The sequence below is a fragment of the Myotis nattereri genome, assembly GCF_964212035.1.
Source record: "Myotis nattereri genome assembly, chromosome: 5".
Classification (NCBI taxonomy): Eukaryota; Metazoa; Chordata; class Mammalia; order Chiroptera; family Vespertilionidae; genus Myotis; species Myotis nattereri.
The window spans coordinates 85,699,720-85,843,898 of NC_138080.1; positions in this window are offsets into that span (position 1 = coordinate 85,699,720).

Here is a 144,179-nt window from a genome sequence, read left to right on the forward strand (position 1 = left end):
ATAAATTCTGCTAGGAAGATTAAATGACTTTGAAACAAATACTCAATAATGGAAAAGTCACTATTGCTTCGTAAGAGCTACTTTTAAGTTAATGGGTTATCAGAAGAAAATAAGAGCTTAATACAAATACCAAATATAAACAAAACTAAAGGAAAGCTACTTGGCTTGAAACAAATGCAAAGAGAAGTATTCTGTCAATATCCAAATTGAAATGCTTTCTCTTTTCATAGTTCTTAAGTTTTGACATGCTGGTGATGATTGGATTAGATTTTTGGCATCTGGGGGATGCGTTATAGCTATTAGATTCCAATTTCTAGCAAATGGGTAATTTTCCATGCTCTAAGCCAGCAGTTGCCAACCTTTCAGACCTCACAGACCACCAGTGGTCCACAATGGTTGGCTACCACTGTTCCAAAGGTTTCCTTAAACCAGCGATCGCCAACCTTTCGGACACCACTGGTTGGCGACTGCTGATCTAAACAAATCCTCCATGCCAAGATATGCACTGAAATAATTTTTAATTATTGATTATGTTTCCTTGCTTTCCTTTCCTGTTCCCCCATTAGAAGGCAAGCTCCCTGAGAAGAGGGAATTTGCTTTTTCTCCAGCTTCTAAAAATCAAATACACAGCAGAACTCAATAAATATTTGTTGTATGTCAACATATGAAGTGAAAGGTGTGAGTAGTGGATTAAGTGACCCGGCTACTACAGCAGAAGGGGAAGGAGAGAGGAGCAGTCCCTAGAGAAAACTTTCAAGCAGTTCATGTATTTTCTTAAAACTGCAATATTATGGTGTATACAGACAACACTTAGATTTCACCAGATTATATAATATCTTGCATATAGCGATTGCTCTGTGGTAAAAGTTGTCCCCATTCCTTGAGTCTCTGTGTACCCTACCACCTGACTGCAGTCCATCAGCTTGAAAGTCCTATACAAAAGCATCTCCAGATATTCCTAAAATAAAATAGTAATTTAGAACCTGTCAGTGGTAAATAAATCTAGGAAATGAACATAAAATTGAGGGACTACATAAAGGAGTCTGAAAGGATTGTTATTGACTGACTCTTGCTATATTTCTAGAAAAAACTGAGTGGAAACTTCTACACTTAATGGTGACTTACACATAGAGCCAACTAGTCACATGTGGGGATTTAAAGAAAATCTCTGAAGGGAAAGTTTAATCCAATTTGTGCCTAGGTGCCTGTCATATAGACTGTCCATAGAACTCAGGCTCAGTGTGTGGCAGCAAGAACGTATCCAAATAACCAAAGCCAAAGGGGTCTGGACACATTTAGTTGGAGTTATTCTCTTCTGGGACAGAGGACAAAGCATGAGGCTGTAATCCTAGGCCTCCCTCTGCCACTGACAGATGGGGTGGTCTTGAGCAAAGGTTTCAACATTTGGGCCTAAATAAGACAATAAGATGGAATGATCTTTTACAATCTTTATAGGGTTGATTTTGGGGGGGGGGGATCCATGAAAATACACTGTGCCTAGGTGGCCCAAGTCCCCCAGATACTTAACACACAAAAAAGTTACCCTAAAAATGTATGAAGTGATTAAGTGATTCTCTGATGAATACAAATGATGTAAAAAAAATAGTTTTATATATACAGGCCAAAATGAGTGTTTTCCCCCTCCCCTAAATAACCACTTTCTATTTCTAAAATAGCTGTATGATTTATCTCACCTATGTACTTCAATTTACCTATGCAGACTTTACCTAAATTAACTTAAGTAGATATGTTGAGCACAGGAGAGGAAGAAAGGGATATTTATGAAAACTACGGAAAGACATGTTTCACAATTATTAGACTGGGTTTTTGTGATGTTTCCCAGCCACAAATTCCCTCTGAGTTTATTCTTGTTTCCAAGGAGTAACTTGGGCATAAATAACCTAAACAGGTCCCATGAGACATGAATGGCTCCATATTCATGTCTGCATCTCTCATTTGCATGCACATTTATGCCTTCCGAATAGGTCCAATCGTTTCCCACAGCAAATTTGACACTTGAAAAATATGAGTGGAGAGAGAAAATCACAAGAATTTGGAGCACTACTTAGTTGGAGAACCTGTGATGTGTCAACTCCTCCACCTCCCCAAATTAACTAAGTGACAGTGGGAAGGAACAGCAAGCCTCAGTTGTCACTAAGCATTGTTGAGAGGATCTGACATCTCCCGGTAGGAGGACTCCTACTTTAAATCACATCAAGTAGCGTAACAGGACAAAAAACATTCCACTATAATTTATTTCATCATCTTTTGTTCCACACAGCTCTGAGACTATGGACATATTTGGCTATTTCTGTTGAAATGGCCTATGTTCTCACAAACCTCAGCATATCTCTGTGTCCTACAAAGCAACACACTATGCTTGGTCCCCAATCCTGTCTTCTCTTTTCTCAATCAAATGGGGACATGTGGATGGCTCAGAAAGAGAGCTATTCATAGATGCTTCATTTTATGGAATTTACTGCAATCTCAAGGAAATGCCCAAAAGCTGCATTTCTGATATCCATTCTTATATTGAAATACTGCTCTCTTTACCAGGTTGGCATATGCACAGGAGTCAAAAGGTTTACACAAGCCATCACCTGGACAGGTGGTCAGATGAGGACATTTTATCCAGGAGACCATAGCAGGTCCCTCCCATTCTTACCCTCATCCACTGAAATCCAGCCACACAGTTAATATTAGCTCCTTCCTACCTCAGGCTCTTTCCACAGATATTTCCTGTATCTGGGATTTCTTGCTCAAAAATCTTCATATGACTCTTTTCTCTCATTATCTAGGTCACTGACAAAATGCCAACTCCTCAGAAATGCCTTCATTGACCACTCTATACAAAGTTGCACATCATTCCAACCCAAATGACTACTGCCCTAGTTTAACTTTCCCCAAGGCACTAATTGCCTGAAATTTTATTGTTCAGTCATTTGTTTATATATTTCTTGCCTGTCTCTCCCAACTGGAATCTGAGTTCTGGAGCACTAACTTTGTCTTGTTCAAAGCCAAATTCTCAACAACTACTATGATGCTTAGAATATACATAACACTCAATAAATAATTTATTGAATTTGTTAGATAGGGGTGTCATAATAGAAAGTTTTAGGGCTCTAAGCTCACCAAATTACTAGTTGGTCAAAGATCAGGGAGGGAGAATGGGAAAAGTTTCCACTTCTAGCTGCAAAACTGTACATACTACTTCCTACTTACTGTCTTCAGAGGTGACATCAAGGCACTTCAAGTACATGTCAAACCAAACCAATGCCTTTAACCAGGTCCACCTCCTGAATCCCACATCACCGTATATGAGTTGAAGTGTGAGCGAAGAAAATTCAGGACTTTCAGAAAGACTGAAAAATGAGAAGAGAAATCCTGGAAATGAAAAAGCCACAGAGTGTGGAGACACAAAATCATATAAACTTTTCTGTAATTCTTGGCTGATGTCTGCAATGTGCATGTGTGGGAGATACCATAAGAATCTCAGTAGAAAACAACAGCTAGAAGCTTGAAAAAGCTTAGGAGATAATTTGATAGAGACAGAATTGAATCCCAGCCCGTTAGAGAGCTTTGGTATTTCAAAGTCAAAAGCTCTCCATTGAAATTCCATAAGGGCCACACTTCAGGACTAAACACTATGATCCAGAACTAAGAGATTTTCCTATCAGAATAAAATAGATACCCCATGAGAGAGTGAAATAAATCAAGATGCCACAAGTTAAAGATGATAGGCCTACTAGGACAAAAATCAACATTCTGCAGACAAACAATATAGTGTCTCTATAAGATAATAATCCACAGTGTCCATTAAAATAATGAGACATGTGGAAAAAACAACAACAACAAAAATAGGACCATATCATGAGAAAAACCCACAAAAATAGACTCAGATTTCTCAGTTGCTGATTTAGCATAAATTACTTTCAATGTAGTAAGTAGTTTTGGAGGGTGACATAATGAAGACCAATGAATGAATGAGGAATCATAGAAGAGAAATAGAAACCTTAAAGAAAAGTACTAATGTCTATTTTACACAAACGTTTCAGAAAACAGACTCAAATGAAAACATGTTAAATAAGAAAATAATGTCAGCCCTACCTTGTTTGGCTCAGTGGATAGAGCGTTGGCCTGCGGACTGAAGGGTCCCAAGTTTGATTCAGGTCAAGGACACATGCCAGGTTGAGGGCTCAATCCCCAGTAGGGGGCATGCAGGAGGCAGCCAATCAATGATTCTATCTCATCATTGATGTTTCTATCTTTCTCTCTCCCCTCTCCCTTATTCTCTGAAATCAATAAAAATATTTTTAAATAAGAAAATAATATCACACATATATGCTATCATAAACATAGATCCAAAATTAGTTAAGAAAAGATTAGCAAATCAAATCCAGCACTGGTGAAAGAATAATATACTTTGATCCGGTTTAACCAGAAATACAGATTAGTTTAGCATTTGAAAAAAAAGTATATGTAAATTACCTCAAAAAAAGCATAAAGCAGAAAAATCTTTTAATCATCTCAACAGACATAAAACAAATAATCTGGAAAATTTATGTTCACCACGCTTTTAAAAAAAATCTCAGAAAACAATGAATAAAGGAAAAACTGCTTAATCTAGTAAAGAAATCAATAAAATGCCTTTAGTGAGCATCATATTTAATAGTGACTATTTCCATACTGTGATTAGGCAAGGCAAAGATGTCTGATCTCACTTCTTATATCCAACATTATAGTGGAGGGCCTGACAGTGCCATGAGCAGTAAAAAGAAATAAAAGGCATTAGGATGCAAAAAAAGTAAGTTAAACTATCTCTATTCAAATTTAACAAGATAGTACCTAAATCGTATATAAGTAGAATATACTAAGAAAGCTACAAATCAACCATTGAAACAAGGTCAGTATACAAAAATTAATATTTCTATATAATGAAAATGAAAACTTTTAAATCTCATTTTAAAATAACATGAAAAAGCATTAAATACTTAGGGTAATATTTAGCAAAAATATGCCAGAGCTCTGTACTAACACATATACTAAAATATGCTAGAGCTCTATACGTCTAAAATAATGGGAAGAGAAAATTGAAAGACCTAAATAAATGGAGATGTATATCATATTCATGGATTAGATTGCTCAATATTATTAAAATATTGATTTTTCCAAATTGCTCTGTTGATTCAATATAACCCCAATCAACTTCACAACAGACTTTTTAAAAATTAACAAACTGATTCTAAAATATGTGGAAAAGAAAAAAAAACCCACTTACAATAACAAAATGTTATACTGAAAAAGAAAAAAAAATCTGAAATACCTCATTTTACTTTATCCAACATGTACTATAAAACTAGAGTTATTATGATAGTGTGGCATTAGCATAATGATAATCAAATAGAGAGGTAGAATAAAATAGGTAATCCAGAAATAGACCCATGTATAAACTACAGTCAGATTATTTTTGTCAAAGGATCCAATGCACTTTCATAGGAAAAGAAAAATATTTTTAACAAATAATATAAAACAATTAATAATATAGGAAAAATAAATCTTAATCTCTACCTCACACTATACACAAAAATTAATTTGAGATGGATTGTAGACCCGCATATAAGAGCTACAAGTTAAAAGATTCTAGAATAAAATAGCAGAAGATCAGAAATACCTTTGTGATATTGGGGTAGACAAAGATTTTTTAGAGAGATATACTGGAGAGAGGATGCAAAATATTTTAGAAAGGACCACAGATATATATCCATGATACATAATAAACTATTATAACTCATTAATAAAAAGATAAACTATCTAGTTTAAACTTGAGAATACACTTCCTAAGAGAATATATACAAATGGCCAGTATACACATGAGACGATGCTCAAGATCATTAACCTTCGAATAAATGAAACTCACAACAATGTATCATTTTATACCCAATTGAATAGATAAGATTGAACAGATTGGCAACAAAGGATGTGAGTGAAATATAAAACAACTTGGGCTTACAAACATTGCTAGAAAAAATGTAAAACTGGACATATTCCTATCAACTTCTCTCAAAGACATTTATCCAAGATCAATAAAAACCCAAATCCACAAAAAATAACTCCACAATAACTTTCAAAACTAATTTAGTCATAATATCCCAAACTAAAGACAAATGCAAATGTTCATCAATAGGAGAATTAATAACCAAACCGTTGTATATCCATTCAATAGAATACTTCCCTAGCCATAAAAATAAGTGATGTATAGATACAAAAATTTGGATGAATCTCCAAAACATGTTGAGAAAAATAAGGCAGAAGCAAAAGATTGAAGGCTGTATGATTCCATTTAAGTAAAAGATAAGAACAGGCAAAATAATCTGTGATGACAGAAATCAGAACAGTAGTTTTTCAATGGCGGGTAGGTACTGACTGGAACAGGGTAAGAGGGAATTTGAGGTGGTAACAGAATGTCCTACATCTTGATTTGGGTGGTGATTATACAAATGTAGGCATTTATCAAAACTTACTAAATTATACACTTATGGTCTGTGTATTATACTGCATGTAAATTTTGCCTCAATAAAAGTATTTTAAAATTTGAAGACTTGCCTTTTCATAAAATTTAGATTGGAAAACACCAGGTTTACCAAAATTAAAACAGGGACTTCTCAGAGCCTTTAAGAAGACAAACAGCCGAAACTGGTTTGGCTCAGTGGATAGAGCGTCGGCCTGCGGACTGAAAGGTCCCGGGTTCGATTCCGGTCAGGGGCATGTACCTGGGTTGCGGGCATATCCCCAGTAGGAGATGTGCAGGAGGCAGCTGATCGATGTTTCTCGCTCATCGATGTTTCTAACTCTCTATCTCTCTCCTTTCCTCTCTGTAAAAAATCAATAAAATATATTAAAAAAAAAGAAGACAAACATGCATTGTAAATGTCTGTGAAGGAATATCGTCTTTATTATTGCCCAGAGCTACTTGTCTTAAGAAATTTTTTCTTCTTCCAGAGCATCTTAAAGCACTAATGTTCTGCAGAAAATGCTCTGGGGAGTGCTGCTCTAATGGCATCTTCCATCAGAGGAAATAGTTGCCTGGGCAACACTGAAAGGAGGAAAAATGTAAAGTGACCCCCCTGTCTGATAGGATCCAGGTTGAAAACTAGTTCATTTTAGCAATGAGAAAGCTTAGCCATCAAAATTTTGCAAGTCATCCATTTTTTATTCCTGTAACACATGGTAGTAAATAATGGAGGACTGCTTCCTATTTTACCAAGGACTCTTGGTCTATAGTACTGGAGAGCTATTGCATTTTACATTTCCATTCCTGTAAATTCACCCAATTGAACTCTTCTTTTAAAGTGGAATTATTTCTATTTAGACCATAAATGGCAGGATACCCTTCAAGGCCCAACTCAAATGCCACCTTCATGAATCCTTCATAAAACCTTTTTAGATCTTCTACAAATGGAAATCATGTTTTCTTTCTCTGAACACCTGTCTCGTGTTCTTGGTCATTATTTTTCTGTATTTAATTGGCATTATTTGTACAGTTTAGATATTTCACTAGAGATAGAGAAGCTGTATCTCTATTAAACAAATAGCTCATGGATAAATTCTGAATTCTTCTTGAAATAATGAATGAGCACATGCTATATTATTTTAGTAGAGGGGTTTCGATATCTCTGAAATCAAAACTTGGCATTTCAGGGAATTGCTTATCCTACATCCCTTTATAACACCCGCTCCCCTGGAAGCAGCCCAAACAAAATTGGATGACTAGTTTGTTTCTCCCACTGAATTCAGTCAGCCACTTCATTTTGAGTGATAAGCTCCCTGACATTTCTAAAGATCAGTTACATAGCTTGGTAATTCATGGTCTCCCCCAAAATTGTTTTATATAAACTAGCAACAATATTCAATAAGTTGGTAGGCATTTACATAGCACCTAGTTTGTAAATTATATTCCATTAGATGATGTGAATAACCAAATATACTTATGAAATGATACAATTTACCATATCATCAAACTTGAACAATATAATATAAAGGTTGCTCTTAGATATGTCAAAAAGTCCCCAAATATTTGTGAACTCAAAGCTATTTATTTCTCCAATGGGAATGTAGCTGCATGGTTATATTGAGCTAGTGAAATTCTATGTACAAGGTAAAGAGAGTACCCAGGGAGCCAAATTGTGGTGTTTGGCTAAAATTATAGAACACTAAAGATGGAAGGAACCACCTTCTTGCCATGTAAAAATGAGGCCAAAAGAAGTTAGGTGATGTATGCAATGTCATAACATCTAGAATTCATGTGGTGCCTGATCCAAAGATGTTTTAACTAGCTCACAAGTAAGAAAAAATATAAGGAGTTTGAGAAAATCTAAGTGGTCCAACCAAGATCAGAGTGCAAGATGAATACCGTTGTGATTTAAGGCTACACAAGTAAATAAAGGTTTGAAATGAAAGGACTTATATACCGAAAACTATCTGAATGTTATCCTGAGGACAGTGGGGACCAACTAGAACTGGAGTCCACTGCTATCCTTAATGTTTATCACTAAGCTTAGGGCATCCCCAGACAAATGAGTCAGACCCTATCCTGAATGGGAGGCTGTAATAATGGTTCTTGTTGAGTGAAGTTACTGGATCTCAGCTCCACAAGTCCAACAGGGGTCTTGGCCTTCTCAGATCCATAAAGCATCCATTTTTCCCTTTCACATGGTCCTAAGGCCCTCTGATGAGTTCAGACATTTCAGATAGGATTAGAAGTATCAGCAAAAACACTCTGAAAATAAAAATCTGAGATGCAGGAGAATCTCCTAGGGAAGCATTTTGACAAAGCACACACCAAAAGAAATAGCATGTTGCTTGCTGTCAAGAAATGGGTATCGTATTGTCCACCGTGGGACCAGAAGGAAGAGGCTATCTCATTTATCATGTATCTAGGTAGGGGGAAAAGAGAAGAAAAAGATTTTACTCAATAAACTGTAGTGTCAAAATATATTGCATCTTGCATCCTTGCAATTTTCCTCCAGGTTGTAAAATCCACACCTTTTTTGACAACACTACTGTTAACTCCTCCACAAAATGCATCCTTTTCTGATAGCTGACTATCCTTCCACAGAGCTGTGCAGGGAGCTTTTCTGTTTCTGTTCACATAGAGCTTGCATTCAAATAGGGAGAAACTAATAATTATCAAGTAAATAAATAAATGAGGTCATTTCAGAGAACAATGAAAAGAAAATGAATGTGATAGTGAGTAAGAGGAGTGTGGCTTTTTAGATAGTATAATGAAGGAAGTCCTTTCTCAGGAGGGGACATTTGAGCTCAGTCCTGAATATGAAGATACCATATGCAGTGCAAGTCATGGAAGATCTTAAAACAAGAGATACCAGGATAAAAGGAGCAGTGAGTGCAAAGGCCCTGAGTGAGGAAAACCCTTGATGAATTCTAGGGACAGCATGCCTGGGGTCCACTGAGCAAGTGGGAGACTGGCATGCCCTGAGATTGGAGAGGTGGAGGGTTAATCCAAGTGGCCAACACCAGACTGAACCCAGAATTACCCCTCTTCTCAAATTACCAAAATATTCTTACTGGGTCAAGTTCATCACTTCTGCCCTCTTCCCAAGGGGGCTTTTCCTTTTAGTCATTATGTAGAGGGGATTCCGTGGAACCCTCCTCCCTATGAATCTCCTCAATGTCAGTGCCTTAGCTCCCACCTCATGCTCAGTGGTGATGAAAAATGACATGGGATTTGGTTAGATGGAAAAACCAATGCGAAAGGCATGCATGGTTAAGAAGATGGTAGGCAGACAAGAGTTGTAGAAAATAAATCAAATAGATTCAAATCCCATACCAGAAAAGCACTTTGAGAAGTCAAAAGATTCATTCCTTTATCCTGCTAGAATGATATCAAATTCTGAAAAATGATGTGCTCTTCTTTTTAACTATTCTTTTAGTTCATCCAGAATCTTAGCAACTCTCTTCCTCAAAAATTTCCAGTTGACTCTAACATGAATTGCTGCCTTCATCAGCCAAATGATAGAGGAGGCCATTTGCCGTCTATGTGATAGACTCCTGTTTGTGGTGCGCCACAACTAACCCACAGCGCGAGCCTTTTCTCTCCCACCCGCTCCTCTCCTGGGTTCCACACCCTCATACTCTTCTACCTTCCCCGTTTCTGTTCCATACTGGCTTTCTGATTCTTTACTGGATAAGAGTGTCAGGGTCTATAATGGCTAGAAGACGAGCCCTGACCAAATTTAGCCATTAGACACATGGGGATTATTTTTGAGATATCTATACACAGTTGTACACTCGACAAATGTGTACAGCTAGTCCTGATGTCAAAGAGACATAACAAAATAATAAAAAAATAAAACCCTTCTCCCTGTAACATAAAACTTTTTCCTCCACCAGGGCCTCAGGGACTCTAAACATGTAGCACTGTGCTTGTGGCTGAGGAAAGAGCAGGAAACCTCAAACTTTCTTCTTCACATCTTTTGAGAGCAACTTTTACCTGTTCCCATTTGAATTGTTAATTCTCTCCTGTTGCTGTTGGCAGAAGCATATATCTTATGTCATTTTGATAAAGTTGTGCATTTAATGTTCCTACAGTTAAATGAGAAGGTAAAAAAAACCTTAACATTTTTAAAATGAGGTATTTCAAACAGCAGAGAGAACATGGTTCGAAATGACTAATTCCGAGGTAGTAGGTTACCCCCAGGAACATACATCATTCTCGAGCCTGCAGAAAATAGCAGGCATTTTTCATTCTGCTTTGCGCACATGCACAGTTTTATCCCCCACTCTGTGAGAAGGAGCGTGTCTGACTTTGTTTCTTTGGCCCATCTGAAACACAGGGAAGAGAGACGATTTTCAAGCCCTTCTCTCCCAAAGGAAGGAAAGACAGTGAGACAAGCCCATTAAAGGAAGAATCAAAGAGAGTCTCAGAGAGATAGAGTGGCTGTCTCAAGGACTCATGTGCTTTCTCTCAAGTGCCCCCAGGGAAAGTGGCTACCCTGCAGATAGGGAAAAGAAAAGGGAAGCTGTCTGCTTCTTGGTCTCCAGAGTAAACTCAACAAGACTCAGCACATTTCGCCCAGAGCAGAGAGACTTAAGCACTCATACCACAACTTTGACCTCTGTAAGTAAAAGTACTTCGGTATATATTTAGAGTTGGTTTACCTCTGAAATATATACCCTTAGATCGGGGCAAAAACAGAATTTATGCCAGGTGACATTTAAGACTTGGTTTGCATAGTACCCAGGAAAATCATGAAGGAAAGCTAAAATGCTTAGGGTGGCCAAGTGTGTGCTCCAGGGCAGACCTCCTGGTTTCTATCTCTGTTCCAATTTGCACTGACTGTGTGTCCTTGGGAAAATTGCTTAAGGTCTCTAAGCCTTGGTTCCTTACCTTCACAATGGATATAATAACAGTGTCTACCATCTACTATTATAATAGGTCTGTGGTGGGATTATATGAGAGAAAGCCAGGAAAGGGCATGTGTTAGTAGACACCGAAGGTCAGGTACCCTATGGTGATGACCAGCATGTGAGCAGAACGTGGTACACTAACCTGGGTAGATGCCAGATGTTTGATCCAGGCTTCCTGCAGAGCAGTCTTTTCTAGGACATGAGAGTAAACAGCAGAGGATTCATAACAGCCATGCTTGGCCATCCAGATACTATAAACTCTGAGGCAGGGGTTGTTATCATCAATTTGCAGAAGGGGACTTGGAGCCAGGAGATACAGCCTTCTCAGGGCTCACCTCGGGATTAATGGCAGAGCTGGGATCTGGATCCACTTCTTTGGCCCACATATGTTCTTTCTATTATAAAGCTCTCCCCTTGGAAGGCAGAGTTTTCGTGGGGAAGGGGTTGCAAATGTGAAGGAACCCCCAAAGGTCCTAATGCTGTTGAGGAGCACTAGAGAACCCAACTTGTCTAAGGTGGATCTGCAGTGTTCTCTTTCCTCTTTCTGATTATAAGGAAAAGCAACAGTTCTGAAACTGGTTGTAAAAGGGGCAGACGCTTGAGTGTCTGCCTCACCTATGTGCAGTGCAAGTCTGAGGAAGGGGTCTTGTCTAGGGCTCCCTTTATGCTGGCACCATCCAGAGTGGCCTGGCCCTCCTCGCTTGTGGCAAGAATGCCCACTCATTCTCCTGCCCAGAGGCAAAGCATCTTCCCTCAGAAGTAGAAGGTAAAAGTCAAAAAGCTTCATGCGGGGTTTGCTATGCACCAGGTGCTGTGCTGCTGAACCCTTACGGTACCCCTTCTTATTTCATCCTCTCAACAATCCTGGGACAGGGGTGTGATTGTCCTGTTTTACAGATGGGGAAACTGAGGACCAACAAGGTTGGGTATGTTACCAACGTCATTTAAATGGCGAGTGGGGGATCCAGGATTTAAACTGAGGTCTATCAGACCCCAAATCTGCACTCAATAAACTGTCTCATTCCAGAGAGAAAGTCCTCAAAAGACTGCATTTTCATAACAATCACATGGAGCTCCCAGGAAAGCCACGTTGGTCTGTCCTTTTTATTAGGACAGTGCATCTTTTCCGGGAACGAGGCTGGTCCTTTAAACTGCCACAGCCCTCACGCCGAGAGAAATGTATATACCAAACTGAACTGTCTCGTTGTAGATAGATGGCAGCCACCCTGATTCGAAGGGACTTAACCATTGGCAGTGGAACCTGTGACTTCTATGATTGCCCAAGGCTGGCAGGATAAATGAAATGTAACATTCTCAGCACCATCCTTTACCACTACCAAGCAATGGCCACATTCACTCTGAGTAACAGAGCAAACACAGAACAGTAACATGTATGACATATCGGAAGCTTTTGCTTATGCAAGAAAGATGGCTTATTTTCCTCTTCCCACACTCGGTGCATCGCCCTCAGCCCAGGCACCAGCTGCAGAGCTGTCCTTACAAGGAACATCAAGGACATTTCAAGCAACAGAGATTCTGGAACCAACCAGATAGGGATTCCTACATCAGCTCTGCTTTCCCCCTGCTGCGTGACATTGGAAACGTGCATTTCTTCATTCTACAGATATTTATGGCATGTGCAGCACTGACCCAGGCAAAGTGGACACCAAGCTGAAGAAGATATGCCTTTGCCCTCAAGGAGCAAGACTCAGTGGAAGAGACAGACAAATGCACAGTCATGATTCAGTGTGAGGACTGCAGAGAGAAATATGTGTGCAAGACAATCGGTACTTCATTCTGCTTCCCTGAACCTCCATTTCCTCATCTGTAAACTGGGAAATAATAAAAACCTATTTCACAAGATGGATGTGAGGTGTTACCATGATGTGAGTGAGACAGAAGGCATTTAAAACCTGGCAAGGGGCACTGCAGTGTAGTGTTGACCGAATTTTCCAGTTTAAGTGAAAACCTATGGAAGTGGAGTGAAATGGAAATGTAGAAGGAGCTGAATGAAGGCAGGAGGGCTGGGAGATCATCTCCAAGCATGTCAAACTCGCGGCCAGTGAGGCATGTGATCTGCTGGCCATGAGTTTGACATGCTTGATCTACACAATGGCATTTATTATTCTACACATGCTCTGCAGGACCTCTGGCCTTTTCCCTAGCATCTCCCAGTGGGTGCAGAGTGAAGGTGGGGTGTAGGCAGGACTCTGAACTGCAGAACATGCTGGAAAGGCTTTTCTTTTCATGGTTTTATACATTGGGGCTCCACATAAGATCTGATTTGAAGAAAGCGTTCAACGAACAAAAATTTTAAGAGCCACTATATATCCAACTTCCATGAATTCAGAAAAGCTCTCTGGAAAAAAGGTGGGGCTGTAAAACTAATTGGAAACTCCCAGAAAGGGGGTATCTTTGCTATTGTTGGGAAGTATAATTAAAAACCAAACCTCCCAACCTAGAATACCTCTTCACAAAGACAGAAGGAAAAGAACACTAGAGCAGAATAATCCACTAAAAGAATTTTCACCTTTTCATACAGCCAAGTAGATACAACCCATTAGATGCAAGTCGTAGCACTTGAGAGCATCATTTGTCACACATAGTTCATCCTCAATTCACCTGGTGATTGGGGTGATGGTCTGTGTTAGTTAATTGGTTTTATACAAAGGAAAAATAAACCTCTCGTGATGTTTATGACAGGAGGTAGTTCTGCAATTTGGAGCAAGGTGCCCATTGAAGTTAGGCTCCCACAGAAACTGGGAGGGGACTGTTATCTCCCCTGATGTTTACATTTCAAAGGGCTGGCTCCTGGGTCCCTAAGAAAAGCAGTCCTGAATTATAAAATTCACAAGAAGCTTTTAGAAAGATTTACATGTCAAAAAAATTTATATGTCAAGGGGCAGAGAAAGAAGTCCCAATTACTGTGCAAGTTTTCTGAAATAAATGAGCTGAAAAAAGAGAGGGGAAACATATCTTTCCTTATTTTTAACCAGGGGAATTAAGCCTCTTGTTTTTAATTTTTATTTGCCCCTCCGACCCTTTTCAGCACATCAGGGCTGTCTTAAGTATCAACAGTACATTCATATTCCCTCCTCTCCAGGGCCAGAGAACTTGACTGTTAAATAGAGAAAGAATCTCCACAATTCAAAATCTCTGGCCATATGAAATTGAACTGCTTATGAGAACATGTTTTCTAATATGAGTTTCCTCCAGAATCTTGGTTTACATTTGATTGGCTGCTCTTGATGTAGCCAGAGGTGGCACTGTCCTTCCATGACCACCTCACTGGAAGCAGACCTTCATGCCTCTTGAAAATCTGTCCCGTCATCCAGCATATCCCTTCGAATCTGCAGTTATCCTACTACTGAATTTATTATTGTTGCTGTTGTTAGTATTAGTATTATTTGCTCTGTGAAGGCAGGACACTTGTCTTCTTGTTGTTTATATAATTTCAAGTGTGTAGAAGAGTGGCTAGGTCTTCAATACATAGTTGTTGAGTGAATGAACGAATGAATGAATGAATGAGTACATGATGGATCCAAATCTCTGCTCTGTCAGGCTTGTGAGTCAGGGACTAGTCTATTCTGCCTGAGATGTTTGCAGCATTAATTCAGCACAAGTTTCAAAAACCAACTTTGCTTTCCAGCTCCTGCCCAGGCTTCTCTTGGAGACCAGAAGCAAAAAGGCAAAAGCCACCTGGGCGCCACATCATCAACATTATTGTTTTACCTTGAGCTCAAAGTCCCACTCACTCCTCCTTCCTTTCCTCTCTGAATTAAATGTGCTGATTATTTTCCCCAAACATCCCACCGGGGAAAGAAGAGGCCTCCATCAAAACCACTAGAACTGGCAGATGAGAGAGAAATAAAATCCATCTTTAAAGCCGTCCTGTGGTTGCCTGCAGGATTGGTCCAGGTTTCCTCGTGTTTCTCCATGATGTCTAGCCCAAACATCTATGCTCTCTAAAGCAGAAACAAGCTGTCTCTCAAGATCAATATAGAAATAACTGACATTTCCTTCAGACATTAAATTTACATTTTGGTGAGGAAAAGACAGGAAACTGGGAGAAGTTTACTTAAGATCACAGAGCTAGAAGTGGCAAAGCCAGGATTTGATCTCAGGTATGTTAACTTCAGGGATCCAAGTCCAGTGTATTGCCTGGGACAGAAAGAATATGGAATGGAGCCCTGGAAAACATATTAACAAAAAAAAAATTATCCAGGTGATTATAATAGGTAGCCAGGGTTGAGCATTACTGCCATCGCCCAAATTTTTTGATATTTTCTCAAAATAAAATAAAGAAATAAAAATATGATAGCAGGAAATCCAATTAACTGGTCTTCTGTAGTTTCAAAAGTGTAAGTGCCATGAAAATAAAGGAAAGACTACAGAACCATTTCAGATTGCAGGAGACAAGAGAGACAAGACAATTAAATGCAATACATGATTCTGAACCAGATCCTTCTGCAAAAGGCAAGTGATCCACATCTATCTTATAGAAGTTATAGCACCATGTAAAGATAGATGCATATACATATAAAAATATATGCAAAGGGATGTGCACTGTGGCATTGTTTCTGGCAGCAAAAAATAAGAATACAATCTCAATATTCATCATCAAAGTGGAGAAACCATACCCTTTAAAATAGAGGGTAATCCATATGTAATGACCAGGAAAATATCTCTGACATATTATTATCTGAAAAAAAATTACAGACTAATATATACAGCACAGTTCTATATATACACTGAGTGGCCAGATTATTATGAGCACCCCATCAATACTTCGTTGGGCCACCTTTTGCCTTCAATACTGCGGCAATTCTTCTTGGCATTGACTCCACGAGATGCTGAAAGGTGATGCAAGGAATCTGACACCATGCCTGATGAATAACACTGTCCAGTTCTGTGAGATTTGATGGTTGTGGAACCAGCTGCCTGATGGTGCTTTTAACTTCGTCCCACAAATGCTCAATTGGATTGTGATCTGGTGATTGTGGGGGCCACCTAAGCAAGGTAAAGTCTCCCTCATGTTCTTGAAACCACTCCTGCACAATACGAGCACCATGGCATGGCACATTGTCTTGTTGGAAGAAGCCATCTCCATTGGGATACACCATCAACATGATAGGATGAACTTGATCAGCAACGATACTTAGGTATGTTGTGCTATTCAGACGTTTATAATGATCTGACCCTCTGGCAACTTCAGTGCGAAATTATAGCTAATTTGCCTACAAACGTCAGGTGGTCATAATAATCTGGCCACTCAGCGTATGTGTGTGTGTGTGTGTGTGTGTGTGTGTGTGTATTATGTATATGTAGATAAAAATCTTGTAATACAAACAAGCTTACTTGTTTTCTTTTTGTTGTTGTTTCTAATCCTCACCCAAGGACATTTTTTTCTCCATTGATTTTTAGAGAGAGTGGAAGGGAAGCGGAGAGACAGAGAGATAGAGCATCGATGTGAGACCTCACATCAATTGGTTTGCTTCCTGCACGGGCCCTGACCAGGGCTAAGATCAAGCCTGCAATCAAGGTACATGTCTTTGACTGGAATCAAATCCAGGACCCTTTAGTCCATGGGCCTCTGTCCACTGAGCCAAACCAGGTAGGGCAAGAATTTCATTTTTACTTGCTATATATTTTTATGTATGCATTTTATGTATTTTATATACTTATGGTTTTATATAGTACATATATTTAAATATTTATATATAATGTATTTATATATTTATTTTGTATGTTACATATTTTATACATATTGATATATTTTGTGTATATATTTTTAAGTATTCTGTTGGCAATTTTGACTTTTTTTTCAGTGTTTTTCAAGTTGGTCGGAGGGTAGACTGGACATTATCTGTGAGATTGACAATTGACCTTCTTATGGCTGCTGTACTTCAGCCAATCAGTAATTCTTTGCAGCCCTTGAAGAAATTCATGAGAGCTTTTAATTTTAAGAAACTACCTGTCAAGTCTTCGGAGTCAAGCAGCATAAAGCATACCTGAGAAACCTCACTTAGAACATAAGCTCAAGTTATTTTAGAAAAGCTAGAATGGAAGGAGTAAAGTATCCACAAGTAACTTACATTTCAGCAAAGAATCAATGTTCTTAATTTCAAGAAATTCAAAGCTGCTAGTGCGCTAATTACCATGCATTGAATTTCTCCAAATACAGATCTATTCCATGTTTGTGTGCCTGTTTAGGCACAAGACAGAGAAATCAGGGAGGTGAGGGGCACTGCTGCAGCTGCTCTCCTCCCTCTCTCCACAAAAATAATTGGGGTGTGATAAGGATTTGCAACACTAACACCGAGCTGCATAGGGCTGTGTTGTGAAGCCACAAGCATGAAAATCCATTTATGCAACTATCTTTCTGTCTTCCCAGATAAACAGGTTCTAAGTACACTGTATAAATCTCCCAGCCATGGAAGAAAATAACCCCTAACTTTTTTCTTTATTTGGTCCCAATAAAAGGTCAATGTGAGGGATTTATCATCCCCATCTAAACAGGGCATCTGCAATTTGCAGACTGACATAAATGACCAGCTTTAATGCTATACAAGGACAAGAGGGTTAATTCCACATATTTATGTGGGAGGGGAAATAATACCAACATTCAGGGCTCCACCAAGAGCATCTCTTACTAAGAGGACACAGTAGATACTTTGCATTTTGCCATCCCAGAGTTCATTCCTTCTAATATCGCCTGTAACTCCTCATGGAGAATTACCTCTTCCCCATGGGTGTAGTATTGGGAAAACCATTCCAGTCAGCCATTTTCAATGACCAAGAAAAAGGTCGGATCCTGTGTCCTGCCCCAGTAAGCCAGGGGATGAGCACTTGAACTAAGTTCTGCCAATGAGGTATTCTGCAGGTTATGAAGCTACTGTCTCTCAGCTCCACACTCACTTTTCTAGTCAGCTTTATAATGCTGGACCTAGGGCTCTGTAGACCATATTTCTCTTTTGTCTAGGGGGCCTCCTGATCCCTTCTGCCAATAGGGAAACTGACAGACAGAGGAGGAGAAAAGCAACTTGCTTTTTCCCATTTGCTGGTTTTCATGTCAGCATTACCCGCCGCTGCTGTTCATTCCAACAGCAACTGGTTCCTTTCCAGCTTCTTTCCACAGTCCTAGAATCATCCTTGCATCACTCCCCGCAAAGTACCAGCCAGGTAGTACCTGCTCCTCAGAGGTCTGAGCCCCGCCCACTTGGGGATTCTCTTCTAACCTTTGAGATATCAGCAGAGGCCAGTTAGTCCCCTCCCCTCAAGAGTTTGGGACTCAGTTCCTCCATGCTTCTCCAAGGTCTAGATTCTGGTAACATTAACTATTTCTCTTGTGTCCCAGTCTGAGCATAGGAGTTTCTCCCCACAGTTACTAAATCTGTGTTGCCTTGGTGTTCACTTTCAATAGATAGTGCAATCCTCTTACTTAGTTAGCTAGAATTAGTTTCTGTTGCTTGTGATTAAGATAATAAAATGATACTAAGCAGGAAAGTGTGAGTAAATATCTTCAGTCACTTCATCTTGCAATCCATAGGGATTCACTTTGCAGTGAACTTGAAATGAAATGAAATCAACTCCAGGTACTCTAAGGAATTTCTGTTCAAACTTTAAAAAGCCAGAAAAGTATACCATTTTTTATATTTTCCTAATAACATCACACACACACACACACACACACACACACACACACAACATATCAAGTCCTAGCATTACCAACCTTATATTGAAATATTCATCTAATACTCATTTGCTCATAGGTTGTTGAATTCATTCCCCTCACTTAACAGACCCAGAGAGAAGAACAGATGGGCCCAAGGTCATACAGCAATAGTCATGGCCATGATCCAGGCTCCTGACGTCCAGTTTAACCTCTGACCAACGTCTACCCAGTCAGTCCAGGCCCTGTATCTTAGACAGGGAGATCTCCCTGAGAAATAAAGGAAGATGAATAAGTGAGGTACAATCAATAAGGAATGTATAAATTACAGAAATTGATTTAATCTAGGGGAATTCCATTCCAAATGTGAGCATCAGTAGGAAAGGAAAGCAGGAAAACAGCAAATATATAGGCATTTTTCTGAGGCTGCTAACAGAAGCATGCAGCAGGAGAAGGAGACTTGGATTCAATTCCTGACTCTCTTTTCTTTTCATTATTTTATTTTCAACATGTTATTTTACCACAAGTGCCCCATTTTATTTTCTATGAAATGGATATAAAACAAAACAAAACCCAATTCTACTTCATAAAGTTATTTTAACCAAAAAATGCACTCACTCAACAACTATGTGAGTTAAACACTATTTTAGTTGCTGGGAACACAGCAATGAGCAAAACAAAATCTTCACCTTCTCAGAGCTTACCTTTTAATAGAAAGAGGCAGACAGTAAACAAATAAACATAAATAAATATGATATTTCAAAAAGCAATAAATGCTATGGGAAAATAAAATAAAGTAATTTGATAGACTGATTGGTTCTTTAGGTCAGGAGGTCAGGGAAGGCTGTTTGAGGAGCTGACAACTGAGCTGATATATGAAGTGATAAAAAAGAAAAGACCCAGAGGGAGAACATTCTAGAAGGGAAGTCTGAGTACAGAGGCCCTCAGGTGGGAGAAATTTATAGTTTTGAGGAACAGAAAAGAGGGCCAGTGCAGCTGGACCTGAGTGAGTGATGGGCAGAGAGGGGTCAGGTTGGCCCTATAGAAAAAAAATAACTACTCATAACGTGTCATCTACTTGGGCATACTTCACACATCTTACTAAATCAATAGCTCTATTCTCACTAGCTTACTCTGTCTTAGATCTCAGCCACTTATGGCATAATTTCTTATTAATTTTCCATGGTAAATGACTTTCTAGTACTCCTTCACATTTTCTGTGTTGTTCTTCACTCTTCGCCAAATAGGTGCACACATTATCCTATAAAGAGACTCTATGAGGTTTTTCTGTGTGTTTTTTAAAATAATCACAGCAATTTATATCTTGTGAGCCAGAGAGACAGGGTACTACAATGAATAAGCCATTGGAAGTTTGGAATCAGGTGTTGAATTTGAATCCTATCTCTCTAAGGCAGTAGATATATTAATCTGGGCAAGTTAACTAGCTTCTCCAAGCCTGGGGCTTTTCACTACAGAACAGACTTAACATACAGGATTGTGAGAATCTGTGAGTGCATGTATGTAAGGCACAGAGTGCAGCCCAGGGAAGGCACTCAATAAATTCTACCCGTAGGTGGTTCTTTATACACTGATGTTCCCTCTTTCTTCTGATTACTTCCTCCTATTCACTCAAGACTCCCGTCATATGTCATCTTCTGGAGGATGGCTTCCCTAGGTTTCCAGGCTGATTTAAGAGCCCCCATTATTTTATGGCTTACCACTTACCACACCATATTGAAATTTCATGTTTCCTGTGTCTACCCATCTATTCTAGTAGCTTCTTGATGGCAAGTAATGTGCTTCATTCATCTGTGCACCCCACGTACAGAGTCTAACATCTTGCACATAATAAATTCCCAACATGCTTGATAAATTCAACTATGAATTCTTCTTAACTGGGCACCAGCCACTGATCAATACTCTCCGATTTGGATACCTCAGTAACTACCTGGAAAGAGCAGCCCTTGCTGGAGCTTGAAGAAAGGAAAGAAAAAGAAAACTATGCCACCCTAATAAGAAATAGCTTTAATTTGTTGTTTATAACTTAATGCATGTACATAATTGCACCATTTTCTGAATTGTGTGACATTAACTGTTTGTGATAACCCAAAGGAACAATTCTGTGATTGCTCCAATGCTTGATAAGTTTATCATTAAAGGAAGAAGCAGAATCCTTTAAAAGAGGAATTGAAAAAGAGAGGTTTCACCTAATCCCCAAAGAATATTTGAAATATGACTTTTCCAAGTCAGCCAGACAGCAATGAAATGCCATTAGTTTTTAGCCTCTGAAATGATACTTCTAACCACTCTCACAAGTATCTGCTGACTGCACACCACCAACACAGTCTCCACTATAATGGCGAAGACGGTATCATGCGATAGGGATATTATTTCAGCTGTAAGGACCCATATGAGAAGCTGGAGTTCAGGCAACCACATGTCTTGACAGGCAGGTGACAGTCACAGGGAAATCTGGGAGGAACAGTGGTCTTTGGAGTTTTGCACCGTGGCTCTCCTCCCCTGGTCCATTCCCTCCCACTCCCTCTGCTTTCAGAGATAAGAGCCCAGTAATCTTAAATCAGCACCAGGTGTGAGAACCCATGCTGCTGTGAGAAAAATGTGGTCTTATTTTTTCACCCAAACATAATGGAAACTGGTTGGAAAGGCAGGAGATGCAAATCTCTACCTATTTATGGAAAACAGTACATCTTAGATTTGAAAATGCTTCCGTCCCCAAAGCCATTCATCCTCAAAGCTGAACAGACAAATGTCATGTTGCTTTCTGGGAGGCTGTTACACTCTCATGCCCTCCCCTGCCAATACGAAAATGCAAAAATATCTTCTGACCTGAACCTGGAAGCAGCTCTGCAGTAATTGAACTGAGGTAATAAAATGTGGTCTACAAATTGATTCTGCCTATCAGTAAAAAGCTCATTTAAATAAAATGATTGATACCAACTCAGGACAAAGAGTATTTTATTTATCCCCCAACAAATATATGTCTGTATTGCAAATGTCAGAGATTTGGGGAGGGGAGATAGCAAAGAACAGAAAAAGAAAGAAAAATCAAGAAGCAAACATAGAGGGTATTATCAGGGAAAAGTCTATTTGACATTCGGCTGTATCGCCCAAACCCAGTTTTAAAAACCATGAAAATCTCTTTTGTACCATATTCCCTGTCCTAAGAAACTCACTGTACTGTTAACCTCTTTCCACACTCTGGGGGAAATCCCAGACAAGCTGAAACTGGATGAAATGCTCCAACTTCAGGGATTGTCTATTTTACAGAGAAGTGTCCTTGCCTAATGTAAGCTGTCAGGGTTTTGTTTATTTATTCTTAATTTTTAAACTAGATGCCAAGGGCCTAGGAATTGAAGTAGGGTAAGCCTTTTGAAAACAATATATAATAATAAAAGCATAATATGCTAATTAGACTGGACATCCTTCCAGACATCCTTCCAGATGACCTTCCAGACAAAGCCGGGCTGCAAGGGAAGCCCGGGTCCTGGGTGCCTGCCGGTGGCCAGAGGAAAGCCCAGGTCCCAGGTGCCAGAGGGAAGCCAGTGCCAGCAGCCGGGGGAAGGAAGGCCTACTCTTGCATGAATTTTGTGCATCGGGCCTCTAGTGTAAAATAAATGGTCCAAATTGGTCTGTTAGTGATCATTAGTGTGGAACCAAGTTCTATTTATAATTTGCTCTTTCCACCTGCTCTCTGAAACTCATGTCTTCCCTCCCTAGAGAAATCACAAAACCTGTTGAATTGCAGTTGACTTGGAAATGAACTCTGGAGAAAATCCTCTAGGATCAGTGGTTCTCAACCTATGGGTCGCAATCCCTTTGGGGGTCGAACGACCCTTTCACAGGGGTCGCCTAAATACATCCTGCATATCAGACATTTACATTACGGTTCATAACAGTAGCAAAATTACAGTTATGAAGTAGCAACGAAAATAATTTTATGGTTGGGATCACAACATGAGGAACTGTATTAAAGAGTCGTGGCATTAGGAAGGTTGAGAACCACTGCTCTAGATCTTTGTGTACCTTCTGCCTTCTCTTGAAAGCTTTCCTTCACCTCTTTGAGACCTGGAGTATGTTTGATGCAGATCTCTCCCTTTTTTGAAATCTTACAATCTGTAGCCCTTAATAATCACATAGTGTGCTGCATTTTTCTCTGGTGCTCCATCAGCCTGGCATTCCTAGCTAATCTGTCAGCTTCTTGAGGGCAACAGCCATAGGTTACATCTCGCATCTAGCACTGTGATAGCACAATTACAGCTACTCAAAAAACACCTCCCCACAGATGGGATGTCTTTCCCTTTTGCTCCATTCCATAATAACTCAGGTTAGTTCATCCAATTTCAAACTTATGGCCCCTGGGCTGCTCTGCAGACCTGCCTGGGGTTGGCTTGCTTTGAGTTTCAAGAGAAAAAAATTTGAGTGCATTGTCAACACTTATGAGTCAGGAGACTTTATATAGCATTCTATTGTGGCTTCTCTTAAGAAACTAGATGATTGGTAATCTGGCCCCATTCTTGCACAGCTACAATTCACTGGAGCTGGGGATAGTAGCTGCCTGCCCTTTTATATGGGGCATGTTCTCAAACTCAATGACCCTAAGTTCCACTCAGCTTCGTTTATTTATTTCCTGGCTGATTCCGAGGTATATAAGTTTGACCAATGTGCTTTACAGGAAAGTAGAGTATTTTCCCTAGACCCTATCACTTGTAATATGTGTATTAGCAGCTGTCTAAAACCAAATCCACTGTCTCAAACTCTGGGAATGTGCTGGCTTTTGTTCCCTGTCTCAGTTGCTGGCCTCACTACCTGATTTACCCAAGCCTCTGGGTCTCTCTAGCTATACCCCATCCCTCAAGAAGTCCTGTCCATTCCACCCAGAAACATTTCCAAAATCCATCACTTACTTGCGACATCCACTGCCCTGATTTCTGGCCTTTCATACTTCTAATCTTCTTAACTCATTCTTCGGTCTCTCCTCTTCAAATTCATCCTTCATGTTACACCAGTGGCACAGTTCTGACTTGTCACTCCTCTCTTTGAAAACTCCAAAATCTTCCCATTGCCTACAAAACCAAGTCTGAACCCCATGTCCTCTATTTTTGTCTAATGCATTATTTGTCTAATGAGGGCCAGACAAGCTCTGTGCATTACAAAGACAACTCCATCCTAGAAGACTACCTCTAATCTTCAAGACTGCCCTGTACCAGTACACCCCAAGGCTGAGTTCTAAGTATGCAAAAACTTCCATGAGAATTAGGAAAAGGTATTGCCTCTTCTGGGTAAATGGACCATTTAAAGACCTAGAGAAAGGAACTCAAAGATGTCACTTTCTATTATAGTGGAATTCTATCCTGTAGGAACCCTGTCAGAGCTGCTCAAGGCCAACTGGAGTATGGAGGCCCTGTTCAGAGTACGCCTGATGTCCAAGGCCACACTGAACATGGGAATCTTAATCAGAAGTGTTCAAGGCTAAGTTACTATATGCAGGTGTAAGAAGCAAGGACACAGCTACATTACTATATGTACACTGTGCAAACGTGCCCCTCTATAACCCAAAAGACTGATGTCACTCTTCTGGCCAGAAGCCTCTTTTATCTAAGTTAGTATTTAAGTATGTTACTGACCAGCCAGAAGGGAGTCTGCTCCTACATAAGGCTGGACTGCTTAGTGTGAGACTACTGTTATGTGAGGTTCTAGCTACTATGATGGCTCCTGTATAGCTATTACTGCTATTACTGCTTTGTAGGAAAAATGTACCTAGCCAGTGTTTGGCTACCATATGGGATTTTACTTTGAAGAACTGCTTCGTCTAATAGCTCCTGTCCTAGCAATGGCTACTTGGGCTACAATAAAGGCTCTCTTACATACCCACAACTTCTCACAGCTTCTCCATTGAATACCTTGCATCCAAGAAGATCCAGTCCCTGGCAGAGGGGCTCGGACGCAACAGTTGGCATAGTCAAGCAGGATAAAGGACCTAGGGTTCAAGGAGTAAGTACTTCAACAATGGCGCAGCGAACAGAGGATAAACGAGGAACTGTGTTCCCAACATATCCACAATGATCTGGAATGGGAACGTTACTTCCAAAAAGGATAGAACTTTCCCAAAACCTCTTGAATCATTTCAATCAAGCACCGATATTCCCTAAGTAAAATCTGCCCTTTGTGAACCTCAGTTTCAGTCATTACTCTGATTTGGGGGTCCTGAAGAATTCAATTTGGAGACTGGGAAAGAAAAGTTATGGTTGGTTTCTTACTTTCAGAAAATAGAATACAGCTAATGTGCCTTTTAGGAATCATACTGGTTATATCCTGATTTATATGTGTTTGGTTTGATTTTTAACAAGATTTGATTTTTAGTGGCTAAATTGTTAAGTAAATGAAAAGTTCTTAGAACTGGCTGAGAAAAGTATTGTTTTCAGACCTCCCATGCCTTGCTCAGCTTTCCATTTCTGTTAATGGGCTTAAAACTAATTAGAGTAAATTAATTCTTCAGAATGATAACAATTGCCAGGGTGTCGCACACTAACACTTTATTCTTAGAGATGATAGCTTCCTGGGGTTGGGAAGCAATTACAACTTCTTAATGATCTATGGAAGGAAAGGAGACTGTATTGGTATCAATTTTGTTTTATTTATTTGTCTCAAAAACATTTAATGAATTTAAGGGGAAAATTATACATCTCAATAAAAAGTGATTACCCTCTCTCACCTGTGCTCACCCTATGGTCACAACTGGCTCATTAGACTGGCCTTACAGCATTTGGGACAGTGAGAAAACACCAAAGAAAATTGTGATGGGTAATGGCTGTTATTTATTCATGAGCACTTTTCTTTCATTTTAATTATGCAAAATTCTGGGATGTCATCAACATATGGGAGTCCTGGAAAACATTCAGCTTACCAACTTGAAAGGACAAAAGTGGAAATGGCTGAGTCACCCCTCCCAGATGAGGGAATCCAACCTTGATCTTGACCACACTCTGTTCTTTGACTTCATTTAAATGCTATTCAGCTGAATTATTTGCTCTGCTGTCCAAGTATCTCTAGTTGGACAAAAAACATTAGCATTTAAGGTCAAGAATCCTCAATATGTCTATGCTATGGATGGTCCAAAGGCTGAAGGAACTGTCATGTGAACTCATCTCCAATATCTCTCTTGAATATGTTCCTTTTTGCCCATCTCCATAGCTAGAGACCTACTAGCAGCCCATATCCCTCACCATCTTTTACCGTCCTACATCACTCTGAGCATGCACGGTCAGCCTCAGACTAATCTCAGCTTTCCATCTCCTATCTATTCTCCACATTACAAACGGAGTGATTTTCCCCCCTATAACACAGGTCTTATCACCACTGTCATCACTTAAATTATATTATTATAACTAAAGTACCAGTCTAGTCTTAATTGCAAGCAAGAGAAATGAACTCTAGCTAATTTAAGCTGTACTTAATGCATACTGGATAGTTTTCATATTCCCAAGGAAGTCCAGAGAATCTGAAGTTACAGTCAGGAATCCTTTCTTCTCAGGGATGGTCTAATGAGGGCACATAGCCTCCAGACTCTGCAGTTTGGGTTTTGCTGCTACAAGTGCTGCTTCTGCTGAATATGATCACAGGCAGCTGCCACCACTAGCACCACTTTCACCAGAAGGAAGTCTGCATGGGCAGTACTTCACTGTATAATGTGGCTCAGACACAATGTCTGTCTTAAATGCATGCAATTCATGAAACCTCAGCCAGGTGCCCATTCCTACTTGCATGGGGCGGGAGGAAGGGAGGCTGGCATTGCCAGCCTCTAAAATGGGCAGTGACTCATAAGGTGGGAGATTTTCCAAAAAAAGGAAAGATATTCAGATGTTGGGTGGCTAAAAATATTGACTAATGTCTACATTAAAATCATTTATTTAGCACCTACTATATGCCAAAGACCTTATATACATTATCTTCATAATATCTCAACAAAACAAGTATTTTTTGTCCATTTCAGAAATTTGAAAATAAAATCCTGAACTTTCACTGTTGAGAAGAAAAATGATAAAAATTTAACTCAACTGGGGAAATTTACTGGATCATATCATTGAAATGTGAGGTCCATGATAACAAGACTAGTTTGTCCCATACAATGATGACTCCAGAATGCCTTTATGGTGTCTGGCCGAGATAAGGCACTCAGTGAACCCTCTAGAGCCACTGGCTAGAATCAGGGGCTCAAAAGATGGCATTATAATTGAGCATCACCCTACTTCTCTGTTCTGCACCATGTTTTATACCCTTCCTGATTCTATTCCCAAAGGCAAAAGTTCTATCTTTTCCATCATCTCCTATATATACCAGAATTAAGTCTCATTGTCCGGGCCCAAGTTACATGCCATCTGTGACCAATCACTGAGGCCAAGGTGGCAGAATGCTCAATTGGCCAAGCCAGAGTCATGTAACCATTTCTGAACTTTTAGAAAAAGCAAACTGAACTATGCAGACATTCCCCCCAAATGAAGTTTAGAGTCTTTTACCTTTAATGAAAGCAGATGAAATGACACTGGACAGGTGAAGCAAACACCCACTGCATAAGCACAGTTAGTTCTACACTGGTATAACATTTTCAGCCTTTAATTTATTCAACTCCCAATTCCCTCCTTTGAGTCTTCAAGGATGCCACCAAAACAACACATGTTTTATCATTAGGGGAGGAAACTGAAACTGAAGATCAGAGCGGCTTGTCCAAGGCCACATAGTTAAGCAATAGCGGGGCCAGGGCTTGAAGCGGAAGCTTCTATTTTTACCCAGTGCCTTTTCTCCTGGGCCATGGCAATCTTATGAAAATATGAGAGGGTGGGGAGAATCAGTCTTCTTAAGAGCAGGCAATCTTTGAACTGAAGAACCTGTGTTCAGGTAGCAACTCCATTACGAGTATGCTTTATTTTTTCTTAAAATAATCCATGTAATTAATTTAGATCAGCTCTTTAGTTAAAGCAACATCTTACCATCTTCACCATTTGCAGCCACATTGCTGATTGGTACCTTTCATATCTTACTTAGGAGAGGATGTTGTACGTCCTCTGTAATAAATTTGACATTTCAGATGGCAACAATTGGCTAGAAAATTGGCCCCTTGAGACTAATAGCCCAGCAGTATTTACATGTAATTATTCTGTCCAAGAATTTAAATTTGTTGGGCATACAAGTTATACTGAGTGAAAAGAGCCTGAACCATGAAACCTGGACTCAAGTGCTAGATATTCGCATGAGCATTGGATTCTGGAACATTCTTTCCAATACTTAAACATAATTCCCCATAGCGGAGTGTATTCTGCAACAAATTTAGATAATGTTTTGCTATGTGTGGCACTAATTACTCTGCAAATGTTACAAGTGGGCTCTTTTCTGGTCCCTGCACTGTCATTTTTGTCATCGTTCCATAGCTCTGATTGCCTGCCTCCTGAGTCATGGGTCATGCATGAAATAGCAAGTTCCACCGAAACCGGTTTGGCTCAGTGGATAGAGCGTCAGCCTGCGGACTGAGAGGTCCCAGGTTCGATTCCGGTCAAGGGCATGTACCTGGGTTGCGGGCATATCCCCAGTAGGAGATGTGCAGGAAGCAGCTGATCGATGATTCTCTCTCATCGATGTTTCTAACTCTCTATCTCTCTCCCTTCCTCTCTGTAAAAAATCAATAAAATATATTTAAAAAGAAAAAAAGAAGAAAAAAGAAATGGCAAGTTCCCCTAGATATTCCCACTGATCCAGCTCTTTCCACTCAATGGCCTTGTGATCCTGCTGGTTGAGGAGGGCAATATGGGCACCATCAGCCCCCTCCCTCTTTTTTTTGGACAGATTAAGATAATAAAATCTAGAGAAATTCAATGATTTAGCCAATGATGTACAGCTAGACCATGGAGAGATTATCTGATTTTCCAACTACATAGTCCATCGTGTGCTTATTTATCTTTTCATTTTACATGATTACTGAGTGCCAACAACATGCCAGGCATTGCATTTAGGAAGCTACTTTAAAGAAGCTTAATTCTAATAGGAAACACAGCAAATTAGTAAGCAAATTAATAATAGAAAGAATTCCAATTTGAGCTAAGAGCTATAAAGAAAATAATGTGATAAAAAGTAACTGACAGTGGAGAAGAGTAATGATTCAAACAGAGTAGTTGGGAGGGGCTCAGGGAAAACCAATGAACTGAAAAATAAAAAGAAACTAGCCATAGAAGGAACCAGGGAAATAGCATTGGGGGAAGTAGAAACATGTGTACTAAGGAATAAATGTCCTAGTACACAAAAGAGCTCAGGATGTTCTGAGAACCTACAGGAGGCCAAGGTGGTTGGTGAATAGTTTTTAGATATAGTCTATATAGGACTGGCCATTTGCTGATAGATGCAACACAGAGAAAGAGGGAGAGAGATCACAGAGTTTTCCTATATTATCATCTTGAGAAGCCGGTACCTGATGCTTCCTTTGATTAAAATGGGAAAGTCAGCAAGAGGAACACATTGAGATGGCATCTGGGAAATAGGAACCCCATTTTGGACATGTAAACTTCGAGATTCTTGTAAAACAACTAATTTGAGACATCAAAGAGGCAGTTGGTCATATAGGTTTGAAACCAGATGCAAAGATCTCTGCCTTCAATGAGTTTGACTGTTACCTTCTATAATAGTCAAGATCTGATTATGTTAAGACCTGAAATGGTGATACTTAACCTAGAAAATATGAGTAATGGCTTCCATTGCTGCTTTTTCCTTTCCATATCCAGGGAAGATACTGGGCAAGTAGAGAAACCTGTCTTGATTCTCAAACAGGTGCTTTTACAATATGTTATAACAGAGACCTTTCTTACTCTTGGGAAATATTGTAAAACATGGGATTTGGAGTCAGGCTTCCTAGGTTTGAATCTTAACTATGATTCTCAGTTATCTTATCCATTGATTGAGGATCATTATATCTATGTCATATAGTATTTTGGAAGATTGAATTTAGATAAAGTATATTAGGTGTCATGGCAACTTATACATAATAAGAGCTAAAAAAAAAATATTCATTATCAGTCATTCATTTTGGCTATGGATCTCAATTTTTTAAAGAACTATATTTTAAAGAGAGCTTATTTGCAAGTGACAGAACACCAACTCAAAACTCACTCAAACAGAAGGGACTATATGAATCATAACTGAAAAGCTAAGGGCATGGAGCTCTGACTGGCCAGAAGCTCAAATGATGGCATAAGGACACATTTCTCTGCTCCCTTCTGTGTTGTGTTCATTCTCAGGATGACTCCTTTTCAATAACAAAATGGCTATTGGTTCTGCAACCCCAGTAATTCCGATTAAAGTGCTGAGACTGATTCCCACTGTCAGAGTCCTTGAGCCAAACAATGTGACCATGGAGATAGAGGAGGGAGAATTTTTTAGCTCTTGTGAACCCAGAGTGAAGAACAGGTGGTTCCCAGATGAAAATCAAGGAGTAGATACCAAAGAAAGGAGATGTGATTTCTGTAGGTGCTTAAAAAGAAGAGAGTTAGTACCAAGCTAGTTCTTAGAAGAGTTTAGAGCATCAACAAATGATTAAAATATTATTTCATAAAGGCTAAGTGATATTGTGCTGAGAGGATTGGGGACACTCAGAAGAAGATACACACATTTTGCTAAAAGGAATAGAAAAATATCAGGAAATAATTTTGCCAACAGAGAGAGTATTATTAGAATTTAGAAAAATTAAAGTAGCTATTCATTAGCTCTCCTACTTCTGGGCATCCCTTCTCCTTGAAGAAGTTATATTTATAAGGTTATTGACAATAAGGAATTGAGACACTTACTATGCATTAACAATGGGCTGTGACTTCTTCCTGTTTGTCTGGAAAAAGGTTAATGCCTTTACCCAGACCTGATTTCCCCAACCCTGTATACCAAGAAGTTTGAAGTTTTTTTGATACTTTCCTCTCCCACACTCACTATATCCACTCAATCACTAAATGCTGACAAAGTTACTGTCTAATTATATCACAGCCTATCATTTCATCTCCACATACAACTCCACTCCAAGTCACCATCAGCTATAACCCAGATGACTATTAATAGAAATCTAGATTATCCTGTAGATGTTGTTACTCCACTGGTTACATCTCTTCAATGGCTTCTTCCTTACTCTGAAGAGAAAAATTACAATCCTTTCAGTAGCCCCCTAGGATCCCTACAATCCAGCCCCCACTTATTTCTTCAGCCTCAATTCATGGTATCTTCACCCTCATTCTCTAAGTTCTAGACATGTTATCCTCCCCCCCCCGCCCACCTTGTAAGTTATATTTTAGTGCCTTCCAACCTCAGGAAATTCATTTAGTCCATTAATTCTGGCCACCTCTAATCTTTCCCCACTTTATCCTACATCTTCTAAATTCTAAAAATATTAGCTGAAGGCCATAATGGAAAAGCTGATAAGCCCTCACTTTTTAGCACAAGGAGAAGCAGCAATCTACCTCATGGACTGAGTCAGTAACTTGAATAAAAAGCCATCAGTTACTAAGCCTGTGCAATGCCCTGTTGGGACCTCTCAAAGAAACAGAAGATCAGACCTACATATCCTAAATTCTATGTGTCATTCAGGTAAATATTCAGTTAACCCTTCTTCAAGAAGTCCTTTCTGGAGCCACCCAGACTAGATGAATTCCCAATAGAAGCTATAATAGCTCCCAATAGTTCCCTTTCAGAGTAATTATCACCATTATAGTTAAACTAGAGGCCCGCTGTGCAAAATTCTTGCACTGGTAGGGCCCCTAGGGCTGGCTGGCGATCAGGGGCCATGAGGGCCTTCCGACTGCCAGCCAGGGCCTCCCTTCCCTGGCTGCAGGCTGCCAGCCAGGGCCTTCCTTTGTTCCATGCTGCCCCCTGGTGGTCAGCACATGTCATAGCAAGCAACAGAACTCCCAGTCTCCCGGTCGAACTCCCACAGGGACACTTTGCATATTAGCCTTTTATATTTATAGATAATTACATGCTCATAAGCCCATTATACTCCCTGAGGGGCAAGAACTGGGTTGTCTTGTCACATTCTTGTATCTTCAGTGCCTAGGAAAGGGCCTGCCATGCTTTACTCACTCCATGAATATCTGTGGGATGAATATATGAATTGTTGCCCTGGTCTGCCCCCATCTGGATAGAGCAGATTGCTGTTTCAGGGGAGGCTCATTTGCAAATGCCTAAAAATAAAAATGAAATCCAAACAAAATGTTCCTGTCAGACTGAAGCTGCTGAGAAAGATCAGTGTAAAAAGCTGATCCCAAGCAAAAGAACATGGAAACCTAATACTCCTTAAATAGCTTCTTAAATACAGTCATCAATCAAAAGTCATGTTTTTGTGGATCTTCATTACATGGGGAACCTACTGAAAAATGCACAGCCTATTACTGCAAAACACACAGAGCAGTACCTTACAAAAAAATTACAGAAATAAGAGGACTCAGACACAACTGAGCACAAGAAGTTACAGTCCTGTTTTCAGTGAGAGGCAATAACTGAAGTCACCCACTAAAGACTGTTTTTGATAACATCTTGGCCATCTAAAAATATTAGCTGAAGGCCATAATGGAAAAGCTGATAAGCCCTCACTTTTTAGCACAAGGAGAAGCAGCAATCTACCTCATGGACTGAGTCAGTAACTTGAATAAAAAGCCATCAGTTACTAAGCCTGTGCAATGCCCTGTTGGGACCTCTCAAAGAAACAGAAGATCAGACCATGACCACAAAATCCCTATGCTCAGATAAAACATGAAATATTAACCTAAAACAAATCACCACACTCTTACTAATGCTAAATTCAGTTTATGATTTGTTCTTTTGGGTTGTTTAATCAGACTGGATTCTGTCACACTAGATATGTAAAAGAAATTAAAAATGAAAATGTATCACAGGCACAACTGACACAAGCTGGACAGAGAGTTCAGCGAGGCAATGTAATGAAGCAGAGAAAGCTAGGCAGGAACCAGGGACTGGGACTGAATTTTGGGAAAGGGCTTTGGCCAAAGACATGGAGCATATGAAGGCAGAAATACTGGTAGCAACAATAATTATGATAATCACTTAGGATCCACCAAGCAATTTCATAGCATTTATCTCATTTAACCAACAAGGTGGCTCATAGAAGGGAGAAAGCATAGGCATGAATTGGTCAGGATAGATGAAAGGTAGGAGAGTTCAATTATCATAAAAGCTAGAAATGACCAATCTCCCCCATCCATCTGGTCCTCTTATTTTTTCCCACGATATCTCTACTTGAGAACCTCCACTGAGTCTTCATTTCTCAAAATGTCTGTGTCTTCACTCCAAAGGCATCCATTACTGCCCACACCTTCCCAAGATGAACTCCCTTCCCACTGTTTCTTAGGACTTTCCCACCACCTTGTAGGCCCCACACTAAAGTACCATCAATATGATACCCTCATGTCTTCCCCAGGCCAGCCCTCCAGTCTACTGCCTTCTCCTCCCTGCCCATCCAAGGCTTAGTTTAATTAGCACTTCTCCTAGAAGGGTTTTCCTGACTACTTGGTCCTATTTGTTTTCTGAACAACTAGAACATTGCATTGTTAAGCATATAACTATAATGAACTCTTAGATATCGTTTTTAAGTGATTTTATCTATTCATATGTGTTTGTCTTTAGAACTAGACAACTTCAGGGGCAGAGACAGTCTCTTATGTCTCTTCATTGTCCCACAGAGTGGTTCATTCTGCACTGAGCTCACAATAGTGCTGAACATACTTGTTCTCTGATTAATCCCCTTCTTTCCATGGCTATGTGTTGAGAAAAACCTTAGTAGAACAGATTAAAATCTGCAGGGTTTCATACAACAGAATTTTGGAACTAATTTCAATTATTCCCTTGACATTGCCTGCATAATATCCTCTTCATTATTTTTTAAAGTCAGTTTATATTTTAATGGAGCAATAGAATACTGAGAAGCTCCCAAGAGTAAAATTATCATCAAAGAGAAACTCCCCACACTAAATTAAAGCTATTTTGGATAGATAAAGGTTCAAGGGAAAAAATGAGTGATGACTGGTCTCAAAAAAGCTCTGACAAGAAAAGCAACGCACAGATTGGAAGACCTGGCCTCTGTGCTTGCTTTTCCAAAGTGCCCATGACCCCCAGAAAACCAGGAAGCAGCTTCCTGAGCCTCTAATTAATATAATATCTCACCATCTGCATGCACCATGTTCTAATTTGTTCATTCTGTGACGCTATTCACGGACATGCCCTGCTATGTGGCTTTCTGACTCCAACCTTGCCCCTTCAATCCATCCTCCTTCCCAGATCCAATATAATTTCTCTAAAATGCAGGCATGATCACATCAACTGCCTGTTGAAATCCCTCAATGATTCTTCATCACTTTAAATATAAAGTCCATATTCATTAGATGGTGTATAAGACCCTTAAGAATCTATTTCCTAATCCAATGTCCCCTTTTCACTCCAAAACTCCAGTCAGACTGAACTTTATTTATTTACTGCACTATCTCATCTTCAAGCTTTGACATGAGTTTGTTTTTTGTTTTTTTGTTTTTTTTTTACCAAGAATACTCTGCCAATCACCAAACCTTTAACATAACTTTTTAATTCTTTGAACCTAAACTTCTGATTCCAATTCTAATTTAGATGCCTAACTTAGGTTATCTGATATACACTCTATATGTCCCTCCACTGTGGTACAGATCACATTGGGTTGAAATTTTCCAGTTACCTTTATGCTCCATTAAGACTATAATCTCCTTTTAGACAAAGACTGTGTCTTTCTAACTGAAGTATTTCCAGGGCCAAGCACAGTTCTTAGCCTATAGTATAAATGCTTAATAAGTAGTTGGAAGGGAGGGAGGGAGGGAGGGAGGGAGGGAGGGAGGAGAAGGACTGAGGAAATCAGGAAAGAAGCAAAAAAAGGAAGGCATGAAGAAGAAGGGAAAGAAATTATCACTATGGGGCAACAAATGAATGCCATAGTTTTTCCAGAAGATGTAGGCATTTCCTGGGTGATAACCTCACCAGTTTCTATTGCAGAAAACACTAAAACTCCCTCCATGAATGAAGTATAGATATAAAATTTCTAGATTTTAAGCAGCTGTTCCTTTTAGCAAAATATGTGCAAATGGGTAATAAGCTTGGTAGATGTGAACATAGAATACAACACTGCCAAAGGAGATTTATTTTGAGATCTGAGACCCCTATGATAGATGCATGTAACTTATTTACTTCCCAAGAATGGAATTTCATTTGAATTGGAAAAAGTAATCTCAAATCATGTTGCATATATTTTGCTAGAATGTGCATCAACTGCCTAAGCATACTGCTACATTCAGCTAACTTTTTTTTTAGCAAAATGTTCTCAATGAAGGATTGGATTGCTTTACATTCCTGTGCATGCTCCTAAGCTTGCTGCAGCCTGTAACTAAGTGTGTGAAGATGATCACTAGTCTATGGACCACATGTTGAATAACAATGCATATAGCCTTCTCCCCTTCTGTTGATATCTTTTAAGAATAACACTGTTCTCCACACTTTAGGTCCTTTGGATAGCATTTATTTGGTGAGTTCTCATCCTTCAGTTCTCAAGTCTCCATCACCTCCTTAGAAAGGCTTCCCCTGATTGCCCTACCTAAAGCAGCACCCTCAACCTCCAACCCAATTGCTTCTTTATATCTTTCACAGTACTTATCACAATTGCCAATTATCATATTTGCTTTTTTCCACTTATTTTACGTGTGTCACTGCTATCTGTCCCCTAAAAAAATGTGCTTAGTACATAGTAGATGTACAATGAGTATCTGTTGTATGAACAACTTAACAACTCTGTGAGGTGGGAGTTATAATTACTTTTTTAAAGATAAGGAATTGAACTCATGGAGTTTAAATGTCTATCAAAGTAGCAATCTTTTACAGTTTTGTTTCACTTTCAAGTTAAGAAAGCAATTTCATAAATATGAGCTTTTAATATTATATATTAGGTAGTACAACATCTGTGGTGAGAAGGGAACTGACAATCAAAGAGAATGAGTGACTAGCCCAGCATCATTCATAACTGATAGAGGGCAAAACAACAAAGTCGTTTCTTCTAAATCCAAGATTAGTGTCTATTAAAGTACATAGCATGACCACCTAAGAGTCCTTTAGAGGCCCTCCAAAAAGTGATATATCTGTTTTTAAGGGATACAGAATGCTAGGGCAAACGTTATTGGAAGTAGGGGTAGTAGGGTGTTAGAGAGATGGGGAGAATCTTGATTCTACTTTTCTTGGGTAGCACAATGCAATAAAAAGATCATGAACTTTCCCCAGCTTCACATGCCACCTACTCCACGTGACAATGGGCCAAAGGCTTAACCCATCTGAATTACTATCAGTAAAATAGCGGTAATATCAATTATCTCCCAGAGTAATTGTGAAGATTAAGCAAAACTATGGAAGCAAAGTCCCATGAATGATGTTTGGCAAAGAGTGGGTGCTCAGCCTCAGTACATGCTACTTCCCTTCCCTTTCTTCTTGCCCCACCTCTACATTGAAAAGCAATGGCCATGACCATAGTCACTGTATTATAACTCACTGCTCATAGGCCTTTTCTCAGTCTACACAGGGGAGTAAATTATAATGGGTGAGGACAGATGTAGATAAATGCTCTATAAAGTTTAATGCTCAGTATTGGTTTTACCTTCACTGGACACTCCTGGTGGCGTTAGAAAAGGACTTCACAGGTAGGAAGGGTCAGCTCAGAAAACTTAAGACTTCATTTGACTATACAACAGGCCTAAACGACCAAAAAAAAATACACTCACTTTTCTGCCTCCAAAGTTTTCTGAATGTGGTTCATCAAATTTATAAAGGCTCAAGGGGCACCAGGCTTCTGACACACCTGACACACCTATGGTCATGGACATGCCCCTTAATGTTGGTTTCCTCAGCCCTTCATGGGCTATACCTATCCCATTGTAAAAGGTATAGGGGGAATTGAGTATCTTTAAAATAGGACTCCTTAACTTAAGGTCTGCGGCTATTCTTCACAGATCCAAGACTCCCTGAAGTGTTACACAAAATTGTGTGTACATGTGTAACAGTAGGTTTTCTCCAAGTATAAGTGTCCTTCGCTTTCACTGGATTATCAGCCCCTTGAATTGTTACTCAAAAGAGATAGAAATAACAGATTCAAAGATTTTTAGCCACTGATTGTTTTGTATAAAAGGTATCTATCACTCCACTAAGACCTCAAAGTTTTGGAAAATTATTTATTAGTTTCAAAGGTACTTTGTTACTTGAAAATAAATGTATCGCTTTTGAAAGACATAAGAGATTTGCTGATTAGTGATGGAGTAAAATATTTATATATAAGGATGTGTATTAAACTTTTCTCTATAGGAAAAAGAAAATTAGGAAACAACCCAACTAGTCAACAATGAGAAGATGGTTAATTAAATAAATTATATTCTATCTATACAAGGGAATATAGCCCATGAATACCATAATTTCAAGGCCCTTTAATGAAACAGGAAAATATCCACTATGCAATCTTAGCTTAAAAAGCATAATATAGCCCTAGCCGGTTTGGGTCAGTAGATAGAGCGGCCCTCAGACTGAAGGGTCCTGAGTTTGATTCTGGTCAAGGGCACATACCATGGCTGCAGGCTCAATCCTCGGCCCTGGTTGGGGCACATGCAATAGGCAACCAATTGATGTGTCTCTCACATCAATGTTTCTCTCTGTGTCTCTCCCCCTCCCTTCCAATCTCTCTAAAAATCAATGGAAAACATCCTCGGATGAGGATTAACAACAACAAAAAGCAAAATATAAAATTGTAAAGACAATAAAATTCTAATTCTATTTTTAATATTTAGAAGTAGTTCTCAACTGGGGGCAATTGTGTACCCCAGGGGCATTTGGCAATGTCTGGAGACATTTTTTATCCTTATCAGTGTGTGGGGGGAGGGAGATTCTAATGGAATTTCCACTCTGCTCAGTAGAAGCCAGGGAAGCTATAAACATTCTAGAATTCACAGGACATCCCCAACAACAAAGAATTATTCTGTCTAAAATGTTAATCATGCTAAAGTTGAGAAAAATCCCTGACATGTAGGAGAATCATTGGAAGAAAGTATATTCCATTTTTAACAGTTTATTGATTCTAGAAATTTCTGTAAAAGTAACAAGTTTCCTTTTTTTTTTAAATTGATTGATTTTTAGAGAGGCGGGTAAGAGAGAAATAGAGAAACACTGATTTGTTGTTCCACTTATTTATGTATTCATTGGTTGATTCTTGTTTGTGCCCTGATGGGGATCCAATCTACAACCTTGGTATAACAGGAGGATACTCTAACTAACTGACCTATCCTGCCATGGCAAAAAGTTACAAATGAAAATATGCTCATTGCAGATTTAAAAAGTCTGTAATGAGCATATTTTCCTTTATAATCAAACATAACAAAGAAAAAATCCAAAATTTGCCTTTTCCTCTTTGAAATAAGTCAATCAGTAATGAGGTCAGCATAGGCACAAGCAGGAGGATCAACAGAGCATGAGTATGAATTATCATGGGGTTTTGTTTCTGCTCTGAAACTCCTTGGGGAATGAAAGGGGTAATGCCATCAGCCACCTGGGGTGTTAGGAATAAAAAACAGCATGCTACTGCCTGCTCCAGTTTGCAGGCTCTATCTGCCCTTCTAGCTCCTTCTGGATTCATTGTTTAAATTCCTGAAAGTGTGGTATTATAGGTTATTTGTTTTCTTTTTTCTAATTTTAATTAATGTTGTTTCAAAAATGTTTTTATAACAATGAATAAAAATAATAGCTGTTGAAAGAAAATAGCATGCTATTATGTGATTCAGATACTTATCTTCATTTTCAGTCAAGAGAGGCAATCACAAGAGAGTCAGAAACAAGGACCAATGGCTGCTTTGAATGAATTTCTAAAGGATCCTCAGAAAATTCTGATGTCCCCTAGGAGGTATATCCTGGAATTTCTTAGGGACTCAACAATTTGGAGTACACACAACTTTCATATTTTACATTCTTCTTCTGTTTATCTCTAGATGCTACATACACCACAATTAAAAATGCTTGAGACACTGCAATTGCCGCTTTAACAGGAGCAACAGCCTTTTTCTATTTTCAATTGACAAGATTTCCTAAGCTGAGTCAGAACGCACTTTCACATAATGTTCCAAGAGAAAAGGAAAACATAAATGTGCATTTCCTTTTCCCATAAAGTCCACTCGACCACATAAATTTACCAGTAATATAGATATAAATTATGATTCCCAATAAACAATTTAAAACTAATTAACAATTTAAGACACATATATTATTTAACGATATTTACTTTTTCTATTTATATAACTAAACTTCCTCTGCTACACAGAATTATTTCCAGATTTATTATCCCTAAAATTGTGGCAAAAGAAAAACAGAAGGGCCTCTTACTAGAATAGATAAATCTCATGTTTCCACAATTATGTCTTTTTATTGAGCACTAGAGGCCTGGTGCACAAAATTCGTACACTCCGGGGGAGGGGTCCTTCAGCCCGGCCTGCTCCCTCTCACAGTCCAGGAACCCTTGGAGGCTGTCCGACTGATGGTTTAGGCCTGCTCCCCAGGGAGCGGGCCTAAGCCGTCAGTCAGACATCCTTAGAGCTGCTGTGGAGGCGGGAGAAGCTCCTGTCACCACCACTGCACTCGTCAGCTGTGAGCCCAGCTTCTGGCTGAGCGGCACTCCCCCTCTGGGAGCGCACTGACCACCAGGGGCAGCTCCTGCATTAAGCATCTGCCCCCTGGTGGTCAGTGTGTGTCATAGCGACTGGTCATTCCACTGTCGGACCGAAACCAGCTCTCAGACATGCCCCGAGGGATCCCAGATTGCGAGAGGGTACAGGCCAGGCAGAGTGACCCCACCAGTGCACAATTGGGGCTGGGGAGGGTGTGCAGGAGGTTGGCCAGCTGGGGAAGGGCTGTGGGAGGGCTACAGGTGTGTCTGGCCCATCTCGCAGTCCTGATCGGCTGGACCCCTGCAGCAAGCTAACCTACCAGTCAGAGCATCTGCCCTCTGGTGGTCAGTGCACATCATAGCAAGAAGTTGAGTGGCCTTACCATATCATTAGCATATTATGCTGTGATTGGTTGAACGGCCAACGAGTGACCGGACACTTAGCATATTAGGCTCTTATTATATAGGATGTTTCACGAAGGAATAGAGTATGAGGAATAATGTTACCTTGCATAAAAGAATAATGTTATTGTACATGTCTATCTATCTCATAGGCCTATCATATGACAGATGTGATAATCCAGATGGAGAATTACATTAAGCCTGATGACTCTATCCAGCAACCTATTATAGGACCCAAAGGCAGCAACTCTAAAAAGATGGAAGCAATGACCAGCGATAAGATTACTTTTGATAGGTAGGAACCGCAATAGCTAACTTTATCTGACAAGCCATCAATTCCTTGGGCCTTAGTATTGTGTTTTTTCTTTGGGGACTGCAACCTCCAGCTCAATCAAAAAAAGCTAATTAATAATAAACTCTGTTAGAGGGAATTAGAACTGACAACTTAATTCTGTATTCAGTTATGACAACTTTTGTGCTGAGAAATTTCACCATGTCCCATCAGTAAATCTGCGATCACATTAACTGAGGTGACCCAAATAACTACCCCTAAATATGTCATATGTAGGAACCTATCCCTACAGATATATTCACATATATGCCATGTCATATATTTCAGAATTATTTACAAATTTAAAAAAATGAAAAACTTCTGAATGTCAATTAATTACCAGTAGGGTAGATGTTAAATAAATTAGAAAGCAATGAAACTGTTACTAAATATATTAAGTCGGAATTTTTGTCAGTTTCTTGACGACACCAGAGGTTTGTCTAACTTTTCCTATAAAGGAACAGACATAACTATTCCAGGTTTACACACCATAAGTTCTGTATTATAATTACTCAACTCTGCTTTTATAACACAAACGCAGCCACAAAGAATATGTAAACAAATGAGCATGGCTGTGCTCCAGTAAAAGTTTACTGCAAAACACAAGACAGGCTAGATTTCACTCAAGGGCCAGAGTTTGTCAAGCCCAGTACCAGGAATCAGAAAGCATTGCATTTATTCTGCATAGCACCCATCTTCAAATATCTCCAAGCCCTTCTCCTAAATGACAGAAACCACCATTTACTGAATACTTTGTACCATATTAAGCCTGTCCCAGGCACCTGTTAGAATAATTTCAATAACAAAAGGATGAAGTAGGGGTTGTTATTAATCCCATTTGCAAAGGAGGAACCTAGACATAAAGGGTTACATCAGGGCCCTTGCTTCTAGAGCTGAAAAGTGAGGGCACAGAACACATCACCTCATTAAATCTACAGCCTTCTATGATAAGCTGGGCTATGTGAAGGTGCATCTTTAAATCACTAAGCATGAGACAAATGGCAGTCAAATTATGATGAATTGCCCTTGCTTTAACGGAGGAGGAGGAAGAAACCAAAGTAGAATTACAAGACCTGCCCAGCAAGTACATCTGTAGTTACTAATAGAACCCCTCCCCTTGATTCTGCAGAAGGTCATTATGACACTGTCTTCCAATTAAGTCCCTGCCACCCTCAAGTCAAATCAGTAACTTGGAAAATTGTTTCTTTAGGGCATTTCTTTGTCTTTGGGCTCCTCTTTAGGGCTGCCTGACTGTCACCCTCAGGGACTCCTAACCCTAGAGGTCAATTTATATAGTTCTGCTGGTGCAAGAGAGGATTACACTACAGGGAGCAGTGATCATTAATCTATTAATCAAGGCTGCCAATGCAAACATATCTATCTTATTAATAAATTGTCAAAACACCTAAGAATTGGCAACTCAACTAAGTTGGGTTTGATGAGAAGCCAAATTGACAAGCTCCTCCCTCCACATGCAGGCTGATTTTTCACCAACTCTATGTAAGAAGCTATAAAAATATCACTCAAAGATAACTGCCCCTTAGCTGTACATCAGCAAATTTCGGAGAACTTCTTCCAACCGCTGCACTGCTATTTTCCTGCAAGCCTCCCACTCACTGTAAACCACAGCTGCCTTCCACTTCTGGAAATTAGTTGGCAGCCCAAACTGGATACGTCTCACACCAAAAGGCAAATAAATTCAGGAATTCTCAGAGCAGCTATCAAGAGAATTTTAGAATGAACTCCTCTGGCATACTTCCCTGACTCGTTAGGTTTCTATCCACATAAAATGCTCAGTTGTCATAATTATTATCCCACTATAATTTATTAATAATGATTACATGAGTACCATATTTCCTCAGTTCTAACACATTTTTTCACATTTCACTTTTTATGTTTTATATTTCTCAAATCAGGAAGCTTCTTGCCTTTTAAGGTTGAATAAAATACTATAATAACTATGTAACATAGTGCCGTGGCTGCTTCTTTTTTCCCTGAAAAAGATCAATAATGCATATTAAATTTATGGCATTTTGAAATCAAGAAAATGTGGTAAAAACTTGTACATGTAATAGTTAAGATTCCCTTATTGCAATCAACAGACTCCAACTCCAGCTCACTCAAAGTTAATAGAGAATTTAGTGGGGCATGAATTACCCTAGAATTGCTGGGACCACTGGAAGCCCACCTCCAGTTAGAAGAGCAAACTGCTTAGTGGGTAGAGGAGCTGCTTCCCTGTCTCATGAAGGAGCTGCCATGGATCAGATGATTAACTGCCTGGCATCGTCTTTGTTCCACCTTTGTCCTGTGCTGAGGATTCAACTCCAGAAGAGCCCACGTGGCTGAGTCAGGTTCTGTGCCTGCACTGTGGCCACACTGGCGTAAGAAGAAACGATCTCATGGAAGAGCCTGCAGTGGCCTCCAGGATAGCTATGACTGTCCTCACTGGACGGCAGAAATCCTAATTCATTGCTCCTGGGAGACCATGGAATGGGAGAGAGAGAGAATCCCGAAAAGGAAATCATGGCATAGTTAAAAGGAGGGTACCTAAGGGCTACAGTATCTACAACTTGGATATTGAGATCGCTTTCTTATCACCTGCAGCATTTGGTTAGGTTAGATTCCCAATAACCCAGTGAGATAAAAATGATCAGCATTATCAATACCTTGTATAGAGTAAAATATTTTATGAATTTGTATGTTAATTGTGCTAGTTTTTCGGCCGTTACCAAGCGCCAAATCATAACTAGATCTATGGAAGCTACTTAAGTCTATAATAGAGTCTATAATAAAATGTTTCTGGGTCCACTAAGGAAAAAACCTGCATCAATTTCATCCCAATGTGAATGGCAAAGAAAAGCATCTGGTCCGAAGTGTTGTACCTGCACAAGCAGGCTGTGACTCCAAAGCCTATGATAATATTAAACAATGACAACAATAAACTGCTTAAGAAATCTGTCACCGTAAGATCAGAGAATTCAAAAATAGCAACGTAGTGTGTAGATGTGATTAGTGATGTGGATTTTATTAAAACATTACCTGAAAGTCAATTCTATACAGTGTTCTTGTGGCATCAATATTGTTATTAATTTTCTCTTCTCAATAATTATTTTATAAAATTAGAAAATATGGATTTGACTCAACTAGGCACCAATCCCTGAAACCGTACCTCCCTTCAGTAAAAAAAAAAAAATAATAATAATAACCACTTGGAAACCTGGAAAATAAAGGGAATTTTATCAGACCTTCATCAGTCTGCTCGACAGTCCTCTGCAGGCCCTGCACCTCACTGAGCAGCTCTGTGTGAGCACTTGTTCCTTCTGAAACCCGTGCTCTGGGGTGGGAGGCAAGTACTCATGTCTGCTTGGCCAGGTCTAATTATCTTCCTAAGTACTGCTGATCCTAATTGCATTGGCTGATGGAACCCAGCAAATGGTTCATGTTGCAGCTGGCCTCTCAGAACAGGCCCCTGATACTAAACTTATTCTAAAGATCAGTGTGAATATTTATACTTCTTTCTACTGAAGTAAATTGGGCTGTGCAGACAAGTCATCACTGAGTTAAATGGCACAATCATCTTGTACTATCCATGACAGGACTCTCAAGAAAGTACTTTGGTAATGATAATTAATGGAATAATAACCAAAGTATTCCTCATGTAGATCAATAAACTGAGATGCACAGTACTGCAGTATATAATACAATATATCAGCATGCATATAAAGTTCAGGTGGCTGTATCTACATTGCAAGATATTATTCTCACATCCAGTTTTGGCTACATGGACCTATTCTGTCAAGTTTTTTCTTTTCTTTCTTTTTTTCTTCTTTTTTTGCAAGCCAATACAAATGTCTAAATAAACTTCAAAGCTCCAAACTCAAGTTAATGTAAAACTGGTATTGACTTAGATGGTTTTAAAGTTTAAATGAAATATATAAGAACAGAGTTTAGAAGCAAGCCATTTTTGTTGTTCAAAAAAATAATATTAACCCAACTTTTCTAGCTTAAGTTAATACTGTTAGGCTAATCCCTCATTAGACAGACTTCATACTCTAAATTTAATAACCATTATGATGTAAAGGCTGACTCATTATTAATTAATAATATTCTGCTCACACATTAATATGTGAGTAATATTTAGAAACTATTTCTTCTGTGTGAAATGTTTATGATAATTATAAGTAATTATTTGCTATCAGGTAGAACAGAGCAGATAAATAATTTTTAAATGCTGATAAAGGCCTCAAAAGCTGATGCCTTCACTTTATCCTGGAATGCTTACAGAACTGTTTTCTAAGCAACCGGGTAATTCCAAAACTTTAGGAAGCATGTGATTTTCCAAGAGAGCTGGTTAAAGTACAAATCCTGGGACTCTACCTAGAAGACTATAACTTAATATCTCTGAGCTACAGGAGCCCAGGAATTTTCATCTTAAATAATGATCCCAACTGATTCTGATGCATTAGGGTAAGGTCTGTGCGTGGATTTATTCTTGAGCTGCCCATTTATTCTAGTCAAATTTTGAGAGACAATCAATTCTAAAGTGTTCCAAAATTATAGTCATAAAATTATGGATAAAATTAATATGCAACATGTGTGAAGGAGCAGAAAAAGAGGAGTTTGAGAGAATTAATTGTTCTTTCTCAAAGAACATGAGACTAACATAATTTTAGAAAGAATAAAACACTTTTCAAACAGAAAGATCTTGCTTCTATTTTTAGTTTAAAGATCTTAGTTTTATTTGGGGTTGGGGAAGAGTATTCTGCCCACCAAAAGATCACAGAGAAATGAGACAGTCAAGTAATAATTGGTATAACAATATATAAACCAGGATGAAGTGCATGAAAAAGGGTAGATTTGCAATAAATATTTGTTGAATAAAAAATTTTAAAGACCTTAATTAGTGAAAAATTATAGTATCTCATATAAAGAAATATATTTTGCATACATTAGGATTTTCTATTTAACAAAGTTTTTTTAAAACATAATTCTGGGGTTCATTCTATAAAACCATATTAACACTGGTAGCTAAAAGGTGCCATCCTCTTTCTAATTTCCTGGCCATTGTACATATTGTTACCACTGCCTGGAACACTCCTATCTCCTGTTCATCCTCAAGACAAAGCACAAGTCATTCTATCAGGAAGATAGGTTCTCACAGCTCACTGTGATCACTTTCCTTGCATTGTATTACCACCTGCTAATTGTCTACCTTCTAAGTCCCTGAGTTCAAGCACCATGTTTTTCCTATTCACCACTGTATCCTGAGCACTGTGCTTGGCACCTAGTAAGTGCTCAGCAAATATTTACTGTATAATGTTGAATAACTGAGGGTAAACAAGTTACTGTCATAGTTCCCCAGAAACTCAAGTCTCTTCTTGCCTTCCAGCAATAAGAAGTATATTCTGTATTTGTATTTCTGGTCTTTAAATTTTCTGAAACTTACAATCTTTGTCTTCACTCCTAAATGGCAAGAGTGGTTATTCTGCATTTTTTCCCTATGGGTGACACAATGCAGGGGTTTTTACAACCACACACAGTAGAATGTTGCACAGCTAATGCTATCTGCAATCAAAAGGCCTGTGATCAGAGCATCAAGACAAACAGCTGTCCTAACATTTAAAAGACACTCTATATTTACTTTCCAGCTTCTTAATTACAAAATCAATGGAGTGTTAATGTTCTAAGCATTAGCTTCCTCACTGGGAATTCCAAAACCCTTCTTTTTGAGGCATAAATTTATAAGTTGCTCACTTTCCCAATTTGTCAGAATAATTTCCATTAGAAAATATGAATATTTAATGGAAAGAAAACTGGTACAAGCCACTTCTCGTAAGTCTCTAATGACTTACTGGAATAAGTGAAATATACTAGTGAATTATCTCATTAACGATTTCCATCATGCAACAATCATCTGCAGATGTTTTTGAATATTGTCCCTTGCTTTGTTTAGGACCTGGGTTTTTATTGGGATGTGTTTATTTGGTTGTGGGTTTTTGATTTTTTATTGGGCAATGAAGGACAGCAGGGATATACAGGGTGTTTCTCTGGATGAAAATCATTGCAAAAACATTTTAAAGTTTTCTGAAATGCCTTTGTGCGTTTCTTCCCACCAGACCCCACTGTAAATGAAATTATATGTATGTAAATGTTGATGTATTAATTTAAATATGATTATGTAACTTACATTTTACAGCTTGAAAAAGTGCCTTCACATATTTTATCTCATTGACCCTCAGTGGAGGTTTATGTTATTCCCTGTTTACAAAAGAATCAACAGAGCATTGGAGAGGTAACATGCTTGCCAGGGCCAAGACTCAATCCAAGACTTACTGTTTAGTCTCTTTCCTCTATTCAAAATGTTCCTGGTATCCGGTACACCTTTAAAAGATTTGATTTCACAAAATCTCTAATTTCAACTTGATTGTATTATTTGCCTCTTTCTTGTTCAACTCGGAATGCTTGGTCCTCTAATCAGAGAATTTGATCTTCTTGTCCAGGAGAGATGTACATTAACCCTAAATCAGTCTGGTTTCACATACAAAACATTTTTAAAAAATCCCTTAGTGGAAGGAAATGGGGGAATCACAGACAGAGAGGAAAGATGAAGTGTAAATGGTGCACGGTACCAGAAAATTTATGTTTGGTTTCGGAAGCTTCTCATTTCTTTGATTAAAGTTAGAGTGACTAACTTGTGCAAAATACTACCTAGAAACTTTTCACTCTTCATAACGGAGTATTGGTTAGTTTGTTACAGCCAGTACTAGTTTGTTAAAAGTAGTATTAGTTTGTTACAGCTAGTTTGCTATAGCTCCTATTAAAGCTAGTATTACATTGTTACAGCTGGTTTGCTATAATTAAACTGTAGTGGTTAGTCTGTAATTGCTGCAACAAACTCCCAACACTTCATTAGCTGTTCACAGTAAAAGTTTATTGCTGGCTCACCTAAATCCCAAATCAGTATTTGTAATCTGCAGGCATTTCTCTTGCACGTGGAGATTTAGAGATCTGGATTACTTCCCTCCTGAGCAATACTGATCACAACTTAAGGGCTAGAACCCAATCACAGGATCACACCTATAGCATTGGAGACTGGGAAATGCAGTCTGATTATGTTACCAGAAAACAAAACAAAACAGATATGATGAACAGTTAGGAAGTCTCTACTATAAGCTTTGCAGTCAAATAAACCTTTATTTGAATCCTGGCTCCACAATTGACTGACTATATGATCAGGGACAGGTAACTTAAATTCTCTGAGTTTCTGCATTTGAAAGATGAGGATTATAGTATCTCTATATGGTTGGCTGTGGGGATAGTAATATAATAATATTAACAAACTTCCAACATTTCTTATGTGCCAGGTAAAATCCCCAGCTCTTTCTACATTATCTTATAAAATTTTCACAATTCACCTATAAACTAGGGGCTATTATCATCATCTCTATCCTTGTAGTGTATAGAGCAGTGATGGCGAACCTTTTGAGCTCGGCATGTCAGCATTTTGAAAAACCCTAACTTAACTCTGGTGCCGTGTCACATATAGAAATTTTTTGATATTTGCAACCATAGGAAAACAAAGATTTATATTTCTGATATTTATTTTATATATTTAAATGCCATTTAACAAAGAAAAATCAACCAAAAAAATGAGTTCGCGTGTCACCTCTGACACGCGTGTCATAGGTTCGCCATCACTGGTATAGAGTAAAAAAAAAAAAGAAAGAACCAAAAATTGTTCGTTCTCCCTTCTACCCACACCCCATTCTACGTGATTTTGCAGTGATTCTCCTACCCCGTGAATCTGGCCTGGCCTTGGAACTTGCTTCAGCCGAGAGAAGGTGACCAAGGCTAGCAAATCTGAGCCTAGACTACTAGCTGTATGGAACCACTACCATCACCTGCTGAGAGTCCAGGTTTGCATGGTGGGCAATAAGAGATCATGTGCAGAAGAGCTGTCCTGGGTGAGGCTCTTCTAGGCTGATCATCCTTCCAGCCGACTTACCAGCTCACCACAGACACATGAACTAGCCGAAAGGAAACCAACCTAACCTGGTCCAGACCAGAAGAACCACCAAGTCAACCCACAGACTCATAAGTTTGACAATTCCTATTTTAATTTGCTTTGATATAGTTACACACTATTATTTGTATTAATAATAGTTACACACTATTATTTGTGTTAATAAATAACTAATACTTAAGTTCCACAAGGTGGTATTACCAGCTTAGCATCACCTATCTGGTAAGCTATAGAGTCGGGAGTAGAACTGTAATCGGTGGAATCCTTACCTACTATAAAATGTTAAGATAGTTATCTGGTCAAATTGGCTGAAGTGTTCAATAAACAAAAGCCATTAATACTGTGCTCTACTATTAAACTCCATAACACAGGGCAAACAAATCTTTGCCTTGTTGATGTCAGTTGCTCACAGTTGTTTCTCCAAAACTAGCTCTGTCCTGACATACAATATGTCTTCTGTAAAGATTTATTAAATGAGTTACTGAAAGTTGGCTCCTCAGTTTCCCTTGAGTAGCCGAGAGTCTAAAAGGGAAGATAAAAAACAGACATAAATAATGGCAATATAAGGGTTAAGTGCATCCTAGGAATTCAGAAGTAGAAATTTCTTACTGCAAGAGAGATAGTAAAATATTTGACTAAAATGATGATGCTTGATTGTATCTTCGGTGCATGGACTTTGAACATATGAATATTATGAGCAAAGGACCTTCAAGACATGGGGGCATCAAGAACAATCCATAAAAGTTAGAAACAATACTAGGAGCACAAGGAAAGTGAATAATAGCTTCCATTGGATGAAAAATAAATTCAGTCTACTTCATGACTCAGAGACTTGATGCAATCAAATCCCCCAACCCTGCCTCATAGATTCACAATTGACTGGTTCTAACTCCTGTCGCTCAACTCATTTCTTCCTTATTCATTCATTGAGTCTTACTTTCATTCATTTATTCATTCTTTCAACAAATATTATTTATCGAAGAACACAGCAAGGCACCATTTCAAAAGATTACAAGAATGAATGAATTTCATTCACTCATTTTAAAAGTATAAAATTTTGAAAGGCAAGGACGACCACTTTTCCTCTTTCTCATTTCTGAAAGCACCTGTCACAAAACAGTGCTCAAATGCAAGCTGGACATACAAATACACAAAAATACTAGCTGGTTTTATTTTATTTTATTTTAATATATTTCATTGATTTTTTACAGAGAGGAAGGGAGAGGGATAGAGAGTTAGAAACATCGATGAGAGAGAAACATCCATCAGCTGCCTCCTACACACCCCCTATTGGGGATGTGCCCGCAACCAAGGTACATGCCCTTGACTGGAATCAAACCTGGGACCCTTCAGTCCACAGGCCGACGCTCTGTCCACTGAGCCAAACTGGTCAGGGCACTAGCTGGTTTTAAATCAATTTAAAAATTAAGAGAAAACCATCCCTGTTTACAAAAAGTTGCTCAATGAATAACCATTATCAGTTACTTCTATAGAGCTTAATTGTATTTCTCATTAAATAAATCCACATATTATGCCCACTTACTGTGCTGGGCATTAGGTACAGGAAGTTGTCTAAGACATGATCCTTGCCCTCGAGAAGTAAGTACCAGGGACTGTTCTAGGCTCTAAGGGTCCAAAGGTAAAGGACACAGATAAGGTCCTTGTACTCATAGAGCTTCCAGACCAGAAAAGAGGTATGTACAATAAAGAAAAATACAATTTGAGATAATTCCCAAAGGTATACATGCTGGAAGATAATAAAACAATGTAATATGACAAAAAGCTACTGAGTTTAATCTCTTTAAATAGGGGCTCAGGAAAGACTTTCTGAAGGTCTGACACACACACTGAGAACAGCTGGACAAAAAGGGATCTGCCACTGGACACTGTGAGTGGCTTAAGTCTAGAATAAACTTGACCACTACACATACAGCTAACTATTTTAAGTGAGGAAAATACTTTAAAAAGAACTTTAAAAAGAGATATTGGCATACTGACCACTCTGATTAAAGTTCAAAGGTACCCACAGATCAGAGTGAGCATGCCTGTGTAGAGTATGAATTTGCCTTCTCTGTTAACCACAAATTATCATTGGCTGTCAACCATGAATTGGAGGACACCCCTAACTGCCTTGGCTTCCTCTCTTGCTATCTGTCATGCTGTCAAGTTCTTGGCACCCCTAGAGCCTGTGCTAAAATGGCAATCTTAACCACTGCAAACCACCTGCCCATTCCACCCACCACAGGTCAGTCCCTGACCAGAAACTCTTCAGCACCTCAGTGCCATCTGCCAGCATGTTTTTATTCATGAGTGTAAGGTGTGTGCTCATCCTCCTGCCAAAGCAAATTGTTTGTGGTTATTAACCCAAGAAAAAAATGTGTTGATCAACACAAGTGAAACAAACTTCATTTAGAAGTTCTGTACTAAATGCCTACTGAGATATAATTGAAAATTTTATGTTATCCATGAAAAATTGTCTATATAGATCCATCTATCTACCTCTGCCTATAACAAGGAAACAGAGACACCTGATTTCCTTGTCAGACACATTTCTAACTCTCAACCACCCTCCTAGATCACTGATCTAAAGCTTAGAGTGAAATAAAGGCGTCTCTGTTCCTATGTGAGTTCCCTAATTGCTTTCTCTAAGAAATTGGTCTAGGTGTCTAGTTAAAGCCTGGGGCCAAAAAGCCAATGATTTCATTAAAGAAAGACACAGCCAAATCAAAGCAAGATGCTGCTATCTTCCCAGAACCCTTAGATTAGATATTCTTTCTACTCATTTCCATAAATGGTTATGCTTTTTCTAGCACAGAGTTTATGACACTTGATTATTATATTTTATTTGAGGGTCTATCTTTTCCCTTACAGTACAACATCAGTAAGAATAACCATTGTACTGATCTTGTTCACATTATCCCCAATGTCTAGTCCGTGTCTAGAACAGTATTAATAATTTACTGAATTAATAAATGAAGCAATTCCACAGAAACACTTTCTCAATCTAAAACAAATTCAAGCAATGAGTCTAGTGTTCTTAAATTCTTCCTGCCAATCACAACCTGGGCCACCTTATACCACACTCTCTATGTAAGAACATGGGCTGCATCATGGTACAGCAGAAAGCTCTTAAATTCATTGCAGATGCATGTACAATGTATGTGCTGTCAGCGCATAGCCCATAAAGTTAAGGAAACGGCAAAAAAGAAAACTATGTGCAACAGTAGAAATGTGTCTTGCTGCTCCATTCACAGTGATATTCCCTAGGAGTTATGTTCGGGTCTAGCTTTCCAGGGGCCAAGCATCTTTCTTAATGCCACAGTCCGCACAGAGTGTACAGACCTCCACTGTATTTAGAGGATTTATTAGGTATCTTGGAATCCATGCAGTTGTGCAGGCTGGGAATGACCTAATCCTGGGAGCACTACTCACTTTGTAGATGTCACATATTTCTGCACCTACAAGGACGATGTGAAGACAGATGTGAGTAGAGCCTAATCTAACAAAAACAGTACTATATTTTAATTTTCCAACAGATAGGACTGGAGCCACCATTGAATACACCACAGATATCCTTTCAATAAATGCCTTTTGGCTTTGATTGGACCAAGTCAGTTCTTTTTATTTCAACTGAAGAATTCCACCTGCTTCATAAAGCATCATCATTAACTATTTAATTCAGCTTCCAGTAATAAATAACTTCAGTTTTTCCAAATGGCCTCCAACAACAGCAAGCCCTGTTCAATTTAGTAGCAGCAACAATAGTGCTTTTAATATTAAAAACAATTCTATCTTGTATTTGTACATTTTACATACATGATCTCATATAAGATTTATAACAACTTTGAGAGCTAGATACTCTCAAAGGTTATCTCCATTGTATAGATTAGGACACTAAGGCTAGCTGAGGTCTAATAACTTTCCCAAGAGCCAGAGCCAGTATGCGGTAGAGGTGTGATTATCATCTGACATCCAGCATCCTTTCCCTGCACCAACAAGCCTTTTATCTGAGACCTAAGAGCCACCTCAGCCTACAAAGAGAGTAGGGATCACACACACAATCACCTGTATCCTCAATGTTGATATGATTGTCCCTGATAATCACCAGGTTACCAGGCAACCAGCTGTAAGATGAATAGCACATTGGGAAGATGAAATGATTGGGAAGAGAATTAATTGATCCATTTTACTTTCAGAAATATGCCTCAGAACCTGTTCTCTGCCATTAGCTTTCTTTCGGTAATGAGATACATACTCATATTTTTTCAAAACCTTAGCAGATTATATTCCACCCAATATTTTCATTATTTCAATGACATCAAAGCTTGCAATATAAAGACCAATTTGGGATAGATTTGATGTGGATGCTTATACTGAAAAATCTATCTGAATTTTTGTAAATAACTACATTCTACCTAGCACCACTGAATTTTTTTTCTCAGTATTTCATAAAAGATGTTGGTTAAAATAAAACCAATTGGTTCTGACTGGGTGGCTTAGTTGGTTGGAGTGTTGTCTCATACATCAAAAGATCTTGGGTTCAATTCCCGGTCAAGGGCACATACCTAGGTTTCGGGTTCAATCCCCAATCAGGGCGATTATGGCAGTCAACCAATCGATGTGTCTCTCTCACCTCTCTCTCTCCCTTCCTCTCTCTAAAATCAATAAATATATCCTCAGGTGAGGATTAAAAACATTAAGTCAATTTACTTATCATCACATCCCCATATAGAAGGCATAGGATTTTTTGTGATTGGTTTGACACATCAACTTGTTAATATCCAGTTAAAAGTTATTTTACCCAGAACTTGTTCCTTTCTTTGTGCTCTTACCTAGACTTTTAAAATCTCCTCCTTCCATATATCGTCCCACAAGTTCAGTCTGTCTATCCAAAACTGCCCACAATTTCCCTTTTACCTGAAACTACATAAACAAACACACTTACACATACATATATCCCTCAGTTGGAAAAACCATCCATTTATTTCAGATTCCATATTTTGAGTGTATTGATTACTCATTAAAATCATTTGAAATTAATATCTTGCAGAGGAAAAAGGAAAGCAGACACAAATGGACCATTTATTTGGAATACTTATCAACAGTAATCAGTAAGTATGCATAACATTCATCCTAAAGTAACTGGAAACATGCATGTAAGCTCTAAATGAAAACATTAGCAGTATTTTAAGCAGATATATGGAGTGTATCAGGCAATCAGGAAAATTACAAATGTATCATAAGTTATCAATTCTTACCCCTTGCTTTGTTTGACACACACAGTGTTTAAAAATAATCAAATCTAAAGAAATAGATCAAGAGAAATCACTTTAAATTTTGAAATTTCAGTTTTTCTTGGAAATTGAAAGATCTCATACTATTAGACAGAAATCCCTCTGTGGTAATAACCAGCCAAGGCTGCGTAGAGGCTGCTCCCTTTAGCAGACAGGGCAGGATCCCCATGCCTCCCTGTCACATTCCCAATCTAGCCTACTTCATTCCTTCCTCTTACCTGCCTGGTCTGTATAGACATGTGATTTTTCAGCCCCTAGTCTAGCTCCTCCTACCAATACTTATTTTCGAAACTCTTCCTGTAACCCCCATACCTTGAAACCTTTATATCAGCTTTAATACTCTCTCTCCCTCAATGCCTATATCTAGGGTCACCATATCCTTTCCCGCCCACCTCTAAAATGTGTCTCTATTTCTGCCCTCCCCTTCCCTTCACTCCAAATGCCCCCACCGGTTTTATCACTATGGCTCATCAGACCTGCTCTCACTGACTACTAACCAAACATATGACTTCCCGCTTCCTCTGCATCCTCCAACCTATTTCTTCAGTGTCCTAATTATGTGATTCTGTTGCCTAAAACTTTGTTTCCACAACTACTTTTTAAAAAATCCAAACAGTGTACCACGGCTTTTTAAATTCTTCCGTGATTTCTCTATCTCTCCCTGTAATGCACCTGCCAATATCACCTCCCATTTCAACACACTGATGCAGAAGAGGGCCCTCACCTGACCATGCCATCACTCTGATCTCAGACTTCAGCCTCCAGAATTGTAGGCAATAAATGTCTATTGTTTATAAGCCACCCAATCTGCGGTATTTTATTATAGCAATTGAAATGGACTAAGACACATGTTAAACTGCAAAGCAATTTTAAAAGAAGATAAAGGAGCCTAATTAAGAAGCTAAATCTCTTCCTTGAACATCTTCTCAAGGACCCAGAAATTCTGCTTCTAAGAATTTATCTAAAATATAATTAGGAGTAGCGATATTATTTATGTAGCAAAAGGGGCAACCATAATGCCTAGCAAATGTTACACATTCAATAAGTTAAGGTGTACCTATATGATTAAAATGCTGCACAGCCACTGAAAATTATGAAGAGCTATTCTTGACATGTTGTTGAGTAAAAAAATTACAAAATATAATTGTATGGAAATTATTTTAAAGTATATTATATATTCATATATATACATGTGTATATATGTTTATATATGTAAATGTTTATATGTGCATATATGTGTTTGTATGTCCTTGTATATAGGAAAAAAGACTAGAAGGATATCACAAATGTTTATTTCTGAATGGCAGAATTACCAGTAATTTTCTTCTACACGTTTCTCTGACGTTCACAATTTTTTAAAAAATGAACATGATTTCCTTTTGTATCAGAAAAGAAAAATTAATAAATATCAGTTAAATTCTTAATAAATACTTTAGTTATGAAAAGAGAAGAAATTCTCAGTGTAATCCAAAGACAACTGAAATCAGTTTGATCAGGGTGGGGTGGGAATTAGAAGTGGTTCTTGGAGGGAGGCTTCCAAGCCCTAACTGAGCCTACAGTGGATTGGGAATGTTAGTGAAGGGCAAGTGTAGACAAACAGAACACACTGGCTTAGCTAAAAGAGTTTCATTAGGTGTTTTCCTTCTGTGTCCTGCACTATCTGCAGGGTCTGAGAGAAGCTGTGGCCACTCTGCCCAGCAAAAGAGTGAGTGACAGATGTAAGGGATCACTGGGGACCTCTGGATTATAAGAAAAACAAACCTGCTGAAGGAAACCCATGAAACTGCCATAAAAGGATGTCACACAAGGGTCTGAGTCAGCTCCCCTGATATTGTCTTTAAAAGAAAGGAGATTAAGTCTCTCAAATACATACAACCAATGGCTTTGAGCTCTTACTCCACTAACAGATGTGGAATTCCAGAGGCTGACCTTCTTGCACACACACCTGTAAGCCTGACACTGCTTTAAATCTTGGCTCTGGTGCCTTTGGCTCCTCACTTAACTTCCCAGGACTTCTCATTCTGACATCTGGAAAAAGACAGTAACTATCCTATCCTTGCTCCCAGGGAGATTATGAGGCAAGGTGGAAAAATCGCTGCAAAAGGTAGAGCTCTCTGAAACCTTGTCAACATTCTGGGCTCTGTAATTAGGGCTTTCTTCAGAGCACATCTTTGAGCTAATGGTCTTCTGCTCACAGAATGACTAAGGAAAGCCTCAGGTCCAAGTGTCAGCTGAAGTACTTGGCTGCCATATTTTGAATATTTTATGATAAATGGGATTTACTGGAAAGTTACCAGAGTAGGAGGGAGAGGAGGGTGGCTGGGGCCATAGGCTTCAAAAGGAGCAGGGAGTATGTTAAGTCTGGAGTTCCAAGAAGGATGATAACTGCTTTGAAACCATGAGGTGAAGTTCATTTCGCTGCTGCTGCGAATGCCACCACCACTGCTGCTGCAATAAATCATCCCCAGCATTCCCTCTTGTCCTTGGGTCATTCACTCAACTTACAACGCTCCAGGTGGCAGAGCATAGATCATGTAGCTCTGATGATTTCACAAAGGCAAGAAGAGGGAGAATCTGGCCTCCTCAAAACTTAGAAAGTAGTTCCTTAGAATTACCCTGTCAACAGGCCCAAACAAAGTGAGAAAAGATAATCCCTCTTAAACTGGCGTGTCACTCAAAACCACAAAAAGCCAAACTAAGAGTCTAGGCCATCCATTCAACTGAAGAAGATATCATGACAAAAATCAGTGTTGTGTTAGAGGATGTTTCAATGACTTCTGACTTTGACCAGCTTTTCTGGTCTGATTTCATTACTGCCCTATAAAACCCAGGCTACGTGCAGCAGTATCTCCTGAAGACTTTGCTCCACTCTGCGACTTGGCTTTAAAAGTGCCCCTGCCCAGAGCACAGTCTCTCTACAGACTCTTTCACTACATAAAAAGGCACCCATCCTTTAGGACCCAACTCAAGAGCCAGCTCCTCCATGATGCCTCCCTGGTTGTTCCTACCTAGGTGGTTTTCTATCTCCTCTGAACTCCTCTACGACGTCCTGTCTATAACCCTCTGAAGGCCGTGAGCCATGTGGTTCAGTCCAAGAGTGACACTACATCTGAAAAAGTACAGCCCCAATAGGCAGAAAACTCTTTTATACCCTACTTCTATGAAGCCCTCTTAACACCTCTCATCTTTTCCATCATGAAATATCTGCTCCTTTACCCAGGCACTTTATTTCCTGCTTTCCTCTGACCTTAAAACAATGAACAGCCAGATATTTCTTCAGCAAAAATAGGTTTATTTGGGAACACAACTAATTGCAGTTCAGGTCTAAATGTGAACCCTGGGCAAGTCCCAGGAAACAAAGGTGAAGCCGCTCTTTCATAAAACACACCAGAACTATGGGAGGGCCTTCTAACAAAGAATTCTTTTCAAAGAACTAAAATAAACAAAGAGTTCTTTCTGTTGGGCTCCACCTTAGATGTAGGGTGTGAGAGCGCCCCCTATAGCCTTCCAACTCCAATCATGGTTGTAGTCTCTAATTTTCACTGCCTCTCTCCCATCTTTATTATGTAAATAAGACCAACTTTTCCTGCAAATCTTTCTTTGTCTTTCTCTATACATTTTCTGATTTTGCACCTCCTCCCTTCCTCCCCCTCCTCTCTCTCTCTCTCTCTCTCTCTCTCTCTCTCTCTCTCCACACACACACACACACACACACACACACACACACACCTAGAAACTGTCTGGCAGAGGCAGACTCTCCAAGGAACAAAAGGAAGAAAATTAAGGTAGAGATAACAAGAAGCTATATGAAAGGTGAGGAGGTGTTAAGAGCCACTGCCAGGTAAATTTGACCCTGCCACACATCTATTACACATTTGGAAAATTACCTTGAATGAAAGTTATTTGTGCACACGCATTTTCTTCCCAACTGAATTTCAAGATTTTCAAGGGCAGACACCAGGACTCATCAATTTCTTTTCCCCTCACAAAACTTAGCACAGCACCTGATACATAGCAACCACTCAATATATATGTAATGAATGAGCACATTAATTAGTTAAATAATTAACAATGATCAGCAGGTCACCAGTGGCCATTGTTGTGCTCTCCAATGGCATGCAGAGAAGCAAATTAATGATTTCCTAGCTCTTGATCCCCAGAAGTTCTATTTCTGCCATATCTGTATAGCTATCGTTAATAATAACTTCAAATAAATGAATCTATCTGAGAGATGGGCTTACTACTAGGAGCCCAAAACCCATTTTGATTTTTCACTGAAAGAAAGGCATATACAACTCACACAATACACACGTTTTAAAATGAACTTGAATTCCTGTGCCTTTGGCAGTAGCTTTTAGAAGCAGCAGAGTGAATGGCTAGAAGATTCAAAAGGGGGTGGAGGCTCAGGGCCAGCTGGAAGGTTACTGGAAGCAGGCCCCTCACCGGAAGGTGTATCACAGAACCCAAGGTTCCCATCACCGAGAGTTTAAAAGCTTCAATAAAAAATGATGATAGCCATTTCATTTGTGTGATACTTTCTACTTTCTAAAGTCCATGATACCGTTTAATCCTGTCTGACTTATTTTACTCAGCATAATACCTTCTAGGCCTATCCATGTTGTTGCAAATGGTCAGATTTTATTCTTTTTTTTTATGGCCAAGTAATGTACCATTGTATATTTGTACCACATCTTTCAGACTCATAGATACAGAAACCAAATTGATGGTTGCCAGATGAGAAAGGGGTTGGGGGGCTAAGTGAACAATGTGTAGGGATTAATAAATAAAAATTGGCAGTTACAAAATACTCACGAGGATGTAAAAGTATAGAATAGGGAATATCATAATAATAAAAGGCCAAGAGGCATCACGACCAAAATGACCAAATGACGGGTCACCATGAAGTGCATGGAGCACCTCTCAGGCCCTCCTCCATGGCCCACAGGCTCTGATCACAGCAAGGCTGGCGCCCAGCAGGTGGGCGGGGCAATGGGCGAGTGAGTAGGGCAAGGTGGGTGCAGCGAGGTGAGTACAGCTGTGAGCACTGCTGCAAGCGCAGTGGGTGTGTGGGCGGGGCCACGCAATACTGCGAGCTGGGCCCCTAGAAGTCAATAATATTGAAATAACTATGTATGGTTCCAGGTGGGCAGTGGATTTATTGGGGGCATCACTTTGTAAAATATAAATGTCTAACCATTATTCTGTCCACCTAAAATTAATATAATATTGAATGTCAACTGTAACTGAAAAATTAAAAATTAAAAACAAAGCCACTTTGAAATGTCCCAAGTCATTCCTAGGTTATAGTACTTTTTATAATTATTAAGAGATATCAATTAAATTAAAACTGACAAGATTTTCTTTTTATATTTTAGGCATTTAGTTACCACAATTATAATTTTTCCCAATTTAATTTAACCAGAACTTTAAACTCTTAGCTGGCAAGTTAAACATTCAGCATTTCTTTAGATTAATAAGAGTAGGTACTTTCTTTCTTATGTAATCTTAAGTATATTGTATTAGTCTACTTTAGTATTGGAAGGGTTAAAGAGAAGAAAACTGGACAGAGATAAGTTTGTTTTACTTTGCTAGCAGCTAGGGTCCTCGCATACCTTAGATAAGCAAAAATCAACAAAGAACTCTCTCTCCCTGGCAACGGCTCTCTCTCTCTCTCTCTCTCTCTCTTTTTTTTTTCTTTCTTTCTTTCTCTGCATTAACCATTTGGATATCGGGAATATTGTTGCAGATCCTGTGGCATTTGCTGAAGCTGTGGGGTTAACATTCACAGGAAAGAGTCCAGGGGTCTCTAGCCCTAAGGACTTCTTTGCTTTATCCCTCTGGCTACACAAGGATTGATATATCCCCGTCCATGGATTATCATCCGTGTCTCCCACGAAAGGGTTACTTGGGGGCCGCTGGGCAGTTAAACTTTTTGTTCGCTCTGCAAGGGGAGCGAGGGAGTGACTCTGGCAGGCAGCCTCCTGGTGAGACTTCCCTGCTTTCACCTCGCTTGAGGTTTTTTCTGTCTCAGTTTCAGCCTTCCTTGAGCTTTGAGAAACTACATTTGGCTTGTTGAAAACAGCCCAGGAATCTGTGGGGGCAGAGGGCTCTGGAGGGGAATAGGGAGGTAAAGGGTCTTCTGTTCTCCCGCCCGCACCTCTGGTGGCAGAGAGCCAGGGGTTAAATGCTATTAGGATAGCCCAGAGCTTTTGAAGCTCTCTTTCCGTTACCTTTACTCACCTGCTCTGTAACAGTGCGTGGAGTGCCCGAGCCTGAGGGGCTCGGGCTGAGGGGGGAAGGTTACCCATTGTTACAGAGGGACACTCACCTGACTCAACGCTTGCTTTCTTTCTTGCCGGGGTCCCTGTTCGGGCGCCAGAATGAGGCAGGGGCTCCCGCGGGGGTGAGGCCGACGGAGTCCTAAAGAAGCATGCCCGACTCTGGAGACCGGTTCAAGACGCAGATCAGAGTTTATTGTTTAAGTACAGCGACATATATAACATTCCAGACCAATCAGAAGTTTACACCATCCTTAGGGCAACCAATGGTAGGAAAGATAGGGTACTATGTAGGGGCTCTAGGGGGCTTACTCAGGCGGGCACTGCCACTTCCCGGTGTGCCGAGGAAGCTTGTATAGGCGGAGTGCGCTCATACCATTGCATCTGCCACTGCACTGAGATAAATCTCCTGAGCTCTTCCCACACCACTTATAGTAAAAATGTACACACTATAACAACAGTGATTAAAATAAAAAGAGAAACAAATATGTGGGTCACATAAAGCATACATAAACTGAAATCAGTGTTTAGACTTGAAAGAATAGTAGTGGAAATAATGAGCTCACATTTGCTAAGATTATACTAGAAACCATTCATTTTCCATACATATCCACAAACCATCCTGTGAAGAAAGCACTGTTATTGTTCACATTTTAGAGCTGATGAAACGAAGACATAGAGAAGATAAGAGACTCAACAAAGGTAAAAAGCATAAAAGGCCAGGGTTTGAACCCAGGAACTGTCGGCTACTGAGTGAAAATATGAATTATTTCCATGGCCAAATAAATGTAGGAAATAGTGAACTAAACAAAATGTCTGTACTACAAGACTTCACTGTTTTTAACATACTGGTTTGCATTGCAATGCTGCAAGAGTTATTTTCCAAACTCATTTGATCATGACACACTTGTTCTTATGAAACCCAGTTTGGGGAGCATCCCATAGGTTTAGCTCTACCTTGGATTAAAAGCCTTTTAAAAGCTACAGATGTTTCCAAAGAAGGCACTGAGAGCCTCACTGTACATCATAAAAAACAACAAGAAGAAAAATCACCTGCACTTACATTAGGCCAGGCTTTTAAGTAAGTTGCTATTCCCATTTTTGAAAAGAAGAAACAAGTTTAGGGAGGCTTGCTCAATCTGCCCACGTGTGGAGTCAGATTAAATCTAGGCAGGCTGACTTCAGAAGCGATGCTTTAAACTATAGGACTATAATATGATGTTTTCCCCACATGGAGCAGTGAACACCCAAGAATTCCTAAGCAGCAGCATGTTACCATAGCATAAGCACAGCCTAGAATAGAGCCTGCCTGTGACCTTGGGCTGGATCAACTTAACTTTACCAAACCTCAGTCTTTATAATAGAAGCAATAAAACCTACATCCCAAAGGTTGAGATGAAGACGAAAGACGTAGCACAGTTACTGGCTCCCAGTAAATGCTCAATAAATATAAGCTAAAAATGCACTTAACTCCAAACAGAGCATATAACATTTTCTAGAAATTTTATTTCTAAACTTTTGTAAGTGGGACTGTCCTCCCTGAATTTCTTTCAATGCACAGATAACAATAGGCAGGACAAGGAAGGCATCGTGAAGTCACACATACCTGGTTCATTTGTCTGGTTGGTAAACTGCCACAGGGAGACACAGTTGAACACACGGGCTCAGTACAGTAGGCCTTTTTTATTTAGTAACTAGGGGCCTGGTGCACAAATTCGTGCACAGGTGGGGTCCCTCGGGGTGGCTTGTGGGGATCGGACCCCAACTTGCGACCCCAGGGTCGAAGCCCTGCCTGGCACCCCACCATGGCCTGGCACTGCCCCTTCACCTGCTCCACCATCCCACCTGCAGAGCGATCGATCAGGGCCAGGTCCCACCCTCCCCCACTCCCTCAGTGCCTGGGAGCTGGTGGTGGCCCTGCTCCCCCAACCCCCCTGCTGCTACTGGTCACCATCTGCGGGGCAATCAGTGGGGCAATTGGGCCTCCGCTCGTACCTGCCTTGGCCTGGCGCCGCCTGCTCACCTGCTCCACCATCCCGCCACAGTCCCGCTCTCATCCGCTGCCAGCACTGGATCACCGACACCACCATGTTCTGTGCTACCCCGTGGTGGTCAGTACACGTCATAGCAAGCGGTCAAACTCTGGGTCGAACAATTTGCATATTAGGTTTTTATTATATAGGATGAACCCTTTCTCATAGGATCACATTCGCTGTCTTCTGATCACCCTTTCCAGATTCCATTCAGATTCTCCCTCAGAGAGGGGCTGGCTCTCTTCAGACCTACTTCATTCTGCTCCTGAGGACTGTTGACTTCATTTGCATATGACTTATCTAATCATATCATTACCTCGCTGGGTCCCCTGAACCTGGGCTACCAGAAGTGGTGCCTACTCAGCTGAAAACCACCAGACCTTCTTTACAGAGTTGAACTTCAACATGTTCTTGTTCGCCTCACATTAGGGATGCAAAAATATAAACACATTCCAATCTCTTTGGCTTCACCTGGCCTCTGTCTTTATGTATCTAAATAAGTACACCATATTCTCCCAAACCCACTAATTTATGTTCTCTTTCAATAACATTACAGAATGTTTCCATGCATACATAAAGGCCAAAGGATACCTTTACAAACACATTAGTTCTATACACATTATTTATTTAATCTGATAAATTTTCTCCCCTGATGCAACAGATTTCTCTTGTGATCAATACTAGCCATCAAATGACTAAAAAAGAGAAAGCAGTGAACAGAATCTATTGTCACCCTACAGCAAGGCACCATCCATGCCAAGACCACCTCTGGACAGGTGTGGCCTCAGGACAAAACACACAGTAGGGCAAGTCTGGGTTGGACTTCAGTTCTCACTCTCCCATACTCTGGAAGCTCTCAGCACTTCACATTCCAAATAACTGTACGATGCCCTCCATCGTCTCTTTCTAAATTATTGTACTAACTTCTTATCTGGTCTCCCTTCTTTCTTGTTCTTAACATCCTATATCCTATTCTCAACGTAGTACTTGAATTGATCTTTCCAAAATGTAAATCAGATCATATGACTCTCCAGCTTGAAATCCTCACCTGTGGAATAAAATGGAAAGTTCTTGTCATGACCTACAAGACCCAAGCAGACCTGGCCCCCTTCTTCCTCACCGTGGATACTACCCACTTGCTCACTCTGTTCCAGCCACAGTGGCCTTCTTTCTGCTCCTGGAACACTCCAAGTTTCTTCCCACATCGGGATTCTTATTCCTTCTATTAATCAAATAAGTGCCTCACCACAATAAACCTGCGGGGGGCGGGGGGGTTGAGAGAAGGGGGGCAATGTGTATGGGTCTGCAAGTCAGTTTGACTTTGCTGGGACCAGCTCTGCTTCAGGCTGCAAGTTGGCTGAGCTCGGGTCAGATCTATCCCACACATATCATATCCTTTTTGAACATGTGCTAACCAGAGCATGTTCTTTCCATCATAAGTAGCAGGAATATAAGAGGCTAGGCTAAGCTGTGAAAATATGTTTGAAGTCTTGAAGATCGTTCCATTGGCCAAAATAAGTCATATTATCACGTCCAATATCTGAGTAGTAGGAAACTACACTTCACCCACAATGGGAGGATGCTGCAAAGTCACCTGGAAAATGGGATGAATAGAAATTCTATTGCAGGGCAGTGACGCATTAGTAACCAGAATCCCATCTACTGGACTGCTCCTATCACCTAGAATGGCCTATTCCCATATTTCCTCATGGCTGACTCCTATCTTCAGTTCTAATGTCACTTCCTAATAGGGTTCCCCACTGGCCATTGTATTCCCAATGTACACATACTCCCGTATACATTGGGTACCTGGTCATAGCTCATGTATCCACAATAACTGTCTAATCCATTATCCATTTTTATTTTGTTCATAGTATGTATAGATTTAAATTAATTCACTTATTTATTTGCTGACTTCTTTATCATGTCTCCTTTCACTAAGAATGTAAGCCAGAATTTTCTTTGCCTTATGCAATGCTTGAACCACCTAGCACAGGGTAAAGTTTCAATAAATCTTGGTTGAGTAAATACCTATATTCTTATAAACACTTATATCTTCATTTTTCAGTTTAATATTAGTCCCTCAGCATATATTCACTTACTCATTGTCATAAATGAATAAATATATGAATTTTGTGGTGGGAGAGTCAGAGAGAATGACTGCATATATAATATAACATGGTCAAGAACAAAAGACTTGGAATCAAGCTCTAGCAGCATATGACCTAACCTCAGTGTTGGTATCTATGGAATGGGAATAAAAACTGTAGATTTTCTGCAAGGATTAAATGAGATTATGCATGCACACACTGACCTAAAGATGGGAGATTAGATAGCCCAGAGAGTGAGAGCCTTGTAGGACAATGTAAAACATTTGCTAATGGGTGACTCAGGGGGAACATGTCCTTCTGAATACCTCAACCAGATTTCTCTAGAAAAAAAGTAGATAGATAGACCTCTAGTCCCTGCTGTCACACAGGCCACTCCGGTTGGCACTGGCTAGTGGCAGCACTCCCCAATGGGCTGTCCACACTTCCCTGTGCTGAGGGGCTCTTGGTGGCCTTTTAAACTAGTTTCCATTCCCCTAAGCATCACTTCAGGTCTTTGAAATGATTTATAAATTAATCCTAAATGATATGGTTACACTTTTCCATCATACCCTAATAAAATTACATTTTAGGAGCATGGAATTAAATTAAACCTTTGTTTTGCTTTTCAGAGGATTCTACGCCCATCATTTCTGCTTCCTAGAAGAACTGTATTAATGAATTAATTTTCCCATGAAGTAGGTAAGAAATCAACTTGACAGCCCCATTTTTAATAAAAAGATGAACTGAAGTAAGGAGCAGGAACTCACCCCAGTGTCAGTTCCCCTAGTTGAGACAATATGTGATTAATTCTCTTAGTTTAGGACTGACCTCTAATTAGTATGGCCTTGTATAGAGTTAACCCTCCCATTTTTTAAAAGAATACCAAAATTTAGTAGTTTAATAATGGTTTTGTGCCAAGGATATGAGAAAACAGTTACTCTTGTTTGATGGCAATATGAGTCTACAATCTTTCTCAAGAGTAATTTGGCATTTCCATCAAAATTTAAAGTACACATTCACTTTGGCCAAGAATTTTTATTTTTAGAACTACAGGCTAAGTCACTCTTATCCAAAGAGGGATAGATAGATAGATAGATAGATAAATAACAGATGATAGATTATAGTATAAGGATTATATATAGATAAATCTCTTCCTTAGCATTGTTCTAAATTGAAACGAACAAACAGGTATAAACTTGCATGTGATAAGAAAAATTTTGGAAGGCTGCACAAAAAATCTATTCAGAATAATAATGGAGATAGGTGAGCCAAAGGGACAGGAGAGAGTAGAGAAGCTTCGAGGAGAAAGAAGAAACTATAATTTTTCCTCTTATGGTATGATGATTAAATTTTAAAAACATGAGTAGGTTTTAATTTATTTTGTAAATATATAATTAATACAAGGAAGAGAAAAAAATGTTGTATCTGTTTCTACAGAATTGTGTAAAGTATGCACTTAAAGGCCTCTAACTTCTCCTGTTGTTCATGTTCCTGTCTCACTTGCTCCCACAGCAGAGACAACATATACATTTTCTTCCTAAAATGAAAGAAGTGACTTCAGCATCTCAAGGGTTCATGTTGAAATGATGTGAACCAAAGGAGAAAACAGGGTACCTTGGGCTTGGGACAAGAAGCTGGAAGATTGGGAGCAATGTCATTTTATGTCACCCTGTGGGGGACGTCAGTGCTCTTCTTTTGGGATTTTCAGAACTGAGGTCTGTCTGTCCGTATTAGAGGTATTAGAGCAGAGTTGGAATACTGGCCTTATTCATAGTTGCAATCCATGGAGAAGCTTAAATGAAGGTCACTCTGTCAAGGTCAAACACTAGAATTCATTTATCTAGAGGGTCCATGCCACAGATAGAAAATGGAGCAGGCACCCTCCCCCTCCACTGGAAAAATTAAGCAGATATCATAGGAAACTGGCTGAGTATGTGTGATATGGGTTAACAACCTTAACGACAACAATAATGGCTTAGAATACATACTCTGAGCCAGGCTTTGTGCTAAGCACACTACATACACTGTCTCATTGAATCCTCACAACAGATCTGTCATGTTTATCGTACAGATTAAGTACTTATCCAAGAGTTTAGAAGTGGTAAAGCCGGGAATGAAACTATGTTGGCCTGATTTCTGAAGCCCATGCTACTTACAGTAAGATGCTGTTATTTTTGCCTTGGCACTGGAAGAGGCTTTTTAGAGAGGCAGGGTCACTTAGTCTGCCCTGCACAGCGGTGGACCCATTATCTGGGCTTCTGGAGCCAAGGCGCACGACCACTCTGCCTTCCCTTTCGGCACCTCTGAAAAAGGAGTTCTGCCGGAACGATAATAACTCCGCGGAAAGTGCACAGTCACCGCCGTATCAATCGTTTCCCAAGCTGCTTTGCTGTTCTTGGGCTCTAGGGATAGAAACCCAACCTTTTGCTTCTTTCTTCAGCCCCCTTCATTTTCTTCTTCAAAACAAACAAACAAACAAAATCACTATAAAGGAGATGCTGTTTTCTTTTTATTGTTGCGAAAATGGAGGTTCTGATGTATCAAGCATTGTGCCCAGAGTTACTTAACTAATTTCTTAATTCTCTGTATTTCATTTTCCATTTCATTTAGAGGTAATCCTATCCAACCCTTAGAGGTGTTGAGATCATGTCTATAGCGTTCAGAGTACAGAGCAGGCATTCAATGAGCTGCAACTGCTTCACTGCTAAGTAGTTATATTGCCCGGGGAAGCCATGTATAACCTACTGACCCTGCCCATCTTATACAACTTCTCTAAACATCATCTGTCCAATGGGAATATTATCACCCAGCTCACAGGACTATTGTGAGGATTAAATGGAATAAATATACTACATAAACAATTGCAATAGTGACTGGCTCATATTCCAAACTGAATTCATGATAATCTCCTTAAAAAAATGCTGTTGACATATGTCCATCTATCAAACTCCAGGAGTGTGTTGTGTCATGTGTGAAAGCAACAAACTCCCTCTCCTTGTCCCTCCCCCAGCCTACTTTCCCCAGTCTCCTTAGGAGAACATAGAATTTTAGGTGAGAATTCTTTCTCCCCGCTAATGTTGGCTGTTAATAGGACAAAACAGCCCTCCAACAGCTTCCAGCTTTTCCCTCATGCTCTGCATCACTGAGGGCTCTTCCCAGTGGCTGGCAGCAAGATGCCTCAGAGGAGGATGCATTTTGGCAGAGGTCTTATTCAGAAACACTGCTGATGCAATTCTAGGCTCTGACCATACACTTGATCACTTTCCAGCACAGAATTTAATGTGAACGGGAGGGAGAAAGAATCCCTCTCACCCAGGGCTAAAAATAATTTCTGAGGGCTGGAGGCAAAGCAGAGGTGATGCCAGCTGTCTCCTAGAACAGCTGATAAACCTGTGGTCTCCTGAAAGCCAATTTCATCCAATTTTTTCCCTATCTTTTTGCCTCCCCTACCTACTCTTTCCCCCCTGGACATGCTGGGGAAACCTCACAAATTAAACTCGGGAAACTCTGGGTGTCTATCATTTACTCCCCAGCCGGAGCTTGTAGCCCCCACTCTGCAAAGTCTTCTCACTGGGTCAGTACAGCTGATTAGAAGACTTGCCCCCTTGTGCTAGGCCTCCAGGTGCCCAGTTTGGGAACTCAGCAGCTCCACACGAAATATGCCAGATCTGTCAGGAGGCAAGATGGCTCACAGATGCCTGGCTGGGGTAGTAGTGCAAGATGCAGGCAAACAATATCACCCGGAGCTAGAAACTCAAAGGAGATCTCAGCCATGTGGTCCCTTAATGCAGAGGGGCAGCGCCTTTAAGCTTCTAACTGCTCTCCTGAAAGCCAGCTCGGTAGAAATTGTCCCTGGCAGCAAGCAGGCACATCTTGCCTGTCTTCATGGGAACACAGGGAGCTACTTCCCATCTGTTACTTGTGATGTGGTTATCTCTGTGAAATGCACACACACAGGGCTAGCTGGGACCTAAAGAGGCCAAAGAGTTCCAATGTCTAATTAAAAAATGCTCACCATGGTGTGCTGAGGTTAAGGTGGGATCTGCTTTAAAATTCACACGATCATATCAGCCCAGGAATCACAATGTTGTCCTCATTTTCCAAGGAAAGTCATAAAGTTAGTGGAGCAGTTAGGAAGTGACCGTAAGGAATAGAAAACCCAATGACTGGCTTACACAAGCAGGAAATTCTTCTTCTTATATAATAGTATAATGGGAGACAGACAGCTATGGCCTTTGGTGTAATGTTAATGGTTCAAAAATGATTGCATGTCAGGGGGAAGAGATTAAGCAAATAAAAAAAAAGAAAGATTCATGGGCACAGATAACAGTATGGTGACTGCCAGAGAGAAGGGGAGGGAGAAGGTAGAAGAAGATAAAAGGAGGATAAATGGTGATGGAAGGAGATTTGACTCGGGGTCAAGTCTACAGGACAACAGCATCCTTCTCTTGCCCCGCCCCCTCCTGTACCGCCCCCCCCCCCTTTACATACACACCAAAGATTTATCCAGTCCAAACTGTCAATTATGCTGAGGTTGAGAAACCCTGCTGTATGGTAAACTCACCTCTGACAACACTCCTCTGGCCCACAGCAGGGGTCCTCAAACTTTTTAAACAGGGGGCCAGTTCACTGTCCCTCAGACTGTTGGAGGGCCGGACTATAGTTTAAAAAAAAACTATGAACAAATTCCTATGCACACTGCACATATCTTATTTTGAAGTAAAAAAAACAAAACGGGAACAAATACAATATTTGTATTTGCATGTGGCCCGCGGGCCATAGTTTGAGGACCCCTGGCCCACAGGGACCTTGAGTGTTCCCTTTTTGTGCTTCCCATAACTCTCACACCTCTGACATCAACCATCTGTGAATTGCCATGACATCATGTCACTCTTCAGCAGCCTCCCAGAACCAGCTCTGAGCACACTGATGACTCTGGTGGTGGTGCATGGAGACAAGCACTATTGTTGACAACTAACATTATGTTTAAAGTCATCCCTAGAGGCAGGAGCCTGGCCTGGTTTACATTTTACAATTTAAGAGTCTCCTGAACATAGAGATTATCGAAAAAGTTATTATAAATGAATTCAGGCACAATTCCTAAGACACTGAATCTAACAGGCATCTTAAATGTGCTGATGGTAACCTACGGGACCTGTCAAAAGAACTGCTACCTTAAACACAATGTTTAATTGCAGGAAATAACCTAGATTACTAGTAACCTAAATTGCTGAGGATGGATTTCTAACAGGAAATCAGTTGCTATTTGAAACACATTCCTACGTTTTTGAGGTTGATGTCAAGAACAGCCATGTACCTCATCAACTACTAGTTGGGTGTCCCTCTAATGGTCACTTTCCTGCACTTCCCTGATCATCCATTTGAAAAACGTAACCTGCTTTGCCTATAAAAGGCATATAGTTGCTTCCAATGAGGCTTTATTAACCATATTAATTTCAGAGATACAATCTCAGGGTAAAGTGATTGAGGAGGAGCTCTTTTTTTTTTTTTAGCGTGAATCTAATATAGCTTACATATTGTTCTTAAGTGCTTATTAAAAAGCCCAGCTACATGTCTGAATTTGTAGACTCTGATCCAATGATGTGGAGAGCAGCAGACCATTAAAATTAATTGAAAGTGCTAAACCATTTCCAGATTGAGTTATTTTCTATTAGAGGCCCAATGCACGAAATTCATGTAAGGGCCTTGGCCCCAGCCCCTACCCGCCACTGCCGCGGCCCCCACCTGCTGCAGCTTTGTCTGGAAGGAAGGACGTCCGGAAGGACGTCTGGTCTAATTAGCATGTTATGCTTTTATTATTATAGTTAATAAAAAGTTAAGTAAAATGGGAGGTGCTAGGTTACCTCTGCTCTGAAGAATTAGCCCTGGCCCGCTTGGCTCAGTGGATAGAGCGTCAGCCTGTGGACTGAAAGGTCCCAGGTTTGATTCCGGTCAAGGGCATGTACCTTAGTTGCGGGCACATACCCAGTGGGGAGTGTGCAGGAGGCAGCTGATCGATGTTTCTCTCTTGTCGATGTTTCTAACTCTCTATCCCTCTCCCTTCCTCTCTGTAAAAAAATCAATAAAATATATTAAAAAAAAAGATTTAGTCTAATGTTATAATAGAAACATCTCAAATTAAATTACTAAAAAAACTCATTAAGGTGTGTGTGTGTATGTGTATGTGTGTGTGTGTGTGTGTGTTGTGTGTGTGTGTGTATGGTTTCCAAATCACACTTTGCCACTTATAATTTAAATACTGACCTACTCTCATTTAGAGATAACTTGAGTCTCAACAGTGAGAAAGTTGCAAGGGTTCTAACCAATCTGCACACCTGGTAAGAACCTGGACTATCTCACCTGTGCTAAAGCCATCTATTTGAATGAGGTTTGTTGTTTGTTTTCTTTTAAGGGCTGTAAATATATGAAGAGGAAAAATGCTTTCCTAAAATCAAGACTATCTTATTTTATTGCATTTTGCATTCTTTATCGCTCCTGCCATGTAGGACAGGAAACTCAAGTGGACATCTGCTCATGGCCTGCTCGGCAGAAAGATGGGACATTAGGGGTCTTTCATCTGAGGTGTTCCAAGTGATTTCTAAAGCAGCCATTCCAATGTCTTTTGAATTGATGGTAAAGACAAGGAAAAGCAGGGAATCATCTTTCCATGAAAAACATCCACAAGAAAAAGGTAAAATGACAAGCTTGAATTTTTGCACTTGCCACATCTTCTCTGGAGTACCCATCATGCCTCATCTCATGCCTCTCTGTTCTTCCCACACTGTACTCCAGATACAATAGCCTCCTTCAGTTCCCCAAACACTCAATGCTCCACCTCACCTGTTCACCTGCAGTTCTCATCCCCAGAATGCTGCTTCCCTCTCCTCCCTTCACCCACCATGTTTCCTTCTCCGGTGTCTCCCCTGACATCTCACACTATGCTAATCACCTCCTTAGCATTCTGAGCTTCCCAGGACATGAGGCAAACAAACTACTTTACAGTATAAATATATTTTAATATATTTCTCCCACTATAATTCAAATCTCAAGAAGGTAAGGACGGTTGCTTTTTATTATCATTTCATTCCTAGAAACTAGCACAATGCCTGGAAACATGCACTCAATATATACTGAATGAATAAAGAAAAATAAACTTTCTATGAATCATGACCACATCCTCTCTTTGTTCATTTGTTTCTTTCCTGAGTCTATATAACTGAGCATAGTTTACATTAAAAGTGGTCCCATTTGAGAGTCAGGAAAAAGAGTCCCCCAGATATTTCTCACTGGGCATAATTAGCTAATGTGCATATAGACCATATGCTGACAGGGAGTTGACAAGGTATGGACAGTGTTTAATTCACAGAAATTAAAGATGAGAAAAGTCAGATTATCCCAGGCCAGAGAGAAAGAAGACTGGCCTGCTGCTAAGATTCTAGTCATTCCTTTGTGGCATGTTTAAACATTCCAACCATTTATTAGTAATTGGGCACAGTGGGGAACTAAAATGACCTTTCCCATCTAAAGCTTTGCCAGCATTTCTGCAAAAGTTTGTCACAGTCTACTGTCAAGTCTTAGCTATTGCCTGTCACGTGGTTACTCTACAAAGGGACAGCATGCTCAAATTCCTACAGGGCCAGTTAATGCCAGCGACCCTGGGGAGGGGACACTGCAGCAAACTGAGAGCTCACACCTCACGGGGAGGAGCAGACTCAGGTTAGCTGCAGTCTACTGCTGCCATGTTAAAAAATGGGGATGCAGTGTGGTTGTGAAGTCTCCCTATTTTTTAAATGAGAGCCATTATAAAGGCCAAACAAAAAATATCTCTGAGAGGGATATATACCCAAGGGCCACCGGTTTGCTAATTCTGCTCCATAATTCCTCTTCATTCTTCAAGGATCAATATATATTGAGTGCATGTTGGCCATGGTGAGAAATGCTGCCTGGGGCAGACCCAGGTCCTGTAAAGTAGTCACGCCAAGTGGCATCTTCTTGGCCCAAAGTTCAAAGAAAACTACTTTACTCCCTTATCACCAATAATCAGTCTTCATTCTCTCTCTGAGAACTAGTCTTCAACTCACAATATGTATGAAAATCACCAGTTTCAACTTGTATTTGACAATGTGAAGGGGCCCCACTGGAGAAAATTTCAATCTCATTCAACCTATTCCCCTTCCACTGGTAGCCTGTCTCTACCAGTGAAAGAAGATGCCATGCTGATTTTTTCTTTTCTTCATTCCTATGTGCTGAGACATTAAAAATATACAACAAAAACCAGAGAGAGACTAAGACATCTACCCGTCACCAAGAAGCACAAACTGTTCAAATGCTGGCATAATTGCTTTAAGCCTTTTCTTTAAGTAAATGAAACAAACTATTACAAATGAACATAACATTTCTTTGCCTCAATTCCCAATCTCATCATCTTGACTTTTCCTCAAGACCACATCTTCAAACTATACTGATCCAATCCCTTTTACATTTTTATACACATATACATGTGTCAAACAGTATCTATATTATTTTAGGGGATTTAATTAGCACAAATGTCATCATACTGTGTGCATCATTCTGCAATGGTTTTCCAGTCATCTATGCATTTGAAATTCATACATACATAGAGGGATGGAGAAAGGGATGGGGGAAAGAGGAAGAGAGGAGGACAGAGAGAGAGAGAGAGGGAGATACAGAGAGCAAGATTATTCCTTTTAACTTCTAATATAGTATTCCATCATATTAATATATTTCATTTTATCTTTATCTTTATACATGATGGCATGTATACCAGGACATGATGCAAAAACTTCCCCCCAAATTATAAATCAGCAAAAGAAGTTATCATATGTGAGACTTCACAAAGTCTTTCATATTACAACTAGAGGCCCAGTGCATGAAATTTGTGCATGGGGGGGCAGGAGTCCCTCAGTCCAGCCCACACCCTCTCCAATCTGGGACCCCTTGGGGGATGTCCGACAGGCAGTTTAGGCCCGATCCCTGCGTAAACCGGCAGTTGGACAACCCTCTCGCAATCCGGGACCACTGGCTCCTAACCACTCACCTGCCTACCAGCCTGATCCCCCTAACTTCTCTCCCCATCCAGCCTAATTGCCCCTAACTGCCTCTGCCTCGGCCCTGCCACCATGGCTTTGTCCAGAAGGACATCCGGAAGGTCGTCTGGAAGATGTCCAGTCTAGTATAGATGCAATATCGCTAGTGCCTTATTCCAAACACAGCATTGTTGGGGAAGACACATTATCTAGAAGTAACTATGCAATGTTAGTTTTAGATGCTAAGAGAGGTCACTTAATGCACTATCTCTTCAAAATGCAGAAGAAAGAAAAAGAGAAATTTAGCACAGGTCAGGTAAGTATTTATGAGTTTAAGACCTCATAATTGCAAGTGTCATGAGCCATTACACAGAAGCCCTGTACAGATCACTTTAAATCAATACAGTAACTGATTATGTATGGAGAGCAAATGCATAACTACAGGACAAATGAACAAGCCACTTGGTCTCATGTTAAGGAATATGGATTCTTTAAAGAGTTGGGATAAAATTTTCTGAGAAAACATCATTGACTTATTCATAAACTGCTGCGTCTGACATGCCCTGGGATGCTGTTTACATGACTCAGAAAGTGGTTCTTCGTGATGAGAACCCTGATGTCAAAGGCACATAGCAGTTCAAGTCAAATCATTTTCTGAAATAATGTAATTGCAGAAAAAGAACAACACTTCTAGGTTAATATTTTATGTAATATGTGAGTTCAAATATGTATATTTAGCATTTTAAGTAAACAGTTGGCTATTTTTTTCACATCCCTAAAAGTTTATGTTCAACTTGGCCCAAACCTCTTTTCTTTAATTTTCCCTTTGAAAATATGGGAGACATTTGTGGTATATTTGGAATTGCCTTACATTTAGGCACATGATCAACTGTTTCTTTATTAAACACAATGTAGCAATGAACAGCCTGGTACATGTTTCCTCCTGCACATGACCAATAACAAGAATTTCTCTGGGGTATATGCCGTAGGAGAGAATCGCACACTATTTTCTTACTCTGTAATGTCTTTAGAATCCTGTTCTGTTCTCAAAGGACTTTTTGTTTCCAGGAGTCAAGGAGCCACTGAGAAACAGGCTGAAATACCAGGTCAAATCCTCTTAGAAGTTTCTCTAACAAGGGGGCCCTTTGTGGCACAGCACAGTGCTATTTGAGATAATCCTCTCTCACTAACCCCTCACCCAGCATTTACAAAACAGGGACCATTCAGAGTCTCCGTCTCAAAGCAACATTCACAGGAACAAGTCACAGATAGGCCATAAAGATTCTAGCACTTATCTTCAGTCCATTTCTGCATAGTAGGCATCCCTTCTCATTAGTATGGAGTTCAGATTCCAGAACAAGAATCAGTTTATGGTCTGGTGGTACTGCATTCAGGAGTCAGAGGGGCACCTGGAGGTCTTGACCATTTCCAGAGCACAGAGAGATCTGGAGATGAAAAGAGATATTAGATGAGGGTAAACCCTCCCCTGACTGAGTTAAAGAGGGAAACTAACTGTGGATTTGAGAAACAGAAGCCATTGGTGACTCAGAGAAGCAGCAGACTCAGAAGCAAAGCAAGAAGAAACGCCATTCAATTCTCTATGTGGTAATTCTGTAAATGTGCCCCTTGATAAAGCCCATACTCAAAAGCTGACATATATTAAGTCCCATTGACTTTGTTCAATACATCAGGAAGCCTAACAGCATACTGCACAAGCTCACAAAATGAGATTCTCCCAGAAAAGAAGCCCAACTCCAAGGTCCCTGGAATAACTCGGGACCAACCCATTCAGGGTTACTTCGTGGATTGGAGTAGCAGCCCTACTTCTGGATAGCTGCTTCATCCTCTACAAAAAGCAAACAGTAATCCCTATCTCCTGGGGTACTTGTGAGGAATAAATGCCATAATGCACGTGGAGCACCGGGGAAAGTCTCTGTGGCCTGAGGAAGTATTTGATACAAGCTAGCTATATTCTCCTCGTTTCTTTTAAACGTAACTAGAACACTATAATGCTAACATTAATACCAACACTAACGTATCAGTCACTGAATATTTATTATTCTGAGCCACTGGACTATGTCATCTCATTCAACCTTCACAAGCAGTATGTATCATTTCATGTTCATTTTACAAATGAGGAAACTCAGGCTCAAAAGTTTAACTAGCTTGCCCAAGGTCCACTCTGAGAGAGGGGAAGTAATGGAACTCAAAACTAAATTAGGCAATTTAAAAATAAAGCCTCTTTCTTTATTTTTCTATTTTATTTGTAATGAAAATTTCATATATTTCAGGTGCACGATAACACATAGTAAAATAATTACTACATCCTATGAGTTAATATATCATCTCTTCAATCATTACCTTATCCTTTTTAAAAAATATATATTTTTTATTGATTTTTTACTGAGAGGAAGGGAGAGGGATAGAGAGCTAGAAACATCGATCAGCTGCCTCCTACACACTCCCTACTGGGGATGTGCCCACAACCAAGGTACATGCCCTTGACCGGAATCGAACCTGGGACCCTTGAGTCCGCAGGCCGACGCTCTATCCACTGAGCCAAACCGGTCAGGCATTACCTTATCTTTTTATGTCATGAGAACACCTGAAGTCCACTCTCTTAGCAAGCTTCCAATATTCTATACAGTCATCCTGGGTGCATGAGCTCCCTAGGGGTGTTCTCCTACAGAACTGCAACACTAAACCCTTTCACAACATCTCCCCACCCCCCTTCTCCACCCCTGGTAACCACCATCCTACTCTCTAATGCTATGTATTCCACTTTTTTAGAATTGTATGTAGGTGTGACCATGCAGTGTTTTTCTTTCTGAGTCTGGTTCATTTCACTTAGCATAATTGTCCTCCAGATTAATTCAGATTGCTGCAAATCCAAAGCCTCTTCGCCTTAATGGACCACTCTGCCCAGCTTCTTCTGCTGAGGACAAACTGGAGGAAGAGCCATTTCTGGGAGAATGTGATTTATACAAGTTTCCCCAAGAGTGGGCAACATTAAAAGCCCCAAAGTGATACTGACTTTTAAAATTTCTAAATAATGTGAGGCTCAGGGTTTTTTTTACCTGAAGTCTCTGAGAAGCTGCTTCCCCTCATCTCTTTTTTCACAAAGTCTGCAAACACAGGCCTGATTGCAATCTCCAAACTGGGTTGGCTGTTGCCACATGAGTCTCAGGGCCTGTGTCTGTCTGTCTCTCTCTCAAAGCTTCCTCCCTCAAGCAAATATCAAGTTTCATTAAAAGACTCAGAGAATGCAGTTTACTCTCAACGATTAAAGGATGAGTATGTGGTTGTTAAAAAACAAACAAAACAACTGTAGGAATCCAATTATTTCTGCTGGGGTCTGAAATGAGTTTGGGGCTGGCACTTAAAGGTGGATATGTCTAACATACTAAAAATTGACTTGAGACCCAACAATACAGGTTTCTGAAAAGGATTGACACTTAAGCATTCGAAAACCTGATCCATTTTCTTTCCTTCTGGGTCTATTTCATTCATTCACCTATTTCTATGCACCCACCCTGTTAAAGGGCTGGGAATCATGGGTATTAAAGCATAATCTTATCAGCAAGCGAACGCTTACCACACCAGTAAGCATTAGGGCTATGCCTGAGGGAAGCAGAGTGACATAATAGTTGTAAAAGTCACTAGTTATTAAAATGCTCTGCTCCAGGTCCTGTGTCCCATGGCTATTATTTTCTTTAATTCTTACAATCCAATAGGATCCTTATTGTCACAAATACAAAACAGAGACTTGGGGGGGGGGGGCATGACTCATCCAAGATCACACATTTACTAAATGACAAAGATGGAATTTAAGTACAGATGAACCTAACTCCAGAACCTGTTTTCTTAACTGTAATGCTATCAAGAAACCACAGTGAAGGACACAAAATCTGCAATAAAGGACAATCAGGGAAGTCTTCATGGAGGAGACAGCTCCCTGAGTCTGAAAAAAATATTAGCAAAGGCCCAGGGCAAGTGGCTTCCTGTACCTGTACTTGGAGAGGCTGGTGAGCAAGTGGGTGGCAAGGCCATGAAGAGCCCAGTATATAGCAAGCTAAGAAGATGGAGCTTGGTCTGAAAAGTCATGGGAAGCTACTGAATGATTTTAAGTAAGGAAGTTACATGTCTGGAATTTCTTTATATAAAGATCACTCTGGCCACTCTGTGAAAAATATATCAGAGGGTAGTAAAACTGAATCATGGGCGACATATCAAGCTAATAACAATACCAATGATAACAATAGCTGCCAGTAATCAATACTGCAACGATTCAGACAAAATGATGAGAGCCTGAGAGGCACTAAGAGTACAATGATCATATAGCTGGTAAATGATGGTGTTAGGAAAGATGCCCTCTCTTATTTGAAAAATAACATTTTCTCATTTGGAGAAGTCTTCCCTCATTTAAAAAAAGATTTCAGAGAGGAAGGGAGAGGGAGAAAGAGGTAGAAATAGCAATGATAAGAGAGAGCCATTGATCCGGCTGCCTCCTGCACACCCCACACTGTGGATCAAGCCGCCAACTCAGGCATGTGCCCTGACTGGAATCAAACTTAGACCTTCTGGTTCATAGGTCAATGTTCAACCACTAAGCACAACCAGCTGGGATTCCCTCATTTTTTGCAGTGTACTACTGTATAGGAATAACTAACCAAAAGCCTTGTTCAACAATCACTCTTTAAATAGGAAGTAATTCACTTAATTCAGAACAATGGCGAGAAAAAAAATGTTTCAAATTCATATGATAAATAATGATAGAATAATATATAAACTATTTTCTTCAAAAGAATCTGAACAGGCATTGATGGGGGAAGGGAGCTTCTGTAGCTATACAGGCAGTACAATGGATCCCTGTGATGAGAAAGTTCTGTACCTTGACAGTGATGACAGTTATGCAAACCCACACATAAAATCACATGGAACTAAATTCACACACACACACACACACACAAAGGAGTGCACACAAAACTGGTGAAATCTGAATAGATTTGGTAAACTGCATCAATGTCTATTTCCTGGTTGTGATACTGTACTAAAATTATATGAAATATTACCATTGAAGAAAACTGAATGGAAATGTACAGGATCCCTGTGTATTATTTCCTGTTACTAAGTGTGAATCTACAATTATCTATCTATATATATAAAAGCCTAAGCAACCGTTACGACTGGTTGACCTAATGACCGGTCGACCTAATGACCGGTCGACTGGTTACTATGATGATGATGCACTGACCACCAGATGCTCAATACCGGAGCTACCCCCTGGTGGTCAGTGCACTGCCACAGTCAACCTTCCGCAGCCAGCCAACCTCCCATGGTCCATCCCCCAAGCCCGCTGGCCCCGATCAGCTCCAATCGCGGGGCAGGCCGAGGGACCCCACCTGTGCACGAATTCTTGCACTGAGCCTCTAGTCCAGCCGTGGGCAAACTACGGCCCACGGGCCGGATCCGGCCCATTTGAAATGAATAAAAGTAAAAAAAAAAAAAAGACCGTACCCTTTTATGTAATGATGTTTACTTTGAATTTATATTAGTTCACATAAACACTCCATCCATGCTTTTGTTCCGGCCCTCCAGTCCAGTTTAAGAACCCACTGTGGCTCTCGAGTAAAAAAGTTTGCCCACCCCTGCTCTAGTCTCTAATTTATTTATTTATTTATTTAAAATATATTTTATTTCTTTATTACAGAGAGGAAGGGAGAGGTATAGAGTTAGAAACATCAATGAGAGAGAAACATCGATCAGCTGCCTCCTGCACACCTCCTACTGGGGATGTTCCCACAACCAAGGTACATGCCCTTGACCAGAATCGAACCCGGGACCCTTGAGTCTGCAGGCCAATGCTCCATCCACTGAGCCAAACCAGTTAGGGCAAAATAATTTATTTTTAGAAAAATAATATAAAATAACCAGTAGTTCTCAATTTATTGTGAGTTATAGGAATATCTAGCAAGAACTATAGGCTCTTGACCCATAAAAATGCACATGCAAAATTTTTTGTACAATTTCATAAAGTTCATGAAGCCCCTGAAATTTCTCTGAATCTCTATACGTTGCTATTATACAGATCTAGTCAAAGATGCCCCGAAAGTTGATGCTTTGCCCTTCCAAGGATAGTGTTGTCCTAAAAGCTTTCATTCAAGATTATATTCAAATCCAGACTCTCATACTTCTAGAACTCTCCCTGGGCAGCTCATTTATCCTCTCTGTTTCTCTGTGTCTCAGTAAGATGAAATCTATAATTTATATACCTTCATAAGGATTAAATCAGTTAACATAGTAAAACACAAGAGTACTGGGCATATAATAAGCACACAAACATGTGAACTGTTATTATCTCTAAGACTGCTGTGTGTGGATTCCGTCTCTCCCGCCTCATCCTGCCCTGCATTCCCACTCCCATGCTCTGCTTTAACCACAATTGCTCCCACTTCAGAAATTTTACATGTGCTGCCCCTCTCTCAACCACCAGCTCTCACCCTCATTCAGCATGCTAACCTTTCACTTCTACCCATCCAACCTCAATGCAAGCATCACTTCCTCAAAGAATTCTTCTCTGACCTCTCTGACAAGGTTAAATGTCCCTTTTACAAGCTCTTATGAAGTTCAACCACAGAGTCCTTCTTAGATGTACTTTCATTATACAATTGGAGTGCTATGTGATTGACACACATCTCTCTGCAAGGTAAAAACAGGATCTGATTTTGCTCGCCATAGTGTTCTGAGCATTTATCACAGTCCCAGGCTCACTATAAATACTCAATACCTGTTAGATGACTGAATGAATACATAAATAAATAAACTTATAATGACAGAAACGGACAAGACATACACTACCTTATACAGAAGGCTGTTCACCCAACAGAGGGCAGGTCTCCTTCCCTATCAGCAGTCTCCAAGAGAGAGCACTATGCTCACAAGGATCTTCTATTCCATCTAGTACTTCCATACCTTTCATCTCAAGTTTTTATCACAGTGAAAGGGGTTCTAATTCACTTACTCTTTGTAAGGAACACTGGAATACATGAAAATAATAGAGGCATAGACAGTCAAAATGCCTTTCTGCTTTGGGTTATACCCTAAACACAATCTCTCCCACCCCACTCCCGGCAAACACACACAGTCACTGTAACTCACACACAAAAGGGACCCAAAGAGAAAATTAAATTGCCCAGGTCTTTTCAAGATTCAGATGCATATCTCATCAATGTTTATTCATCATCCTCATTGTACTGATTCTCGAGAAAGTAAGTGGTATTTAATGAAAAAGAAGAATGCCTTAGAAAAAGGAAAAATAAATTTTACCATTAGGCTCTCCTCCATTCTCCATTTACACACCTAATCTTTCTAGACCCTTGGCCCGGCATCTCCTTCAGTTTCCCTGCTAAGGCATGTTAGCAGAAAGGTCCCACAGTTGGATTAATTGGATCAATGCTGAAGTTTTCATTTGCTACATGAGTTTAACAAATTAATCTGGCATGTAATGAAATACTGTGAAACTGTTTCAGAATGGATATTGCAAATACTGCCTTGTTCAATTACTGTCAAAATACACATACAGAAAAAAATATGGAAATATGAACATATAATTGCAAACTTAATTACTGCTCTGTGCTAACCAGAGGCAATCATACCAAATTTGTCAAAGCATTTAAACTAGTTATAAAGTCTCTGTATAAGTCCAAGAAATGGAAACACATAACCAAACACTAAACCCAATCTTTCTTAATTTCCTTGATTTGTGAAAATGGCACCAGAAATGGTAGTTAACCGAGGCAGAGGACAGGGGAAAGGGGGAAATGTTATCAAAGGGTTCAAAGTTTTAATTACACAGGATTTGTAAGTTCTAGAGAACTAATTTACTACATGGTAACTGTCATTAATAACAATACTATATACTTGAAATTTACTGAGAGAGTCGATCTTAAGTGTTCTCACCACACACACACTTGAATATGAGCACATACACACAAATGATAACTATTGGGGGGACCTTTGCTCTTGTTATCTAAGTGGTCATCCTAAAGCTTGACATGAAAAGAGCATACACGGAGCCCAAGAGGCCTGGTTCAGACCCTGGCTCCAGCTCTATGGCCTTGGGAAAATCACTCCATCTCTCTGAGTCTTTGTTACCTTAGCTGTAAGGAGACACTAATAATACCTACTCCAGTAGGGTTGTTGTAAAAAGAATAGCAATAATAGTAATAATAATAACAGACATAGGAAAGGGGACAGGTCCTGGCCTCACAGCTCTGGAGAGACAGACCAGATACTTGGGCAGATCCCAGTGTTTCCATCTAATAGGCCACCATCTGCAAGTACACCTGAAAGTCCTTCGGCTATTACTTGGGTAAGAAAGGGGGGCAGGCTTGGGACTGCAAGCCTATAACTGTGTCCCTGTGTAACTCTCTCCACAGTCTCTTCATAGACAGCAGCTGCCTCCTTAGGCAGGAGGGTCTGAAGTTTGGTCAGGGGGAAATCTGCGAATGAAATATCTCAGAACAAGGAACCAGCCTGGCTGTTAGAAAGATTTGCCAAGCTGAGTAAGAAAACCAGCAGGACACCTGCAAATGTCCTGGGTAGGGACAAGGGCTGTGTTGTCTGGCTTGGCTTGAGCATAGTTGATGTAATTTATTAATTTAGTTGGTTGAAACCCAAAAGCCATAAGAAAGAATCAGCACTTGTCAAGTGCCTACTATGTGCCTGGAATTTCTGTTACCACATCTTCATCTGTGAAATGAGAATGACAATAAAATAATACCATCCTTTGAGTTAATTAAGAAATTTTTTTAGAAAGATGGTGTAAGGATGAATAGAACAGAATTTTAATTGGATCACGATTCTGAATCAGATCTTGCAACTTAATGGTTTACAACGTACTTTAATGTGCATTATCTCATTTCAATTATCTTGAGAATTATGATTATGTGTGAAATTTAACAAGCCTGTCACTTTTCCTCAAAGATAGACAGTTCATTTACTAATGAGTATTGATTGAGTGCTTACTAGGTCTCAGATAAGTTCTCAGCACTGGAACACAGCTGTAAACAAGGCAGTGCTTTTGCTATAAGGAGTCTGGCATTGCAGTGACAGATATCAACAACAAACACATATGAGCAACAAATGAAACAAAATAATGTGTGATACAGAATAACTGTGTCTGCTTTAGATTGGGTGCTTAACAAAGGACTCACTGAGGAGACATTTGAGCACAAGCCTTAAAGTTCATGTTCGTTTGTGTGAAAAATGTCTTATTCCTACATGCTTAGTACTTTCTTCATTAAACTATTGGCATAAGTTTTATGTCATTGACAACGATCAAAATGCCTAGAATAGGCATTTATTTCAACCTTCTTCCTGCTCACACCTTGACCAGAGCAAGTGCTATATAACCACAATGACCTGCTTTACTAAAAGATATAATTTGCACTTGAATACTACTTTAAACTTTCAGATATCTTCACATCTATTTTTCCTGACTCTGAGAAGCGGACATTGTTATGTCTGTGGTGCAAGTAAAGAAACTGTACCTGTCTCAGGTCATACAGCAAGTGGGTAACTCCAACTCAAGACTGCTGACTTCTAGTTCAATGCTCTTTGCAGAATATACTTTTAGTAAAGAGAATTCCATTAAATTCAATCAACACGTATTAAGTATCTATAGTTGTTTTGTTCACTACCTGTTGATGGATATTAACAGCAAGTGAGAAAAGACACAACCTTTGACCTTATCAGGCTCCCAATCTGATGGAAAAACATTTAAATAATTAATTCTAAAGTCATTAGAAAAGTCCAACACATTGGGAGGTAAAGAACACAGTTTCATAAGGGTAGCCTGGGCCTTAAAGGATGAGAAGGAGTTTACCAGAGACAGAATGAGGCAAGAGGGTTTGGTCCGGAGTAAACTGGCCAAATTGCAACAAAAACAGGAAAAGCAGTAAGTTAGGAACGCGGCAATCAGACCCTTGTGGCTGGAACAGAGGGCCAAGAATAAGTGGGACGAGGCATAAGATGAGTCCAGCAAAGTAGGCAGGGGCCGGATTGTCAATGGTACTGAATGGCTGGCTAAGAAATTGGGACTTTGTCAGTTCTGAAATGGAACTCACTGGAGCATGGACAGCTGGTGCATATACATACAATCAATGTCTTAAAAAAGGGCACTGGAGCAGAGCAGAAAATGAGTTGGAGCCGGGCATGGCCAGTGGCAGGAGACCAGTTCTAACAGTTATAGCCATCCAAGGAGGAATGCAGAGGTCTTAAACTAGGACAGTGCCAATTACAAAGGCAGCTAACACGCCATCTTGGATGGGGAAATAATGGGAAGAGAAGAAAGCAAATATCTGGACATCTTGTCGTTATTAAATCCCTCTCCAGATCTTGGTATAATCTTGAAATGTGTTTGTTTGAACTGGAAGTAAACGCTCTGAGAGAATTTTAAAACCCTGACCTTTACTTTATTGTCTAAGAGCTCACGTATACACATTCTGCCCTAACAAGGCTCTTTGATCTGCCTCATCATGTGAATGGTGGTTATTTATTGCATGTCCCTATGGCATAAATAAACCCATTCAAAGCCAGGAGACATCCTGCAGGGCATTCACGAGCTCATCTAATCTTGTATATATTAAGGAAGTCTGAGTAAGACACCTCCTGATTCCCACCTTGAATTGTGAAGCTGGCCTCTAAACTGTGACTGTTCTGACACAGACTGAAAGGCTTTGCCTACTTCTTCATTTGCTTTCTCCTAAAAGAGACTGTTTTGATAAGTGATGGGTAATTGCTGTTTACTTCTGGCTAGTGTCAGAGGCTGCACTTTGCAGAGCATATATGGATTAGGCACTTCCCCTGAAGAGTGGAAGTTCAAAACCCTAACCTTAAAAATTGAAGAAAAGGCCTGGAAAACAGTTTGGCAAGTCACATCCAGCACTGGGGATGTGTCTCCCTCATAGCAATCCTCGCTCAGCTCGGCCAGGAGAAAAGGAAAGACTGAGGATCTGGAAGGTTCACTGTTCACAATGATTTGTAGCTCCCTGCAAACGGTGCATCAGCAAAGCCATCTCCCCAGGCTCTGCAAAGCCTCTGTGCTGGGTTTGAAAATACAAGTTCCTTGCTCTAATGCAGAAAATGGATCAACAGGGCCTGAATCAACAATTTTATTTAGATATAGAATACATATCTAACATGCTAACCAACATCTACTGTCTAAGTTATACTGTGAAATCTTTGATACCATAAGAAAAATTAACCTAATCCAAAAAGGACCTGGATTCAAATCCATGCTCTACCCCTTGCTAGCCAGGTGACCTTGAGAAAGTTATTTAGTGTCCTTATGTTTTTGTTCCTTAAAGTAAAGTGGTAATGATGGAAGCTATCACACAAAATTGTTCTAAAAATTTAGGTGACAAAATACATGTATAACACTTAGTACACTGTCTGGTACATAGTAAGTGCTCAATAAATGTCTGCGGAAATGATTACTATTGTCATACTTATTAACATTATCATTCCCTTTCTTGTCTTATGTCTGTAGTGTGCTGATAAAAGCATGAGTGATGGGATCAGCATTCTAATCCCACCTAGAGCATTCATTAGGTGAGTGATCAAATACTCTTCCTCATCAACAAAATAAGGATGTTAATAATAGTATGTCCTCAGGGGGTTTGGAGAAGGATTAAATAATGTAACAGATGGGTCTTGACACACAGTACATATTCAGTATATGTCATTGCTATTATCCTTATCATCAGCATCAACAACACTATTTTCAACAACACCCCAGTTTAATTGCCATAGTGTAAGGTGTGTGAATGATACAAGAGAGAAGGCATCTCTCTTATTTTTTACAAATAACCCCTTAAGACCTCTCCCCCAAAGGATTAGGATGGGTCTAGGGCTAAAGTGTAGTTCTATTTCTCAGTTCTGATGCCACCACAGGAAAAGGAATAAACAGAAGGAGCCCTTATACATTTGAGCCCAATATCTTAGCTCAGACAGAGAATCTTATGTAAGAATTGGAAAAGCATAAGATAAAAGTTATTTAGTATCTTTTTTTGTTTGTTGATGCTATTGTCGATGTTCTCTCTAGTATTGTGAATGGTGAAAATCAAGAAAGAAATGTCAGGTAGATTAGCCCTCTTTGAGCAAACTAGAAATAGAACCTTTACTAAGTGCACACTTTACTCAATGTCTTACATGAAGAATTTCTTTTATTCCTCACCACACTATGAAGAGCATACAATTATTAGCCCTATGTGGGACTGAGGCTTGGAAGAATTAAGTGACTTCTCCAAGGTCACCCAGTTGTAAGAGGCAGAGTTGGCATATGCATTTCCCTCTTGCCATCAACAAAATGAAAAGACAACCCACTGAGTGAGGGAACATATTTGCTGATATATCTGATAAAGACTTAATATCCAACATTTAGAAAGGACTTATAAAAATCAACACCCAAAAATAAAAAACACACAATCCAATTAAGAAATGGGCAAAAGACCTGAACAGACACTTCTCCAAAGAGGACATACAGATGGCCAATACATATATGAAACAATGTTCAGCATCACTAATCAGCAGAGAGATTCAAATTAAAACCACAATGAGATATTACCTCACTTACAGATGGCTATCATCAATAAACCAACAAACAAGTGTTGGGGAGGATGTGGAGAAAAGGGAACCCTCATGCACTGTTGTTGGAAATGCAGATTGGTGCAGCCAATGTGGAAAGCAGTATGGAGTTACTCAAAAAATTAAAAATGGAACTGCCTCATGACCCAGTGATTCCACTTCTGGGAATTAATCTGAAGAAACCAAAAACACTAATTTGGAAAAATATATGCACCCTTATGTTCATTGCAGCATTATTTACAATATCCAAGGTTTGAAAGCAGCCAAAGAGCCCATCAGTAGATGAGGGGATAAAAAAGCTGTGGTACATTTACACAATGGAATACTACTCAGCCATTAAAATGAAGGAAATCTTAACTTTTGAGAGAGTGTGATGAACCTGGAGAGTACTATGGTAAGTGAAATGAGCCAGTCAGAGAAAGACAAGTACCATATGATTTCATTTATATGTGGAATTTAATGCAAAAAATAAGCTAACAAAGTGGAGACAGACTCATGGATATAGATAACAGACTAACAACTGTCAAAGGGGAGGGGATGAGGGGTTGCGTGAGAAAGGTAAAGGGATTAAGCAAAGAAAAAAAAGAAAGGCTCATGGACACAGACAACAGTATGGTGATTGCCAGAGGGAACGGGGTGGAGGGAAAATAGAACAGGGTAAATGGTGATGGAGGGAGACTTGATTTGGGGTGGTAAACACACCATACAATATTCAGATGATGTATTGTAGAATCGTATACCTGAAACCTATAGAATTTTATTAACAAACTAGAGGCCCAGTGCACAAAAATTTGTGCACTCGGGGGGGGGGGGGGGTACCTCAGCCTGGCCTGTGCCCTCTCGCAGTCTGGGACCCCTCGGGATATAACGACCTGCTGGCTTAGGCCTGCTCCCGGGTGGCAGAGGGCAGGCCCAATCCCTAGGTGCAGCCCCTGGTCGGGCTCAGAGCAGGGCCAATTGGGGAGTTGGGGCGCCACCCCCTGTCATGCACAGAGCAGGGTGGATTGGGAGGTTGCGATGCCACCCTCAGTCAAGCTCAGGGTAGGGCCGATTGGGGGGTTGGGGCACCGCCCTCTGTCACACTCAAGGCAGGGTCGATGGGGAGGTTGTGGCGCCACCCCCGGTCATGCACAGAGCAGGGTCAATCAGGGGGTTGGGGCGCTGCCCCCTGTCACGCACAGAGCAGGGCCGATCAGGGGGTTGGGGCACTGCCCCCTGTCACGCACAGAGCAGGGCCAATCAGGGGGTTGGGGAGCTCCCCCCTGTCACGCACAGAGCAGGGTCAATCAGGGGGTTGGGGAGCTCCCCCCTGTCACGCACAGAGTAGGGCCGATAGGGGAGTTGGGGCGCCACCCCCTGTCATGCACAGAGCAGGGCGGATTGGGAGGTTGCGATGCCACCCTCAGTCACGCCCAAGGTAGGGCCAATTGGGGGGTTGGGGCACCGCCCCGTCACACTCAAGGCAGGGTCGATGGGGAGGTTGTGGCACCACCCACTGTCATGCACAGAGCAAGGCCAATCAGGGGGTTGGGGCGCTGCCCCCTGTCACGCACAGAGCAGGGCCGATCAGGGGGGTTGGGGAGCTCCCCCCGTCACGCACAGAGCAGGGTCAATCAGGCGGTTGGGGAGCTCCCCCCTGTCACGCACAGAGCAGGGCCAATCAGGGGGTTGGGGCGCCGCCACTCTCAGACTCAGGGCAGGGCCGATGGCGAGGTTATGGCTCCACCCCGTCACAAACAGAGCAGGGCCCGTGGGGTGGGGTGTTGGGGTGCCACACCCTGTCACACACAGAGCCACAGGGTGATCATGGGGTTGGGGAGCTCCCCCCTATCAGGCACAGAGCAGGGCCAATCAGGGGGTTGGGGTGCCTTCCCCTGTCAGGAACAGAGCGGGGCTGATCAGGAGGTTGTGGCCCCGCCCCTGTCACACATAGAGCCACAGGGCGATCAGGGGGTTTGGGCGCTGCCCCCTGTCATGCTGATCCTGGTGCCGGGAGGCCTCTCAGCTCTGCTGATCCCGGTGCTGGGAGGCATATTACCCTTTTACTGTATAGGATAGAGGCCTGGTGCACGTGTGGGGGCCGGCTGGTTTGCCTTGAAAGGTGTCCTGGATCAGGGTGGGGGTCCCCACTGGGGTGCCTGGCCAGCCTGGGTGAGGGGACGATGGCTGTTTGCAGCTGGTCACACACCCTTCAGGGTGGGGGTCCCCACTGGGGTGCCTGGCCAGTCCGGGTGAGGGGCTGAGGGCTGTTTTCATGCTGGCGGGTGACGGAAGCTCCCAACCACTCCTTTTTTTCTTTTTTTCTTTATTCTGGGCCAGCTTTAGCTCTGAGGCTCCAGCTCTTAGGCCTCCACTCCTGAAAGCAGGTATTTGGTTTGTTTGTGTTCTATAATCGAAACAATTTATAACTCCAGGCTCGCTGAAAGCAGGTTTCTGGGGTTTTGTTTAGCTTCTATATTTGTTACAATGTTTTTTAAACTGCAGGCTCAGAGGCCGGCAAGGCAGGCGGGGAACGTTGCAGTCCTCCGTCACTGAAGCAAGCAAGCCTCATCTTCAGTTTAAGCTTCCTGGCTGCCGGCCGCCATCTTGGCTGGCAGTTAATTTGTATATCGCCCTGATTAGCCAATGGGAAGGGTAGCAGTCGTACGCCAATTACCATGTTTCTCTTTTATTAGATAGGATGCCACCCCAATAAATTCAATTAAAAAACTATATTCTTTATTTTTATATAAATTTTTTCAAGCTATATATTATTAATATCACAACCAGATGAAAACAGATTCAATCCATAATGCCTCCTGAAATTTTGTATTTAGGATTCCAAATATTTGTATATTGGAAAATACCTATGTTGTCGATTGCTAACTCAAAGCACACATCTAGGTGATGGACTGATTGAATGATTCTCTTTCCATCTGCATGCCTTAGATACCCAAAAAGCTATTCAGATTGTCTTGTAATGGCTGTCAACTAATGAGCTCAGCAGTCATAGAAGTGTCAAGCATAATGGATCTTATGATTGAGGGGATTCTTCACTGGGTGGGAATTTGAACTCCAATTATTTATTTATCTTCTAATATTTAAGAGTATTTATTTTAGTTAAAAAATGACAAAGTTAACTATCATGAACAAAGGTATATAGTTACAAAAGAAAACGAATCTACACTAATAAAAGAGAAACATGCAACTTGGTGTCAATCCGCTATGCCCACCAGCCAGTCAGAGTGACTATGCAAATTAACCCAACAAAGGTGGCGGTTAATTTGCATATGCAGGCACGGAGCAAAGACTGAAGACTCCAGCCGGAGTGAAGACTGAAGACTGAAGACTGAAGAGGCTTGGCTTCTCCGCTGCAGCCAGACCAAAGGCCTGGGTCCCAGGTGCTGGAGGAAAACCGGTGCCAACAGCCAGGGAAAGGAAGGCATATTGTGTGAATCTTCATGCAACGGGCTTCTAGTGGACCCTATTTAGGTCCTTTGATTCATCCACTGTTGCTCTTGGATGATAAGACTTTTACACTAAACAAGTTTATACTCAAGACTAGTGTCCTGGTGCATGAATTCATGCACATTAAAAGGGAATCAATTAGAGGAAATCCTATATAATAAAAGCCTAATATGCAAATCAACCGAATGGCTGAACAACTGGTAGCTATGACTTGCACTGACCACCAGGGGGCAGATGCTCAACGCAGGAGCTGCCCCCAGGCCAGCCAAGGCGGGTGCCAGCAGGCCCTCACCCCCCCACCCCCGGATTGACCCGCCTGTCGCCCCACAGATTAGCCCTGATCACCAGCCAGGCCTAGGGACCCTACCCATGCATGAATTTCATGCACTGGCCTCTAGTATTTTAATATTGCTACTTGCCCTTTCTCTATAATAGAAGTGTCAGAGATGAAAGAAAATTAGTAAAATGTAAATGAAAATCTTCCTCATGTCAGAGTCTGGGGCAAGCCATGGGACCCAGAGTCAAGTCCCCATCCACCCACATGCACCTCAAAGTCATGCGAGACCCAGATCTGGCCGGCCCCTCCCCCATCAAGCCCTGCCGGGTGGGGGGCATAGCCTCAGGCCACCTGTCAAGCCCCACCCGGTGGGGGTGCAGCCTCAAGGCCCCTGTCAAGCCCAGCTGGGCGGGGGGCACAGTCTCAGGACCCCAGCGTACCCTCAGGTCCCCCGGCGCAGTGCCAGGGCGGGGTTGCAGCCTCAGGTCCCCCACCCTGGCCCAGCGCCACGCAGCCTCAGGCCCCTGCTGATCACTTGTTATGGCTCATTACGGGAACCCCGCATCCGCTGTGGGCACAGCCATCTTATGTTACGGAACCCTGCCTCCACTGTGGGCGCAGCCATCTTGTGGCAGCATGATGGAGGGAGGGTCAATTTGCATATTACCTCTTTATTAGATAGGATAGGAAAAGCCAAGCATTTCTCAAATTGTGTTGTATGGCGGACAAGTATCAGTGCTTTAAATATGTTTCTCAAGCATTAATGTGTTTGTTAAGAAACACAAGAAATGGGTATTCTGTGATTATAAAAAAAGAAAAGAAAAAGTACTTAAATATATTTTTAAGACTCGCTTAACCACATGAATTTGCTGAGGCTTTTACCTGTGAACAGGCATTGCCAGCCTCTAAGAAGAGACTAAGTAAGCATGCACCATTTACTCAAATTATTTGATCACAGATCCTTTTAGCAGAAGAGTTTGGGAAAACACTGGTGTACTAGAAAGTGCACAAGCCATGAAATCAGGCCAACTGAACCTGTAAACTACTGAACCTGAGACCTGAGTCCTCATTTTCTCATTTGCAAAATGACAATAATTAACCCAACCAACCTGTTTCAATTAAGCAAGATAATAAATGCAATATATCTGGCTCGTCAAGGTAGTGGCCCAATAAACATTAGTTTCTTTGCGGGGGGTGGGGGGGGAGGAAAATAGAATTGAGAAGACCAAGCTGACTCGTGCTGCAGAAGTGGTTAAACATCCCACATTCTACAATTTTTACCTATAGAAAATCTCAGCGGCGTGACAAAATATCCCAGCCTGTAACTGGAGTCAGTTCTCTATGTGAGGTGACTTAAAAAGACTTTCTCCCTAGAAAAACATGCCATTTCATCAGTATTTAGCTATTTCCCTGATCTTGGACTAATATTTGACATTTTTCTAGCATCTTATTTGTCATTGTTTCTAGGCCTTCTTTCACATAAGACTGCTTCTCTGGGCAGCATTTAGCAAGTTCATCTCTGCCATTCTACAGAATCATAGATCCTGTATAGTTTCAGAACTCTTGGAACCCTTATTTCTAATATAGTCATGTGCCTTTTCACCCTATGTATCTCCGTTAAATGCAACTAATTCAATCATACTTGAACTTGTGAAAATTTCACTTTGCTCTTCATTTAAATGACTCTCTCTGCACATCAGTTTCATCTTGTTCATTTGTACCTTATACTTTCAAAGAATTTTTGGTGATCATGTCCTTAGATGCCCTCCCCCACAAGGTATATATTTTTAACTACTATTTTACTGTAACCCAGAGAGTTTAAGTGATTTATCTGGGGTCACAGAGCTAGTTAAGAACCCAGTGAGACTCAAGTCCATGTCTTCTCAGCCTAGTACAATCACCAGTCATCAGAAAAACTCAATTCAATAAATATTTATTTAGTACTTAACATATATTAAACACATAACAGTAGACTTTATTGCTTTCTCCAATATAAGGAGATTTTTAAATTATTTTTCAAATGACAAGCAAGCTTCCTGAACTCATTTGCAAAGAGCAATTCTCACAATTGCTTAATTTCAAGGAAAAGAAGTCCTCTGGGGCATGAAAAGAAGCGGGCTGGAAGAAACAATGAGACATGCCCATAATTCCATAGCTGCCAATGTTCTACAGATCCCATTTGGCTCTGACTTTCAGAGAAAAGATCTTACTCTAAAGATGCACAATTGGCCTCCCCTATTCATCATATCCAATTGTTTACATCATTGCTTCCAGAACAATAGTTTATTTCCCTTTATCACTTCTTGATTTAGTTCTGACAAGTGACATGGTGGAATCTAAGAATGAGCAAAGTTATGTGCGCATCTATATTCCTGTATGGCATTTAAAGGTTTGATATTTAAAGGGCTTGACATTTCCATTATAACCAATTCCTCTGAAACCAATTTGAGGGGCTAAGATGGCAGAACAGCCCCTTGCCTTATGTTTAATCAAGGTTAGTTAGATGTGCAGTGGAAAATTACCACAAGTGTGCATTGCCCTTGTTTCCACAGTGTATGTCTCATTGACTAAAACAACGCTCTTTAAAACTGAAGACGGTAAAAGACCTGTGGTTCTCCCTACTGCTCTGTTAAGGGAGGCTGAGGGACAGCTTCACAAAAAGAAATGGGTTTGAAAACTGCATCCTTTATCACTGCAATTTCCACAAGGTTATAAAAGTCATGCTTGGATAACATCTTGAAAGTGCCAAAGCAATGATCTAAGAAATGAATTCAGATACGCCTTCTTCATTTTAAATTATGAGCAGTGGAACTGGAATAGAAATGATATTGTGGATGGAGAATCCAAAATTAAGTATGTGATTTTGCTCATTTGTATACAACTGGACAGTGAATCATTTTATGGATGCAATGGGTTTGAAATGTAGCTGCCAAAAACTCTCATCCTTGCCTATGTTGGTTGGCACTAGTGAGTAAAGGTCTTTATTTCTCCATAATTTTGCAAAATGTTTTCATGTGTGCCCACAGCTAACAGTAAGGCACTCTCGCGTTTATTGCATATGTGAGACGAAATACTGGGGATTGTGTTCTGTGTCTTTCAAAGATGGGGAAAGAGAGGAAAAGATACAGTGTCCTCTCTCTTGGAGCCAGTAAAGAACAGGTTACTTTTGTGGAGTTCAAGGCTATTAACTGGTCCTGGCCTCTTAGAGCAGCGGTCGCCAACCTTTCGGACCTCACGGACTACCAGTGGTCTGTGGACCACGGGTTGGCGACCGCTGTCTTAGAGGCTATAATGAAATATCTGCTTTGATGCTCATATGAAAATAAGGACACAGCTATTTATTTTAAGGCCTACAGATTAATGACATGACTCAAAGGATGAATTTTTAAAATGTCATATACTTTGTATCTCTTCTCCAGTTCCCTTTGCTTTCTATTTCATGAACATGTGAGTCCAGGCAGGCCTCCTGAAAGTACTGATTGCATGTTTAAATGAAAAAAGAAAGAAAGAAAGTTAAAGTTCTAATTACGCTGTTGTGATGGACAGAATCAAACATTTAAAAGTTTTACCCAAAATGTTTTTTAATTATGAAAGAACACGGTATGTACAAAACTTATAAAAGGAGAAAGAAGCTAAAAGAAGAAAATGAAAATCTAATGTAATCCCACCTCATAGAGATAATGACTGGTCCATTTTTAAAAGAACATTTTCATGCACAGTTTTTCCTTGTCAAAATTGAATGGGATCATCCAAATGGTTTTGTGATTGCATGTTTTGATCCAAGAAGGATGGAGATGCATAACAGCTCTGAAGGAAGCTTGGGGCAGGAGAAATGAAAAAAGAAAACTGGCAAGTAAGAGCTCTATAGAAATAATAAGCACTTAACTGGAAAAATAAAGAAGTATTTAGAGTCATCTTTGGACTCCTATCCTATCTAATAAAAGACAAAAAGGGTAATAGACCATACCTTCATCAGGGTAATATGCAAATTAACCGCCAACAAAGATGGCGGTTAATTTGCATACTAGGCTCCAAGTGGTGGAGTGAAGTCAAATGTACCTGAAGCCTGCCAAGCAGCGAGGCCTCACGGCCCCGGGATCAGCGGAGCAGCGAAGGCTGATGGCTGGGGTGGGGGGGGGGGGGGGCCTCTGGCCGGAGCCCAGCCAGAGCGAAGGCCTGGGTCCCGGGTGCCGGAGGAAAACTGGTGCCAGCAGCCAAGGGAAGGGAGGCCTAGTGCACGAATCTCTTCGTGCGACGGGCCTCTAGTCTAATTTCTACAAGTTTTGGGGGCCATGATTAGAGGAGACAGGAGTTACAAATACAGTAAGTAAGACTACATTTATCTTAAAACTCCATCTGGCTGACCTTTTCTCTAGTTAATTCAAAGCTGTGAGAAATGTCCACTGAATTATTTATAGGTGCACTGCCCAATAAGGTTGTACTAGCCACATGTAGCTATTTCAATTTCAATTTGTTAAAATCAAATCAAATTAAAATTTTGTTTCTAAGTCATACCAGCCACACTTTAAGCACTCAACAGCCACGTGCAGCAAGTGGCTACAGCACTGGACAGGGCAGATGCCAGAACAGTTCCACCATAGCAGAAGGTTCCAGTGCACTGAACAGTTTAAAGCATTCAGCTACTAAAATGTCTGGAGTACCAGGAGGTATTAGTTGTGTGTGCTACCCTGCCTGCCGTCATTCACAAGCCTTTTTAATTCTGGAAATAATTGGTGTTGGATTATTCCTACTTTCATTTATCCTTGCTTATAATTCATGGAGTTACCTGGAGAAATATGGAAGCCTCCTTGCCTGGATGGATGGCCCCATGTTCAGTGGCATCCAAAGACAGAGGAGTGCTTCAAGCAACCAATCTTCCCTGTGCAAAGTTTATTGATATGAGCACACAGTTATGAGCTCCAAAGAATGAAGCAAATTTTTGAAGCCCTTGTTAAAGAAAAGATTTATAAAGGCCATTTCCTGCTCAAAAGCACACACTCCATCAGCAGAGAGCCACACTGCATAACTCAGTAGACGTGACAGCATCACCACAAATCATCCTGACCAATCATGTAAGAGGGCTCCAGGGAGCCAAATAGCAACCGTCCCTGCAGAAATCAGAGCAGCAGAACACTGGGCATCCAAGGAGTGTAAGGCAGTGAGAGAAGAAAACCGGAGACAAGCAGAGGGGGAGTTGCCCTCAGAGATAAAAGGAGGGCCATGCCAACCTGCCTCCTCTTCCAAAAGGAGAGGGGGCTTTCTGCAGTCCTCTCCCCACTGGAGCAGGGCTGCCTGACGATAAAGGGGCTCTTCAAGCTCCGTGATGTTGCTCAGCTCTTCCACCACCAAGAGAAGCTATTTTGTGGCCAGAAACCACTCCTTGACTTTTGCAAAGTGAGGTGTGAGTGGGAAAGAGAGCCAGGCTGAGTTAGCATCTGTTACCAGTCCGTAATGAGTTTCATTCTGAAGACCCACACACAGCCAAGGATCACCAACACATTCTTACCTAGGAACTGGCCATGGCCACTTTTTCCCAAAGCACATGCCACAAGCCATTTATGTCAGAAACATCCACAAATTTGCTTAAAAGCACAATCAGGCTTTTGACCCCATCCAGACCTATTACATCAGCAACTGGGAGTGGAGCCAAGAATCTGTATTTTACAATAATCCCAGGTGACTCTGGTCACACTGGAACTTGAGGACCGCTAGACCTGAAGGTTTTGTTTCCTCCTACTCCACACCACCCTGCCTTTTTTCCTTCTCTCTATCTCCTCTTCCCCTTCCTTGGATTATGGAGATCGTACTCCAAAACACAGGAAAAGTTTTATGTTTGATGCAAATACATTATAACAAAAAGCTTTAATAAATATTTGTTGAATTATATTCACAAAAATGTTTATAGTACTGGATCTCTAGTAAACAATAAATAAATGCCCCATAATAATAACATGGTTAATTATGATAAGCGCACTCTATGGTCTTTTTAGCATGTATTAAATATTGTTTGCAGAGAGTTCTTAATAACATGGGAGGAAGAACACTGAAGTAAAAGAATACAATATTATTTATAAGGTATGTTCACAATTATGAAAAATGCTAATACTACATGAAAAAAAAGTACCAAAAAACCCCCCAAAATGTTAATAAAAGCAGTTGCCTCCAAGTAATGAAATTATGCTTGAATTTTTTCTTCCTTTTACTTTTCTGTATTTCCAATTGTTCAACTAGAAAAAAGTAAACTAAAATAATAGCACTGCATTGCCTTCTCTTTTATTGTATTGTGCATTTGGATTTCACTGACTAGCATCTCAACCCTAACTTCTATGTACATAACTTGTCTGTACTCTGCAATTGTTAGCATTAGACTTCTAGCTTTAATATTCTACAAGTCTACTTAAATCTGTTTAATTCAATATCCCTATATTTTTTTCTATCCATCCAATAACTGGAAAAAAAAATATTAGAAATGTAGTAAGACTCCAGACCAAGCATGTCAAACTCAAAGGTTAACATGGGCCAAATAAACAAGGTTTAAGTTTATATGGGCCACAAAAAAACTAAACCTTCAATTTTCATAGAAACGTATGTTTATCTCGATAGACATGCTGAATACAAAGGGCTGAAATTAATGAGTAATCGTTAATATAAAATAACAGAACATTTTAATAAAAATTAATATTTTTTCCTGAACATTAACTTACCAGACACTGGATAACTGTACAAATTAATAAGCGTGGCACAAATAAACCTACTTTTCTTGTTCTCTGAAAATGAAATATTTCCTGTTGCACACACCAAACAAGTCAGTACAAGACTAATGATGTGGCAATCGGCTGCTAAAATATTTGCTGCTAGTATTAGTGGAGAGAAATGGTGCGCCTGCGTGTATGGCGCATAAGGGACACGAATGCAACATGATTACAGTAATCAGTCACTAGCGAACGTTGTAGTTTGTTATTAATAATTACGTATAACAAGATATTGTAAAAATTAAGTTACAAAATTTTTATTAAAACGTTTCTTACATACCGTCATATTGGCTGGGCCGCAAAAATATTCATTGTGGGCCACATGCAGGCCACAAGTTTGACATGCTTGCTCCAGACTGACTGCCAAGTCTTTTTTTTTTTTTTTAATGTTTTTATTGATTTCAGAGAGGAAGGGAGTAGAGAGATAGAAACATCAATGATGAGAATCATCAATCTGCTGCCTCCTGCAGTCCCCTACTGGGAATTGAGCCTGCAACCCAGGAATATGCCCTGACAGGAATTGAACCGTGACTTCTTGGGTCATAGGTCGATGCTCAACCACTGAGCCACACTAGCCAGGCCACATTGTCAAGTCCTATAAACAATGTCTGAGGGTGACCATTTGATACAGAAATTCCATTTCCAGAAATACTCACACAAATGTACAAAGAAATTTTCTCACAGCAGATCCTGTGACACTGTCCATAGAACAACAGCTAAACAAATGATGGTATAGTCAGCCAAAGGAAGACCCTGTGATGATGAGCCTTATGATGGGACAACAAAATGGGACACTTGGAAAGTACAAGTACCCCAAACTCTAGATCTAACTACAAAGTTACAGGAAATATGATAAGTAGAGAAACAAGTTAAATAACACAATGAAGAAGCAATCAGCCAATTGCAAAATATGAGGCATTATACAAGATCCAGCTTCTCCAAGAAGTCAATGGCAAAAATAAAAGGTGGAAAGAGGTGATATGGGAGACTATTCTGGGATAAAAAGGGAATGAAGAGTTATAACAAACAAATGCAATAAGAATGTGTTTGAAACCTGATGTGAACAACCAACTGTAAAGAAGACATTTTGGGGGCAATGAAAAATTCAAAGGTGGATCTAAAATTCAAATATTTTAGAAAATATTAAGGAGTTAGATGTGATAATGACATAGAGGTTTTTTGTGTATGTTTTATTTAAGTCATTCCTCATACTAGACTTTGCAGTCATAATAGCTGTCACTCAGTGGGAACAATTTCTGGGAATTGTATTCACTTGTGAAGACTGCCACCTACTTCGGTAGATCAAGTTTTAGAATGACTTTTTTAAAAATTCTTTATTGTTTAATGTATTACATAAGTCTTCTTTTTCCCCCATTGACCTCTCCCCAGCTTCCCCCAACCTCCAGCACATGCCCTCACTGCCTCCCCACCCCGTCTGTGTCCATTGGTTATGACATAGAGGTTTTTAACTTATCTCTGTTTTTAAACTGTAAGTACTCACAAGGAGAATACAACGATGCTTGGAACATTCTTTAAAATATTATTTTTCAAAAGTGTAGGAGAGAGATAAAACAAGGGTGCAAAAGTATTAATAATTTCAGAAGTCGTGATAAGTATATGAGGATTCTTCCTACTATTCTCTCCATCTCTATTTAAAATTTTCCATAACAAAATGTTTTTAAGCAATATTTTAAAAATAATTTATATCTCTATATGATAATAAAATAATAAAAGTAATAACAAACATAATAAAATGATATAATAGTACATATTGATATGTTAGCAGCTAGTACACATTGCTTACTTAGTATGTGAAAGGCACTGTTATAAATATATTTTGTGGATTAACTAACTTAATCCTCATAGTAACATTATAAGAAAAGTATTTTTATACCCCCATTTTAGAGACAGAGAAACTGAGGCACTCATAGGTTAAATCATCACTTAAGGTAATAGATCTAGCAAGTAGCAGAGCTGGAGTTTAAACCCAGATTACACAGATCTGAACCACTGAGCTACCATTGCTACTCACAGGCTGCAACATGATTCCAGGATGTTCTCTTAAGAGAAATAATCAGGTTGCAGATGACTGTACAGAGCATGCTCCCCCCACTTTGTGCTATATGTGTGAGTGTATCGTATATATGTTGTGAGATGTTTTTCTGTAGATATGCACAAAAATTGTAAGGGTAATTTGCTTTGGAAAGAGAACCTGGGAGTGGCAGACATTTAGTTTTTATAAATTCCTGTCCATATTGTTTCAATTGTTTTTACCACCGGTATTTTATATATATCAAGAAGAATTATTTGGGTTTTGAGATAATGGGCTATTTCTGTTTTCTCGTTTACAGCTGTCTAACTAAACAAAGCCCATGAAACTATTATTGCTATAGTAATAAGTAAACAAAATTTTTAAATCATATGCAAAAATGTGTAAGTGGGAAACAAATGAGATAAATCTTCGTTCTACTTAAGAGGAAATTCACAGTACATAAAAGGTTTGTGTTATGTTTTAGAAATCAACATGGAAAATGTGAAACATATATGCACTTTATAATGGTCTGGAAGGATACACACCAAATGGGTAACAGTAGTTTACCCCTGAAGGTAGCTGTCCTTGATTTGATGTCCCTAAGCTGTCCCCCCAAGTCCTGCTCCAACCAGGCTGAGCCCATCTTTTAGTCTTTGGTTCTCTGCTCCCCCAGACCTTTCCTTTGTGCAAGCCGTTAGCTTTTTCATCCTGCTCCTCACTTACTTTTTTCATAGCTCATCTCACTTGTCACTTCCTCAGGAAGAGTGTTCCTTGACCTTCCTTCCTAGGTTAAATATTCTTAACCATATGCTCACCCAGTATCACAGTTGCCCCCTCATAACTTATCCGATTTGAAATGACACATTTGCTTGTGCGATCATTTGAATATTACCTTACTCCCCCACTAGGCTGTACTCTCCATGAAGACAAGTCAATTGTTGCTCACCTTTCTATCTAACAGGTTTCTATGAATGATTTTTTAAAATCATTCATAGAAAACTGTTAGATGCATCAAGAAAACAAGGGCATTTATTTTAATGATCTGTTTCTTTTTTCCTAAACTTCAGCATGTTCTATCTGGGCCTACAAGAAGTTAATAAATTAGTATGTTTTTCATAGACTTTAAATTGTGGCTCTTTATCCCTTTGGTATAATTCCTGGTAGGCAGGCCTTTCTTTGATTCCTGAATGTTTAGAGAGGTTGGTTTATTTGATTGTCAATAATTTTCATTGCCCTTTAAATTTAACTGATCTGCTAAGATCACCTGAGGGAATTCACATTTTTATCACCTTCTCAACCTTTCTTTCTCTTCAAAATAACAGTAGCCAGTAAAATTCCAATTTAGAGTGCCAATAGCTTCATGTAGCAGCCGTGGGAATCATGGAGACATTAATAAGATCTCAAGAACTGAGTTGAAATTGGCATTTTTTTCCCCTTCCAAGAACTTTCCTCTGTGAAAGCTTCTCTATCAGTAATTGTCACATTTGGAGGCTATCTGGGAAGATATGGGGCACTGAGGCTTCACTTTTCTCCCATAAGTCAAATAGTTCATAAAGTTGGTCATTGGAGTCTTTTATGAGATAAGAATTTTCTTTCCATCAAATTTTCTTTCAGAGAATATGTTAGGGCAGTGAAATTTCAATTTGAAGTTTGAGTGGTTGCAAGGGGGATGTGACACCGAGATCAACCTCAAGCATGAGGAAATAAGGAGGATTGGATTTTCTACTACAAGTTAAAATCTACGAAAAGAATAAAATGAAGAAGAGCAAATTTTTACAGAAGAAAAAGGTGAAGGTCAGAATGTAAGAAAAGTATCAAAAGTCACACAGTTAGTAAGTTACAGGGTGAGGCTTTGATCTGGAGCAGCCTGTGTGCCAAGTTCAGGCCATTACCATTATAAGAACCCATTTAAGTACACAAAGCTAGCTCACTATCTGTCTATGGTAGAGATGATGCACTACACCGTCATAATTTAATGTCTTTAAACAATCATGATCTTCCACCTAAACCTCTTGATCTAATCCCATGCTTACCAAGTAAACTGCAGATAATTTGGTTTTGTATTGTGAGGTAGAATTATGTTTATTAAAATATATACACACCTAGCCCCATTATAAATTATATTATTAACATAAATAAATACATTGTATTCTGTTCTCATATATCAGTTGCTTGTGAATTTAGTTCAAAGGAGTCCATTCTAGAGACTGGAGTGCCACCAGAGCCTAGTTTAGGGCTACAGCTCATTACTGCCACCCTATGGAGATGTGTCTGAGAGACCAGGGGCTTCTCATAGATAAAACATGACCCTCTGTGGGGATGTGTCCCTTTTCTGCTCCCAGCAACATTAAATAGAGTTCATTTTAAGTTCACTGGAACCTTAGTGATGTCTTATTATGTAAGATAACAGAATTCAAATTGCTTACAATTTTTGTCAAATCATCTTTCTCTCTAAAAGCAAAGATGTCAAGAATTGTCCAATTTGGGGGAATCATTAGTGACCGATGAGTTCACAGAGAGGTGAGTTGAGACACAGAAAGATCAATAAATTTAACAAGGGTGACAAAGGGCCCTCGACAAACTTCAGTTGCATTAAATTCCAGTATGGGTGTTCATATCGAGTTGGATTTTCTTTCTTCAAACCTACACTCTGATAACTATTTGCAAGTACAAGTTCAATTTGAGGCCAATGAATTCATACAGAGCTCAAAGAGAGTTTAGAGAGTCACAAAATTCTTTGTGAATTAGGTCAATAAATTTAGCACTGAATCATTTACGTCAAAATGACAGTCACTTTCAGGTCAGTATTTTTTCCTTCAGAACACTTTCCTAGTCCCTAAACATCAGAGAACATCCGTATTGGAGATAGAGGTCAAATGGCAGATTTACTTAAAGAGTTTTCTTAGCTCATAAAATCAGAGAACTGAAAGGAATCTTTGGGATCATCTAGGGCAGTGGTAGGCAAACTCATTAGTCAACAGGGCCAAATATCAACAGTACTTCTTCAAAATAGACTCGCCCAGGCAGAAAAACGACTTCTGCGCATGGGCCATGAAGTTTCAATCGCACTGTCCGTGCGCCCGCACGTGGTATTTTGTAGAAGAGCCACACTCAAGGGACCAAAAGCTGCACATGGCTCGCGAGCCGCAGTTTGCCGACAAAGTATAGAAACCCCGGGGAAGTGAAGGCATGGAGGTTTGGGTTTTACTCAATGGTATTTGATTTTAAACATTACTTGTACACTGAAGTAATCATGCATGTATGATATAGTAGAAGACAAACAACAAGTATAACAACAAAAACCCTACTTTCCAAGCTAAGACACAATGTTTCAAAGGGATTGTACCCAGTACTGGACTACTCCCAGCTGTGGTCAAAGTTCTTTGAGGACCTGAACACACTCCTCTGCTCTATTTTGGTGGGAGAGTTTAACAAACATTGATTTAGTGCCACTTTACAGATGTGAAAATAGGGTCAGAGATGCAAAGGGCCTTGGCCAAAGTCATACAGCCAACATTAATAACATTAATAACTGAACCAAGACCGGAGCCCACCTGTCCAATGTTCTTTCTTGCTGTCCAGCTGGCTGGCTGTTTCTGAATGTCAGCAACCACTTCACACTTGCTCACTACCCATTCCCAAAAGAGCACCTTTCTCCAGAGAACTGAAAGTTTTCATAAGAGGAAAACAAACTTCAATGTCATGATAAATAACTTTTATTACATACACTCAGTGGTTCTCCTGTTCCTCATAGTTGTTCAAGGTTATTCATGCACAGAGAAGTGAAAAGCAACATAGCAGGCTTGAATATAAAGATATGTGGGTTCTACAGCATAGGGAAGTTGTTCATCCATGGAACAGAAATAAAGCCCGTTAAAGCAGCATTTCCCAACCTGTGATCCACAGTTCCCCTGAGTCAGAATTACTAAATATGTTTGTTAAATATACAAACTCTTGGGCTTCATCCCACTTACTTAATGACTGAGAACCTCTGGGGACAGAGTTAGTCAATTAATATATTTTTTTCATGGACTTAAAATTGTGGGTCTTTATTCCTTCAGCAAAATTCCTGGAATCTGCAAGTTTAACCAGTTCCCCCAGGTAATTCTTACATATTCTGATATTGGAAAATCACCATCTTACATTGAATAGAGAAAAAGAGAGGGCAGGCAGGGTAAAATGATATACTAACACCTTACATTCATAAAGTTCATATGGCACAGCACATCCATACTCAAGTTCTCATTTGATTAGATACCTATCTGTGCTTGGTAGAGCAAGGAAAGGTGCCTGGATTTTCAGGTGAAAAAAAAATGAGGATCAGCTGAACAAATGGGTTTTAAACCAAATGTGAAAATGGGGGAACAAAGCACCCAGATAAATACCTGTAAAACAAACACTGTAGGTGTAACAACAGGAAATACAATGTGAGAGAAGGATAGGAATGTGGGAATAATGTCAAGTGTCTGCCAGCCTCCTTTTCCTATAAATAAGTTGGAAATAACATTACTTCAGATGAAAAAAATAGTTTCAAAAAATACAAAATATAAAAACATATGTAAGCCCATAATGTTATTATCATTACACTTCTTATTTTCCATGCATTCTGAAACTGTTATAAGTTAGCATGACATAAAGAAAACAACATAGAACCAAAAGGAAAACACTGATTTCTACAAGAAACTAATTGGAAAGCCAAAAATAGGGTCTCAGAAGAATTCTTTCTAATACTTAGTATCTTTATCAAATGCAAAAACAAGTCATTCACCAGAGAAAGCTCAAAATTAAAACATAGGTGAGTAAATATGACCTCGGAGATTTAAACAGCATTTGGAGGCAGGACTGTAGTATATAGTAGTGTGGAGATAAAGGGTCTATGTGACCCCTTCTAAGACACAGACTTGTTGACGAGGGAAACAAAGAACAGCTGTGGGGAAATTCATGAACTTGAAGAAGAATGGAACTGGGAAGCAAACAGAGAGGAACCCAGTAGAAGGGACTGATCATCAGAACGTACCACAGAGTTTGGCCAGAAAGACAAAATGAATGGTCTCCTCCTGACTCTAATTCCCTCAACTACAGGATCTCTCAATGGCAGGTGTTCAGAAAGTAGACACCTTTTCATCTCAGCTATTTTTCACTAACATCTAAAGGAATTTCCATTCTGATTTAGATGACGTGGGCCCATGCTCACACTGGAGAGGAGACAGAGGAGGAGAAACAATTTTAGCTTCATGATTAGGTGGAAAGCTTTGTGATCTGGAGCAAGTTCATCTTTTTATACCAGAACATCCATTTGTTAAAGAGGGAGTAATACCTACCTCATGGGCTTTCCATGAGGATTAACTGAACTGCATGTGAAGTACTTAGCATAATGCCTGACATGTAGTAAATGCTCAGTCATTGGTAGTATTCTTGTTAGAGCTCAGGAAGAAGATTTCTTCAAACAAGAATAGGTTTTGCTTTGCTCTGGGGCCTCAAAATGTGGCAGTAGATAACAAAACTGGAGAAACCACCCATTATGATCCAACTTTGTTTTCTTAATCCTCGTGAAAAAGTCCACCCAGGATTGTACATGGTTTTATGTTAGAGATCACAAAAATCTCTCAATGTACTAGTAAAACAAACAGGCTGGTGTTTGACATAATGTGAAAATGTACATTGTACTTCGAGTCAATGGCTTGGACTCAAAAGCCATTCATACGGAGCAGGCCATTCCTTGGACAAGTTTGGGTGAAAAACAATGGCTTCTATTTTCTGATGTTTCTATAATAAACTTGCATCAACTGTGCAATAAAAAGTTGACTTAAGAGTAATATAAGAAAAGAAATAATGCTGTAAAAAGGAAGGAACTCCTACCATTTGCAACAGCATGGATGGTCCTGATCCTGGAGAGTATTATGCTAAGTGAAACAAGTCAGTCAGAGAAAGATAAATATCACATGATCTCACTCATTTGTGAAATATAATGAACAACATAAACTGATGAACAAAAACAGATCCAGAGACAGAGAAGCATCGATCAGATGCTCAAACCTCAGAGGGAAGATAGGGGAGGGTGCGGGTATGGGGGAGAGATCAACCAAAGGACTTGTATGCATGCATATAAGCCTAACCAATGGACATAGATAACAGGGGGGTGAGGGCATAAGGGGAGGGGGCGCAATGGGGGGATAAGGACACATATGTAATACCTTAATTAATAAAGAAAGAAAAAAGTAATATAAGAAATAAAATTGACTTCAAATAAATAAATAAGTTTTTCTTTTTCTATCTGTGCTCTCCTGATAAGACAGTTGAATGAACTAAAAAGAAAATATGGGCACAAGGATGTCTAATAAGATTTTTATACTTATTTGCAAGATGGCAGGGGAGGAAAATGAAACTGTATAACAAGGTGGATGTAATTACACACTGAAATCAATATATACTCTCTACTGCAAATTCTGCTCCGTCTTTTCCATTTGGTGCCTAGGTTGGTTTGGTTTTATCACTTATAAAAATTTATCTGAATAAATTAAAGGAACCAACCAGCTTTTTCATCAGAGTATAGTCATATAGAGATCATCTGCCAAATGATGTTCCTTCCCTTTCTGAGACCCTAGAAACATTTTCATCATTTGACATGCAAGAATTTTTACTCTTATAACAATCAGTGCAGAGAGAAGGCATGGTAATCAAGGAAATTGACTCCCCTCCTAAAAGCCATCTGTGTATAACGACTCCCTGTAGCAACTGTAGTCATAAGCAATTGGGCAAGTTGCTCAAGCTAAGAGAAAACGGAAATCACAGAATTAAGAATTATAGGACATTAAAGTTAGTCTGGCCACAGAAGATCTAAAATCACCCAAGTTATAAAACATGGAATGATAAGTTTTGTGTTATTTCATGCTTAGGAAAGCTAACATATTTGCTAGCTTATGCTAGATTCCCTACTCCCTTTCTTTTGGTTTGATTTAAATACTAAGCAATAAGAACACTTTCTGTTCCCTTAGCTTAATTGTTAACTAAAGGCTAGATTGGTTAGATGCCTGACTAGCAGGAGGAAGAGGGAAATATTTAGAGAATCCCTCCACAGCTCTAAAATTGTTCTGTCTCTAGCCACATGGAGATAAAACAAGATCATCACAGAATTTTATTGTTGTGAGGCTAACCCTCTTATTTTACAACTGAGAGAATGAACTTCTTGTCTCCCCTTCATCATTCTCCCAACCTCAACCTACTAATCTTGCCATGTCCCCTATTTCAAGGAAGAGCATTTTCCTGCACCAGAAATCTGACCATCATTTCTGTTGAGTTCACCACTAAACATCTCTCACTGATATCCACTTCCATCTTTCCCTGTGGTCTCTGTGCAGAGCATGCCGTCATCATCTCTCCTCAGGATGACTGGTTGTATTAAGCTCTTGCTCTGCCTCCAGCTTTTCCACGTGCCCCCATCAATACCCCTTCATCAGTCAGGAAGCCAGAGAATGCTTTCAAAGAGCTAAGTGCACTGCTTCGCCCATGTTTCGCTCTTTGCTGAATTTCATTACACTCTAAAATAATGCCGAAGGTCTGTAACAGATTCATAATACCCCTTATAACCTCTTCAACCACATATTTTCTATGTCCCCCAGTCTTTTTGCACCTATCACATAGAATGTCACTGAATTCCTCAAGCACAACATGCTCTCTCTCTCACCTTCTCACATTCTGTACCTTCTGCCCAAAACACTCTTCTCCCTCTTCCTCCCAGCTAACCTCCTGCTCATCATGACGTTGCAGCTTAATTGTCATCTTCTGCAGAAAACCTTTCTGACTGCTCCTGCAGATGTGGTTCAGCACCCCCATAATGTGTTCTCAAAATTCTATGCTGTAACAAAGCACTCACCCTACTTTATTGCTATTGCTCATTAGATATCTGTCTTCTCAGCAAGACCGCAAGCATTATGACAGCAGGGATGAAGTCTGTCTTGCTAATTCTTATCTCCTTAGCCTTTAGAGGACACTTTCTGGAACATAAAAGGTGTTTAAATAGTACTTCTTTAGTTAATTTACTTAAGTAATTGCTCAAATTCTTAGTGAACTGGTAGTATGTTTAGAACTAGATAGCAAACTCATGTTTTCAGCTCTATTAAATTTGGGTGGGATATATTATTATTCGTTTCAGGCTATTTATGTGTTCAGTAAATATTATATTAAACTAGAGGCCTGATGCACAAAGATTCGTGCAAGAATAGGCCTTCCTTCCTCTGGCTGCTGGCACTGGTTTCCCTCCGGCACCCAGGACCCAGGCCTTCGCTCTGGCTGCTGCCTCCTGCCTTCCCTCTGGGCCAGCCACTGCCATCTTTGTCACATTAATTTTCATATTCCCTCCTTATTGGCTGTGGGCACCGCCATCTTTGTCACGAAGTGACAATTTGCATATTCCGTCTTTATTAGATAGGATGTTAGGACACAACCATTGAATTTTACTATGTAGGAAAAGTATACAGCATTTCATTACTTAATTCTAAAACCTATCCTGAAAGTGGGTAATTTTTATAAACTCATTTTATAAGATGAAGTTGTTTTCTTCCATCTTTATTTTTTTCTAATTTAGTAAAAACAAAAACAAAAACAAAACACACCCACCAGGGTTGGAGAGAGTTGGGAAAGCAACCCAGCAGAGGTTGGGCCTGTACAAGGAAGGACTCCAAATGGAAGAGGAGACCAGCAGGGTAATGAGTTTGCCTATGATTTGAGGGATTAATCCAATAAATAAACATATTAAGGAGCCAAAGTTCTCACAGAAGAAGGAAAGGACAAATATAGAAAGGGGAAAGGATTCAAATGAGCCCTATGGTATAAACTGAAATTAGGGATATCAGAGTAGCCTCGTGGTTTTTAGTATCAGATCCTGGGACAGGAACAACTATGATGACTGAGGAACAACAGGAGAGCCTTTGAGGCCAGGACATAGTGAGCAAGGGGAAAGAGTGGGTAAAACGACGTCTGGGGTTTATTCAACAGTCACAAGAAATGTGACCCAAGAATCTATTTCACAAGTTATTTTTTTTAATATTCAAGAATTTAAGTTTCCAAGCATTAAAAATGAACTTTAAGATATTAAATAAAATATCAGAAATATACCCAAGTAAGATATGGGCAAACCAAGGGACAAAATTAAATCTAGTCAGCACTGAGTAAAATGGCCCAAACTAAATATAATAATTCCTAAACATTGGTGTCTTCAGTTCCAGAGTCTAAGATGAGCATCTCAGCATAAAGAAATAAAATGTTTACTATTTTTTTTCTTAAAAGAATTTTAACATGGTTTTAGGTAATCTGCTCTCGTAGGTTGCCATTTATTTGAAGCTGTATACACATGAAAACTTATGTCAGTAACCTGAGTGGTAAATACCACTTCAATGACCAGTTGCCCAACTACACAAATATTCTTCCTTTAACAGTTAGAAACAGCACTAATACTACTGAGAATAAATATTCCTGCTAAAATCATTGTAAAATACAAAAATACTAAATGAAAATTTGTCTTTTTATTTATTATTTGTAGTTAGATGAGTCAAGAGAAATCTTGTCCAATTTGTAAATAGAGGCACCTCCTTAATAACTTACAAAAACATTATATCCCATCTGGCCAATGCTTTTGTCCTCAGGTTACAAATGCCTTAACTTGGTGACCGAGTCACAAATGATCAAAAGTTGACTAGGGAAGCTTTGGTTTCTTCCAAGTAAAGACCATTGACCTTTGGCTGAAATCATGATCATTCTATTTTGGAAAAGTGTTACTGCAGTAATTGAGAATACGTTAGGAATGCCCAGCCTGCATAGCTCAGCGGTTGAGTGTCAGCCTATGAATCAGGAGGTCACAGTTCGATTCCCTGGTTTACAGGTGTGTTCCCCGGTGTGGGGAGTGTAGGAGGCAGCTGATCAATGATTCTCTCTCATCATTGATTTTCTATCTTTCTCTCCCTCTCCCTTTCTCTCTGAAATCAATAAAAAATATATTTTAAAAAAGAAAGAAAATACGTTAGGAAGGAGATGCTTACCCACTGTATTGGTAGAAAACAGATGGCATACTCCAACTGGGGAATATGAGAGAAGTTTAATAAAAAGAATCTTTACAAAGGTGTAGGTAGAGTTTAGAGAAATCAACAATGCAGAACCCCAGGAATAGCCATGGCATGAGGACTGAGAAAGGCAAAGAATGATTCAGAATCCAGAGAGAGTGGGTATGTACAGAGGGCAGCTTGGCAGAAGCAGGGACAGAACCAATCCATGGCCCAGCTAAAAGCAAGATGATTAAAGTCCCCAATCTCAACCTATCCCTGCCTTCTAGTCTCCCCATGGGCCAAATCCATCCTGAATCTAAAGAGTTCACTGACACAGACAGTGCAGGTCATCCTTCCATGGCAGAGTAGACAATAGCCAGCACATCTCCTTTCAAGTATCAGAGTGATGCATGGTGTGCCTTACTCCTCCATGGAAGCACAACTGTGTTGTGAGTCTTCTGTGGAAGGCATGACAACCACCTCCAGATCACATTTCCCTGCATTACAGTCTTCGACACTTGGTTTCAGTCTTTAATGGGAATATTAATATCTAGCTCACATAGTTGTTTAAATGTTAAATAAGATAGAATATTTGAAAGTCCTTAGTACAGAACTGAAGTGTGAGAAAAGATATTTTACAGAACTGAGATATTCTAGTATAGAAGGAAGAATACAGAACGTTGTTGTTGTTATACCTAGGGACCTAAGGGTTCATTACCACTGACTTGACAGGTACACATATGAGCATGGATAACCTTATTAGCTAAATGTCCCCTGTGGGAAGACTAAAAATTCCCCAGTGAAGGCTGTTGAATGAAGTTGATGACTCTGTAGATATATTTTGCCCTAAGAATTTTCAGAGCTAAAGTAAACTCAACTTATGTGCCACTCAGAGTCCTCCAAGCAACTTCAGAGCTGGCTTTAGAAGCATTTCTAAAGCTTTAAAGCTTCATATACAAGGCATGTCTTGGAGCATGTCCAAAAGAATTGTTCTTTGCAAAGCTATTGTCCCTGCCCTAGCCGGTTTGGCTCGGTGGATAGAGTGTCAGCTTGTGGACTGAAGGGTCCCAGGTTAGATTCCGGTCAAGGGCATGTACCTTGGTTGCGGGCACATCCCCAGTTGGGGGTGTGCAGGAGGCAGCTGATCGATGTTTCTCTCTCATTGATGTTTCTAGCTCTCTATCTCTCTCCCTTCCTCTCTGTAAAAAATCAATAAAAAATATATTTAAAAAAAACTATTGTCCCTACGTTAAATAACAATAACAAACATGCAAACAAACAAAAATACAACAACTGAAGAATCTGAGGATTTTTATGCAAATTCACCAGTGACACTACAGTTCTTTAAAGATAGAATGGGAAAAATGAGGATGTGAAAAACATTCATTCTCTAACCCTTTGTAGAGTAGCATGATACATTTTGGGGAACAATTTGGCAAAGTCCATGAAAAAAATTTCAATGCATTTAAAACTTTACTTACAAATAATTTTTAACAAATATAAAACATTCTCTAGTACCCACCTGACACCAACATAATTATTACAATATTATTGACTATATTCCCTATGCTGTAATTTACATCACCATAACTATTGTGAGACTACCAATTTGTAGTTCTTAATCCCTTCACCTTTTTTACCCATCCCTGGAAACAATCACTTTGTTTTCTGTTTCTGTCTGGTTTGTTCTTCATTTTGTTCTTTAGGTTCCACATATTAGTGAAACTATATGGTATTTGTCTTTCTCTAACTTCCTTCACTTAGCATAATTTCCTCTAGGTCCATCCATGCTGTCACAAATGCTAATATTTCACTCTTTTTATGGTCTAGTATTATTCCATTATATGTATGTACCCATCTTCATTATTCAGTTATTATTGATAGGCACTTAGACTGCTTCCATAGCTTACCTATTATAAATAATGCTGCAGTGGACATGGTGATGCATATATATCTTTGAATTTGTGTTTCAGATTTTAGATAAATACCCAGAAATGAAACTGCTATGCTTATTGGGGGAATCACTTTGTAAATTATATAAATGTCTAACCACTATGTTGTACATCTGAAACTAATGTAAAACAATATTGAATGTCAACTGTAATTGAAAAATTAAAAAAATTATATAAAACAAAAATAAATCATTCTCTATGATTCAGCAAACCAATTTCTAAGATTCTATTGTACAAAAGGGTTTACACAAACTGGGAAAGATATATGTAAAAATATGTTCTTAGAAATAATGTAATAAATTTCCATCAATTGAGAAATAGTTTTATAAATTAAGATAATATGCCATGAGGCTAATAAAAAAATAAGAAATATATATACCTATGACATAAAAATATACCATTAGTATTAAGTTTAAAAGTTTGCAAAGCATCAAAAATACATAACATAGTATCGCTTGTTTAAAATGTCATACGTGTGTGCACATATGTGTACATATATTAATATTGATATGTATATGCTCTGAAAGCACACTGTTTTTAACGGTGGTTACTTCTGGAACAATGGCATTGGCATATGGCTGTGGGAATGGGGTGAAGGTCAGGCATCTTTTACTTATTACCGCATCAACTTTGGCATTATTTGAATTTTTAACAATAAGCAGTTGTAAGTTTTGTTAATCGGATTTTTTCCCTGAAAACCATAAATGGCAACCAAAATCCATAAAAATGCATTTTACAATCTTTTTTCCACCGGCATCCACTTCACTCATATCCTGTGGCTTATCCATTGCCTTTCTCCCAACATTTTAAGAAAAACTCCTCTTGCTCTAGCCCAGGTGCTTCTTGTCATTCCCAACTATCCTCTTGCTTCTCCTGTTTATATCTATGTTTTCCCCTTTTCCCAGTTCATCATCACCAACCCCCCAAAACCAGACCATCAATGTGGGACAGCTCTCAGAGGAAATGGAAGAAGATACTGAATGCCTTTGCCTTGGTAAAACAAAGCCAAAAATCCTCTTCACCGAACAGGAAGAGAAGAAAGTCTGAGGACACTACTATACTAATAAGTGTTGACCCATCATCTCTCTCTCTCCCCCCTCCCCTCCCCTCCCCCTCCTTCCCTGCCCTCTGTCTCTCTCAAGTGTGAGTCCCATAAAAACAGGAGCTACAAATTCATTATTGTATCCCCAGAACCTACCACACACCCAAGACATAATAGGTGCTCAATATTTCTGGAAATATATGTTTGAACAAATCACATCCTCAAGCAGCTTATATCCTGTTAGGCTTATAATTTCAGTAATTCCTCTTTAACATTGCATGTGCTGCTGACTCACTATTTTATGAGAGGCGATAGCAGCAGTAAACAACCAGCCACCAATAACTAAAATTTTGCTTCTGCTAAGCCCTGCGTGCTAATACAGGCTGTCAGCCAGGAAACCCAGCAGAGCTGTGCTTAGCAACCAGTCCTTTCACTATCTATTTTGGTTAGCTATGTCAAAAGTTATTCTAACTTCATTCCATCAGTGGCTTCATGTTGTGAAAGAAAGATACCGCAAAGAGATGAGCAAACAATCAAATATATGTATGGGCAACACCTCTAAAGACTGTTCCAAAATGCTTCTCTTCTTTCCCAGTGCAGCAAGGGCTGCCCTCAACTCTTGTTTACAATTCATTTGGGAGGGAACTTTTAAGCAGAAGGAAGGAGTATTTGACCTTCATCTCCCAGGAAGGAGAAAAACAGAACAGCTGTCTGTTTACCATGTTGACCTCATTTCCATAACACTGAACCACTCATTTGGGAAACATGAAAATAGGAATGAGTCACTTTTTTTCCTAAGATGTTCTTGAAGACACTGGACCCTTGGTGACCTTAAGGATGATTGAAATTGTATGGCCACAGTGTTCAAGAGGTAGAAATTGAAAGATGCTCAGCCTCCAAGTTAGAAATAAAGTACAGAGCACAATTTGGGTATTTTTGTGTTTCTGTCCATTATTTTTACATGGTATTTTGACTTGTAATTTCCAGAGAAAAAGCCTCTGAATGCAAATACAGTGGGGCCTTGACTTACGAGTGTCCCGACTAACGAGTTTTTCGAGATATGAGCCATCTCTCAGCCAATTTTTTGCTTTGAGTTGCGAGCAAACTCAAATTCAAATTTTAGCTTGTAACTAAAATTCGGGTTACAAGCCAGCTTCAGATACCCCACCACTAGTGGGAGCAGCGAACGTCACAGTGAACGCCACAACATCAGCCCAGCATCACGGGTCTCACTTATTCACTGTTGATTTGACATACGAGTAATTTGAGTTACGAGCTCAGTCACAGAACGAATTAAACTCGTAAGTCAAGGCCCCACTGTAGAAGTAAACATTCCCCCAAAATAACTAAGGCTAAGGTTGAGACCTTGACAAAGAATAGCACACTCATTTTTCCTGGATTGGTGCATTCCACCTTCGTTCATCTGAGTCCAGACGTAACTAAGCCAGACCACATTGTGTCCCCCCAAGCATCACCAATCCCAATAGACGCTTTAGTATTCCACCCCATCCTCCAAGATAGAAACTTTAGTATTTCCCATATTCTATCAAACCCCAATGGAAATAGAAGGAAGCCTGCTGTTTTCATTCAATAAACTATATTATGTGTTGTCAGTTTTGATCTCAACATTAACAGTGTCTAATGCCAGTTTGAACTAGAAGGCATCACAGAAATCACTGAGTCCATGCCCCTCAGAGGCATGAGGAAGGAAATCAGACTTAAAGAAAGGGAGAGAATTATTTAAGGGCACAGTTGGAGGCAGAGTGGACAGAAAACTAAAACGGACTCCCTGCTCAGTATCCTTTCCGCTATAATACATGGCCCTCAGTCTTGCCTTGAATAGAAATCACAGAATGAGAATCAGTGCCTCCTATGGCCCCAAAATTGGGTTGGGCTTCTGTGAGAGACACACACAAAAAGGACAGGTCTCAGCCACTGCCCTCAAGGAGCTCACTTCAGAGACAAAAGTCATGCATTTCTAAGAGTATGAATGAGGAGGGACTGCTAGTGAGTACAAGTTTTCTTTTTAGGTAATGAAAATATTCTGGAATTAGAGAGTGGTTGCATGCCTTTGATAATGTACTAGAATCGAGGAGCAAAAATGACTTGTACTAAAACAGTGGTTCTCAACCTTCTGGCCCTTTAAATATAGTTCCTCATGTTGTGACCCAACCATAAAATTATTTTCGTTGCTACTTCATAACTGCAATGTTGCTACTGTTATGAATTGTAATATAAATATCTGATATGCAGGGTGGTCTTCCAGTGGTCGGCAAACTTGCGGCTCAGCAAACCGCAGATCGGGAGCCACATGCGGCTCTTTGGCCCCTTGAGTGTGGCGGTATTTTGTGGAAGACCCACACTCAAGGGGACAAAGAACCGCATGTGGCTCGCGAGCTGCGGTTTGCCAACCACGGTCTTAGGCGAACCCTGTGAAAGGGTCCTTCGACCACAAAAGGGGTCGCGACCCACAGGTTGAGAACCGCTGTACTAAAAGGAAGCCAAAAGGGCAGACTAGCAGGTCCAATACTTCATGGATAAGCAAGAACTTAAAGAAATGTGACATTTTATTTATTTATTTATTTATTTTTTAAATATATTTTATTGATTTTTTACAGAGAGGAAGGGAGAGGGATAGAGAGCCAGAAACACAGATGAGAGAGAAACATCGATCAGCTGCCTTCTGCACACCCCCCACTGGGGATGTGCCCGCAACCAAGATACATCCCCTTGACTGGAATCGAACCCGAGACCCTTGAGTCCACACGCCGATGCTCTATCCACTAAGCCAAACCAGTTCTGGCGAAATGTGACATTTTAGTGGGTGAGAATAGCAGGAACACAGGTAGGAATATAGACAGGAGTGATGGGAATACTTTGCGAAAAAACATGAGTTATATTAAAGAGTACCTTCACGTTTTTTGTGGGGAAAAGATACTAGGGTAGGGGATACATGGTGATTTTTATAAGCATTTTTCAAGTTGTAAATAATTTTAGAACAGTGCTGAACAATAACCCAGTGGTAACTTTTTTCTAAAAATTCAACAAAGGATTCAATCTGAAAATTATAAATGAGAAGACACATTTGGTTCTGGATAATTGCACTGCCAGGGAGTGGATGGGTGCTCCAAAGCAATGCCTTTCACTAAGTGTTATGAATCATGAATAAGAATTGTAAGAGACAGTCTAGGTTTATGCTGATTTTAGAGACACAACACAGAAACTGAAGGAGAGCATTGGTCATATAGCATGATTTACACAATGCAACATACAATCCTGGTTTTTTAAGCCAAAGTAAGGGTTTTTTCAAGACTCAATGGCTAATTTCAACTAGGAAGAGGTGGCGAAGGGCTGACTCTCCACTGAAAGATTCATGGAATTAATTGTTCAAACCACCAAGAGCATTTATGGACATGTCTTGCTTGTCGGCCCCGAGTCTGTTCTCTCTTCTTCAATCATCATGTGAGAGACCACTCCTTCTCTACTGTAGATTCATGTGGTTCGAACTGACTCCGGGGAGGGCACATGATCCAGGCTTGGCCAATGATCTTATTCCCCACACCTTGGCCACAGGTCAGCCATGGACACATGACCCAACTCAGCATGCCATTCTAGGACTTTTGATAACATAGTTTAGGAGAGAAATATCCTTTTGCTCAAGGATTTCTTACTCTACAAATGAAGCTAGCCTGGATCTTCTGAGAAGCATCATAGAAAGGACCTCCTGGAGAGTGAAGTCAATACACAGCCAAAAGATAGGGAATCAGATTTCTCCGTGGCTTAATCCGAGCTCCTATATGCAAGCATATCTGAAGCTATTTCTCTTGTATTGTTCAGATACATTAACAAATATAGTACTTTCTGCTTAAGTCATTATTTGACTGGGTATCTATCACTTTCAATAAAAAGTCATGACAAATGCAGTATCCAATCCGAAAGTATAATTTTTCAGGGGAGGAACTGAGGTCCGGGGAGGGATAAGAACATGCTCAAGGTTGCAGTGATCAGTAGCAGAAACTAGACCAGGGGTGGGTCAACTTTTTGACTCGAGGGCCACAATGGGTTCTTAAACTGGACCAGAGGGCTGGAACAAAAGCATGGATGGAGTGTTTGTGTGAACTAATATAAATTCAAAGTAAACATCATTACATAAAAGGGTACGGTCTTTTTTTTTTTTTTTTAGTTTTATTCATTTTAAATGGGCCGGATCCGGCCTGCGGGCCATAGTTTGCACACAGCTGATCTAGACACAAATGCAGATACCAAAGTCTAATGTCATTTACCTATACTAAAGATGCATTTTGCAAATAATTAGGCATACAAAGCTAAGGTGTCACCTGTACTGGTAAGCAAAAGCTGTGCAATAAAAGCATTGGTTTACCTGCCTCTAAAATTATACATTTGCTCTCAAAACACCAAAAAGTATCAAGCATTAGCACACACCCAATGGCTCCCATATTATTGGAATGGAATTCAAATTCCTTTCTATGGACTTCATACAGTGACTAAGAGCACTACTAATAGTGACTCTCCTGCAACCTCATCTTTGCTCTCCATCTGTCACTATGCTACAGCCAACCTAGCTTTACTTTAGGCCTTTGAATGGCCCTCTCTCTTGTTCCACCCCAGCCTCTGGCTATGATGCTTGTCCTGTACCCCTTATACACCTGGCTCTTCTCATCTCCAGGTCTCAGCTCCAGTAGGTAGATCTTCCATCACAGTAGATCCCTTTCCCTGTAATTCTTTAACTCAGAACTCCATTTTCATATGTTACCTATATTACAATATCATTTTACTCACTTGTTTATATGTTTGTCTGTCTCCCTCCTGAACTTGATGTGAGCAAAGATGCAGCTTCACAGATAACTGTTAAACCCCCGTGCCTTACACTTGGAATGCTTGAATAAATATCCTAACTGAAGGGAGAAATAGATAAAATAAGTTCCCCTTTTCCTAACTGGAGCTCACAGCTCCCTCCCAAACAGGCCTACATCTTTATGCCAACACCCGAAAGCTTTACTGTGCTTCCATTACCTCTTAGAAAACCATTACAAGAGCATTTCTGCTATTAAGACAGCAATGATTTCCGGTAGCCATTTCTAAATCTAAGTAGGTTGGCAGCTAGCTTCACCAGAACCTGGGTCTAACACAGTCAGGCGGAGTGCTCTGTGTTCCATTTGCCAGGAGCGATAGGCCTAAGTATTTGAATTGCCCTTCCAGGTGATTTGTCCTGTTGTTGTTGTGATATGGAACCATTATATTAATTCTGACATTAGCACAACTAGCTGCATCAAACCAAGTGTCTCTGCTGACAGCTTGAATAGCTAAATATTCTATTTTAGCCCAATTCAATTGTAAATTTCAAAAGCGAAGCCTTGAGGAAAGGTGCATCTAACCTCATGCATTGTGACAATTGCTAAATCAGTAATGCAGGCAGCTATAAGCTAGGAAGCTTGGTCACTTCTAGTACACAGGCAGATAAATCAATTCTCTAGCTCACCTAGACCTTGTTAGGACCTTTTTGGTTGTAAAAGACAAAAATAAATGGTTCACGCAAAAATAGAAATTTACTGGGTTACTTCACTAAAAAATGCAGGCATGTTTCTGTGTCTGGATTCAGGATTTCAAATGGTGTCATTCTCGACGCTGAGCATTCACATGCTTCCCTTACAGGCTCCTGGTGGTGGCAAGATAGCTGAGAGCAGTGCCAGGCATACATACTCACAGGTCAAAGCATAAGCACACATTTCTCTCAGTCTCCTTCGCTCTTACTAGCTTCCATGTTGATTCTTGAAACAATCACTGTGTCTCCGGGAGTATAATGCTCTGAATGCTCAGACATGATCATATGGTCACCCAAAACTTTGGGTGGGTGGAGGGCACGGAGAGGAGAAATGGTGATGAAAAAACCATCTCCACAAGGACTCCCTCCAGCCTAGCTGGAGTGGACGATGGCAGATATGGCTACCCAATCCCTGAGTTGCAAGGTTAAAAAGTACTGATCCATGAATTTATGTTTTTAATCTTAAAAGGCCCCCAAAATTGTATCTCATTCACCTGATTGAACACCCCAGCCTATAGGAGATTTCAGATTAGACTTATCCAGAGCTTGGCTTTTGCCTTGACAGTTTTTCATTAAATGTCTTATCTTTGAGTCTGTATTTATCTTCTGAAAGAGATTTAAAAAATGTTATATTTGGTTGATATTATTTCTTAAGTAATTATTAAAACCATTCCTATAAATGGATATAATTAACTCACAGACTGGAAGCTTTTGTTGAAATTCTCCTTCCTGAGTTTATTCTAATCTCTGACTGGAACTTGTGAACATCTGTCTAGAACTGATGAGGTAATCCCCCTTTGGGTCCTAATCAGCTCAGCAACAGAGATTTGATATGCTTAGGAGCTGAGTGTCACCGATGTAGGTAAAAGTAACAAACTAAAGTGTTGTAAAGGGAAAAGCTCACAGGCTAATCCCTCTAAAGATTCCCTTTACACAAACTGAGACTTTAGGAGGTAAATGTTAAAGGAACATAATTATTAGAATAATAACTTATACATGTGATTAAAACACTCCATGTACTGAAAGGGACCTTTCTTCAAAGATGAGTTTGAAACATAATGTGCCAGAGGCTCTACTATGTCCTCAAGCCTGCCTGCTCCCTCTCTGCCTCCATAAAAGGTAGAATTTGCCCAACATATTACCTCACCCTTTGCACCCCTGCAGAAATTCTTTCTTTTCATCCAGAGATTTCAGTATGTTTACAAATGTAAATTAACAAGCCTCATTCATTATTGTTTCTCTCCACAGAGATGGTTCACTTAAGTAGCACAGAAATTTACCCAAGTGGCCTGCTCAAGGTCAGAAGTCCTCTGTGTAATCTGTCAATGGATATTCAAAGTGTAAAAATACACTGCAGTCTCATTGTAGATCCAAATTCATTGCATCCAAGTACCACTGGAGGTATGAATCCTTTCCTTTAATCTTAACAGCAAGGCTCCTACCTGTTGGCCTTTCCTCAGCCTCACTGAGCGCCCACATACCTGGAAACCCAGACTTTAGCCCTCCTCTGTCCTATCTTATCTGCCCCAAAAGCTGAGTGAGGACAGAACATGAATTTCTTACAGATATTTTTTATGAATCACTTTGATTAAATAAGTAGTTGGCAATATTTTATTTTGTTCCCCCAAACTTTTCTATTGATTAAATACTTGCTTTGTTGCCATTCACTGTGATAGACGCAGGAAAACTACAGTCATACTCCTCCCTTCATGGGAAGAACAGATAGTAAAAAAATCAGCCACACTGTGGTCAGTGCTATGAAGATGACAAACTTGGAGACAGGGTCTCCACAAAGGTAATCAAGTTAAAATGAAGTCATTAAAATGGGCTCCAGTTCAATATGACTGACTGGTATCTTTATTTGCAGCATTTAACAGCATGCCATTTCTTTTGATTAATTGATGAATAATATCCCATTGTATGGATATACCACCTTTCACCAGTTGATAGATATTTGCTTTTTTTTTCAATTAATCTTTGAATTTAACAGATGGTACCTATATACTCATGGGATTATTTCTTTAATGTCTGTCTCTTGCACTAGGAAATAAAGCCTCTTAAAGGCAAGTATTATATTTGCTTTTTGCTCCCATTGTGTCTCTATCATTAATAAATATTAGTTGAATGAAAGAACAAATGAATGTATAAATAAATGAACTAACTATAGGAGACTGAACAAAAAAACCACAATAACCAAAGAAAAGTCACTTTTCTTCTCAATGTAGGGACCCTCCTCTTTGTTCATGTAGAGAAGCTTTCTCACTAATTGTTTCTACATTCTGTAACTTCAACTTTGTACATAACACATGCTGGGTGCTTCATTGGCTTAGCCAAGATCTGAACAACTTGATTCTGCTGTCATTAGAAGCCTCATACAAGGAAAACAGAATCCTAAAGAAGATATGTCCCATCTCATCCAATATGACTGACTGGTATCTTTATTTGCAGCATTTATCAGCATGTTATTTCTTTTGATTGATGAATAATATTCCTACTAAAATCAGGTGCTTCTGTTCCCTCTACACTGACCACAAGTACATGCGAAGAAACAAGCATGTACAACTACCCATTCTCCCTCCTCCACAGCACATGTGCTCCCCAATGTTCCAAATGCCAGTCAGAAAATGTGTCAGCCCTTTTAAGTAACAGCTTGGTGGAGCTGTAAATGGGGAGTGCAGAGCAAGCACAATTCAAGTCTCAGGCTACCAAATTCTCCAGCATGTTCAAGTATTTCTAGCTCTCTTTTTTCTGGAGTCAAAGGTAAATGTGGCCAATCTGGTAGACTCTCCACAACTCTCTGTGCTGAAAGGTGTGTGAAAAGCAAAATCTCTGCCAGCAGAAAAGAGGAAACAAACCATCTTGCACAGTCTCAGGACACATACTACTATGCCACTGAGACTTCCTTAGATGAATGAGAGGTACCTGCTGTGACATGCAGTCACAGTTTTAAGACAGTGATGCTTCCCTGTCCTTTTGATTTGCTTAAGTTGCAACACTTTATACTTATAACACAGACCACAGTACAAAACAGTGTGATGCAAACTGGAACTAGTCAGTCATACCTAACTGTGCCTGAGTGTTTACTATGTTAGGAACACAGCACTAAGCATTGTACACAAATCAGCTTGCTGAATCCTCATACTGGTGGTAAGAAGTAGATTTTATAATTAACACCATCTTATAAATGAGGAGACCAAGAGTAAAAGGGGTTATGAACTTTGACAGAGTTTGCTGCTGGGAATAGTGAGCCTAGGACTTGCACCCAGCTAAGTTTCCTGTTCTTAATCACCATGATAAAAATGTGCTGATCAGAAGACCTGTTTGAAAGTACTAGCTCTAGTACTGACAGCCACCAGCTGTAGGGACCCTGAGAAGTCTCATTACTCTGTGCCTCTCTCTATCTTTTCACTTGTCAAATAGGGGAACTGATATTTATTTAGTCTTGGGGGAAGGGGTGGTAGTGAAGATCAAGCTGACATAATGGACTTGAGAGTTTTATGAATAGTGTGAAAGCATCAGAGTAATCCAAGCAAATGTATATGATGATTAGCATCATTCATAAAAGCTCCACTAATTGATAATTTGGGAACTTCCCATGGGAGGAAATATCAATATCCACATATATGACCCATGTAAATATCAGTTTGGATGGGGAGGGTTTACAGTAGTTAAGTTTTGGTAAGAAACACATAGTTGATTCTGGTTATATCATCCTAGCTAATGCTTATCATTTCATCCATCAATTTTATTGCTCCCAGGCAGAGCAATAATTGTGCAATTATATTTTCTGGACCATTGATGTTTAAGGATATTGTCAAGCCAGGACAAGAGGCGTCAAGTATCAGATTTATTGAACATATAATTTAACTATGGGGCCTGCATCCGTTTAAATCAGAAAAGCAAACAGAGTTGTCTATGGACATTGGTAAAAAAGTGAATCATGCCTGGCTAGTGTGGCTCAGTGGTTGAGCATCGACCTATGAATCAGGAGGTCACAGCTGAATTCCCAGTCAAGGCATATGCCCAAATTGTGGGCTTGATCCCTGGTGTGGGGAGTGCAAGAGACAGCTGATCAATGATTCTCTCACATCCTTGATGTTTCTCTCTCTCTCACTCGCTCTCTCTCTTTCTCTCTCTCTCTCTCTCCATCTCCCTTCCTCTCTCAGAAATCAATAAAAATATATTTTTAAAAAAGAAGAAAAAAGTGAATCACTGACTCACCTATATATCATCTTTTAATGCCAAATACATAAAAAAGGACTTCTTAAAATATCATATGTAGTCATATTGGATAGAAGCTGAGCTATTTTCCTTTGTCTAAGGAGGAATACTGAGCAAGTTTCATGATACTTGCCACTCATAAGTTATCAAATCCTATCTGATGAAATGGAAAGGAAAATGCATTCATATTTTAGCAGCCTTGTATTATCTCCCCTTGTCTCCCCTAGTGTGCAAGGGCAGAGCCTTATATGGTTCATCTCTAATCCTACACTCCACCTATTTTTATGAAATAGGAATTTGGTAAATCACTAGTAATGGACCAAATTGGGTGAATAATTTTCCAAATAATAATAATTGTCACTATTCCTCTACAGAATTGAAACTATTAATCATTCCCAAGACATTTTATGGTAGGCTCAGAGTCATCTTGAGATTCTGGTAAACCTTCAGATCAAGACTATAACATTACAAAAATCTGTTTGAGTTTCTTCTGTTGCCTAAATCACATAAGTAGCAAGGTCCCACATTCCTGGACAATTTCACCATGAACTACAAATAACCAAAAGCCAGCAGGGAACAAGAAGGTCAAGTTAGAAACTGTTCGTTCTTTCAGGAGAAAGAGTTACATGGTGAACAAAAGCTACCACCTTATTTTATGGCCACCACTACACTGGTTTATTTAAAAGCAGGCATGAAGCTCACTCCACTGCCCACTGGTATAGATTAATCTAGGATATTCAGACAAGAAATCAATCTGGCTTGACTAATATTTTCAACTCTGGATAGCACATACCTATACACAATTCCCTAATACATGATTCAGGGGCCTAAGCTAAATTTCTCAAGCCACATACTATGCCACTGACCCTTCTTTGTCTAGTGCTGAGTTGAGTTAAGCTGTCCCATAGTTATCCATCCTCTGTTAAGAATAGAGAATGCATATGTAAGAATGCAAACTCAGTGACAGAGTTGAACACCCAGATGATATGCAAACCAAGCCCTCAGTCTTACTTGTTATGTTCTAGTCACCTGAACTAGCCCTTCTGTTCAGATATGTCCTGTGACCCCAGATGCCATCTATAAGAATAAAAGAGTAATATGCTAATTAGACTGGACATTCTGCTGGACAAAGCTTAAGGTCAAGGGATCATCCAAAGCTCGGGTCCTGGGTGCCTGCCAGTTGCCGGAGGGAAGCCCGGGTCCCGGGCCGGTGTCGGCAGCCGAAAGAAGGAAGGCCTACTCTTGCACAAATTTTCATGCATCGGGCCTCTAGTCCTAAATATAAGTGTTCTGCCATTGCAGATGGGAAATAATGTAGGCTAACAACCCAGTAAGTCCATCCAAAGATACTTAACACTTAACTGGCCTTACTGGAGCTAGCTATTCGTATTACCATGTTCTCCTACCAACAGCTGAAATTTGCTTTACAAGATGCCCACGTTAAACATTTCAGTGATTTCCCATTGTCTTGAGAATAAGATGCCAATATTCTTAGCACAAATTACAAAGCCTTCTAAAATCTGGACCCTGCCAATCTCTCCTGCTTCATCGCTTGTCCCTCCCACTTCCCTTTGTCCCCTTCCTACCACCCAGCTCCACCACCGTAACACCAGACTTCTGTCCCTCCTGGCCTTCACAGTGCTCTCTACCTCATATACAACCTCACACCCTCTCTTGCTTGGCCAACTCCTATTCCAGCTTCAGTCTGAACTTAGATATCCCTTCCTGAGGCTGGCCTGCCCCAGGCCCCATTTCTACTCCCCACTAACACCCTGTCATAATACCCTGTCCTTCCTTTCATAAGAGCCAGCATACATTGTCAGTCATTACACATTTGTCCAGGCCACATCATAAGTTTAAAGCGGCCACAAAGCTCTTTATTATCTTCTTCTCTGTTTTCCTAGCATCTTGCATGCTGTATTGCACTATATGGACCCTATATAAGTATTTCTATTTATTTACTAGAGGCCCAACGCATGAAATTCATGCAAGGTGTTCAGCCCTCACAGCCCTGGCCACCTCATGGCCCCCACCCCCACCCCAACTGATTATTCCAGAAGGTAGTTCCAGAAGGTCATTCCGCCATCTGGTCTAATTAGCATATTAGCTCTTTATTATATAGGATTTGATATTTGCCTTAGCTGTACAGATCAGTTTTGTCCCAAATTGGCATCATTCTTAGACAAAGAAGCAGGAAAGATTATTGCATTTCCATTCACAGGTATAGTAGAGCTTTGTGTTAACACAGTCAGACAAGCTGCTTGCATTTATTTCATCCCCCCAAAATCCATTCTGTGACCCTTTTACTGCACAATGGATAGCTAGTGCCTGCCATGTCCCATCCTTTTCTTCCCTGAGTTCATGCTTAGGTAGGTGCTGAAATCCTTAATTCCACCTATGTGAACAGTATTTCTCAACAGTTAGGATAAAAGTGCTTAATCAAAAGATGTATTTATTATTGTGCCTCTGTGGTACAGTGCCCCTATCAAGATGGAGGAGCCTGAGGGCCACGTGGAAGTGATTTTCCTGTCTTGTTCCATTAACCTAAGAGCTCCCAGTAGCCCAGAGTGCATCACCTGTGTCCTACACAAGATGAATTGCAGGCCAGTTACACATCACATAGTTGGGGAAAACATCATCATTCTGGTCATTATTCCAAACAGCAAATGCTGCTGCTCAGCAAGGCAGGAGTATCCTAGTGTTACCACCAGGTATCTTTTCTCTCCCCAAATTAGCCATATTCAGTGCAACTTAAAAGAAACCACAGACGATGATCCTGCACATCAGTGTTTCTCAACCACGGGACAAGCTTTCCTTTTGGGTTACAATAAGTTATGAGAGGTGCTACATATAATATTTCTAGTCATATCATTGTGGTTAAGAACACAGTCGGGGCGGGGGGTGGTCCACAAAACTTAGTTTGAGCCCTAATACTATCTCTTTTGCTAGGGAAACACTTGTACAGGTCCCTTCCCTTCTCAGTCTGTTTCTTCATCTATAAAATGGTAATACTAATAATAAACAATTTACAATGGTTAGCATAAATAAGATAATCCACATCAAATAGCCAATATGGAGCCAGGCACATGGAAAAGATGAGAATACTTGCCCCTGCCTCATGGGGTTATTGTGAGTGAACTAAATTAGTTCCTATAACAATATCACCTCTGCTTACTTGTATTCTAGTATATTTTCTTAGATGGGAAAGAATAGGGCAGAGTGCCAGCTTGGGAGCCACGGCCACTGCAAAGCATTGGCAGACCCAGGAGAAGAGTACACTGCATGTATGAACTTTTCCCCCAGGTATCATCACAGATGAAAGGTTGTGAATCCACAAGTCACCACCATGATTGTGCAAATAAATCTCTGTGCTCTTGGGACCTAAAGAGATGTCAGGCTCACCCACAGATTCTGAATGTATCATTCTAGACCCGTGGTCGGCAAACCGCCGCTTGCGAGCCACCTGCAGCTCTTTGGCCCCTTCAGTGTGGCTCTTCCACAAAATACCACATGCGGGAGCGCACATACAGTGCGATTGAAACTTTGTGGCCCGTGCGCAGAAGTAGGTACTTTGTGGAAGAGCCGGTATTTTGTGGAAGAGCCACACTCAAGGGGCCAAAGAGCTGCAGGTGGCTCGCGAGCCATGGTTTGCCAAGCCACGGTTTGCCAACCACTGTTAGACTACTGATAACCCTTCACTAGAACTCTAGTTCCCTGTCCACTACAACAGAGTTTCCTATCCACTGACAACTCATTTTCTGACCACTCTGATCACATACTACTAGCTCATACTGTTATTTAATTATTTCCTTCTTCCCTCAAGAAGAACATAAGCTCCCTGTGGGCATGGGTTATGTCTTATGCTTCTCCTCCATCTCCCAAAAGTCACTACATCCTTGAGCATGTGAGAGGTCAGACTCACCAAATTTTATAAAAGGAACAAAAGTTAGAATACTAAATCCAAACCCCTAATATTACTGATGAGAAATCTCAGGCCCAAAGAGTTTAAATAACTGTTCAAATTCAAACATACAGAACCAGGACTGTAACCATAACCTTCTGAATCACTACCCAGTGCATCCCCAAAATCCTTGTTGTCTCTAATCATAAGGAAAGAAACTATGACAAAGAATAAGAGGAGGAAATAAACAGGACACACACACACACTATTCAGTGTAAGACAATGGTTACTTGTAAAAGGCAAACAATCTAGAGTTGACTTGGCCTGGCATCAGGTTAATGCTGTGAATAATGTGTGTCATTACTCACAATGGGGTAATTATGGCCAATAAAATGAAGATACAACATGGAGCCAGGAAACACCTCGTAAACATATAGATCCAGCCACATTCACCATTCATTATCAACAGCAAATAGCTCTACCCTTGGTGAGTTAAACTTGGCCTCTACCTGATGTCGCGAAGCTGGAAAAAAAATGTACAACAGTTTATTATCCAGTTAGTGTGTGATGTTTTGTGATAACAGTTCTTCTCAAGCTCGGAGAACGCAGACACTTATGTTGTTCTTTGGGACAATGCAATTTACTTCCAGCCTTTGGGCTCTAGTGGCTGAAATGTCTTACCTATCAGCAAGTATTTGAAAGAGGCCAATGACAAGTTGACTTTCTCCTCTTCATGCATCTTTAATTAACATCTGCTGACAGAGCATATAACCATGAAAAGAGAGTCATAAAATTCAGCTCTAATTTTGGAGGAGATACTAAAACATATCTTTTGGGGCAATACAGAACCTAGTTTTAATGATGTTTACATAGGGGCATACCGTAAGTAGTAAAATTTGGCTTTTCTATATCACTTTGAGAAAGCATAATACTTTATATCCAATCTTATTAGGAATTCCTCATGGAATTCTATCACTTTATAATAAGGTTCACAAGACAAACTTTACAAATAGCATAATCATCTTCTTATACAGTTGCAACCTAACTATAAAATGTTATTTCCATTTCCTTGATTCCCTAGTAACTGACTCAGATTCTCTTTAGATGACTCAGCTACTCTCTGGATAAAAACAAGCTTTGAAAATAAATTAATTTTTACAGTTCACTAGGGTAATACTGAGTAATTTACTTGGAAGTATGATGGAAAATGAGTAACAAGGAATATTTTGTTTCTGCCATACCAGCAGCCACAAAATTAGAGAGGTAGGAAATTTCTTATACTGATTATTCTTGCCTAGTATCTAGGTTTTAGGTACAAGAAGCTTCAATCTGCAAAGGAGAAAAAAGAAAATTCTGTTTCCCCTCCATCAAAGGAAACGTGGTCCTGTGATAAATATTTACATGGACTGCTTCAACTCTATGTACTTGTGTTTCAAGAGATGCCTGTCAGCCCTGGCCGGCTTGGCTCAGTGGATAGAGCATCGGCCTGCGGACTCAAGGGTCCCAGGTTCGATTCCGGTCAAGGGCATGTACCGTCGTTGTGGGCACATCCCCAGTAGGGAGTGTGCGGGAGTCAGCTGATCGATGTTTCTCTCTCATCGATGTTTCTGGCTCTCTATCCTTCTCCCTTCCTTTCTGTAAAAAATCAATAAAATATATTTAAAAAAAAGAAAAGAAATGCCTGTCATCTATACTAATAAAAGGGTAATAATCTATACTAATAAAAGGGTCATATGCTAATTAGACCGGGTCAATCAGCTATCTTCCAGACATCTGACTTCCTTCTGGACAAAGTCATTGTGGTGGGGGCCAAGGCAGAGTCAGTTAGAGGTGATCAGTCCAGCAGGAGAGAGCAGTTAGGGGCAAGATCAGGCAGGCAAGGGAGAGCAGGTGGGGGCAAGATCAGGCTGGCAGGGGAGGGCAGTTGGGGGTGAGATCAGGCTGGCAGGGGAGAGCAGTTGGAGGTGACCAGGCCAGCAGGGGAGGGCAGTTGGGGGCATTAGGCAGGCAAGCAGGTGAGTGGTTAGGAGCCAGAGGTCCTGCATTGTGAGAGGGATGTCACCTACACCCCACTTTATACCCTCACCCTGTGGGATTGGGCCTAAACTGGCAGTCAGACATCCCTGAGAGGTCCCGGATTGGAGAGGGTGCAGGCCAGGCTGAGGGACACCCCGCTCCAAGCACAAATTTCATGCACCAGGCCTCTAGTTTTTTAAATAATAGCCATTTCTTCTGGTGATAAATGTAGTAAGTGCTCATTGTAAAATATTTGGAAAATACAAGAAATAAGAAAATAAAAGCTATCTATAATCTTATCTCCAGTTTATTACCACATTAATAGTTGGTTACATTTTCTTCCAAAGAGAGGGAGAAAGAGCTAGAGCAAATGAGCTGTGGAAGCTATATAAACACAAAATTAACCTTTTATTGTATGAGATACCTACTGTACAAACAGTTTAGAATTCTGTTTTTATGCCTTGACTTATATCACATGTATTACCCCTTATTCTTTAAAAATGTGCAAAAGCTGAATATTCAACAGTTGCATAAATCCTGTGCCTTCCCCTAAGCTGAGCATTTAGGTCGCTACCCATTTTTCCTCTTTCAAACCATGCTCTGGCAAACGTCCTTGCATTTAAATCTTTATCCCCCATTTCTTATTACTCCCTTCATAAAGGGAGTAACAGATGTGAAATAACTCTCTCCAAGATAAATTTTAATTTTAATATTTTTATACATATTCCAAAAATATAAAGATTAAAAATTAAAAGAGAATAATGTACATGAAAAGTACCTGAGCATCAAAATTACTGAATATAATAATTTTTCTTTGCCACTGTAACAGACAAAAATCGCATCAGTCCTTTTGTTTTGTATAACTTTTATTTCTAGTAAGGTAGAATCTTTTTATAAGTTCAGAGAGTCTGTATTTACTCTTATGGGTATTAACTGTCCATGTCTCCTGCTGTCTTATGAATTGAGATGTTAGTACTTCCTTGGCTCCTTTTATGAGCTTTTATACATTGCCATATTTATTGCAGACATTTTTCTAATATTTCCACCTGTGATTTGCTTTCATTGCTTTTATGTTATGAAGTTCTTTCTTACCTAAGAGATAAATACACATATTTATCCATTTTTTCCATCTAGTATTTTATGGTTCCACTTTTCTGTTAAAATTTTTAATCCACTCCTAATGTATTTTGTTATATAGTTTGATATAAGGATATAATTATTTTTGCTCAAATAATAGTTTGAAAACACTTTTGAATGGCCTACCAGCTCCTCATTGGTTTGAGGTGCATTCTTTAATAATGAATTGTGTACTAGGATGATGAAGGGAGTTTTGAATCATACTTAACAGGCTTCTAAGACCCTGTAGATTATCAGATGGTTTATTTGTATTGTTAAGGCTTCTGTTTTAAAAATCATTTCCTCAAGAGGTCATTTCTGATCACCCCTCAGGTGTTCTCTATTCTCTCACAATATTTTATTTTCTTCATATATAGGGTATCCTAAAAAATGTATGTACACATTTTGAATAATTATAAGGAAGTGTTTATTAAAATACATTTCATTTTCAAAATTGAGCTATCAGCTATTAAAGTGTATATAAATTTTTGAGACACCCTGTATTTATCATCATCTAATATTTGCTTATTTCTTTATGTGTTTGCTTATTTATTGACTATTTCCTCTGCTAATATGGACACTCACAAAGAGCTGGATCCTTGTCTGTTTTGGTCACTACCATGTTCTTAAAGCTAGAACATGGTAGGTAATCAATCAATGAATACCTAATTAAAAATAATAATGTCAGAAATTGCATCAATATTTCTGTCTATACTTAAATTTGTAACAATCTTGCTAAATTATTACAACTCTAAAAAATATTTTAATTTTGTTAGGCAAATTCTCATCTTACTCTTTTTAAAATTCTCATTTTACTCTTTTTCAAAATTATTAGGCCAGATAATCTTAGAATTAGTTTGTAAGATTCTTAGCCTCACCTACATCCCACTTTATGCCCTCACCCTGAGAAAAACACTGACATTAGATTAAACCATGAATACATTAGGGAAGAATTGACGGTGTTCCAAATGATGAAAATATTGAATTGTTCAGTGTTCTGATAAGACGGTAGAAAAACACCTGATGCCCAAGCTCACAGAAACATGGATTCTTAAATCTGAATAGATCATCTTGCCTCTTTTCCAAATAAGAATTTGAGACTCACACTGATTTGACCATAATATCATAGCTAGCAATACCCCCCAAAACATATTTGTAAAAATATGTATGTCAAAATATAGTGTTGAGAATAATAAAGCAAAATTTCAAATATTTCCTACATTGAAGAAGAGATCATTTCATGGTATCAAGAAGGAAGTAGAAACTCATCAACTTCAGGAAAAATGGACCATGGAGAGTAATAATCTATGCAATTTGAATGTTATAATGAAATTAGTATGTTCATGGCAGCACTGTGGCATTGGCATCAGAAGGGTTCTTTAGCTGGGAAAGTGCTCAGGTCTCACTGGTTACTCAAAAGCTTTTGAGAATTTTTTTCCATAGAAATAGCACAAATAGCATGTATATATCAAAGCCTCCCTGATAGAAAGCTAAATGTATGACCTACTTTGTGAAGAACCCTCCCAGGAAACACATTTTTTCCAGAGTCACTTGGCCAAGCCACAGAGAGCTGGAACATTTACCAATGTTCATGTGAGCATTTTACTCCCACGCTATAAACCTTTCCCTCCATTTCCTTTGTCTCTGAAATAAAGACCAAACTTTCTCAGCTTGACGCTAATACCATTTGGTATTGAATGCCACTGTGCTACGGTCAACCTTTTTCATTCCATGGCCCACAAACTAATTACTAATATTCTTCAGCACACCAAAAAAGGTATTCTATTTTTGCCAATCTGACAAAAAAAAATTGGCATAATTCTGACTCATTCACACTGAGCAGCTATCATTGTGTTGGCTGTTAACATTTTTTTATTTGACAATCTAAGAGAAAAGAGGTCAGTATCCCTGACTAAATAGTCAGGTATTGTGTGTTTTAAAAATTCTTGCAGCACACTGGTTGAAAATTGCTGGTCTATATCTATCCTATCAATCTCATTGCTTGGTACACACATCTCACCTTGATGTCGTCCTACATTCTATAAACTACACACTGAATGTGCCCAGAGAGGGAAATTTCTCCAGAGGCAGAAATTCTATCTGGAGAAATGCACATTTAAGTTGGCTCAAAAATGGTTCATTTATTAAATGCAGCATGATTTGTAACAGCAAAAGACTGGTGAGAACCAGATTGCCCATCAGTAAAGGACTTGTTAAATCCAATATGGAGAACTATGCAGCTGTAAAAAATAAATAAATAAATAAATCAAAAAAGAAATGGGTGCTATCTGTATATACTACTATGGAGTTATTGCCACAAGAAAATGAGAAGTGAAAAAAGCAAGTTAGAGACAAAAATGTAAAGTCGACTACCATTCATCGAGAGAGAGAGAGAGAGAGAGAGAGAGAGAGAGAGAGAGAGAATGTGTGAATGTATATATTATCCTTTAAAAATTGAAAATTCAAACCATAAAATTTTAAATTATTTCTTATAAGAGGAGGAAGAAAATAGGCTTGAGGGATAAGAACTAAAGCCAGACTTAACTACCCTGTTTTATAGTTTTGACATCAAAAACATGTACTTGAAGAGTTATAAAATTTAATATAAAAATACAAACTATAAACACTGGAAGCAAAAGAAAACAAGTTAAGCTAACTGTTTTGAGTTGTGGCACAATAACAGAGAAAATAACTATTCCAAGTGCCTACAGTAAGTCACTAACTATTCAGATGGACAACAAATGCAGAGTACTTCCTCCAGACAAGCCCTCGGACTTCTCAGTAAGAAACTCTAGACAACTGGAACCTAAACATCAGAATTAGTACAGGATATAAAGTCCTGACTTTAAAAGGAGTTTCCAAAACGGAAATTTAAAGAAAATATATAGAATACAATGTGTTGAACAACTTACACATTTGTTTGCATATCTTAAGTGTAGCTGAAGAAGCAGAATCAAAGTGTTTCATGCCAAAGAAGCTGATCATTAGTGGCTTATCCTGGTTTGAGCCCCAACATTTCTTCCCTCAGTGATGAGTAATTTGTCACTGTTCTGTAATCTATGGTGAAGATGGACGGCAAACACTAGATGCAAATTAGGGCTCCCATATGGTCAAAAAGCTACTACATAGCAGAAAACATAAGCACATTAGTAGAGTTAAGCTTGCAGAACATAAGTAACTAGAAACTGTTACTACTACCAGCCCAAATATTGTTATGAAAATTAAATAGCTGAATTTTGATCAAAGATTCCTAGATCTAAGAAAATGCATGACATTTTATTAATTTACAAGGCTCCTATGAATAACATTTAATAGACAAATTGGCCTAAGTATTAGCAATCGAATATAATTTAATGTACCACCACTTAGTACCAGAATATTAATTTTCATTCCTTCTCCTTGAAAAAGACATAAGTAAGTCTTACATACCTGTAGGATTCAAGCCATGTCTAGCTGTAGCTATACCATCTAATTGATCTGGATATCTGCCATGATAGATACACATTGAACTAATTCATTGGCATAAATCCTGACAGAAGGGGTTCTTCACATAGTAGAAAGTGTGGAATAATCTAAAATTCAAAATTAGCAAGTATTAGGTTGAACAACAGGAAGCTGCCAATATATGACAATTTTTTTCCTATAAATAAGACAATTTCATATACTTCAAATGAATTTAGGATATGTAACCTGCCACTTCCTTTGCCTCACACAGGCAAACATACTGACATGATAATACTGCTGAGCCAAGATTTTCAGCTCTGTGCTCAAAGTATCCAACATCAACAAGCACTGTAAGAAGAGTAGATGAAACTTATCTGACATGCCAGATCTATATTCCTCTTTAACACATCACTTCTGCAATATGTATTTATTAATTCATTCATTTCTTCATTTAGCAATAAATTTTTAAGTGCCTACCCTATTAATAACACTGAGTAAGGAATAAGAAGTTAAGGGGAATACAGAAGAGTCTATACATTGGGATTTATAAGCTACTTTTATATGCAGATTATATACACAAGAAAATATATGCGCCAAAGTCAGATAAAAAGCATATGTTGTTATTGGGGAAAACACAGGAATATTTGGAGTGTGGGACAATAAGGAGGAAGGTACAATCCTATCGGAAAGATCAATCTGAAAGGCTTTATTAAAAGGCTTCGATCTTTGGACAGACGGGATTTCAATATAGTGAAAGATGGATAGCATACCACTTGGAAGAAACCATGTGACCAACTGGGAATGAATGTCTGTGATGTATTTGAAAGAAGCAAGGAGTAGTGGAAGAAGAGAGGTCTGTAAGTGTGAGAGAAGTAGAAATTTCACCATGGGAGAATGAGGGGTAAGGTTGGAGAAGAAAGTTGAAACGCGAGTAAGGAAAAGTCTAATATTTTATGATATCCTCTAAATAATCTGATGCTCTTGAATGCGTTGAACAAAGGCATGGCAGGATAGAATGTTCTAGAAAAACTGGTCTGGCATCCATGTTTAGGATGGATTGCAAGCAGAGACAATCAGAAGTCAGCTAAGAGATTATTTCCCTACCACAACAAGGAATAGAGATAACTAAAATGTCTACAAAATTATACCAAAAATGTAAAAGAACATTATTTATGAATTGGAAAGAATAAGTAATTTTGTTATGAATTCATATTCATTTCACCATACTAATTCAGCATTCTATACTGTAGTGGCACTTTGGCACTTTGTTTATTCAACAAACATCTAAAAGCCTGTGTCCGGACATTTCTAGACTCTGAAGATGCAAGGATGAACTGAGCAGACACAATCTATTGTCTCAAATAGTTACATTTTAGTGAAAAAAATAAACAGTAAACAAGAAAAAAGAACAAATAAACATATTGCAACCTGTGATGTGCTGTGAAGGGAACAAATGGGGTGCTATAACAGAAAATAACAAAATAACAAAGGGTTCTTTTTTCAAGAGTTCACAGATGACTGTTAAGCTAAAACCTAAAGGAATTATTAGTCCTGGGTCCACAGTAGCAAATGTACTGCAACCATAAATTTCAAAGCGAACATAATTTCCCTTCCTTGTCCTTTTCCTCTCCTAGCTCCGTGTCAAAGCTTGATTTAGCCTATAGGTTGTTGTCCTTTCTAACTAATGATTAACTGAAATCGTTATGGGACAGAAAGTGCTGCTGAGGTGGTCATTAACTTACTAGCAGGGAATCAACACATGGATGGCCATTGCTGCAATAAATCCAAACCTTAGTAGTAAATATTTATTGGCAGAAAGTCATATTTCTGCCCCTGGTGATTCTGTTACCACACAGCCATTCAAGGCTGGAAGCCATTTCAGAAACTACTTAGCAAAGTCTAGAGAGATAGGGTATAATTGTTAGACTCTTAAAATTCCAGGTAACTCAAATACCTAGTTAAATTAGCAGAAAGAAAAAAAATTAGCAGAAAGAAATGTCTTCTGTTGTGCTCACTGAATCTCTACTCAAATGACCCCATAGCCTTAGAAAGCTAGTCTTCTATATTTCTTCTGATTCTGCTATCTTAAAGCTTTTAATTTCTATGATGTCTGAGTTTCATTTGGCCATAAGGTGGCCAATAGTCTTGATGACTACTGGAAGAATTCCCATGGTTCCTTCTTTGTCAGCACTGGATTCCATGTGTTATGTTTATAACATTGCAAACATGCAATATATTTGAGTGCATGACAATCCATATAGACAATAAACTCTTTGAAGATGTGTTTTATTAATCTTATGTTCCCCATAGCACTTAACACATGCTCAGTAAATACATGGGGGGGAAATGAATGAGCAAGTGAGTGAATGGGTAAATGAATTTCAGAGAATGCTTCAAATATCAAATCAGACACTTCCTAGATCAGTGGTTTCTTATCTTACTTGTATATCAAAATCACCTGGAAATTTATTCAAAAATATAAATTCCTGAGCCGATCTGGTTTAAACTTAAGAAATCTGTGACTTAAAAAGTTCTCCCAGGTGTTTCTAATGTGCAAGTAGTTTTGAAATCTGCTGATCTAGCAATCAATTTCAATAAAGAAACCAAATGGAATACCAATAAATGGCTTTAGTGTGGACAAGTTTGGGGGCTTACAAACAAAATTCTGCATGTTGCCTGTGAAATTTTTAACATTCTTACAAAGACAAGATCTAAATAACAAAAAAAAAGGAGATCTGAAATCAAGTTTTGCTTTCTAAATAGTTAGCAAAGATAACATTTTCACCCAATAAATCTTATTTTTACCAGTGACCCTCAAATGCAGTGAAATTTTTAAATGCTTCTTTCAGTATGGCACATTAGGTAATATAAAGACCTTTTGTATGCCAAAACAACTATATCCTGGGTAAAATATCTTTGTTGTTGTTTTGTTGCATTGTTGCAGTTTAGAAAATAAGAGAAATTACAAATAAGAGGGGGAAAGTGTGCTGACACCAGAGTGCTAAACAGTAAGCCCATCCAAAAGGCATGGGTTGCTCTGAGGAAAAGAATTTAAATGACAGCCATGATGAGGCAACCAAGACGAAATGTAGAAAACTGAATCTGAGACTCACGTATTAAGTCAAGGACCCTGGACTAGGAATAAAGTGACCACCATTCAATAGCAATCCCCTGGCTTTCAACAAATCAAAAATAATCTCTCCTTGGAGGGAGAAACTCTCAAATTAGACTCCTGAATTTACTACAGATTAATTATGAGCACATTTGAGTTCATAATCAAGGTGCAACACACAAGGAAATAAATGACAAGAGAAACAAACAAAAAAAGGAAAAACACCAAGGACTTCAGATGCCAGAATCATAACATAAATTAACTGTGCATGAAATGTTTAAAGAGACAAAAATGGAATGTCAAAAACAAGCATCAGAAATATTTTGGTGAAAAAAAAATACGATAGTGAAAAAAAATTTAGAAGATTTTCACAGCAGATTAGAATCAGTTGATGAAAGAATTAAAATAATAGAAGACAGAACTAAGTAAATAAATTGCTCAGATTATAACACAGAAAGAAAAAGAAATGGAAACTATGGCAGAGAGATTACAAGATATTCAAGAAAGAATGGGAAGGTATAAAATATGTCTAGTTAGAATCCCCAAGAAAACAATGAAAGAATGAACAGAAAAAATGTTTGAAGAGATAACAGTTGAAGCCACATCTGTCAATGGTGGGCTAAGGAATTTGGACTCATCCTCCCATTGAAGATAATTTTTTTAAAATTAGTAAAATATTTTTAAGAAGAACTTCTAAATAGTATGAGGAGTTGGTAAGAGTAAGAAATTACTGAACTGAGGTCCAATAGAAGACATGAATCTAGACAATCACAACCGAACGGACGACCAAACAGGCTGCGTGGGGTGACCAGGCCGGCAGGGGGGTTAAAGAGGGATGACCAAACGACTGAGCAGCAGGCTATGTGGGGCGACCAGGCCAGCGGGGGGGTAGTGAAAGACGACCAAACAACTGAGTAGCAGGCTGCAAAGATGGTGGCGCTCACAGCCAATAAGGAGGGAATATGCTAATTGACTGCCATGCCCTCAAAGATGGCGGCGCCCACAGCCACAAGATGGCTGGCAGGGGTAGGCACTTGTGGGCGATCAGACCAGCAGGGGAGGGTAGTTAGGGGCGACCAGGCCTGCAGGAGAGGGCAGTTAGGGGCAATTGGGCCAGTAGGGGAGCAGTTAGGCATCGATCAGGCTGGCAGGGGAGTGGTTAGGGGGTGATCTGGCTGGAAGGCAGAAGCAGGTAGGGGCAATCAGGCAGGCAGGCAGGTGAGCAGATGGGAGCCAGCAGTCCCGGATTGTGAGAAGTATATCCGACTGCCGGTTTAGGCCTGATTCCTAAACTGGCAGTCGGACATCCCCCAAGAGGTCCCAGATTAGAGAGGGTGCTGGCTGGGCTGAGGGACAACCCCTGTCCCCAGTGCACAAATTTTGTGCACTGGGGCTCTAGCGAGTGTAATAATCAGGTCCACTTTTGCACTGAGTTTACTGATCAAGACAAGGTATCTGAGAGAATGAGTTGCACCTTGGCTCAGTGACTTTGGGTTCCATGAGATAAAGTTGAGTGCATGTAAATTATTAGAAGAGTGAGGAAATTTGGGAAGAAATAACTACAAATAATGACATTATTAAGTAACTTCACACTGTAGGTAATTAAAGTTTAATCCTACTACAGAACTCTTGAACTACTGAAGACCATGTAACTAAAAATTATTTCACCCTAGGGAAAAGGAGGTTAGAATATTTATACACCAACTCCCATCAATCACTGGTTGAGTGTGACTCCCAGGAATCATTTGATCTGTAGCACTGATGGCCTGCCATGCTAAGGGCTACTAAAGAAAGCCCTCAAGCAAAGAGATTCAGATGCTGGCAGTTGGAAGTCAGGCTGGTGCACAAAATACAATGGTTAAGTCCCAATGAGATAAGGTAAGACACCATAAGTATCTGCTTTAGCTGATCCCACAGAGCTAGAGGGAAACGGTCAAAAAGCACACATAACAGGTAGGGATCTTTGTAAAACATCCTTTACTTGGTGATGAGACTGGAAGGAAGGAATCCTATTGTGAGGAAAATGAAAATCTGCACTGGACAGAGGTAATGTAATCTTGGTATTTAATATTCATTTATAAATTTTCAAATATAATTTCCAAGAAACAATAAAGAAAAAGAAGATATAAATAGGAGATAGACATCAGAAGGGAAAAGTAGCAAAAATAACAGACAGCAGAAACACACCCAAAGGACCTCAGAAATGGAATTAGCAGACACAGACCAACTGTGTTTATTATGGTCAAGGAAATAAAAACCAAGCATTAGTGTTTCGACAGGAAATTGGAAATTATAAAAGCTGCTATAAGAGCAATGGTGGCTTGACCAGTGCCAGGTTCCAGCGGTGCACAGCCCCAGCATCACCTAGCAGCTTCCCCACCACCCTCCCACATTGGCTGTTTTGTAGCAATATGCCTCTGGTGACACTGTGAGCAGTTTTTCCCCACACCCCAGAGGGCAGATTTCCAGCAAGGTCCACCAGTGCAACTTGGCTGCCTTCCAGAGAGCCAAGGCTGTGCTCTTCCAACAAGGTTTGGTCCTCAGCCCTGGGAAAAAGGGGGAAGTCTCTTCCTTGGTTGCTCTATTTCAGCCCTTAGAGTAGTGAATGCTCTTATTCCTGTAGTGTTTAGAGTTCTCCTTACTTCTTCCCAGTCAACTCTGTTACTCCAATTCCTTCTTAGAGTCAACAATTCTTTATAATAAACTTTCCATGTTCAAATTTTTAAAATCTGCTATAATAGAAACTAGAAAAAATAAATGAAACTTCTATAACTGAAAAATATAAATCTGAAATTAAAAACTCAAGGGTCAGGTTGAAGAACAGGTTACACAAAGGTGAAACAATAAGTGAAGTGAAAGATATACAGAAAAAAATGAAGCCCAGAGTATCAAAATATAAAGAGGGTAAGAGACAGAGAGAATACAGTAGGAGGACTTAACATATATGTAGTTAGAGTACCAAAAGGAAAGGAGAGAACAGAGATAATATTTTAAAAATAATGCTTGTGAATTTTTCAAAATTGATGAAATATATCAAGCCAGGAATTCAAGGGGATCAACAAAAGCTAAATGGAATAAATAGAAAGGGAATCTAATTACTAGTACATCAGAGTGGTGCTGTTAAGGAGGAGGAGGAGGAGGAGGAGGAGGAGGAGGAGGAGGAGGAGGAGGAGGAGGAGAGGAGAGGAGAGGGGAGGAGGGGAGGGGAGGGGAGGAGGAGGGGAGGGGAGGAGGAGGAGGAGGGGAGAGGAGGAGGGGAGGGGAGGAGGAGGAGGAGGAGGAGGAGGAGGAGGAGGGGAGGGGAGGAGGAGGAGGAGGAGGAGGAGGAGGAGGGGAGGGGAGGAGGGGAGGGGAGGAGGAGGGGAGGGGAGGAGGAGAGGGGAGGAGGAGAAGGAGGAGGAGAAATAAAAAAGATGATGATTACTTTCAAAGTAGTAAAGTTAGACTGGGAGGTAACTTCTCAATAGCAACAAAGCTTGAATGATTTCTTCAATCTTGTGAGGTAAAATGATTGCCAACCTAGAATGCTCTACCATGTCACCATATACTTGGAAGCAAAAGAAAGATATTTTCAGATAAACAAAAACTGATAGTTAGCTACCAGGAGACCTAAAAATAAGAAAATTCTCAAGGGTGATCAAACAAAAGAATGGTTATTACAAATGGAAACATAAGACATGTAGAAAAAAAGTGAAGAGAAAAGAAAAAGATTTAGAGGTATGCCTAAATAAGCATTGACTCTAAAAAAGAATAATGACAAAGTTTTACACACACACATACACTTGCATTTCATTTGAGAAGAGGTAAATAAAGCTATGTTCTAAGGTGGATTGATTTTTGAGATGAGAGGTAAAGGTTTAATTATTATAAGGTTTTCATAAGTAAAGAATACAAATTATAATTTCCAGGGTAATCTCTAAAAATTAGACAAAATGTTAACTTCCGGTCCACTAGAAGGAGAGAAAAAAATGATTAAAAAATAAAATACTCAATCCAGAAAAAGAAATGAAAGAAAAAGTGATATACACCAGGTTGGATAAATAAAATTTTAAAAAATACTCTAAAAGAACAAATTTCAAATATCAATGACTACACTAAATTAAAATGAATTAAATATCCCCAAATTAAGAGAAAATAGTGTCAGTCTCAAAACAAAGAAAAAAAATTATAACTCAAGAGAATTATCTAGAACCACACTAAAGCAGAGGCATCGTAGCAAATGCATAGGCTTGTAGGAGATACAGACTAATTCTTGAATGCCACTGAGATTTTGTGCTTTCTTGTTATGCATCAAATCTGGATAAGACAAAAATTGGTACTTAGCTGTGGAGTGCTGCCATGATAAAACCTTAAAATATATGGTACTGGCTATAGGATTGAGTGGCAGGTGTAGAGAAATAACTATAAAAACTATTCAGCCTCCAACATGGGTATTTTCTCGCACATTCTCTTCTAAATGGACAAATAAGATATAGATCTTTTTCAGTGATAGAGGCTAGCTATAAAAATAAACAGAAAACATCAAAATGCATGAGGAAATGTCAAAATTCTTCCCTTTGAAATTAGGGAGGAGCCTACTCCCACCAAATTTATTAGACAATAAACAACAGACCCTATACTGTGTAGTAGAACAAAAGAAAGACAATGAGGATTATAAATGAAGGCATAAAATAGTTATTATTTACAGATAATGTGGTTTTGTACAATGAAAATCTAAAGACTTACAGATAACTATTAGAATTAAGAACTGAGTTTAGCAAGATTGCTAGATACAGGGTCAATTTAAAAAATATTTTGCAAATTCCTAACCAACAACAAATAGAAAATTTTAAAAATTTAAAGATACCGTTTAAAATATTTTTTAAAATACCAATACCTAGGTTAAATCTAGGAAAATTCAGTTAACAATTCTACACAAAACACTGTAAATATTAATGAGTTAACTAAGACTAGATTAAATGGAAGGATATGCTATTATTGGATACTAGGGGCCCAGTGCACGAATTCATGCACCTTGAAAGGAACTGTGGGCCGTGAGGCTGCAGTGAGCACAGGGGCAGGTCTTGGTCCACCCTCCACACCCCTACCCGGCCCCTCCCGCCACGGCCCCTGGTCCCGTCTGCCAGCAGCCCTGCTACCACCACTGCAACTCTAATGCACTGACAGTGCCGGCCCCCTTCCACCGCTGATGGTGCAGAGCTATTGGGGCTGGCGCCAGCAGTGGTTGCTAGCAGCAGCCCCAATCACCCCTCAGGAACAGGGGGAGGTGGAGAAGCCCTCAGGGGCGATCGGGGCCAGCAGCTACTGCTCACACAAGGTGACGGTGTCAAGTGATCGGGGCCAGTGCTGGGCGCCAAATTTGGGTGCGAGCAGCAGCTCCAGTGCCAACAGCGGCTCCAGAGCCAGCATCAAGTGCGAGCATCGAGTGGGACAGCAGTGCGCAGGAGCAAAGAATTTTCAGTAACCAGCAGAAGCTCGCTCCGATGACAGCGACCGGCGCCACATCTTGGTCTGGCACCCCGCTCACCTGCTCCACCATCCTGCCGTGGCCGACGCCCACCATGTTCTGCACTCTGCCGATGCCTGCCATGTTCCACACGTGCTCCCTGGTGGTTAGCATACATCATAGCAACTGGTTGTTTGGTTGTTCAGTTGTTCTGCCATTCAGTCTATTTGCATATTAGGGTGATAGATGATAGATAGATAGATAGATAGATAGATAGATAGATAGATAGACAGATAGATAGATATGATAGATAGATAGGAAAATACCACTTTTAAAATTAATTTTCCACAAATTCATCTATAATTTTAAAACAATATCTATCAAAATCCCAGCAGATTTTCTTTGTTTACTTGATTTTTTATTATGGTAAATGACATACTGGTCTTAAAACTAATAGGCAATTGCAAAGTGCCAAAAATGTTTGAAAACATACTTGAATAAAATATGGTAGCACCTGCTCTATAGAAATCAATATTTATTAAAAAGCTACAATTATTAAGAAAGTGTGAGCCTGGCCAGCGTGGCTCAGTGGTTGAGCATCGACCTATGAACCAGGAAGTCATGGTTGGATCCCCAGTCAGGGCACATGCCCAGGTTGTGGGCTGTGGGCTCGATCCCCAGAATGGGGAATGCAGAAGGCAACCAATTCATGATTCTCTATCATTGATGTTTCTCTCTCTCTCTCCCTCTCCCTTCTCTCTGAAATCAATAAAAATATTAGGGAAAAAAAGTGTGATATTGGTACAAGCATAGACAAGTAGATCAATGAAACAGATCAGAAAGAAACAGACCCATATATGAATGACTGTATGCCCAAAATGGTACTGCAGAGCAGTGGGGGATAATAGGACAACTGAATATCCATATGGGAAAAAAATGTTTTAACTTGATCCCTAACTCACACAATACACAATTATAGTTGCATTAAGTTTATGAAAAAGGAAGTTGCATATAGACAGTTGTTTTTTTCTTTTGAGTGCAGCTGATGTTTATGTTTTTGTTGACATGAATTATCCCTGTTTTTTGCTGATCTTACTCATAGTGTTGTGACCTTTTGCTTTTTGTTTCAGGTAGAATACCCCCCTTGAGTATTTCCTACAATGGTGATAAATTCCTTCAGCTTCTGTATGTCTAAAAAAGTCTTTATTTCTCCTTCATATTTAAAAAATAACTTTGCTGGGTATATTATTCTTGGCTGGTAATTTCTCTCTTTCAGGCATTTGAATATTTAGTTCCACTCTCTTCTGGCTTGTAGAGTTTCTACTGAGAAGGTGGATGAAATTCTGATAGGTTTTTCTTTGCAGGTTACTTCCTTCTTTTCCCAGGCTGCTTTGATAATTCTTTCTTTGTTATTAATAGACAGTTTTAATACAATGTGCCCTGGAGAGAGCCTCTTTGGATTAAGGTAACTAGGTGTTCTGTTTGTTTCTTGGGTTCAAGGATCTAGTTCTTTCCATAGGTTGGGAAGTTCTCACCCACTATTTGTTTGAATAGGCTCTATGTTCCCTTCTCCCTCTCTTCTTCTGGCATGCCCATTATTCTAATATTGCTTTTTCTGATGGAGTCGGATAGTTCTCATTGAGCTTCTTTTTTGTTTGTTTTTTAAGCTCAGGTCTCTCTCTTTTTCCCTCTGCATCATTTCTAGATTCTTATCTTTGATATCACTAATTCTTTTGTCTACCTGGTCGGTTCTATTTCCTGTGCTCAGTAGCTCATTTCTGATATCTTTAATTGAATGCTTCATCTCCAGAATTTCTGTTTGGTTCTTTTTTAAAATTTCCATCTCTTTGGTAAAGTATTCATTTTGTCCATTACTTTGTTTTCTGAGTGCATTAAATTGCCTATCTGTGTTTTCTCATGGAGTATTTTCAGAATTGCAATCTTGAATTCTCTGTGATTTATATCACAAATTTCCATGTGTTCTTGTTTACTTTCTGGACACTTTTCATTTTCTTTCTGAACTGCCTGGCCACATGGGTTATTCATGGTATTTGATGGGCTCCTTCTCTGTCTTGGCATCTATGTGTTAGTACTTCTGTAGCAGATTTCTATGAAGAGGTTTTTCAACTATTTTTCAGTAGGTGGCACTAAATCACAAGTTCTTTAGCTCTGCGAAATCCCAAAACTGACCCCCACAACTGCCATCAGTATAGTCTTGATACTGGGGGGTGAGATTTGTTTTGCCTTCTCAGTAATGGTGACCTCAGACCTCCGCAGTGTCTCCAGTCATGTGTCCCAAACAGGAATCAGTCACAGAGGGAAACAGCAATTCTGCAGTCTAGTTCTCTGGTTTGCAGATAATGTGCTCTGCAATCTGACACCAAGGGCAATGGGAGGTGAATTTGGGGAGTCTAAGTGGTGGCAGGGCTCTGTAGCTTCATTTCTTTGTTTGGAATACCGACCACCCAGCAGCAAACAACTGCAGGAGAACCCCTGCATTATGTCCTTGTCCAGGCCTCTTGGCTGGCTCAGCTTCAGTTCACACCACTCACTCCTAAAGGGAGTGCCCACCCAGACCTTCTCACCCTCTCTGGGCTGAGCCAGCCATGAGCTCCTGGCTTCTGGGCTGCATCCGTGGCTGTCTGAGCTCTACGCCCTTCCCGCCTCCCCTGTTAGTTCCTGTTTGCCCACCTTTAGATGCACAGGTCTCTCAGGCCTGCCTGTTTGTTGAGCAGAGAGTACTTTGTTAAGTTATAGCTGATCAACTTGTTGAAATTTCAGGGGTAGAGACAAAGGGGATTTCTAATGCTGCCTTTTCCTCGGATGTCACTCCTGCAGATGTTTTTATGTGCAAAACAGGCTCCCACCTCAGGGCCTTAGCATATACTACTAAATATCTAACTAATTAAAATTGGGTCCTCCATGAACAAATGATAAATATGAGCCATGATCCAATGTTTAGGATTTATTCAATCCAGGGTACCAGTGATACAATAAAACCATTGTATCAGGCCAATGTAGAAAAGATGGTGTCTTACTTGAAAAAATGTTTGGGAATACTTTACATAAATGACTTAGAAGCCATTTACACATTGTATTTTATACAAATTGTCTAATTATCCAAAATATACTGTCTCTATAAGGCAATCAGGCATTCTGCAGGGGTTCTTTTAAGCACATATATACCAGTATAACATCCTCTCATGCTCCATCAGCCTATCCATACTTTCTCCTCCCCTCGTGAATAAGTGTGTTTTCTTTATTAAATACGCTTTTTCAGGAAATATGAAGGGTCCTAAGAAATATAATCTTAATGAGATTTTGAATGATCACCTAAACTTGGAGGAATTATCCTTTGTATCACAGCCAGCCCCTCCTATTCTTCAGGAGAACTATCATCTTTGGCTATTAACTGAGCATTTTATGGTGAGAAAATAGAAATGGAAGACAGGAGAACCATAATTCAAGTAATAATCTGGCTTCTCAATTAAAGTGATATTATAAAGCAGTATAATTCTTCACCTCAACCCACATATACCAGGGTTGCAGAATGACTGGAATCCCTCCATAAAGTACAATAAAGGATGCTTTAGCCCAGCACGACTTGTAGTACATCTAGAAGTCCAGAGAAAACCAGAAAAGAAGCAGGTATGGGAGTAGAGTGCAAGGAAGGTAGCTTAAAAAATTGCTTTGCCTGTGCTGAATGGAATTTATTCCTGGTCCCTGAGGATTAAAAATCAGTGCTCTCAGACCTAATCTACCAGGATCGGGAGGTTACCTGGCCTTTGCTCCATGTGGCTGCTCACGAAGACAGTGGAGCTCAGGAA